This window comes from Thalia democratica, chromosome 2 (genome assembly GCF_965202585.1).
Source record: "Thalia democratica chromosome 2, ktThaDemo2.hap1.1, whole genome shotgun sequence".
NCBI classification, from domain to species: Eukaryota; Metazoa; Chordata; class Thaliacea; order Salpida; family Salpidae; genus Thalia; species Thalia democratica.
Window position 1 is genome coordinate 20,498,000 of NC_139166.1, and position 106,246 is coordinate 20,604,245.

A 106,246-nucleotide genomic window follows, 5' to 3' on the forward strand; every position below is an offset into this window, starting at 1 on the left:
TTTTAAATTAACTTTTGTTTCTTAAAAAAAAATCAAAAAGCAATCCCCTAAAACATTCAACACGTACAATATAATACTTATTATATTCATTCCCAACTTTTCAGGCCCCACAAAGCATGAAGTCGGTGCTGCAGTCTTTCTGGCTTCTCACCGTCTCCATCGGAAACATCATTGTCCTGATTGTGGCCGAACTCAGTCTCATTCCTAACCAGGTACTTTTTGCTTGCTAACAAATGCTATTTTTTTTGTATTTTTACATAAAATTTTGTACAATTGTAAAATAAACGCAGCTAAAAAGTCCTAGACTTAAGCATCAAATGCTTGACTATCAGTCTGAGTTAGTACAAGGTAGTTTTTACTACTTAGTTTTAGTTTTTACAATCATCTTTTAACTAAGGGTCTACTAGTGTATATTTAAATGTTATATTAAAGTAAAATCTTTTAATATAGTTACATTTTACATTTGTCTTGGTAATAAACGTTTTAAACCGACTATGTATAACACAAGCTTGTACGTCTACTTGTTGTAAAAGTTAATAAACCATCCGACAAACATTTTTCCTCATACAAATCACAATTGTGACGTCACAGGCTGACGAGTACTACCTGTTCGCGGGTTTGATCGCCTTCGCCGCCCTCGTCTTCCTGTGGCTGGCCACCAGGTACAAGTACGTCGACGAGAACGAGTTCCGAAGGGACTACTCCGACTCGTCGGACGATGACGTATCATCGGTGACGTCATCCAACATGAGCGAGAAGCCCCAAGAGAAGAAGGAGAAGAAGAAGGCGTACGACAACCAGGCCTTCGTCAAGAACACCCAGCTGTGATTTTGTTTGAGCGGGGGTTTTTTGGTGGGCGAAAATGGCTTTTTAGAGCGTAAACCGTTTTACTTGTTTTGTTTTTTTTAGTTGTTGTATTTGTAGTGGTGCAACGTTTTTTTCTTCTCAGTGCAAAAATAAGTTTAATAAGTATTCCGTACAAAGTATAAAAGTACTGTGATAACAAACAATTGTTAATACTCAGAAAGTTTAGAGGTTTAAGTTCGACAAAAAAAAAGTTTTAAATGTCGTTATTTACTTTGTAATCGTGCCTATTTACCATATGTGCAATAAATCATTTCGACTTAAACCGTCATTTTGAAAGTTTTTGTTTTAAAGCACTACTTAGTAAACAAAAACTGACAAACAAAAACTTTTCCATGGAAATTTTGATGTTTATTCAGGAGAAGTATTTGTGCAAAGTACTACAATGTGTCGAAATTAATCACCAATTTTTAATAATTAACTTCCAGTACCAACTACCACCGTATGACTAAAAACGTTTTGAGTTCTCACGTTTAAAAGCTTCCGATATTTTTCTACTTGCGTCATTAAACTTGACCTTAATATTATGTTTATTATAACTTTAATAATAAAACTTTCTGATAGTTTGATTACGTAAGCAACTATTTTTTAGCCTCATTTGGTTGTAAAAATATATATACAAGTTTTAATTTGTTAAAAAAAAAAAGTACTTTCGTTCTATAAAACAAAAGTTTATAATATCCAGTAAGAAATAGATAAATGATTTTTTTATTTATTTAAAGCTCTTATCAACAGTAAATTTCTGTGTTAAACAAGTTAGTTATCACTTATAGATTTCTGCTTTAGAAGCTAACGCAAGTTTTTCTTCATGAACGACAGTAGTAGTAAAATTTTATGCGAAAATATTAAGAAACACACTTTCTGTTTTATACTAATGATGTTATTAAAAAAGCAAAACTGATTGAAAAAAAACTTATTAAGTGCTTTACATGTCCTTGAGCTAATAAATTCTTCGTTCACTTATAAATAATAGGTGCAAAGTCTAAAATTTATTTGTTAAACTAATCACAAAAGGTTTGCTTACTGTTTTACGATTAAATTAAACGTTAAATTTATTAAAAACAATATTGTAACTTTTTCGTAATTTTACACTAATTTGCATTCATAATGTAAACCCTAACCTAAAGTTAAGTTTGTTTTTAAGTTTTTAAATTTAGAAAAAAAAAAGAATTGTTTAAATCTTTCGTAGTATTTTCTAATTTTATTTTATCTTGAACATACTGGATAAAACAGCTTAAAAATAATAGTATTTTAGTATGGAAAATTAATTATTATTAATTTATTAATTATCATTTATTATTTTCTTTATTATTTTTTAATTAAATCAAGTTAAGACAGTAAGAATTAAAAAAATTTTTAGAACAAATCAATTAAATTTGATAATCAACAAAAATAATATATATTGGCTACTTTTATTCAAGTTTTCTTTTATTACTGTCATAATATGATATTTGAATTTTTGTACAAACAACAATAACCTTATAAAAATAGTAAGCACTACTCATTATATGTTATGATAATTTTAATTGTATGACAGAAAAATAAATGAAAAGTTAGAATTATGTAACATTAGTTGATGTTAAACTTACCTGAAATTATATTTCACTAAATTAATCCGATTTTGTACTTATTAATTTAAGTTGATGATTATTTTTTTTTTTTGTTTTAATTTGACTTTTTTATAAGTTTCGACTGCCAACCACTTGGTATTTCGTGGCTAATTCTAGAAAGCAGTTCATATAATAAGGCAAAAACTTAGTAATTGGCAAAAAAAAACACCCAATTAATATCTTAAATGATGTACTGTAAAAGTATTAGACCTTTAAACTCTTTCGATTTAAAAAAATTTAATAACATAGTTTTCAAACTTTTTATTACAAATAAATAGCTTTTTATAGTCTTCGGGCTGATGTGATAGCCTTGTTTATTAGACCTGAACTTTCACGGGATGCTTTAGTTTCATAAACTTATACAAGTGTTTTTTCTTAATAACAATTCATAAGAAAAATAAAAACAGACAAAGAAATTAGCAAAAAAACGTTCTCAAAAACTACTCAAAAATAAAATACATCATGTTTCTTACTTTCTATCAAAACAGACTTAATATTTTGTCTTTTGTGTTGACTTTTTTTAAAAATAAAATAATTTTGCTGACCAGAAAAACTTCCAAGACGAGTTTCATTTTTATTTCAACCAAACAATTAGAAATATAACTTTGTAAAAGTGGAACGAGCTCTACATCTGCAAAGAGTACAAAGCTTTCTAACATCTGCAATAGCGTTATTGTTTTTTTGTTTACTCTTGTATATTATTTTACATTGCAGAACATATAAACATGCTAAAGATATACTTTGAAGTTTAAGTGAATCTGAACTTTATCACAAAGCCTAAATTTATTTAGTGTAATATCTGTTACGTTGAAACGAAAAATTTAAAACTTAAAAAACATTATCCATTAATACTACAATTTTTATCAGTTTTTTTAAGCAATGTTGTTTTTATGAATATTTCAAAATAATTTTGTGTTTTTCATTACAAACAATAAAAGAGTTAATACAATTTTCATGTAAAACATGATTTCATCATCAAATAGCTAACTTTTAATTTTTAAATAAAGATTATATTTATTATATTAATCTAAAAAATTAAGTTTTAGCATAAAGTTGATTAGTATAAAAAAAGTACTATAAAATTTGTATGTACATTATACTTCCTTTAAACACAACTTTAAAGAGCATACTTAACTGGAAGCGTGTATTCAAGTTGACCTAGTCTAACAGTTGGTACATTAAGACTAATCCAGATAATTTAAAACTATCTTATGTTATATGGTGATTAATAATTCCCTTAAACAAAAGGTAAATACTCACCGTAAACATAATTTCCATTGAGGTTGTTACAAATGTAGATGAATTAAAATTATAAAGTATAGATTTTAAACTTTTGAATACTTTTCTGATACAGTTATGTCTTTGATACTTAAGTTAACTAGATATTTAAATGTGTTAACAATTGTATTTTAAACTTTTAATCTTATTTAAATAGCAGGAATGATTTTTGATCACCAATTTCCAAAATGCTTTCTTGGTTTCTCAACAAATAGTTGCAAAAGTTCATAAACAAAGCTTTAAGATTCTGAGTTATTTATCATTATTTCACATTAATTACTACTGAATAAGCTATGGTTTAAAGTTACTCAAAATGTTAGTTGTTGCAAATTTTTACTATACTTTAAGCTAAAAGGAGTAATAAAAGTTGTTGAACCAACGCTTTAAAATATAGTATCAAATTGTTTTTTAAGTTTAAAACTTTAATATACTAAAATACTGAAAGCTTTTATTTGTTACTCACGTTAAATTTCGTTTCTGAGTATTAACTGTTAGGTCACAACGAGTTTCAAAATCAGTTTTTGTGACGTAGTAAAACAATTAATGTTACTTGTAAAAGAAAGCAAAAAACCATAACTGTTTAGTTTTTTAAGTTTTTGATTTTTTTAAAGTCCAGAATGGCTTTTCAAAGTAAGAATAAATCATAAGCAAAAAATTTTCTTGGTAAGAGTTTATCTGTAAGATAAAAACAAATGCAACCACTGTAATAAAAACTAAACGACAATTTTAAATTTTACTTTAATTTGTACACCGAATAAATTTTTTTATAAATTTTTATCAGAAGTTGATTTTAAATAATAACTATTTTACTACTAATAACTTACGACTATATTAAATTTATCTTTAAGATTTAATATTTAGAAAAATATATAAAAAATCGTACTATGGAGTGTTTTGTAATTAAACTGTGCTTTAACGAGGATTCTTGTTTGATTTGGTTCAAGCGAGTGAAACTTTAGTACTTTGTATATATATTAATTGCTTTGAAAAGATAATTAATAAAAAATTAAACTGTAACAGTGTTTTTTTGAACAGAAATTTAGATATCAAGAATTATCTTAAAATAGCTCAAGCATGTATCAAATGTAAAAGAAATAACAATTTTAAGCCCAAAAAGTATGTTTAAATTTCAGTGTAAGTTAAGAGCGAGCGACGTTGGATCAAACCTTTTAACCGGATCTGGCCTGTCAAGGACAAATATTTGTCCTGCAAACTATTTCTATTAAACGAAGTTAAATGAAACAAAATATTTTTTTATTAAATATTGTTGTACATGTTATTTATTTTAGTTTTAGAGTTCTATAGTTTTCATTTAATAATTGTTTCATTACAACTATGATTTAAAGCGTTTATAGTATAATTTTTAAAAACTACGCCGCCCGCAAAGACATTTTTGGTAATTCTTACCTGACGACTAGAAAAGTTACCCACTCCTAATACAAATCATATTTTACAGGTTATACTGAACAATTAAGCAAACTAGACGCTTTGTTATTATTTTAGAATTGTATATATTTACGCATTCTTGCGATTTCAAACAGCTAGTTTTATAAATATTATTTAACTTTTATTTTATCATTATTTGATATCTAGTAACTTTAAACAGCAATTTCGGTACATTTTGCATTATAACAAAACAACACTGTAATGTTTGTAATCTTAACATAAACAATGTTTTTTTTTTCAGAACTATAGTTGTACTTATTGTATATGTTGTTGCAGACAAACCAATGTTATAAATTTATTTAGTTTTAATTATTAATTTGTAAAATTAAACCTCGATACTTTAAAGACAAAATAGAATAAAACGTATATGACATAAAACAAACATTTACTTTTGTTTTGTATCAAATATAGTAATTGTTATATATATATATATAAGTTGTACATAAGTTGTTTTCAAAGTAGGCTAACTAAAATTATTCAATTTTAGTTGAAACGTCACAATGTGTTTTTTTGTGTGATTCTTTAAAAATCTTACTTTGTTCTTTATTTCGTTCTGAGGATATGCGCAAAGCATTGAAACTAAGTAAACGATTCAAATACTAGTTGTTTTTTATATTATAAATATAAATAAATATATATATATATATATAATAAAAATAACTACTTTAGTATGTGTCAATATAAAAAAGTTTTCAGCAGTAGTCCAACAGTTTCTACTGTGATAATTGAGCTCAATGCTTAGAAAGTTGTACAATCCTTTATACACAACTTATGTTGAACTAGAAAGAAATGACTGTCTGACAATTATTTTTCTTAAAACGAAGTTCCAAAAATTCTATTAACCTTTTTGCTTACAAAATCTTTTATCTTTTCGGTGTCTGAAAATTTTCTGGGAATGTCTTCGTTTGTTTCATCCTTGTCCTTTTCACAAGTGGAATTCTGAGGTCTTTCACTTCGTACATCGCTTGTGCTGCTTTCAGAAATTAACTCATCTTGGCTTAGAGTGTTCTCATCGTTTGTAGTTATGAAATTTTTGTCGTTAATCAGTTTTTCTTTACTTGAATTTTCTTCCAAAAGAGTTTGAACCTTACTGTTAAGACTGTCTTTAACCTTTTCATAGTTTTTCCTAACTGTATCCACCTCTCCTTTTAAGTGTTCGTTTTCCTTTGACAAATTTTCGTTTTTCAAATTTGCTTCGGTGTTTTTATTTATTTCTACTTGTAACTCTTTAGTTAGTTCTAGAACTTTATTGCATAGTGAATCCGCTTCGTCTTTAGTTAATTTAGATTCATTTTCATGTGCATCTAAGCTCTCTAAAGCTGCAACACTTTCTCTTATTTTTTTGTATAAGGCGTTTTTAGATTGAGACTGTAGTTGTTCTTCATCATTTAGTTCTGAAATTTTTTGCTTATTCTCAACAGCTGGGCTCAACAAAAGATCATTTTGGGGTGTATTTAGCAAGCTATTTTCCACCTTAGCTTTTTTCTGGCCTATAAAGTTACATTACATTATATTAGAAAAAATAGTTACCTTATTATACTTTAAATCAAAAGATTTGTTTTAAGAAACAAGTTTAAGTTTTCTTAAAAAGCTTAACTTAGTAAAGTTTTTAATAAAACTAAAGTTCTTAGAATATGTTTATACATTATAAAGTTAGCTTGAAATAAAAAAAAGTTGCATAAACCTAACTAGAATACACTAACAAATTTTTTTGTTGTGAAATCTATAAAAAAACAACAAAACTGACAAAAAAAACTTTTTTTAGTTAAGTAAGTATGTGTTTCAAAATTCACTAGTTTTCGTTTTTTTGTTGTAGTGAAACAATTGTTTTAAAATTAATAATAGAAATAAAAAGCTAATAATACTTTAATAACGTTTTAAAGTAATTTGAAAGTTCATAGTGATTCAAATGATGTAAACTAAGTATAAATGTTACAATTTCAATCGCTCTATGCTTAACTTTGTTTTGAGTTTTATTATAAACTAAGCTAATTGCTTTTCTTCATAACTGCTACCTTTTCTATCACGCTTTAACTAAAGTACGATAAATTTAAACTAACCTTGATTGATGATTTTAGCTTCTTTTACTTGTGCTTTACCCTCTACGTTTGAAGATCCATCAAAAAGTTTTTCAGCAATATTGATGTTTAAACTTATTTGACTTCTGTTCAATAATAAAGAGTTCTTAGTTACAAACATATGTTTAATCTTGTGATTATGTTTAAGTCTTGTTCGTGTTACGGAGCTTTAGTTAGAACCTAATTAATATTTTTGTATATGACTTAATACTAATTTATAAAGTTTAATGATAGATTATATAGCTTTGTTTATCTTGCTTCATAGAGTTTGTTAAACGTGATCATTGCTTAAGCGCGTGAAACACAGTGTTGAGTAATAAACTTGGTTAAAGTTGTCTTGTTGATTTTGACAAAAAGTGTAAAAAACATAAAAACTGTTAAATTAACGAGTTTAATAGCAATTGGTACATTTTTTTTTGTAAAACAATTATTATTTTTCTATAGATTTTCTTAAACTGTTAAGTTCTTTAAACTTAAGGTAAAAACTAAGGGTTAAAAAACAAGGTTTCAAACGTGTCTTTGTTTTATGGTGTAAGTGTGAGAAACAAAACTGTAAACATTATGATTTTCCTATACTTAATTAATTGCTTTTGTTGAAATCTAAACGAAACTAGTTGAAAAATAACCTTATAAAAAATTACGAATAAGTCATAAAATTTTTAAATGGGGTTGTTTAATGTTGTTTATTTTTAATGTTTACGTGAATAACATTTCAAACAAGACTAAAAAGAGTTTAAAACAGTTTAGTTTAAAACTTTCATTACCTATAAATAGTAATCTATAGATAATCTAATAAATATAGATAATGGAGAAATTATGTCTATTATTAAGAAAAAATAAAGTTTATACAAATTTATAATTTTGTAAACAATATATGACAATTACTTTAGTGGTTCTTTTCTGCTATCATTTGTTACTTTTTCCATTAAACTTTACAGTAAAATCTGAAAACAAAACTTTTAATTTTTTTAAACTAAAACTAAGAAAATTTAAATGATAGCTTTGTGTTTAATGTCTTAACCTATCAAAGTTAATTAAAAAGGTGTAAAAAATTGTTAAAAAAAAAGTAATACATAAACGTTTTCATTAAAAATAAAGGCTTTTTCTTAAGCAACCACATTTTAAGTATTTTTTTTTCTTTTTTCATTCCTTTTTGTTTTAGTTAAACAAGGTAACTCATTATCATTAGAAAACAAAACTAAAAATTATACAACAAAACTTTTTGACCAACTAAAAAAGTGTAAAAACTTGTTAAAAAAAGTAATACATAAACGTTTTTATTAAAAATAAAGACTTTTTTCTTAAGCAACCACATTTTAAGTATTTTTTTTTCCTTTTTTGATTCCTTTTTGTTTTAGTTAAACAAGGTAATTCATTATCATTAGAAAACAAAACTAAAAGTTATACAACAAAACTTTTTGACCAAAAATTGCACGAATTTGTGGTTAAATATTGTTAAAAAGCACCACAAAAATTGTGTATTTGTTTAAGAACTTTTAATAATAAACTAATTGCTATAATTTTGTTACAAATGTTTGTTTACATTTAGTTTTGTCACAAATTCATATATGTTGATAATGTTTTGAGAAAAATATCTAAAAATTAAATTAAAAACCATACGTTACTTTTTAGTTTCATAGTTTTTTGTACAATGATGTGTTTAGACTACTTTGAAAATTTTTATTTGTCAAGTATTAGAAAAAGTTATAACAAACTACTTAGTAAAAGTTGATTAAAAAGTTCTTATGTGGTCTAAGGCGCTCCGGATTAGCTAATACTTTATTTAATTTAGTTTAAAGTTTTATCTCATAAAACTATATTTTGATTTGTTCTTTACAAATTTGGGTAAAGCAATTAACAATAAGGGTCTAAACTAAAACTTGTGGGTAAAAATGGTTAACGGTAGGAGATTAGATGTTATTAGTACACTGCTAATAAATACTTTACCTCATTCGCATATGTTTCGAATAAAAAATTCCAAAACCTTATAACTGCAGTCGACCCGAACTTATGGCCCAACAATCAAGTCTTGTATTGAAACTTGTAAGTAAGTCCGAGTTAAAACAAATATAAATAAAACATTCTTCTTTATAAAAAAACATAACTTATATTTTTGACATCAACTCTTTTAACTGAACACTTATGCTTTCTATTACCGCGCTTAGTGCTACTTTTATTATTATCAAGCTTTCAGATATGATGCCGCTTAATAACTTTTGTAATGCATTACGCTGTTCTTCGCAATTATTTCTGGCTTTTTATTGAAGTGGTTTACCTTCAATCGGTAATATCATTTGCTATGAATAAACAGCCTAAATCTGTGTGTTTGTTTACATTTTGATGGAGATTGTTTACAGTTTCTTAGTATACTATAATTTTTCAATTTTGAGTTGATTTTAAAGTCCAAGGATGTAAGTGTATTTACTTTTATAAGCTTGTTTTTGTCGTCGGTGGTTGATGCTGATTAAAAAAAGTGCAATGAACATTAAGCATCGTAAAGCACAAAACAACTTTTAAAATTCTTAGTAAATTTATTTACATTATTGAGTTGGTCGTTATTAAAAGTTTTTAGGAAAATTATCAAATAATTTTTAAAACTAATATTTCAACTAAATTTCATGTATAAACAAGCTTTTTTACTTCATTAATATTGTACTGTAGTTTATTTTGTTTTATTTACTGCTGAAAATAATTTCAAGCCTATACAGAATTAGTTTACTAATACATAGTAAAACTGAAAATAATATACTCGATTAAGGCTAGATAAGCTTTAGAATAAGATTAGATTGGCGAAATCAACTTTGTCACTTATACCTCTGTTTGGTATTCATTATGTTTATTTTTTATTTTTCAACGATCATTATTTGTTGAATAATAAACAAAAAAAAATTACGTCAAAATTGCACTAAAAACTGTCTGCACCTCTTTCGAAGTAAGTTTTAAAGGAGTAGCTGAATAATTTTCTAAATAGAATGCCAAAACTAGTTAGTGTTTGTAATTTAAGTGAAAAGAACAAGTCTAGTTTTTCATAGAGCCAGTTAAAACTTTTGCTGTGCAACTTAATGTATTAAAAGCTCTTGTTATTTTACGCTATTTTGATAAGAACTAATTGAAAAAAGGTTTTAGTTATTGAAAAATATATAGATTGCTTATCGTAATAGTTTCAATTTAAAACAAAAACAATGGTTGCAGTTTTATACTGCTTGGTATAAACTCAAACGACTATTTAATTGTGTAAAAACATCGTTATTCTTTTGTCATTAGTTAACTAAAAATGACGATTACTAAAACATTTAACACAGGGTATAGCTATAAGTTTTAGACTTAATTTCGTAATTAAAACATTGTTTAAACTTTTATTATATAGACTCTTAACATTTATCACAAGTTAATTTATAAATTATAAACAGTGTTATTATTAAAACTATTGATACTAAAGGATTTTTTAACAAAAATTTTTATATTAAGTTACTGATTTTTAACTACAAAAGGTTTGAGTTTTAATTAGTGCATTTTTGACGTTTTTGAAACGTATATGTAAGTTGTATGTAATTTCTCGTTTTGAATAGTTTAAAAATTATATATAAGTAATAGTAAAAAATATTTTAAATACTTTAAGATAAAGTAAAACGTTACAATAGCTTACTTTTTTATACAAGTAAAACTATTTTTCAGATTGTTAACAAAAAACGTCTTTTAGATTTTATAGTATATTTTTTTTTTAATATTATAATTTAGACTATTTGAAACATACATTTATAAAGCACATAAATTTTCTAAAAACTCATTAATTGATTGCTTTTCCGAGCTATAATCGAAACTTTTACTATTACAAACAATTATCTATGGTTTAAACATCTAAAATAAAACAAACTAGATAAAAACTTTTGATAAAAATGAGGTTGTATAAAAAACTAAAAATTGAAGTATAGCTAGTATTTATTAAAATCTTTAACCACTTAGCTGTAAGTATACTTTGCAGACGTTATTTGGCCACAATTACGTTGCCGAGTTTAAAATTGTTTAAAAAAATACAAGGTCCTTATAAACGAATCGTCCTTAAATCTAGCGCTTTAAAATTTATACTTTTACATTTTAATAGTCAATATTAGACGATATAAGAAACCGTAGCATTTACAACCACTAGGATTACAAACATTAATTAGTGGCAGCTACGTACTCTGTACTGTTTAATTTCATCATTACAGTTTATTTTTAAGTTTTTATCATATGTATTCACTGTAATTAATAATTCAAACATCGAGTTTATTGACTTGAAAAAGTTTGTTTAATGTTTTAATTAGTTTTTGTCACAATTGAGTTTAATCTAAATGAAACACATTTTTTTTTATTGTTATGTAGATTGAAATTATATAGATTTTTTTAAAGTAAATTTTTCAGCTTCAAGCTCTATTAAAAAGTATGTATTAAAAATACCACGAATAAAATTGTTTGTCCAAAGTATAGTTTTTGTCATAACAACAACAATCTAAAATTTATAATTATGTTAATAGACGTGATTTTAGGCAGTAACGAATATCAACAAACTATTATGGATTTGGCTTAAAAAGTGCAAAGTTTATATAAAATAAGTTGTCTGACAAAAAATAAGTAAAAATTAATTTTGCAAACTTCAAAAAAAAAAATTCCACAAATATAACAAATTATTTGACTAATAGTCGATGTTTTAAATCTACCAAAAACTGATACTGATGATTAAAGCTAAATCAAACAAAAGTATTTTAACATTCGACAGATACGTAACATCTGTAGACGACAAGCGTAAGTATACTTATAAGTTAAAGACCTTACCACTGAGCAGATTGCAACTGCCCATTGGTAAAAAATTAACTTCAAAGAAGTTCGCGCGTACTTGCACAGTTATAGAAATCCAGAACTGCAGGAAAAGTGCAATTTTCTTCATTAAAAAATTTGTTTTATCGAGATCGATTACCGATCAAGGAAATTGAGTGAAAATGTTTTTAAAGAGCAGTTGTTAGCTGGAGAAAAACAAAACATTGATTTGTAATCAGTTTTTAATCGATTATAGAACCACGTTAGATAAAGGACGTTTGTAAAATTATCTTTTGAGAAAAAATCAAATTGTGATATTTTATGAGTGAAGTTAAAATTTCATAATGAATAAATACAAAAGTACTTTTATCATAAACTAAAAATTAAGAGATGTTTTAAGTCCTACTCACACTTTCGGTTTAGAGTAAAAATTAAAAAAGTGAAATACTCTATGCAATGTGTTTTATTTTTTGTTTACATATTAGGTGTTAAAAACTTTTCTTGTAAAAGTATAGAAATAGTAGCTATGAAGTTCTTTTTGTTTTACAAACTAACGCTTTAAACTCTAGTTTTATCCAGTCATGTAATCAAAAATTATACTTTGTTGCGCTTCGTTTATAAAAACTAAACTAGTCTCGATATAAGTTTATAAGCAAAACATTTACAACAGCTAGATATACAATATCTCAAAATATGGCAACTGTGCCCTGGAGTCGTTGTGAAAATGTACTTTTCGAATAACAATTTTCAAATGAAATTTGATTATGTGTTTACTATATCACACTTACATTTGACTTTGTAATACTACTTGTATCGTAATTCCGGTAGCTAGCTTAAAACTCGATTTTGATAAAAGAAAACTATCAAAAATTCAAAAGCAGTAAGTTTTATGACTTTTATAAATTTTGATACTTAAAGCCGAGCTGAACTTTTGCCAAAACCATTGACAGATATTTACTTTTAAGCTCAACAATGTTTATCCAAGTGTGAAAAAATTGTGTACCTAACAGTAGCGTAGCGTGGTATTTTGGTCAGGGGGTGCGCAAATTTTTTTCTCAAAAAATCCCCTAAATTAAAACTTTTGGGCCGCAAATTTTTCGGGGTTAATTTTCTAGGAAATATAAAAATTTACTAAAAATCTATCTCCTACTTTATTTTTCAAGCAATCTTCTTCAAATTTTAGAAAATGTTCCTTACATTACAGTAAAAAATGTACTTATGAATTTAGATAATTGTAATAAATAAAAATTTTATAAAAAAAAAATTGTCTTTTTTTTTCAAAAAAGTATATTTTTACTACAAGTTTTTAATTCATATTCACAAGTAATGTTTTTTTTTTATTGTAAAAAGATTAAACTTTTGATCTAAAGATTAAAGTTTGAAGAAGATTGCTTGAAAAATGTATTAGGAGATAGATTTTAAACAAGCTAGCCTTTTTTCGCTGTTTTAGTTTTCCCTTCCCATAGGGAACCTATTATGCGGCCCGACTTTGACTGGTCATATCTCAAAAAATAATTCGAATTTTTTAAAAACAGTAAAAAGCATCTTAAAGCTTAAAAAAATCTATAAAATAAGATCAACTTTTAAAAAACATGGCTTACCCCCCCCTATGGCCTTAAACTACAAATAAATAGTCAACTAAGTATAACAATTAAACCTCAGAACATTTTTCTCTGTGCAATTTGTAAATAATGTTCAATATCTATTTTACATCAGCAAAAAACAATTGTATTAAACTCAAAATAACTTATACTTTTAGTTTGTTGCAGCTTTTAATATACTGTTTTAATTTTGTATATAAAAATGTAAAATCTTCAGTATTAAAATTGAAAGTTTTAAATATCTAAAGCGCTAGTTTTTTTTTAACTTCTACATTTTTACCTATATTACAATATAAAACTGTAAAAATAAATCTTAACAAATAAAGAAAATTTATAATATAAACAAAATTAAAAATAAAAATTTCATACCACTTGAACTGCAGTCTTGAGTTATAGCAATATCTGATGTTGGTCTACTATTTTTCAATTTAAGCTTATGAACTTCAGATAATTTTACTATCTGACATATTTTTAGACTTGCAACATTCCATACAATATCACTTTGCATATTTTTTAAAATAATATACTAAAAATTAATAAAAACAAGTGTTTACTTTTTCTTTAGTATAATAAAACATATTTTACAAAAAAAAAATAAAACAATTAATTTTGAAGATATCAGGATTGCCTTGCCACTCTTTGAGTTAAAATAACTGTCCTGAGGTAGTTTTTTATGTCATGTGTCATCATAAGCATTTTAAATTCTTTTAAAGAATTTTTTATTGTTTTTAAACTTATAGAAACTAGGCTTTATAACAAAGCTTTTAAAACCACTAAATCTACCCTGAGTTAAAAAAACAAATCAATCCTTAGTCAGCCTGAGCTTAAAGATACTTAAAACATTCTAAGTTATCCTGATTTTTACTGAGACATACTAAAGTTTTCCAAAATTTCATAAAATCCTGAGTTATCCTGAGTGTGTGGAAAGATTTTACTAAATGCTTTTGATACAAAACAAAATGTTTAAAAGATAAATTTTTTAAGGCTTTTAAAAATTCACAAGAAATATAACTTTTCACTTATGTTAAAATCAGTTTTTCTAAGATCTTTACGGAATAGCATTTTTTAAATACTAGAAACAGTTGGTAGAAAGGATTTTTTTTAAAAATACCATTTAAAATTTGATTTAAAACTAAATAAGTTTAAATTTAAAATTAATCTATTATGTCTTTTAGACTAAAAATTGATTGTAAAAATTTTGTTTTACAAGTTGCTATAAATTAATTTATGATGTAACTAAAGAAATTTTAAAATAACTTGCTACAAATTTTTAATTTGTTTAATTTTTAAACTTTATGGCTGATAGAATAACAAAGTTTGATTTGTTTCTTATCTTAATAAAAAAAGAAACTACTTTTAATAAAAAATTTAAGTTAAGATAATTTAAACAATACTTTTTGTATAGTAAGATTAAAACTGTAATCACAGTATGAACTGTTTGTTTATTATTTATTTTAATTTATTATTTTTTTTTTTCTGTTTTTTTTTTTTTAAATTATGTTGTTAATATCTTTTATTCTTATTATCAATTTATTTTATTAGCAGTTGTTTATTGCTATTTTTACTACAATTTGTTTATTCTTGAATCATTATGACTATAAAACAGGTTTAGCTTTGTGGTCTGTTAAGAAAATGTTAGCATTTGTCCTTGTAAAAAAATCTGTCATAAGGTTATACTACTGCGGTGCACTAACTAGTTGCGTACTGTTTGAGTCTAAATTCTTATGAAGTAAATGAAGTTATAAAATGTTTTGCAATTACGCACCGAATCAGTATACTGGGTAATTTCCCTAACTTGTCACTAATTGGTATTCTTAATTTCGTTTTACTTTTCAAATACTAGAAACACATAGTTGAAAAAAGGCAAATTAGGCAGAAAAAATAAACAATAAAGGATAAAGGTATTGCATTTTTTTTTACTTCTTTTTTTTTTGGGTGGCACGCATGCGCCAGCGTCCCTCCCAACGCTACGCCCCTGGTACCTAACAGGTCAATTAGTTAAATATTTAAAATAGAAGGAATTTAGTATTTTGTTTAAATTAACAAAGTAATGACGTTAAACACGTAACGTCATAGTTGTAGAAGTTTACTGTAAAATAACAGGTGTTTATTTAAAAGCTATATATGTATATAGAACTTTAACAGCTTTTTGATGTTTTACTTACAATTTATTAACTAATTTAAGCACTTAACTATTAAAAATAAATAAAAAACCTAACTGTTAATTTTTTTAACACTAAATAAAACTATTTTTGGTATCTCTGTGAATTTTGATATTTATAAATCCATAGTATTTTTAGATCTAGTATCTTATATTCATGACTTTATTTTAATAAGGTCGCAAGTTCAAAACTATAAAATCAAAAAGCTATTAATTTAAGTAACTTAATTGTAAGTATTTTTTAAATAAATTAACATTTTTATAAGTAGCATAAAAATACTTACAGATATTGTTTTATTTGAAATAGTTAAGCGACAGTAAAACAAGTTTGAGAAATAAAAACAGAGATTATAGTTTTGAATGTACAATAACAAATGGTCATAAGAACTAAAACATTATTATAAATAACATAAATGAGGTTTTAATTACTATACATGAATTCTAAATACGAATAAACATACTGTTTTGATTTTAAAGCATATATCAACTTACTTAAATAAAGCCATTGTTTTTATTCATTGAACTGGTTTTAGTTATTAAAAGCTTTTGAGTAGTACACGTACTTAAACAATGATAACAAAAAATTGAGACAAACAAAGGTTTTAGTATTATTATTATTTTCTGTGTAACATTTTACAATCATTCGTACTAAAAACAAATTTTAGTCTAAGCTAAAAAAAAGGTACTTTATTATTTATAGAAACTTTTCAATTTTTTACAATTTTAAAACAGTGTTTTTATAAGCTTATAGTATATATTTAATTTAAATACGACAAAAAAAAATACATAACATCAAACAAAAAATTAAAGGATTATTTTTTAAAGATTTTTGTAGACAACTTTTTTTGTTTAATAATTAAATAACCAAATACATGATACATTATTTAATAAGTTCTTAAAGTTTGTAAAACCGTTTAAACTCAAGTCAAAATTAGCTTTTTTAAATGTATTGTTTTAAATAGTATTAAAAAATTTAAGCAAATCTTTTTTCCGGTTTTTTTTAAAAAGAAATTCTTAGCTGTTAAAAAGTATTAATTTTTTTTTGATGTTAAAAATCGTTAAATATGTATTTTTTTAAAAATAGAGCAGTTTGTATTTAATATATGATTTATACATTGCGTTTTTATCTTTAACTTTTTCTGACTTACATATTTATAGTTAAATTTAAAATATAAATAAATTTAGTTAATTATAAGGACTGACACCTTTTCAACGTACCCTTGAGTTGTTTTTGGCGGTTTGGTGAACCTAAAGCACCGCAAATTTTTTGTAACTTTTCATTTGACGAGCTGGTGTTCTTGTGTTGCTTTGTATTGAACTCACATCTCCTCAACCTATATGTTATATCGTTAGAAGCTTTCGTCTCGTTCTCTTGCCTCTGTTGCTTGTTGTCATCAACTTTTTTATCGCGGTTGGTTTTTAAAAATGGAAAGAATCTTCTTTTGTAGTTTCCATACGAGCACATCAAAGATATCAAGTTCAAGTTGACGTTGGTTATCAAAACTATTGGCATCGGTCTGTTTATGGTCTTTACCGTGACGAACTGTATTATCAAGAACAAAAAGTCGCTTATAGAAAACAACAAACTGCAAATGGCAACTCTGTTAAACGTCGATTTCAAACTGCGGTTCGAAATTCTAGATGTGTTGTTTAGGTGCTTGTAAATCGGTTTTATAATTTCCACTAAGATAACAGCTTGCATTATTGTAACAAACGCGAAACACGTGGCCATTAATATAACATGAAGTGATTTTTTGTTGAAGTTTATTTTCAAAAACAAACAGTTTTTATTGCTGTCTATCGTTGCAAACGTGAAATAGAAAAATTCAAGCAGAAGCTGGAAAGCTGAGATTGCAACGATAAGTATAGAGTACAAGTACGCTCGTTTGACAAGTGTTGGGCATCGCCTGTTGATGCTCTTGTAGCGGTAGGCGAAAATGAGGTTAGACAAGCACTTGTTGACCACCAGTACCACTTTGTACGCGGTTGATGAAACCTTGCACAAAACTGTGTTCTTTTCAACTTTTTCAAACTTGTTGTAGTGCAGTACTTCTAGAACTTGCAGAAAGTAAATAATGCAGGAAGGGAGGGAGGCAAGAGCACACAGTAACACGAGTAAGTTCTCTTTTCTGTTGCTTTTGTTTTTGTCTTTGACCAGGTAAATGAGGCAAGCTATGGATAAGTATGTTGAAAGTAAAGTGAAAAAACAACCAAGGGTAGTAGAAAAAAATTCGAACATGCCTTTGTCAGAAACTTTCTATTTTTTAAAAAATCTGTAGAAATGATTTATTTTTTTTATAAAAAGTTGAGTTGCTCCTAAAATGACTATATTAACTTTTTTATTTGATCATAATTTTCTTAAATTTCCAAATTTAACATTCATTTCACTAATAAAAGTAGTTATACAGTTACTTTTTATTTATCTACATCATTGAGTAGTTTGAAGTATTGTAACTAATCTAGGTTGTTAGGGGTAATTAAAGTGGGATAAATACATCTAAGATACTTAAAAGTAAACAAAAGTTTATTTACAAATATAAGATAATCACACGACACACTAAGTAAAACTACAGTAGACTACCGCTTAAGTACGCAAATTGAACCCGACCAAAAAGTGCGTACTTAGCACGGGTAGTGCGTATTTTTTGACGACATAGTATAAAATGAAATTTAGTTGTTTGTTTTCTTTCTTACAGTTAGCCACATATTCGTTAACATAGTTATTAAAATTTGCTCTACAATGTTCATTATCAAGCAACTCAACATCAAGCAACTCACAGTGACACTAAATCTTTTAAATGCTGTATTTGTCCCGAAGGTAGATTTTTCAAAACTAGTTCTTTAATTTGGTTTTTTAGTAAAAAAAAAAGTAAATTATTTTTTTGTTTTTCTGGATAAGTGCGTACTTAAGGCGGGGTGCGTACCAAAAAAAGTGCGTACTTAAGCGGTAGTCTACTGTATATTTGAACATAAGTAACAAAAAGTATCTTAAACTAAAGAAAACGAAGCATTAAAAACTTAAATTTAAATATTTTATAATACAACATTACGAAGTACACCAAACACCAACCGATACTGCGGGTAAGTTCTAGTAAAATTCCAAAGTACACAATATTGTTTTGTTAGTTATAAAAGTTGTTTTGGCAAAAGCTTGTTTTTAGAATAATGATAATTGTTTTGTAAAAAATCTTAAAAGGATGTTTTTTTGAAACAGTTATTTGTAGTTTAAAATAAATTACTTCTAAAATAATAAAAATATATATACCCATTCGGCACAGTATTCATGGATCAATACATTAATTAATCTATAAGTTGAAAGAAATATTTTAAACGTAAACAAAAAACGATTTTATTTGCAAGTTAATTGGTTTTTCAACGTTAATTATCGAACAAAAATTTAAAGTGGCAGTTTAAAATAAGTAAATGTTAATTTGTTTTTTCTTGTAAATTCTAAAGCTAAAATTTTTGATCACAGTACTAAAACAGGTATTACCAAAAAAAAAAACATTTTCATGGAGCAGCAATTTAAAATAAGTATAACGAAGGTTAAATTAAAAACGTGTTTTCATTCAAATTTTTTCTTAAGCGAAAAATTTTTTACAGTACGTTTGTATTTTTTATTATTATTTAGTAATTAAAAAAAAAACAAATTTTTCCTTTAAATTTTAAACTCCTTACATTTATATATCTATCTATAATATAAATGTTTATTTTCAAGTATTTTAATCTATGAAAACTTAAATTTCACTAAAAAATTGTTTAGACTTATACAATTAAGTTAAAATATCTTTATAAAAAATTATTCTAGTTTTAAATATTTTATAATATTGTTTCCTGATGAAAAAGTTAATTTTTTATAGAGTAAGTTAGTTATGTCTGTAATATTTTTCTTTTGAATATCATTTGTAAGTTCATAACATTTAAATAAAACTTAAAGAGAATTTTAATTTTCATTTAAATGATAGTATAGGTGGAGTTCTTACAAGTTTGTTTTTCAAACTCTTTACATTTATATATATATATATTTAAAATTGAAAAGTTTTTTTTTCAAGTAATTTTATCTATAAAAATTGAAATTTCACTAAAAAAATGTTAAAACTTATGCAATCAAATTGTAATATCTTTAAATTTTATTGAAATTTTTGCCTGATGGTGCTGGGATTCTAATGATGGTTTTTGAATCTCTTTGAGTTGAAAATTTGAAAAAGTCAAGAATCAACTTTGTGGCCAACAGATAAACAAAAATAAAACAACTTAAATAAAAATATTAAAACGCCATTAAATAATAAAAGAATAAATTGCCAGGTGGTGTAGTTGTCTAAAGATGATTTTGAAAACTCTCTGAATTGAACTTTTCAAAGTTTAAACCCAGTTGGTTGACACATAAACAAAAAATATAAATGTTAAAGTACAAACACAACATTACTATATAACAACATATCACAAAAGCTTCACACAACATTATTATATACAACAAACTAAGTAAATTAAAACTTTAGTGATTATATTGGACAGTTTTTAAGTAAAACTGTACTTACTAGTTCAAAAACAATACTTAATCAAAAGTTGTTTACTTTAAGTAAGAATTTATAATGGGAACTAAGACCATCTTAGTAAAAAGTTTACTATAAAAACATGCTACTTTAAAATTTTACCTATTACGACGTCACAATTAAATTTTTATTTAAAATCTATTTCAGCTGGACAAAAAGGAGCATTTTTGATTGCTGAAGATTTTTAATCTTTCAGTGTTATAAATTCAACATTTATTATTCAAAGTTTATCAAATAACGAAAACAAAGTCAATAAACAACGTTTTTAGTGATATTCTAAGATTTTTTTTTTCTTTTTTTATTCAGGGGGTTCACAGGAAACAGGAGCCAGTCAAAACACGCCCCTGTTCTAATATGTCATAAAAAACTATACAATGACAGTTAAAAGCGAAATAAATTTGTTACCAACTATCTTTTTACACATTTCAAAAACTGACTGTAATTAAACAATTGCTTTAGCAAAATTTACTTATTTTTTACTTTTAAATAGTTAAAAAAAAAAATAAAAACCAATATTTTGAAAATAAATTAAAAGCTAAATTCAAACATATAATATTTTTTAAGTAAAAAATAGAAACTAGCTGAATACAACTGACTAGTAGATCAGAATATCTGTGCTTTCTGACCAATAATCTAGTGAAATAAAATTTAATAAATATCAGTTTGTCTAAACTCAGCTTTATAAATAAAAGATTTCAAAAAAAAAAACAATGATTGGGTAACCGTTGAACACACGTTTGTTTATATACATTGTTCATATAAAATTTAATAATCCTTGACGGGGAATTTTTTAATTTTTACCCTCTAATTTTGTTCGATTATTATTGTTAACTTTCTAAAGTTAACTTTCATTTCGCTTATAAAAACAGTCATACAGTTACTTTTTGATTATCTACAGCATTGAATAATTTATAATATTTACTGATAAATAAATTTACCTAATCTGTAAATTGCAAGAAATGGTTATAACGTGAAAAAAAAATCTTATTTGCAAGTATATTGATTTTTCAAGATTAATCATAGAAGAGAAATCAGTTAAAAGCGAAGGTTAACTTGATTTAAGATTTTTTTTTTCTAAAACGAAAATTTTTGATCACAGTATTATCATAAAACAATTTTTTATAAACTAGCTGTTTAAAATAAGTAAAAAGAAAATAAACTTAAAAACATCATTTCATTGTTGTTTTTATTTTTCTAAATTTACGGTACGTTTGTATTTCTGTTTAATATTCAATGATAAAAAAAATACCTTAAAATGTATTTGATTAAAATAAAAAATATTATATTTAAAACAAACTTGAGTAAAAACCTTTAAATAATTTTTTGGGTAGCTGTCTAAATTGCACGAGCGTACAAAATTGCACGAAGATAATTTTGCACGAGGGGATAAAATTGCACAAAGATAAAATTGCACGACGATACTTTTGCACGAAGGGTCACTTTTGCACGAAGACACTTTTGCACGAGCAGACAATTTTGCACGGGTTAAACTTTTTTTATTAATTTTATTATTTTATTATTTTTAATATTTTTTCACTATTAGTGTTACCCCTAAGCCTTACCCTCGATCGGTAAGTTATTTTTTTTTCCAATTTTTATTATGTTTATTATGTTTTATTATTATTATTTTTTAAATATTTTTTTATTTTTACTATCACTGTTACCCCTAACCCTTACCCTTGGTTGATAGCTTTTTTTTAACGAGTATTATTATTTTTAATTAATTTGTTTTTTTTATTATAATTTTATGAGTGTTTTTTTTTAATTTTTACTATCACTGTTACAGTACACCAAACACCAACCGATACTGCGGGTAACTCCAAAGTACACAATATTGTTTTGTTAGTTATAAAAGTTGTTTTGGCAAAAGCTTTTTTTTATAATAATGATAATTGTTTTGGAAAAAATCTTAAAAGGATGTTTTTTTGAAACAGTTATTTGTAGTTAAAAATAAATTAATTCTAAAAAAATAAAAATATATATTCCCATTCGGCACAGTATTCATGGATCAATACATTAATTAATCTATAAGTTGAAAGAAATATTTTAAACGTAAACAAAAAACGATTTTATTTGCAAGTTAATTGGTTTTTCAACGTTAATTATCGAACAAAAATTTACAGTAGCAGTTTAAAATAAGTAAATGTTAACTTGTTTTTTTTGTAAATTCTAAAGCTAAAATTTTTGATCACAGTACTAAAATTAGTATTACCAAAAAAAAAAAACATTTTCATGGAGCAGCAATTTAAAATAATTATAACGAAGGTTAAATTAAAAACGTGTTTTCAGTCAAATATTTTCTTAAGCGGAATATTTTTTACAGTACGTTTGTATTTTTTTTATTATTTAGTAATTAAAAAAAAAACAAATGTTTCCTTTAAATTTTAAACTCCTTACATTTATATATCTATCTATAATATAAATGTTTATTTTCAAGTATTTTAATCTATGAAAACTTAAATTTCACTAAAAAATTGTTTAGACTTATACAATTAAGTTAAAATATCTTTATAAAAAATTATTCTAGTTTTAAATATATTATAATATTGTTTCCTGATGAAAAAGTTAATTTTTTATAGAGTAAGTTAGTTATGTCTGTAATATTTTTCTTTTGAATATCATTTGTAAGTTCATAACAATTAAATAAAACTTAAAGAGAATTTTAATTTTCATTTAAATGATAGTATAGGTGGAGTTCTTACAAGTTTGTTTTTCAAACTCTTTACATTTATATATATATATTTAAAATTAAAAAGTTTTTTTTTCAAGTAATTTTATCTATAAAAATTAAAATTTCACTAAAAAAATATTAAAACTTATGCAATCAAATTGTAATATCTTTAAATTTTATTGAAATTTTTGCCTGATGATGCTGGGATTCTAATGATGGTTTTTGAATCTCTTTGTGTTGAAAATTTGAAAAAGTCATGAATCAACTTTGTGGCCAACAGATATACAAAAATAAAACAACTTAAATAAAAATATTAAAACACCATTAAATAATAAAAGAATAAATTGCCAGGTGGTGTAGTTGTCTAAAGATGATTTTGAAAACTCTCTGAATTGAACTTTTCAAAGTTTAAACCCAGTTGGTTGACACATAAACAAAAAATATAAATGTTAAAGTACAAACACAACATTACTATATAACAACATATCACAAAAGCTTCACACAACATTATTATATACAACAAACTAAGTAAATTAAAACTTTAGTGATTATATTGGACAGTTTTTAAGTAAAACTGTACTTACTAGTTCAAAAACAATACTTAATCAAAAGTTGTTTACTTTAAGTAAGAATTTATAATTGGAACTAAGACCATCTTAGTAAAAAGTTTACTATAAAAACATGCTACTTTAAAATTTTACCTATTACGACGTCACAATTAAATTTTTATTTAAAATCTATTTCAGCTGGACAAAAAGGAGCATTTTTGATTGCTGAAGATTTTTAATCTTTCAGTGTTATAAATTCAACATTTATTATTCAAAGTTTATCAAATAACGAAAACAAAGTCAATAAACAACGTTTTTAGTGATATTCTAAGATTTTTTTTTCTTTTTTTATTCAGGGGGTTCACAGGAAACAGGAGCCAGTCAAAACACGCTCCTGTTCTAATATGTCATAAAAAACTATACAATGACAGTTAAAAGCGAAATAAATTTGTTACCAACTATCTTTTTACACATTTCAAAAACTGACTGTAATTAAACAATTGCTTTAGCAAAATTTACTTATTTTTTACTTTTAAATAGTTAAAAAAAAAATAAAAACCAATATTTTGAAAATAAATTAAAAGCTAAATTCAAACATATAATATTTTTTAAGTAAAAAATAGAAACTAGCTGAATACAACTGACTAGTAGATCAGAATATCTGTGCTTTCTGACCAATAATCTAGTGAAATAAAATTTAATAAATATCAGTTTGTCTAAGCTCAGCTTTATAAATAAAATATTTCAAATAAAAAACAATGATTGGGTAACCGTTGAACACACGTATGTTTATATACATTGTTCATATAAAATTTAATAATCCTTGACGGGGAATTTTTTAAATTCTTACCCACTAATTTTGTTCGATTATTATTGTTAACTTTCTAAAGTTAATTTTCATTTCGCTTATAAAAATAGTCGTACAGTTACTTTTTGATTACCTACAGCATTGAATAATTTATAATATTAACTGATAAATAAATTTAGCTAATCTGTAAATTGCAAGAAATGGTTATAACGTGAAAAAAAAAATCTTATTTGCAAGTATATTGATTTTTCAAGATTAATCATAGAAGAGAAATCAGTTAAAAGCGAAGGTTAACTTGATTTAAGAATTTTTTTTTCTAAAACGAAAATTTTTGATCACAGTATTATCATAAAACAATTTTTTATAAACTAGCTGTTTAAAATAAGTAAAAAGAAAATAAACTTAAAAACATCATTTCATTGTTGTTTTTATTTTTCTAAATTTACGGTACGTTTGTATTTCTGTTTAATATTCAATGATAAAAAAAATACATTAAAATGTATTTGATTAAAATAAAAAATTTTATATTTAAAACAAACTTGAGTAAAAACCTTTAAATAATTTTTTGGGTAGCTGTCTAAATTGCACGAGCGTACAAAATTGCACGAAGATAATTTTGCACGAGGGGATAAAATTGCACAAAGATAAAATTGCACGACGATACTTTTGCACGAAGGGTCACTTTTGCACGAAGACACTTTTGCACGAGCAGACAATTTTGCACGGGTTAAACTTTTTTTATTAATTTTATTATTTTATTATTTTTAATATTTTTTCACTATTAGTGTTACCCCTAAGCGTTACCCTCGATCGGTAAGTTATTTTTTTTTTACAATTTTTATTATGTTTATTATGTTTTATTATTATTATTTTTTTAATATTTTTTTATTTTTACTATCACTGTTACCCCTAACCCTTACCCTCGGTTGATAGCTTTTTTTTAATGAGTATTATTATTTTTAATTAATTTGTTTTTTTTTATTATAATTTTATGAGTTGTTTTTTTTTTTATTTTTACTATCACTGTTACCGCTAACCCTTACCCTCGGTCAGTAGCTTTTGTTTTTCTTTTTATTATTTTTTTTTACTGTTTATTTTTATTTTGATTATTTTTCTGTATTTTTTTACTTTGGTGCAAAAATGTCATTCGTGAAAAATTTACTTTTGGTGCAATTTTGTCTTTGTAAAATATAGACCCTTTCCCATTTTTTGACCCTACTTTTCTAATTTGCTGTTGAAAAATAAACCTCTATTTTTTGAATATGAATGTTTTTTATCGTTTTATGCGACTATATCTAACAAACAAATTAGTAAGTTTATTCTAATATATCAAAAAAATATTATAATGAGAGTTAAAAGCGAAATTACCAACTAATATTGTTAATTTGTTACTAACTATATTTACACACAGTTTAAGAACTGATTGTAATTAAACAATTGTTTTAGCAAAATTTACTACTTTTTTAGTTTTAGCTAGTTTTAAAATAAAAATGTTAGAAATTTACGATGTAAAATTAAATAAAAACCTCAAAATCACATGTATAATACTTTTCAAATTAAAAACAGAATACCTATACTTTTGATTAGTGCTTTCTGACCAATAATCTAGTAAAACTAAGTTTAATAAATATCAGTTTGTCTAAACTCAGCTTTATAAATAAAATATTTCGAAAAAAAACAATGATTGAGTAACCGTTAAATACACGTATGTTTATACACTTTGTAAATAAAATTATTCAACAATGACAGGAAACTTTTAAACAATTTAATTGATTTTACGCTTTTAGTTTCGTTTTTTATTAATTACTGGACAAATCAACACTGCCCTATAATTTTATACACACTATTTGATTATAAAGTTTCCTGGTGTTTCCCTACAATATGTTAAGCAATATATACAAGTAACTATTAATGACATTGTTCTAGAATATCGATTAAGTCTTACACAACATTTAAACTACAAGAGAATCCAGATATTTTTTATTGTAGATGGTATAAGTACAAAATTATAAATCATAAAAAACACTTTAGTTTTAACTATATTTAAGCTAATTTTTTTTCGTTATACTTATGTTACAACTATGTTTTATCTTTAATTAAAGTAACTTTTTGTTGTTTAAATCTAGTTTAAGATGACTTTTTCCGGTTTTTACACAATATAAACTCATTTAATTTAAAGCTTAAAAGGTTTTGTGATACTTAAAAAATGGAAGTCAATATTACAAAGAAACGGTAAATCTAAATAATTTACAGTTTACCTTCAAACAAGGCTCCTTAGGGTGTCTTGCCAAATTTCATGTTTCGGCGAATATGCACCAGTTTTTGATGGTTCATTTAGCATGAACTAAGTATTTAAAGTATAGTTTTTAAGTGAGACGCAAACAAATTATAGACGACCTGTTAAATACTAAGTTAAATGATAAACTAAAAAAGAAAGTGAATTACCAAAGATCCTTAGTCATCGAACTAATTAAATGGTAAGTGAGTAAATAATTTAAATAAGCAATAAATTTTAAATAGTAACAATTATAAAAGATTGTTTGGAAATACACCCTATTATGTTAACAAAAATCAATAAAATTAACCATTAGGCCTAAAAGTTTAACTTGAAAGAACTTTTAAATGGTTTGACTTTAGTACTAAGTAAAATTAAAGCGAAAATCCCGAAAATTTAAATAAATAAACTCAAAAGTAGGACAAAGTTCTAGAACATTTGTCCTACTTTTGTCCACTACAATGCCGAAACTTTTTTATTATAAATAAATATATATATATATAAATGTAAAGAGTTAAAAAAAAAACTTGTAAGAACTCCACCTATACTAACATTTAAATGAAAATTAAAATTCTCTTTAAGTTTTATTTAAATGTTATGAACTTACAAATGATATTCAAAACAAAAATATTACAGACATAGCTAACTTACTCCATAAAAAATTAACTTTTTTATCAGGAAACAATAGTATAGAATAATTAAAACTAGAATAATTTTTTATGAAGATATTTTAACTTAATTGTATAAGTCTAAACATTTTTTTAGTGAAATTTCAGTTTTCATAGATTAAATTACTTTAAAATAAACATTTTTATTATAGATATATATATTTAAGAAGTTTAAAATTTAAAGGAAAAATTGGTATTTTTTATTAATTACTAAATTTGAGTATATAAATAGTTAGAGGTTACATCAGAAAAATCAGAAAAATCAATTAACACTAATTAGCATAATTGAGCAAAAATTAATTAGACATTCACAATTCATAAATGCATATATAAAACAGATGATCAGTAATTTAACTAAGATAAGCAACATTAAAATACTGAATAATAAATTTAGACTAAATAATAAAAAGGAATACAAACGTACTGTAAAAAAAATCCGCTTTAGAAAAAATTAAAATGAAAATACGTTTATAATTTAACCTTCGTTATATTTATTTTAGACTGCTATTCTGTGAAATGTTTTTTTTTGGTAATACCTGTTTTAGTACTGTGATCAAAAATTTTAGCTTTAGAATTTACAAAAAAAAACAAATTAACATTTACTTATTTTAAACTGCCACTGTAAATTTTTGTTCGATAATTAATCTTGAAAAATCAATTAACTTGCAAATAAAATTCTTTTTTTTTACGTTTAAAATATTTCTTGCAACTTATTGATTAATTAATGTATTGATCCCTGAACACTGTGCCGAATGGGCATATATATTTTAATTTTTTTAGAAATAATTTATTTTAAACTAAAAATAACTGTTTTAAAAAATAAGATTTTTTACAAAACAATTATTACTATTCTCAAAACAAGCTTTTGGCAAAATTTTTTTTATAACTCTCAAAACAATATTGTGTACTTAAAGGAGTTACATTTGTTTTAGTGCTTATAAAACGGAATTTTACTAGCATTTACCCGCAGTATCGGTTGGTGTTTGGTGTACTTCGTAATGTTGTATTATAAAATGTTTAAATTCAAGCTTGTAATGCTTCGTTTTCTTTAGTTTAAGATACTTTTTGTTACTTATGTTCAAATATAGTTTTAGTTAGTGTGTCGTGTGATTATCTTATATTTGTAAATAAACTTTTGTTTACTTTTAAGTATCTTAGATGTATTTAGTTTATCTACCCATATCTATCCCCATTTAATTACCCCTAACAACCGAGATTGGTTACAATACTTCAAATTACTCAATGCTGTAGATAAATAAAAAGTAACTGTATAACTATTTTTATTAGTGAAATGAAGGTTAAAATTGGAAATTTAAGAATTTTATGATCAAATAAAAAAATTAGTATAGTCATTAAAGGAGCAACTCAACTTTTTATAAAAAATTAAATCATTTCTACAGATATTTTAAAAAATAGAAAGTTTCTGACAAAGGCATGTTCGAAATTTTTCTACTACCCTTGGTTGTTTTTTCACTTTACTTTCAACATACTTATCCATAGCTTGCCTCATTTACCTGGTCAAAGACAAAAACAAAAGCAACAGAAAAGAGAACTTACTCGTGTTACTGTGTGCTCTTGCCTCCCTCCCTTCCTGCATTATTTACTTTCTGCAAGTTCTAGAAGTACTGCACTACAACAAGTTTGAAAAAGTTCAAAAGAACACAATTTTGTGCAAGGTTTCATCAACCGCGTACAAAGTGGTACTGGTGGTCAACAAGTGCTTGTCTAACCTCATTTTCGCCTACCGCTACAAGAGCATCAACAGGCGATGCCCAACACTTGTCAAACGAGCGTACTTGTACTCTATACTTATCGTTGCAATCTCAGCTTTCCAGCTTCTGCTTGAATTTTTCTATTTCACGTTTGCAACGATAGATAGCAATAAAAACTGTTTGTTTTTGAAAATAAACTTCAACAAAAAATCACTTCATGTTATATTAATGGCCACGTGTTTCGCGTTTGTTACAATAATGCAAGCTGTTATCTTAGTGGAAATTATAAAACCGATTTACAAGCACCTAAACAACACATCTAGAATTTCGAACCGCAGTTTAAAATCGACGTTTTACAGAGTTGCCACTTGCAGTTTGTTTTTTTTCATGAGCGACATTTTGTTATTGATAATGCAGTTCGTCACGGTAAAGACCATAAACAGACCGATGCCAATAGTTTTGATAACCAACGTCAACTTGAACTTGATATCTTTGATGTGCTCGTATGGAAACTACAAAAGAAGATTCTTTCCTTTTTTAAAAACCAACCGTGATATAAAAGTTGATGACAGCAAGCAGCAGAGGCAAGAGAACGAGACGAAAGCTTCTAAAGATATAACATATAGGTTGAGGAGATGTGAGTTCAATTCAACGCAATACAAGAACACCAGCTCGTCAAATGGAAAGTTACAAAAAATTTGCGATGCTTTAGATTCACCAAACCGCCAAAAACAACTCAAGGGTACGTTGAAAAGGTGTCAGTCCTTATAATTAACTGAGTTTATTTATACTTTAAATTGAATCATAAAACTGTAAATAAGTTTGAGGTAAAAACGTAAAATCTTTTATTTTTGCAATCTACTATATTTGAAAATTTTATAGCTAACAATTTTTGAAAAAAGGAAATAAAAATTTAGAGAGTATAAAATTTCTTATTCAGATACATCGTAAAAAAGCTTTACTTAAAATTTTTAAACTAATTTAAAACACTACATTTAAAAAATCTTAAGTTTTACTAGATTTTTACTAGTTTTATGGTTTTCTAAACTTTAGAAACTTAGCAAAGAAAATACTATTGTTATTTAAAGGTTAGATAAAAAAAATGTTCTTAAAATAAATTATTTTTTTCTTATTTGTTTGATGTAATCTTATTTTGTTTTTGTAGTATATAAAATAAAAAAATACCAGGGTCGTTTTTTGACTGGTTTCCTTTTTCCTGTGAACCCCCTGAAAAAAAAAGAAAACAAAAAAGAAAAAAAGATTCTTAGAATATCACTAAAAACTTTGTTTATTGATTTTGTTTTCGTTTTTTGATAAATTTTAAATAATATATTTTGAATTTATAACACTGAAAGTTTAAAAAGTTGCAGAAACAAAAATGCCCGTTTTTGCCCAGCTGAAATAGATTTTAAATAAAAATTTAATTGTGACGTCATAATAGGTAAAATTTTAAAGTAGCATGTTTTTATAGTAAACTTTTTACTAAGATGCTCTTAGTTTCCATTATAAATTGTTACTTAGTGTTAATAAATTTTGATTAAGATTTTTTTTTGAACTAGTAAGTACAACTTTACTTAAAAACTGTTTAATATAATCACTAAAGTTATATTATACTTAGTTTGTTGTATATAATAATGCTGTGTGAAGCTTTTGTGATATATTGTTATATAGTAATGTTGTGTTTGTACTTAAACATTTATATTTTTTGTTTATGTGTCAACCAACTGGGTTTAAACTTTGAAAAGCTCAAATCAGAGAGTTTTCAAAATCATCTTTAGACAACTACACCACCTGGCAATTAATTCTTTTATCATTTAATGGTATTTTAATATTTTTATTTAAGTTGTTTTATTTTTGTATATCTATTGGCCACAAAGTTGATTCTTGACTTTTTCAAATTTTCAACTCAAAAAGATTTCAAAGCCATCATTAGAATCTCTGCACCATCAGGAAAACATTTAAATAAAATTTAAAGATAATTCAATTGTATAAGTCTAAAATTTTTTTTTAGTTAAGTTTCAATTTTTATAGATTAAATTACTTGAAAATAAACATTTTTATTATATATAGGTATAAAATGTAAAATGTTTAAAATATAAACAAAAAATTTGTAAAAACTCCATCTATACTAACATTTAAATGAAAATTGAAATTCTCTTTATAAAAATGTATTCTAGTTTTAATTATTTTATAATATTGTTTCCTGATAAAAAGGTTAATTTTTTATAGAGTAGTTTAGTTATTTCTGTAATATTTTTGTTTTAAATAACAGACTTGAATTTTGATATAAAATTTGTAAGTTCATAACTTTTTTCTGCTTCTTTTAGTTTTAATTTATCTAAATTTAATACAGTATAATAAGTTAAAAAAAAAAAAATTCTAACTACTTTTTTTTTGTTTTTTGGAAATTGTTTTTTTTTCTAAGCAGAAAAAAAAACATTTTATACACAGAGTTTTTTGGCTAAATATTGCTTACTTAACTGGCAGTGCATACCTAAGAAATGCGTACTTAAGCGTCAAATTAAGAACAAAAAAATTGTGAATCTTTTTGAAAAAAGTCTAGACACGCCCCTGATACATACTATAAGTTGATATTAATGTTTTTTTAAAATTGTATGAAGTTAAAATTAAGAATAAATGTGTTTAAAAGTGAGTTTCTAAGTTTATAAGTAACAAAGTACTGTTTTTTTTTTCTGCTAAGACTAATAACAATTGTTATTAATACGAATGGCTATAAAAGGTTATACTGAAAAAATAATATTATTAACAATTGTTGTTTGTCTCTTTTTTTGTCATCATTGTTTAAGTACGTGTACATGTACTACTCTAAAGATTTTAAAAAATAAAATCAGGTATATGATTACAATTACTTTACAATAACTTTTTTTTCTCAAACTCAAGTAAAATAAATGTATCTATAAGATTCTTTATTTCAGTAAAACTAATGAAAAATTTTAGATAGTCGTATAATTTTTACTTTCAGCTTGCTATTTTAATAATTTTAGTTTGATATTGATTTAAACTTTGTCCCTGAAGTAAAATTTAAATAAAAAAAAAACAACATTTTGCTTAAGTAAAAAAGAAATATTAATAATACTTATATTTTCAAGCAAATTTCATTTTCGACATTTTTTAAGCTTACCAAAGTTTAAAAGTTTAATTACATTTGTTTTCTTATTTTAAAAGCTACCAAAATACGCATAAACAACTAAATAACAAAATAATCGGCTCAGTAGAACAACATTCAGCGAAATTGCAATCGAAACATGAACAATAGCTAGGTACTTCACGTCAGTTTGGACTGTAGTGGAATATGTGAGAGTGGATTGTTCGATCGATGACAATTCATTGCAAGTTCAGAGACAGGTCAAAATTTTGTGCTGTGAGCAAAGTGCATCGTGTTAATAAAGTAAAGACCGAAGAAACTGTTGTGTCGAAGGTGTCAAGAGGCTGATAGGACATGGTTTCAAATTCCCACAGTTCCAGTTCAAAAACAATTTTTTTAAAGGCACAACTCATACATATTTGAAAAAAAGTACTTTTTGGTTTAAATATTATTGTAGTAATAAAGAATAAAAAATTAGAATGTTATTAAGATTAAATACATACTACTATGTTTTATAACATATATATAAGGCGTATTTCAAAAGCAATGATGTTTCTAGGTTTTAACTAGTTCTACAACCGCTGTTATATGTATTTTTTAAATAAAAAATATTCTTCGAGTTGTTGTCCTTTAAATTTTTTTTAAAGCTTTCGAATAGTCGTACACCCATCCTGACCAAAATAAAGGTTTAAGGAATTGGAATATTTAAAAAATTTAGTTTGAGTTTTCTATAAAGTATTTTTGTCTCTTTTTTTACTGAATTCTTTCAGGTATACTGAGGTTGTTTTAAATTTTGTAGGAACATAATCAAACATAAAAAAAAAGTTTAAAAAAAAATTGTATAAAAAGTAAGTTAGTTTATTTATATTAGTTATAGTCTACAAAATTTCGCTCGTTTTAAGTAACTTTAGTTCATTTAAACTTTCAAGAACGACAGTTTATACCAGACATCAGCAAACTGCAGCCCACGGACCAAATTCGTCCTAGCAAGTAAAAATCTATGACCTGCGACCTATTTTAACTAGAAAAAGATAAAACGGGCAAAATTATGGTTTTATTAATTTATTTTGATATAAGTTATAAATTTAGTTGGGAGTTAAAATTATGCTTTGCTTGAAAATAGTTTTCCACAATTTACTGTCAAAGTATTTTAGCATTTTAGTGTAATTGTAAAAAATGCAGTAGCCCGCAAAGACTTTTTTCTAATCTTGTAAAAGTTACCGACCCCTTGTTTAGACTTAAGATTACAAAAATTTAATACTCCTTTTCATTAAAAACGTTACAATAGTTGTCATAATGTTTCTATCTAATATACAGAAGGACCTTTAGTCTATATAAAATCTTATTCAAGTAATATTTCATCAAAGATTTAATTATTTTGATAGACAATAAAAATCAAAAATACAGTTTTAAATGTTTTTTATAAACATTTACTTATACTTGTAATTTACTCTCTCGTTCTTATTTGAAGCTAAGGATGAATCTTTAAATAACCTATAGAATTATAACACAAAACAGATAAGGTTAAACCGATTTATACTATAAATCAATTGTTTAATAGTTTTGAATCAAAATAATCAAAACAGTATCTGTACATTTAGTTTAGAGTAGTTTTAGTTTGTAAAATATTCTGTGCTTAGTTTAAACATTTTAACAAACATATATAACTGCAGATTTTACACAAACTTGAGTTTATTGTATTTTTGCATCACAATTTACCAGTTGTTTTCAAAGCATTTTACTGTCAACAACAGAGTTTAGTTAAACATATAAGTTTTAGTTAAATTGTTCTTTTTTAAGTTTTTGAGAAAACTTAAAAAAAATATAAAGCAAAGCCGGTTTACACATTTAACATTTTAAAAGAAGTTTTGACTGCTCATTCAAAAACAAAACATTTTTAATTTGTTCTTGTTTTCTTTTTTGAGCATAGTTGCTGTCGTGAGCTGCAACTCGTAATGTTTAAGTTCGAAATTTCTTAAACTTTTCAGTAGGTGTTGCTTTTCTGCCGAGCACCTTTCTAATTGTTCACTCATATCAACGAATTTGTTGTTCAAGTCATCCTGTTGCTTCTCGAGCAAATATTTTTCATCTCTAATTATTTCGTGCAAATCTTTCAATTGCCCATTTTCATCAGAATAGCTTTTGTTTTCCTTCTTCAATTCGTTGATTGAAACCTCGCTCTTTTTTCTACCTTCTAACATAGTTTCGTTTTCCTTTTTCAACTTGCTGGATAAATCCTCTAGTTTTTCTCTTTCTGCTGACATAGCTTCAATCTTTTTCTTCAAGTTGTAGCTTTCGTTGGTCAGAATTGAATTTTTCTGCACAATCAGCTCATTAATAAATTGAATTTTGCCATTTTCTTTCATAAAAGTATCAATTCTTTCCTTTGCACTATGATTAATTTTTTCCGCTTCTTCTAATTTTTTAAAAATAACGTCATTCTTAGTTACAATTTCTTCATTAATCTTTTGAAACTTTTTGTTTTCTTCTCTTAAACCATCAACTAAATCTTCCAAATCATCAACTTTTTCCTCATATTCTAACAATGTATATTTCAATTCTTTTTTCTCTTTATGCAACTTTGTTATTATTTTTTCTTTTCTCTGTGTCTCTTTGGCATGTTTCGCCTTAAAAAGTAATTATTTGTTAATTACATAGAAGCAAAGTAATTTGGTAAAACAAGATCTTGAGAGCTAAAAAAGTAAACAAGCTAAGACTTTCATATATATTCGTTAACACTAACTGGATTTAATAAACCATTCCATTGTATTACGTAAAAACGATAAGTAAGGTGACTCAACACATTTTTATAACTTAGTTTGTTAAACAAGTGTAATTAACTGTACCAAACTAGTATATAAGACTCACCGTACTTAAAATATGTAATAGAAATTACAGAATATCAGAATGATTGTAAAATCATTACCTATAAAATTTAGAATATATATACTTAAGCACTTTATATACGTAAAACACTTTTTATTTTCTACCTTTTTTAGTAATATTCCAAAGTTTTGATGCGATTTTCTAATTCTAATACCTTTGAGTTCACTATCACCATTTTTCAATCTTTCACTAAAAGCACTGATTTTTTTCACCAACAAATATTGTGTTGTCTGAATAATTGTATAAAAATATTTACTTTTAAAAAATCAAACTTTGAAATATAAAACGTCTCAATTTCTTTTTTTATTATTAATTAGCTTTAGTTGTCAAGAAATTGCTAGTCGTCTTTTTTATATAAAAATAGATAACAACCTCCATTCAAACATTACAAACTTCAGTTTTTTTAATCTTCATAAAAACTGTTCAAGTTTGTAAAAAGAAAAATTTGTTTATGCCCATTAGGGTGCATCTGTTGCCCCGACCTTGGAAATCCGCAAAGTTTAATTTTTTGACGTTGGGAAATCACATAAATAGACAGCACAAAAAAATTAGCTTCCTAGCTTTAAGCCTGTTGAAGAAAATTACTTTTTAAAATTTTGCTTTGTAATGGAATATTTAATAAGGGGAAAAAAGACTGTTTCAGTAAAAAAATATTTTCTCCTACGTTTTTTGAGATAATTAACTGAAACGGTTAAGAAATGTTCCTTGACATATTTAGAAATTTCTGTATAAACAAAGTTAAAAAGAAAAAACAAATAAAAAAGTTATTATTAAAATAAATATAATAATTAATTTTTTTTGTTAGTTTTGCATAAAATTTTCATAACTTTTTTCTTATACCTTTATAACTTAATTTTAAATTTTTTGAGCTTGTTTTCTTTTTCTTTTGTTGCAATCCTTTAAAATTAAGTTTTTCTACAAAAAAAAAAGGTTTAGATTATATGTTTACTACTTAGGTAACATAAACTTTAATCAAAATAAAAGTAAGGTAGAATTTATTTTAACGGGATGTAACGAAGTAAAACTCAAACAACGCTACAAATAATACCATTATCCAAACCAGTTATACTTAATAAACAGGATTTAGCTTCGCAAGATGAAGATTATCTCAAATGCCAACTTGCAAGATGTGGGAAAGTAGATCTTAGAAATACGTTTTATGGAGTGAAAATATTTTGTTCACGCATTTTTGCGTTACTGCTTATTCTGTCAGTTTTCGCAGAGGTTTAACATGTTTACCTATAAAAAATCGTAATGCAATAAAATGAAAACAGCTAGTATTTTTAGTATTTATTTTGTTCAACTTTGTTTCTGAAAACTTATTATTACAAATTCTTCATGTTACACCGGATTTTAGAAAACTTGAAATTTATTCCAAGTGTGCAATAGAAATATATCTTAACTAAAGTTTATTTTGTCCGATCAACTAAGTTTATTTGGAAAGTCAATTCATTAATTGTTTTTGTATGAGCAGAATCTTCAAAGAATAGATAAGTATAACTTGAAATAATGAAATTAGTTTAAGAAATTTAAATTCGTAAAACATTAGAGCTCTTTATAGAGTTTCAAAAAAAAAAGCCCACTGTTAAACAAAAAACTTGTAAATCTTAGGTGTTAATTATAAGCAGTTTAAAGACTCGTCAGTTTTAATGCTTAGTCAGCAGTAAAAATCTAAAAGTAATATAAAACAGATTTGCAATCTGCAAGTTTGTCTAAAACTTGTTGCTAATATAACGTTATGTTCTGCTGATATTTAGGTGATATAAAGTGAAAAAACATAATACATTAGAAAAAATCTTAAATTCATTAAGAAATCTACATTTTTTTATTTATATAAATAGCTATAAGTTTTTCAGTACCCTCGATACCTTTATAAATATTTATAACTAGCTAAAAATAAACTGAAACAATTTTCATAAGGTTTAAAACTATAAGTACAAGGGATAAAGTTTGAATTTGAATAAAAGACGCTTGGTAAAACATATAAGTTTTTCCAATTTTTAAAGAAAAAAAGCTACACTGAGTGACCAAAAATTAGCCTGTTTTTATGAGAAAACTGATAAAAAGTTTAGTAAAAGTAAAATATTGAAAAGTTTTTAATCAAGTTCCGAAATCAAAAAAATTAAAGCAAATCAAATTACTTACTATTTTCAAAATAGGTTTAAGAAAGATATTTAATTCAAAGTAGATAAAAGCACACATTATTTTGAAAATGTCTAAGCTTGTCAAAGTTTCTCAAAAAGTTTTAAACAAGCGGCGATCAGCCTGAGCTTTTCAAAAAACCTGAAAATAAAATAAAAGTAACGTGAGTTAAATACAACTTAAATAAAACTCTTTCTTAAACTTTAAACTGTTCTGATAGAGCAACAAAAACGTTCAATACAAAATTGCAGCTTGCAAAAAATTTAGTTTTTGAACTTTTTCTCGCGACTAACAAATGCCTGATTATTTTGTTTATACGCTTGTAGACGTTACATACAGTACATGTTTTATATTTTAGACTGTTTAGCTTTTTTTATTAATTAAATTACGTTTAATATTATTAGGTTGTATAACAACTTTTTGTTACTGTTAAACTACACATCTTTCAACGAAATTTTTGAAACTAATTTAAGAGTAAGATAAAATATTTTTAACCAAACCAGCTATGCATTGAACAAACATCAAATCATTTACCTACTTTATTTGATCAAGCAACTCTTTACAGCAAGTGTACACTACTCCTAATTTTTTTAAAAAGAGAAATTCAAAATCAATTATTAATTATTTTCATTTTAAATTTTTGCAATATTAGTATCTATATTAAATAAAAAACATATTTTTCGTTAATGTCAGCATAAGGTGTGCAGCACGATAACCTAAAGGTCTTTCTCCACTCCACTATAGGCAATAGCTTTGTGTGATAATAGTTGTGGGCCTTCTTTTTTTTTCAAAGCAAGCTATTTAACTTAAATTATCTAGTTTGCAATAAAAAAAATTATCAATTCTACAGTAATTTTTTAGCCAAAAAATTACGTATATTTTAAATTACTTTTTCAGTTAAAAATTTTAATATGTTACTTAATCGTTAGTATTTGGTTGTTTGTTGTTTTCTATTGCTTTTGCAAAATTAATTACAAGGCTTTGTGATAGATAAGTCTAGTTTCATAACAACAAAGACAACTTGTAAAATAAACTATAATTAATATTTTTATACCTTTAATACTTTTTTACATTTATAATTTTCCCACCTAATAAAAGGAAAAAGTTCGTTGTAGTTCTTATAAAAAATAATAAAAATAAGTTTAAACTCGCGTAATAAGTTAATTATAAAATTATATTTTTATTGCTTTTACTATAGTCGTAAAGTACAACACGAAATCTTAAAGTGCTTTAAGATTAGTATTTTAATCTCTAAAATAAAAATTTATAATGTAAAAGAATGGTGAAAGTTCGTTTTTTCTTTTGATAACGAGCTTAAAGTTGTAAAACAATAGTATGAAAAACATTAATAACGTTATATTTTTGTTTAAAAACTGTCAAAATTTATTTATTAATTCTATATATTTTTAATTTCTTATGTTTTTAATTAAGCTATGTTTATGAATTTTTGTCAGTCTACAAAAATAAAACACAATTTTTAAAGAATTGAAACTATTTTGCAAAGAAAAAATACAGTTATCAACCTTTTTATCTAAATAAATAAAACAAATAACCTTTTTTAAAATTTATATAGTATATAAAGATATCCTTGCTTGGCAAACTGTCTTACAGTCGGTTTGTCTTAGTGGTATAAAATAAATCTTAATTTACACTGTTCATTATTTTTGTTTAGCTCAAAATTTTATGGACTTTGTATTCTAACTATGATGTATTTAAGTGTCAGCTGTATTTTCATTTTTTATCTTGTTTTTTATTAAAGACTCTTCGACCATTTTGATATGGTAGCTCAAGAATTCTAAGCCATCACTTTTGTAATTAAACTATGGTTGGCCTTTAATGGTAAGAAATTTAAGCTGTAATAATGTTTAAACTGTTGATTTTGAATTCTGAACTACTGCACTTTTGTTTTACTAAATATATAACAGTTTATAAAGCTTTGAAATGCTCAAATGAACAACTCAATAAATGAATGCATTTTCTTTTAACTTGATCAACCACATTTATTCATCAAGTCTCACACCATTTACTGTATTACAAAATATTAATCTATAAAATAAATTGGTTATGGTTAACTTTAGGTGAGCACCAATATCAAACTGAAAATATCAAACATTCGATGTCTTATTTAACCATAATTTTCAGCTAAATAACAATACTTTGTTTTAAACAAGCTATATAATTACATAGAAAGAATTAAAATAATATATTATAAACTAAAAATATTTAATCAATTTTATTTTACAATACCATAATCAACATAAATTATTGTATTGGTATAATCACTTAATAATTTAAAATAAAAGCAATTAAATATTCAAGTTTATTAGTTTATGATATAAAAGTTTAATTTTATTCGTGGATTTGTAGAAGATAAATTTATAGCCTAAAATTATGATTAAATAAGACATCAAATGTATAATAATTTCACAAATTGATTTTGTAATTGTTTAGAATAAACAAAAAAATGTTTTTTTTTTTTTTTTTCAATTTTGTTGAAACAGAATTTTCAAAATATTAACAATTTCTCAAAATGTTAAGTATTTTTCTCAAAAGCAGAGGAAATGAAAGGGTGTTAGTGATCTTTATTGTACTCTCTAACTTTAATTGGCTGTATTTAACAATTATTTTGAATCTTTAAACTATGTAAAAAGCAACTTGTAGTTTAGTCAAAACAAATAAGATCACATTGTGAAAAAAAGTGATTTCAAGTTTTGTGTTCTTAGGAAGGCCCAAACCAAATCTGTAAACAGAGACAACTTCAATAAAAATATATTTTATCTTTTATTTTAACTGATCTTGTTTTATTCTGTAAATTTTTTGTTTTTATGTTTTCAAAAACATAATTCTAGAAATATTTAAAACAAAAATTTTTTTTTTATCAAACTTGAGTTTTACTGCTCAAAACCTAACTAAGATTTTAAACTTGTGAGAAGATTACAAAAAACTAAAGCATCAAGTACAAAAACTTACTATTGTTTATAACTTCAAGCTTTCATATAAAAGCCTTCTTTTTTTATGAATAACAATTCCCAAAACGTGCAAATAATCACAGGGATAATTTTATTTAAGTCTTTTGTTATAATTTTAGTATTTTAAGGTTTTTAAGCTTGGATAGCATAATATTTTTTCTATTTTTATGCTAAATTAGTTTTCTTATAAGCTCAGGCTCAGTAAGGCTAGATTTTAGTTTTAGGCTAGTCACTCAGGCAGGCTTTTTTACTTTAAAGAGGGCAACCTTGAAAATAACAAAATTAAATTAAAAGAAATATGAGGGATTTCATGTTCAAATAATGTCAATTTTAGTAAAATGTACATGGGTTATGTATTACATAAAAACAGTCTAGATAAAAAAAAGTGTGAACTATTGAAAATATTCATAATTAAGTGTATTGAAAAAGTTGAAAAAGTTTTTTTTTAGTAACTTTTAGAAAATTAAAGGTTTTTGAAATTTAAAATTGGGCATAATTGTATATATTACTAGAATATTAGAAATTTGAAAAAAAAACAATGACCCTTGAGAACACAGCAAAGTAGGAATATTAAGAAAAAAGAAATTTTATATTTTGGCTAAAACATCCATTACAGTAAAAATTTCAAAAAAAAGACTTTTTTTTTCTAATGGGCCCCAATCAAAGAATTAAACTCCAATCTACTAATTTTTTTTATATTAAAGACAAAGAAGCGTTCTCTAGACTAAAACAAATCTTAGTTAGCTTTAAAGATAAGGAAAATAATTGGATCTAAAGTTTAGACATTTTTTAAAAATTGCAAAAATTGCTAATCAAGCTAAGTTAACGCTTGTAATTTTTAATGGATCTAAGTTTTAAAAAATGTTGATTCATGAAAACAGCTTTTGGTTAAAATTTTATTAAAGTTTTCAATAAACAATGATTAATTTTAGTAGCAGTACTCATTAATCTGTGTTAACTTTAATGCTTTAAATTACTCAATAAAACAAAAAGTAGTGATAGTTTTGTACTTAAATGAGTAAAAGTAGCACATTTTAAAAGAAATAAAACAACTTTGACAAAACCATAAAAACATGTTTTGTTAAGTTTATAATATTTAAGAAATTTCATATTTTCAAGTTTCTATTATTAACAGCAGAAGTACTTACATTTTAACAATATTTGAACAGATTCAGAAACATATTTTACACTGTCCAGGGTTGCCATGCCACACACTCAGGATATTTTGAAGTTTTGGAAAATCTCAGGACAGCTCAGGATATTTCAGACTGGCTGTGGATAGTTTTCTTTTATTATAAAAAAGTCAGGATAGTTTTAAGATTTTTTAAAAATCTCATGACAGTTTTTTTATATAGATTTTGAATGAGGTTTATTTGTAATACTTTTTTAGTTTAAAACCAGTTTTGTTGAAAACCTTGATTTTAATTAATTATGAAAAGTTACAAAAACTTTTTAAGGGTTAAGAAGAACTCAGTATGACTCAAAACAGTCAAAAGTCACTGGGGATAGTTTTTAACTTAAAAAGTGACAACCCTGACTATTTAATTTTTAAACTAAAATATTTGGTTTTATATAACTTTAAAAATTTACTTAAATATTTTTTTTCCTATTTACCAGGGTTTTCCAAACTCATTTTCATAAACACCTCAGGCAGAAGTTTAAGAAATAATCACCCCCTTTATTGTATTTCGTCCCTTTTCTAGTTGATTACCCATATAACTTTTTACAGCCTTACTAGTTAAAGTCCGCTGATAGGGAACATTTATCCTAAAGTGGCAATATTACCTACTTTTGGGAACCCTGCTATACACTATGGGTAGATGTCAAAAGTTTAAAAGTTTCAATAATTTTACTTATGTTAATAGTAGTTAATTTGCAAAAATTTAATTATAACTAAATCTATAAAAGTGAAATCTGTGCAAAAATAAACTATTTCCATATACTATAATGGTGCAAAAAATAATTTTGTTTTTACCATTCAAATGGTTATCAATGTTTGTATAATGCTAATGAAATGTTCATTATGTTATTTAATTAAGTGTTACAAAGAATGAAAAACCTGGTGTTTAAGAGTGATTTTATTTAAAAACATGATTGTCACACACTCAAGATAACTCTAGACAGTTTGAAGTTCTCAGGCTAGTTAAAATTTTTTTAATAAACTCAGGATGACTCAGACCAGTTTGTTAGTTTTTAAATAAAAAACTCAGGATAGTTCTAATTTTTTTGAAACTTATTTTTCAAGTTATTTTCTAGATCTTGAGTGATATTTAGTTGTTATAGTTTCAATATTTTATAGTTTTATAGCCTTTTTTGTTCAAAAACTTGATTATATAGATTTTGAAAAATTAATTTAATTCTCTTAAAACTAAATTTATATTGTTTATAATATTTAAAACACTCAGGATGACTACGGACAATTTAAGATCACTCTGGACACTTTTTGGTCACAGAAATTTTTTTTTACTCTAAATTGGCAATCTTTATAAAAGCTGCATTCTAGCTATGTTTTGTTTTGAACTTCTTTAATTGAATGATTATAAATCAGCTTACTTGATATTTTTTTTTCACGCTTATTATTACTTGTATTATTTTTTGAAACATTATGAAGTGTTGGTTTAGATATTATTTACTTAATTAGGTCATTCAATATTTTTCAAAGAAACAAAAATAAATGGAAGAATTTTATTTTCAGTAATATAAAGTATTTACTTATTGGCATTACAACTATTCAAAACAAGCCAATAGTTTAAAGATTTTCTTAAAGACTTTAAATTAATTTAAATCAGTTATAAAATATATTTATAGCCTTTTAAAATCATAAAGATTTCTTAAAACCAAAAATTATTATAGTTACTTATATCTAGTTTAATTCAATAGTTATAATAATCTGATATGCAACATATATATCAGTTTAATTATAGCTTTAATGTACTTAAAATATATACTTTAATTTAAGTTTGTAATATATAAAGTTTTTAGTTTTGATCTTTTTTCATAGTTTTTAATTAAAAGTTTTGTTTTTATTTTGTATGGTCCCAAGCAAGCAATTATTGATCTTTACCAAACACTTACTGAAACTTTTATTTTTTCTTCAAACATTTATTATTTACAGCTTAAAATAAATATATACTTATAAGTAAGAAGGATAGTTCAAAATATTTAAACTGCTTACCGTCATTCATACTAACATGATCTTTCTGTTATAAAAATTTCCTGAATACTTTGTTTTGTTTTTAAAAAGTTGTATATCTTGTTATCTTCAAAAAAGACAAAAATAAATCAAAATAAGTAAAAGTTTTAAAATAAGTTTTGTTTATAATATCTTCAACTTCTGTTATACTTTTAGTTTGTAGGAAAATAGTTTAGATGAAAGACTCTTATTAGTGGATAATAGTCTTAAATGTGTCATTATTACATTTTTGTCAATCATCAGATTAGCTGATGTACCAGACTCTTTTAAAAAAGGTGTAAGAATTTTGTTTACTTGTATTAATTCTAAAAACAATGACATTTAGTTAAATATAGTTTTAAATTCATGTAAAAAAATAAACAATCCTTAGATTAAGGGTGTTTCTTTTTTCTTCAAAATAAAATTTAATTTAAATGGTTTTAAACATATTTGATATACATGATGCTGTGGTTATTTGAAATTTTAAAGTATTGTCATGAATAAATGTAATATATATATATATATACATATATATAATTTTGCATTGTTCAAAATGTGTTAACAAACTAGAATACTGTATTTAATTGTATTTATAACTGGTTACTTTATGGTTACTGTTACTTGTATCATTTTAAAATATAAGCATATTGCAACATTGGTATATGTTAATTAACTTTGTTTTTTAATAATACATTTGAATTTCAAAATTTAAGGTTAAGTTTGCTATTCAATCTATTTTCTGCCAAAAAAGTCTTGAAAGTAAGATTTTTTTGGTTTAGTGTAACGTTTCTAGCCAAATTAAAAGTTTTAAACTAGTTAGGTCTCTTTTGCTGAGCTAGATTGTTAGTAAATAATATATTTTCAAATTTTAAATACAAACAAATTTAGCTTGTAGGGTGATTTCAAGTTACAACACAATGCTTATTTCTGAAGGTAATATGGTGTACTTGCGCTTTAATATTACAACTTATTTAAGGTTTTACTTTAAAATTCTTTGCAGTTTTTGTACAAACTACAAAACTTAGGGTATATTTAATTAAAGTAAAAAGTTTTAGATTATAAAAAATTCTAATCAGTCAAAAACTACAAAGCAGACTGCAGGCTAAAATTATTAGAAAGCATAGTTTGTTTAAATAAATGTGTTTTCAATGTACAAATGAATATAAACTGTGAGTAATGTTTAGTTATAATGTGTAGTTATTTTATCCAAACATTTATCAATTTTAGTACTACATTAACAATTAAACAATTTTGGTTTGCTTTTGCTGAAAAACTGCTTTTTTATGTAAAATCAACAGGCTGTCAATATTTTAAGAAACAGAAAGTCAGAAGTTCTGAAAAGTTTTTTTAAGCAGGACATTGTGTTTTGTTTATTATTTTACTTTTGAATTTATTTTCACATAATTTTTATACTACATTAATTTACCCTTACATAAACTTTTTAGATATTTTTAATTCATTTTTACTGCAAAACATGAGCTCGCAAGAAGTAAAAGTTGGATGGCTGCTCAGAAAAACTTCAGTGTTGAAAAGATGGAAGAGAAACTACTTCAAGCTGTACAACGACGGCAACATAATCTACTTCAAGGACAGCAACCTGGACGAAAGGAAGGGAAACTTCAACATCACCAGAAACTGCAAGAAGCTCACCACTGCCCTGGAATGCGAGGTTGACCCTCCTGAAAACTGTGCCTACGGCTGCCTCCTGAAGCTGGAAGGAGTGGATGGCAGCAACCTGGTTCTGTGTGGTGGCAGTGTGGACGAAACACTGAGCTGGAAGCTCATGATTGAGCAGTTTGTGAGCAGCAACCCTGGAAGTAAAAACCAAAACCTGCCGGTATGCGTCCCCTACAAAAGGGGATACACCTGTAATAATGGGCAGGGGTACAGGGTGCGTAGCAATGTCTACTACTACCCTAACTACGGCCCAGTGCAGGTTTCTTATGATGCTTGGGGCAGGCCTTACTACCACCACCCGCAGAACCAGGTCATAACCGTCATTGAGCAGGAGGACCCTTACTACTACAGGAACGGTGACATGGTGTATGGTCTGGCTGCAGGGGCAATGCTGGGTTGGGCCCTTTGGACCCCTTTCCTTTTCTTCTGAGCTCCTTAGCGGTTTTTTTTTTGCAGTTACTTATTTTCTGTGAACCAAAATGAAGCTTTAGCAATAACAGTGTTTTTTTTTTATTTTTTATCTGGACATAAAAAATTTATTAGTAACTGTAGTAATGTTTGCAGCTTATTATTTGGTTAATTTATAATTTTTTTTTTAAAGTTTAATTAGTGTTTTAATGACACCTTTCAGGCTATAATTATCTTAAAGTTTACAGTTTAAAAACAAACTTTATTTGAACCTTTCTTTTGACAGTTTTAATTGACATCTGCTCTCTAAATAATAATGCATTATGTTATCAAGAACTTTAAGTTTGTTCATGTAGTTATAAGTTTAAATATTATTGCTGCCGATCTGTATAGCCATTCATGTTATAATTATAATAAGCTTTTATTTAAGATTTTTTTTTTTGATATTTTAAATTTTAAGGTAGTTTTTTTTACAATAAAACAAACAGTTTAGATAGATAATTAGCATTTTATTTAATTATAGTATTTTTTAAATCAATTTTATAATCAATAAGTTTATTGATTAATAAATAAGCTTTATTTTTAATTGTTTGTATTAGTAGTAAACGCATGACACCCATGACTGAAACAAATTTTAGAATAAGCTAAGTTTGAAAAGGCTATACAAGCAAGTGACATTTAGTTCAACCTTTTTAGTTTGAAAACTCATTTGCTCATTTTATAAGATTGTTGTGCTATGTTTTCATGCAAAAGAAGAAGTTATAATTATGTGTATGAATAAACTATTCAAATTAGCTTCTGGATGTCAATATCAAAAACATTCCTTAAGAAAAGTACTAGACAGTGTAACTATCATAACTACTTTCTGCCTTTTCGTGAATGCGTGCATTTAATATTTCGTTTTCAGATTATTTAAAACTTAAACACATAAAAAATGGCTGAAGAAGAAGACTTGAACTTGCCAAAAGCAGCTGTTAACAAACTTATCAAAGAAACTCTGCCCGATGTTAGTTTTAAAATACATTATTTTTGTATTATAAATTGTACATTTGACTGTTAAGTCTTCATTTAAAGTCATGTATAAGTTTTAACTTTACTTTTAATTGAAGTTAAGCTTCTTTTGATGATTTAAAGTAAAGAACTGTTTGAATTAAATTACATTAAAGTTTTTTTTCTTCTATGGATTATAATTTGAATACTTACTAATTAAATTGTTACTCATGTATATGCAATAGTGAAATTTACATGTTATTTCAACTATGTAATCAAGTCGTAAGCATTGTTTTTTATAATCACGAGTTTTTATTTACTTTGCATTAAAATAACAAAGTTTTTTATGTACTTTAGCGGTTAAACAAAAGGTTCAACGCAATATTCTATTTATGTTTTTATTTGTAACTTAAATATTTCTGTCATATTACATAAAATGTACTTTTAATTTACTTATCACAGCATAAAATAGCCTGATTTTTTGTAGAAAATTATTAATATAATTAACACAATCCATAAGGTTTATGTACTATTGTGAAAATGAATATTATTTTTAACTTAAATAAAGTTGTTCCTACACAATGATTAATAACAATCATTAACTTTTTTTTTTACCAAAATTTTAATTTTGTTTTATAATTATTTTGAATTTATTGAGCATCTATTATATAAACCAGCATGCTAAACTAAGTTATTTCAATTTACTTCAAAAAATGTTGTGAGTTCTTCATGTATATTAGTAAAGTGTGTTTTTAGGTATTGCTTTTCATAGTACCATTATGAATGTCTAGTTTGCACACTAATAAACTAAAATTTATATTTTGAAACTTGAAAATTGAAAACACCTTTCATTATTTTTTCATTGTTTTGTCATTACTTTTTAGTTTTGTTCTTGGATTTTGAAATATGTGTATTTTTAATGTTTAGTTAATTAAATGTTTTATTCTTAAGTAGTATTTGTGTAAGTAACATTTAGTATTTTAGATTTAGAATTTTTTTTATTAGTACTCAATGTTTTTATTGATAGTTTAATTATTTAAAATAAATTTTTTAATTTATTTATTTACAAGGCAACAATGTTTCTCCCCTAAATTAACTTTGTCTCCAATTATTTAAATTGTCGAGACCTGTTGTGCCTAAGGAATAATCCTTGCATATATTATTTAAAATAAGAATGTTTATTTAGCTAAAAGCTAAAAAGCTACTTGTAAAAAAATAAGTTTTAATAATCTTATTTGAATCTTAACTTTAATCTACAAATTACAGTTTTATAAATTATTTGGTATTTTTTAGAACTAACTTTAATAACGCCAATTTATTGAATTTTAATTTTGTTTGTAACACTTTAAATTACTAGAAATCAATTAAATTCTTATTTTTCTAAATTAAACACTTCATTAACTCAATTGTTCAATTATTCCTGTTGTTGCTTAATTAAATAACTAAGTAGTAAAACTGCTATTGCAAACAATTAGACTTTATAAATTACAACTTCAAACTAGCAAAATTTTAATTCAACTCAATATTTTATGTAATTTTTCGGTCTATTAAGTTTTATGGTATTTTTACTTAAAAGAATTTTTGAAATCAAATTTATTTCCTTTTATCAACAACTAAATCTAAAAAAAAAAGATACAAACTTTTTAATAACTAATAATATTTCTGTAAAGTTACAAAGAGTACTTATAACTAAATTTAAACAAAATAACATACAGTCTGTTTATATTGAAACACATTGTTTGCACAAATCATTTACCTCGCAGGCGTCAAGTTTGGCTGTGAGGGCCGCAGTTTGCCGACCGCTGTACTTTTAGTTCAACTAGGCGCCAAGTAAAATTATATATATATATATATTAAAGGTTTTATACAAAGTTCTGATCGATAGTGCTCGACAAATCAAATTGGAGCTTAATATTTATTTAATTATATAAAAACTATAATTTAAACAGCTGTTTCACACATTGAAATGTAAAATTTCATGTGATCGTCAGTAAGTTACAGTTTATTATAATAGTGAACAGAAATTTCGATTTTAGAATTTTTTATAATAATTATGACGTAGTAATGGTACAGTTTATTGTACGATTAGTTGAATTTGAAATACGCTGTGAAAGTTATTCTATGCTTTTTAGGAAAGTTTAAAAAGGTTATTTTGGAAAAATGTTTTAAGCTATTAGAAAAAAATTTTAGGCTGTTGGGAAAAATGTTATAAAATGCTATAAAATACTCGTGTTTGCTGCTTCGATTTTATTTTGTTTTAATATTTAGTTGGTTTTAATTTTGTTAAAAAGTATTTTTGATAATGGATGCATATGTTTTGTCTTTCGCTTTTCTTGTTTAGTGTTACGTTCTTATCTGACTTTTCGATTTCTATTTTTTCTAAGTTACAAAGTTTGCAGCCGAATTTAGTATTGAATTTTAATTTTGTCCTGTTTAATATTTCCCATTTAATTTTGTAGTCTGTATTGTTATCTTTTAAGTTCCATATGTAATTCGCTAGTTCTGTTGTATGTCTTTTGTTAATATTGTTGAATGATGATTTGTGGTTTCTGTATCTTTGTTTAAAGGTATTTCCTGTCGACCCTATATACTGCTTTGTTGTTTTATTTGATGTTACTGTTGCTTTATAAATTATATTTGACACTAGGCATTCGTTATTTAAAGGGCAAGGTTCTTTACGGCAATTACAAAGTTTATCTTTTATGGTGCTTTTATCGTCTATATTGCTTTTGTTTAATATTTTGTTGTTGTGAGCTATTATTTTACTTCTGAAATTATTTGTGCAACTGTAAAATATTTTGATTGTGTTTCGGTTGAATATTTTATGGAATGGGTGGTTTTCGTCAAATGATGTAGTAATCAGGTTTAAGAATTGTTTGCCTATTTTTGAACTTATATTTAGACTGAATGGTGGGTTGAAATATATTATGTCTCTTTTTCTTTGTTTTTTATTTCTTTCTGGTAAAGTGGTCTTATCGTATTTTAAGGTGTTTTTATAATTGGCCGAATTTAATGCTTTTTGGTATTCATTTTTTACATTGTTGAAGGATTCTTCGTTATTAGATAGTTTTATTAGTCTTCTGTTTATTGTTTCGGGTAGTTGTTTTAGTATTTGTCGGGGGTGGTTGGAGTTGTAGTTTACGTATAAAATTCAGACCAACTATTTAATGTAAGTATGGGATCATTTAACGGGGCAGAAATCTGCGATTTAATAGGGTTATTTTTACTAAATGAAATCAAAAAAAGTAAGATTTTTATAGATAATGAATTCGGATTATATAGAGATGACGGGCTAGGGATAATAAGAAGCAAATCACCGAGATCAGCTGAAAACACCGCTAAATATTTAAATAAATTATTCAAACAAAACGGCTTTAAAATAACAATAGAATCCGGATTATTCCAAACTGACTTCTTAGATGTATCTTTCAACATATTAAACTCAAGTTACCAACCATACAACAAACCAAACTCACCAATTTTATACGTAAACTACAACTCCAACCACCCCCGACAAATACTAAAACAACTACCCGAAACAATAAACAGAAGACTAATAAAACTATCTAATAACGAAGAATCCTTCAACAATGTAAAAAATGAATACCAAAAAGCATTAAATTCGGCCAATTATAAAAACACCTTAAAATACGATAAGACCACTTTATATATTATAAGAGACATAATATATTTCAACCCACCATTCAGTCTAAATATAAGTTCAAAAATAGGCAAACAATTCTTAAACCTGATTACTACATCATTTGACGAAAACCACCCATTCCATAAAATATTCAACCGAAACACAATCAAAATATTTTACAGTTGCACAAATAATTTCAGAAGTAAAATAATAGCTCACAACAACAAAATATTAAACAAAAGCAATATAGACGATAAAAGCACCATAAAAGATAAACTTTGTAATTGCCGTAAAGAACCTTGCCCTTTAAATAACGAATGCCTAGTGTCAAATATAATTTATAAAGCAACAGTAACATCAAATAAAACAACAAAGCAGTATATAGGGTCGACAGGAAATACCTTTAAACAAAGATACAGAAACCACAAATCATCATTCAACAATATTAACAAAAGACATACAACAGAACTAGCGAATTACATATGGAACTTAAAAGATAACAATACAGACTACAAAATTAAATGGGAAATATTAAACAGGACAAAATTAAAATTCAATACTAAATTCGGCTGCAAACTTTGTAACTTAGAAAAAATAGAAATCGAAAAACCAGATAAGAATGTAACACTAAACAAGAAAAGCGAAAGACAAAACATATGCATCCATTATCAAAAATACTTTTTTAACAAAATTAAAACCAACTAAATATTAAAACAAAATAAAATCGAAGCAGCAAACACGAGTATTTTATAGCATTTTATAACATTTTTCCCAACAGCCTAAAAATTTTTTCTAATAGCTTAAAACATTTTTCCAAAATAACCTTTTTAAACTTTCCTAAAAAGCATAGAATAACTTTCACAGCGTATTTCAAATTCAACTAATCGTACAATAAACTGTACCATTACTACGTCATAATTATTATAAAAAATTCTAAAATCGAAATTTCTGTTCACTATTATAATAAACTGTAACTTACTGACGATCACATGAAATTTTACATTTCAATGTGTGAAACAGCTGTTTAAATTATAGTTTTTATATAATTAAATAAATATATATATATATACGATGTAACACTAAAAGGCGTTGAGACTCCGTAGATCTGTTCTTAAATTTATTTGAGAGCAGCGAAACGCCGTTAGTCGGAATAAAGTTTTAACACAAGAACATATGTGGTATATATATATATATAGAAATAACATACACAAAATAAACTTTTGCTTGGTACAGCTGTTTCTGCGTTTAATACGCGTCCTCAGCCAAGTTTTATTCAATGAAAAGCAAACTTGTAAGTACAGCAATAAAATTATACAAAATTAGGTATTACGTAATAATAGATAGTTGATTTTAGACAAAATTATTAACAGAGTTTTTAGATAAATTGCTTTCTATAATGTATGCAGCCAGTTTGTAATTCGTTTCTTTTGTTTAGAGATTCAGATTTCTTAACTTTTAAAATTTCGATTTTTTCCGCATTGCACAATTTACATCCGTTTTTTAAACTGTATTTATTTTTCGTTCTTGTTAATATTTCCCACTGGATTTTAAAATTAACTTCGTTATTTTTTAGTTTCCAAATGTACTGCGACAAAGTTGTCGTATTTTTATGTTTTTCGTGTTTGAAGCTGTACTTGTGCTTTGTGTAGCGATTCTTGAACGATAGTCCAGTCGAGCCTACATAAAACTTGGTCTGGTTATCAGTTATGACTGTCGCTTTATATATAACATTTTCCAACAGACAACTTCCATTTACCGGGCATTCTTGTTTTTTGCAGTCACACTTTCGCCTCTCTTTATACTGCGTGTCTAACATCTTTCGATTGTGTGCCATTATAAGTTGTTTCATGTTTGGCATGCAGGAGTAGGACACTTTTAGTGTCTTCCTGTTAAAAACTTTACAATATGGATGGTTTTCAGTAAAGTTATTGTCCACAATCTCTAGGAAGCGCTTCCCAACCCGTGTTGCCACACTTTTGCAGAATGGAGCGTTGAAATATAAAATATTTCTTCTCCTTCTTTTCTTGTTGTTACCCTTTTCGTTTTTGTGGCTATAGGCTAACTCGTGATCGTATCCACTTTCTCTTATAGCTTCCTGGTATTGTTGGGTTGTTTCCTTTAAAAAGCTTTGACTGCTAGAAATCTTCTGGAGGCGGTTGTTCACTGCAACCGGTATGTGTTTTAACACATGCTCTGGATGGTTTGACTTGCTATTCACATAAACCGTATGCGCATTTGGTTTTCTGTACGGCTTATGGCTTTCATTTTGAAGATCTAATGTTACATCTAAGAAGTCTGTTACAAACAGATTGACTTCGATGGTGACATCAAAACCAATGTTTTTAAACACTTTTCTTAGATGTTTGACTTTTCTCTCCATATCTGGTCCCGGTAGGATGTCCACCACTGCTAAACCATCGTCACGGTATATACCAAAATTACCATCTCTAAAGATCTTTTCCTTCTTCAATTTATCTAAAATGTATAGGCCAACCAGTTCGCAAATTTCTGCGCCATGAAAGCTTCCCATTGGTACATCAAAGCTGTTCTTGTTATGCTTTTTTGACCATGGTTCACCCTCGTGGAACAGTATTGATTTACAGCAATGTCTGATTAGCTCTTTTTCATTTTCCGTGATTTTGGTTAGGCCTGCAGCAAAATTGAAGGAGTTTTCCAAAATTGTTGCTGAGATGGCAGGATAAAAGCTCACTATATCAAATTTGATAAACCTTGAAGTTGGTTTATTGCTTAAGCTATTGAACCAGTTCAATACCTCGTAAGTGTTTTTCCATTGTATTAAATTACTTTTTGATCTTATAAAATTGTTGATTCTATCTAAATTAGTTTTTGCAGGTTTGCCAATAAAAGTTTTTGCCGGATTAATTATTCTACAACTTAGTTTATTTGGGAAGTTTGGTTTATGATCTTTTAAAGTAATGTAACATTGTTGTTGAGAAAGTTTGGGAATTTTACCTTTTATTTTGTTTTTCAATACTATTTCCTTTGCTTCATTATTAATTTTTTCGATGAGACTGTTTTCCGATTTTTTGTATGTAGATGTAATGTTTTCTGTAATTAATTTCTTATATTTATCCGGACTGATTTTGTATAGGCTGTTAGATTTATCTGCAAAAACAAAAACTTTTTTGGTGGACCTTATTTCCTTTAGGTCTTTGTTAAGTTTGCGGGTAAAAGAATTTTGGTATTTTCGGAATTTTAAATTATTTATTAACTCGTAAAGGTCGTTTTCAAAATTTGTTAAAAGTTTATCCTCGGGAGCTCGTTTTTTTGTTGGAAATAAGCCGTCATAATCTGAAACTTTAGCTTCTGTGTTTTCATCCCTTAAATGGAATGCTTTCCATCTCATTTTAGTTATCAGTTTATCTACTTTTTCGTACATTTTAATTTTGAACTCTTTATTACTACTACTTATTGGTATGCTCTTTAATGAATAATTGAAGTTTGTAGGTCTTAAGTCCTGTATACTTTTAATCATCTTTAAAACTTAGAGACTCAGCTTAATTAATAAAGCGAGAAACTTCTTACTTGTTTTTTTGAAGTCTGTTGATGGTGAGAGAGGCTCTCCACTTTTCGTAGGTGCCAATTATAGAAATAACATACACAAAATAAACTTTTGCTTGGTACAGCTGTTTCTGCGTTTAATACGCTTCCTCAGCCAAGTTTTATTCAATGAAAAGCAAACTTGTAAGTACAGCAATAAAATTATACATAATTAGGTATTACGTAATAATAGATAGTTGATTTTAGACAAAATTATTAACAGAGTTTTTAGATAAATTGCTTTCTATAATGTATGCAGCCAGTTTGTAATTCGTTTCTTTTGTTTAGAGATTCAGATTTCTTAACTTTTAAAATTTCGATTTTTTCCGCATTGCACAATTTACATCCGTTTTTTAAACTGTATTTATTTTTCGTTCTTGTTAATATTTCCCACTGGATTTTAAAATTAACTTCGTTATTTTTTAGTTTCCAAATGTACTGCGACAAAGTTGTCGTATTTTTATGTTTTTCGTGTTTGAAGCTGTACTTGTGCTTTGTGTAGCGATTCTTGAACGATAGTCCAGTCGAGCCTACATAAAACTTGGTCTGGTTATCAGTTATGACTGTCGCTTTATATATAACATTTTCCAACAGGCAACTTCCATTTACCGGGCATTCTTGTTTTTTGCAGTCACACTTTCGCCTCTCTTTATACTGCGTGTCTAACATCTTTCGATTGTGTGCCATTATAAGTTGTTTCATGTTTGGCATGCAGGAGTAGGACACTTTTAGTGTCTTCCTGTTAAAAACTTTACAATATGGATGGTTTTCAGTAAAGTTGTTGTCCACAATTTCTAGGAAGCGCTTCCCAACCCGTGTTGCCACACTTTTGCAGAATGGAGCGTTGAAATATAAAATATTTCTTCTCCTTCTTTTCTTGTTGTTACCCTTTTCGTTTTTGTGACTATAGGCTAACTCGTGATCGTATCCACTTTCTCTTATAGCTTCCTGGTATTGTTGGGTTGTTTCCTTAAAAATGCTTTGACTGCTAGAAATCTTCTGGAGGCGGTTGTTCACGAATATATATATATATATATATATATGTCAAGATTACTGTTTTTTTGTCCATAATTTTATAAAGAACCTTTTAAATCATGCAAAGCAACGTATTATCCATTAATATATTTATAACCACCAACAGCTGCGGGTGTCTGTCGACTCGCGAGACATGCTGGTCAACTTCTGCAACGAGTTCATACACCTGGTGTCGTCCGAATCCAACGACGTCTGCAACAAGATGGACAAGAAAACGATCATGCCCGAGCACGTCACCGCAGGTGATTGAAATTAAAATGTTTAAACTAATTAAATTTTACTTTGTTGCAATGAAACTACCGCAGGGAAATAATATGAAATTTAGGTGTGTGAGTGTTGAAATTTGCTAAAGTTGATTGTTTTGTGATGAGATATTGCATTATATTTACTTCTCGTGCTTAGAAAGTTATTACAGGTTTTTCAAAATACAAAAGAAAACAATTTAACAATTTATAAGGGTTTAAAAGTTAGCTGTAAGGCTAGTTGAAATAAAATAAAACCTAAAATGTTGGCATATTAGTTTTTGTTTTAGTTGTTAAATTTAGTGCTTACGTTAAATTGTAGTTTTTTTTACCAAAAATATCTTTCTACATTATATTGCAATGTTGTGAAGGATAATAAAGTATACTTTTGTGCTCAAGATGTAAGTGCAAGTCATCGTAAATAGATGTTAGCCTGTCATGCCTTTAATTTGTTGCAATTATTATTTGAATTTATTTTTTAATACTACTTACTATAAAATAAAGGATTTGAAAATACTTATTATTTATTGAATATTGTATACATTAAGTAATAAGACCATGGCGGAACACATAAAAACTTACTTGAAAACTTGCGCATTCTTTTTATATAGTACTTTTCTGTACTTTTAAAGTTTCAAAAAAAAATTACAATTTAAATACCTTGAGTTTAGTTTTTAACATGATTGTGTATTTACCTTCAAGGTTTGTTCCTAAATATGTGTAGTTTGTTGTGTTTTTGTCTTTGCTAATTTAAATTAACAGCAAACCTGTTTTACATAAAAGTTAAAAAATGATTTTATTGCCTATATTTAACGAAGAGTACAAGCTTAATTTGGATAAAGTTTTGTAAGCATGTCAGTTAAAACCAAATATTATTTTTTATTTGTTTGAAATTTTGTTCACATAAAATTTAAACTTCATTCATAAAATTTTTAACTACTTCTTTATAATAAAAAGCATATTTTATTAAATTATATAATAACAGTGACTTAATTTTGGTGACTAAATTGTTTACGTGTAAAGACATTGTCATGTTATTATTTTGTAGTTTAGCATAATAAACAAATACCCAAGTACTAAAAACTTTATAACACTTTAATCTTGAATTGTGGTTTTAAGTTTTTTATTAATTTCAATTTTTTTAATTATGTATGCAATTTTTATTATAAATATTTCAAGATTGTAATAACCATCATTCAGAGTCAAATTTATCATGCTTATTGCTCAAGGTTGCCAAAAAAACTATAATTAGAGAAATTAAAAAAAAAAATCTGGAATTTTGAACAAAATCATTAAAAAAGCTGTAATTTTGAACTTTTTTTTTTCATGTTAAGTAACGAAATTTTGATTAGGTATAAAAAATTTATCATTTAGATTAGATAGAAATCTTTTGTATTTTTTTAATAGAAAACACATTTAAAGTAGCTACAGTATCACTTTAATGTTGTTATATTAGTTAACATACTCTTTTGAACTTAAGCTTAATTTTATACTAAAAATAGACCAAAAAACTTGTTTTTTAAAAACCTGCCAGAAATTCAGAAAACCTGGACAAAGTTTCCAAAATAGCTAAATTAGTAATTTCCATTACTGTAGTTTTGAGCTAAACTATTAAAACAAATAGTATACAGTGAAAAAAAATAAAACTAAAAAAGAAATGGGGTATATATACAGGGTTGCCAAAAAACCTGGAAAAACCTTGAATTTGAGCAGTTTTGAAATAAAAACCTAGAAAACCCTGGAATTTTAACAAGTTAAGTTTTAAAATTTCGATTTGAGACAAAAAATCTATCCTATAGATTAAATTTTTTTATCTTCATCAAAATTTTTTTTTATTAAAAGACACATTTAAAGTAGCTTTATGGTTTCTTTTCAATGTTTTTATACTATTTAACACAGTTTCTTACCTTAAACTTAGCTTTAAACTGAAAATAGACCCAAAAATGTGTACTTTTAAAGAGCTGGAGGAAATTTTGAAAACCTGTAGAAATTTTGCCAAAAACATTTGGCAACCCTGTATATATTTTGTAATATTGATGAGTTTTTGTGAAATTATTTCTCTTGATTATATTATCAAACTACTAATGTGTTTATTTACTTGTTTTAATATTTAACTTTGTTGTGTAATTTAGTACCAAATTTTTGTACTTAAGTTTAATAATTAGTATCTGTTTTGTTAAGCAACGTTAGATTTTATACAAAAAAATATTTATTTAAAAAAAAATACGCATTATATCAATTTAATAAACACTTATAATACAATTAACAAACAATACAAAGAAAGCATACATAATGCAATTAATAGTATTTGTAAATGCAATTTTTGTTCGGTATGATTTTTATGCGTTCTCCAACAATGACTTTAGAAGGCCTTTTGTGGCGCTATAAATATTTAATATTTGCATATCACGTGCCGTATATTGATTTTCTTCAAACAAATTATTGCCTAATACGCGCATCTAAGTGCAACAGTTTAGCTTGTATTGCCTCCTGAGCTTATTGAAAGATTCAAAGGCAACGTTTGCTTTAATGAAATGTTAATTTAAAGTTTGAAAAAAAATTAGTTCAATTTCATTACATTTAAAACGAAGTAATTTAATGCAAGTTTTTTTATACATTACTTTTTTATATGTATTAAACTGTCACAAAAAACTTAAGAGAGTACTATATACTAGTTATGTATCTAAATAAATAAAAGCAAATTATGTTTCAAGTATTACTTTTTTGCTAGCATTATTTATTTTTCCTTTTAAAAAGTTCTTTTGTTGAGCTATGTTGCAATAGTACTATAAATATGCAAGGAGGCAAAAACAACCAATAGTAGTGTACAAAGTGTACACTATGTTGTTGTATTATATGCCTAAAAGTAAATATATGTATATCTTTTTATTATATCTTTACATATTTGTTATTACTGAAGCTAACTTACCTTTGTTTTTAAACTCGTATATGAATTTTTTTGTTTACTACGGTAGTAAATTACTAACACTTTACATAAGAATTAGTACTTACTAAGTTTATACTCAAAGAATATTTTGTGTTACAATACAAAGTACTCATACAGTTAAATTACATACTTAATAGTTATATAGTAATTGAAAATATAACTCAATACTATTAAAAGTATAGGATAAAGTTTATTAAAATAAGTTTTAACCAGAATAGGTTATCTATTAGTAAAAATATAATAGTATATTTGCATGCTACTTTACAGCTTAAAATGTAGCTAAAATCTTAATAACAAAAACTAAATTTTAAATATGCTTCCTAATGCATTAGAATTATAAAGCAGATTGTCTAAATGGAATCTACCAAGACATAGTCAATGAAAAATTAAGTATAATTTAAGGAAACTCCCTAAAAAAATTAACAAAGTCTTTTAAAACAGAGCTTAAATTTGGAAAATTTTGATTGAGCTAATAGTAATGAAAAAAGGTTTAAGTTTCATTTAAACTTTACTTGATCTTTATATATACTGTGCTAAAGTATCAAGTCTGTTTGGATAAACTTTGGTTTTTTTATATTCAAATAAGTCAAATGAAACGTTTATATAAACAAACTTAATTATAGAAATACTTAATTCAAAACTAAAAGAAAAGTGTTTTCTCAAGTACTTAACTCTGTTTCAAACTAACTTAAAACCGTAAGTGGCACTTATGAATACTTAAAATTGCAAAGGGTTTGTCACTAAGTAAATTAAATTATTAGGTTTGATGTCTTTTCTTAAGCTTATAAATCATTTTATATACTTTGCACAAAAAATGTTTATTTATCAAACAAAGAACTTTTTTTTTTGTTAAAACGTATAAAAATGTTTAATAAAACTGTTCAAAAATATAGATTTAATTGTTGGCTAACAAAAGATCCTAGTGAAACAAGTTCACTGCTAATATAAATAAAAACAAATTAAACAGTAATCTTCCTTTATTGTACCAACATATGCTTCTGTGTGTTTATGAATTAAGGGCATAGGGGGGGTAAACATCCTTTTTTGGTTTTTGATCTTATTCTATATAGCTTTTACTAAGCTGCAAGATGATTTTTACAGATTTAAAAATTTCAAAATAATTTTTGAGATAAAGCCAGTCAAAGTCGGAGGTAACAACAGGTTCCTTATGGGAGGCGTAAACTAAAACGGCAAAAATAGACTATTTCACTAAAAATCTATCTTCTCCTACGTTTTTTGAGATAACTACCTCAAATTTTCAGGAAATGTTCCTTGATATATTTAGAAAATTCTGTCGGAACAGAATTTTTTTTTAATTAAAAAATAGATAAAAAATAAACAAAAAAACTGTTTTTTTTTTTAGTTTTTTTATTATAAAATTTTAATTTTTTTAAATTCTGTTCCGACAGAATTTTCTAAATATATCAAGGAACATTTCCTAAAAATTTGAGGTAGTTATCTCAAAAAACGTAGGAGGAGATAGATTTTTAGTGATTTCTAGTTATTTACCGTTTTAGTTTGCGTCTCCCATAAGGATAATATTGTTGCCTCCGATTTTGACCGGCTATATCACAAAAATTATTTTAAATTTTTAAAATCTATAAAAAGCATTTTTTAGCTTAATAAAAACTATACAAAATAAGATCAAAAACCAAAAAAGGGTGTTTACCCCCCTATGCCCTTAACAACAATCAACTGGGTTCTGTAAAAAATTGTTACTGTAATGTAAGAATAGAAGCATAGAATAAAGTAGGTGTATACAATATATTAACTATTAACCTGTAAAAATCTGTAGAAATTATTCTATTTTAATTTTAATGAAAACATGTATACACCTACTTTATTCTATGCTTCTATTCTTACATTACAGTAATTATTTTTTTTACAGAACCCAGTTGAAGTGTGTTGATTCGTTAACACACAGAAACCTATGTTGATACATGTTTAATAAAACAAACTTTATACAACATTACTATAAGAAGTTATATACGGAATACTTTTTAACTTTAAAGTTTTCAACAAGCCATAGCAATTCATAACTTTTGTAATCATACAAATATAAAGTTCAAAAATACTAATTGAGTAAAACGTACAAACAGTAATTAACATATACATAAACAGCTTGTCGCGTATGATTTTGTTAAATGGTTGAGTATTTTAAAGTAGCATGCAAAATTACCGGCACTAAGTAGGAAGCACTGTAAAAATAATCCATACTTATCCTTCTTTGGTTAGCAAGTCTTTGATTAAAGCATAAACAATATGCAAACTCTTTTCTCAGTTAAACAATATGTAAATGAACGGACGCCTTGATGAAACCTTGTAAGCTTTTAGAAGCTTAAAATAGCATTTAAGTTTTTGTTTAACAATAATCAATGTTGTTGTTTTGTCTATGGTAGGTCAATTTGCAAACTAAAGTAAATATTTTGCATAAAGATAAATACAACATAAATATTAATTATTCAAACATCTTTAGCAGAGTTTTATTTGTAAATTTTTGTTTAGTTTTAAAATCAAGTTGTAAAATATACTTAGAAGGACCTTATTATATTAGCCTACTTGTTAATATTTATAGTATATCTTAAAACGTTGTTAATATTTATATATTCTGCAGAAGTTGTAATTGATTTTAGTCTTAACAAATTAAAGTTTTTTTTTAAATTTTCTAAAAAGTACCAACATGATAATTATAACATGTTGTATTTTTTACTATGAAAAGTTGCGTTTTCTAACTTAAAGTTTTTTAATATGTATAAGTTTTAAAACTTACGAGTATTTTTAATGTTTTAAAAAGTTTTTTATTACAAAAATGACATTTTTAGCTATTGATAAAACTTTAAACATTAAAACTGCTAACTTGAAGTACTCGAAACAATAAAAGTTGCTTAAAATTTTACTCAGAAATATGCTAAATACGACAACTTTTTAATTAATGAGATTTCTATAAAACTCTTGTATGCAAAAACACATCATTTCACAAAGTATTGTGTATAGTTCATATCAGAGTAAGTATTTTTAAAAAGAATTAGAGCTAGTTACCAAAAATCGGTTGTTTTATGTATTTAATTTTTAGAAAAATAAAAAAAAAGTTTTTGAAATGGTAAGTAAGGAAAAGCGCTTAAATGTCACCATTGTAGGTAAATAACGTTTTCTATGACCTTTTAAATATCAAATGTGTATTTCTCCCTGCAGGCTAAATATGTTCGTTAATTTGTAATAATATGTGAAAAATAACTTTAATTGACAGGTCAATGACGCTGCATGTCTATTTTTAGAAACTTCAATTTTTATTGTAAAACAGATTACTTTTTTCAAGTTTTGTGAATACATTTATTACTTTTTAAATAAAATATAAATACAAAATTAGACCATGTCTAATTTTATTATGTTTTGAGTTCTATTTTTTAAGTGTATGCTAAAGTTATAAAATTGATTATAAGCTTGGTACATTGCTTTCGTTTATACGGAATTTTTTATTTGATTTTTAGATTACAGAGATGAAATTAATATTACAAGCAAGTGATAATTTTTAGTCTTCATGAATAATATTTATACTGTTGAAGATGAATTATAGGTTTTAAATATGACTAAAAAATAATAAAAATCACTTGCTGCCTTTTTAAAGTTTGTCAGGTCTTTGTAACTTCGTGTTTTCAAATTAAACAAGTCAATAAAAAATATAGGTGAGCATAAAGTTTAAAATAAAATTTTATTTTTTGTTACCCCAAGAACAAATTTTCACCGTTTGTTTTTTTTTGAAGTCAATTAACTGACAAAAGTTTTAATTAAAGCTGTAAGCAACGATATGTTCACTGAATACACAACAATTTTTTTTTATCCATCAAATATTTCATTAAATAAAGTTTTATTAGTTTTTTGTTTTTTCTGTTGTGAGTCTTTGCAATTTATCTTAATTCCTTACGCTCTTGATAGGCGGACAGATAATTTTTTAAAATATCTATCTTTAAACCATTTGTCGAGAATATTTTTAAATAAAATCCTTAAAATAATAATATTTAGGTAAAATTGTAATTTTACCATCCTTTATCAAAATATTTATTTGTAAATAAGATAATAAAAAACCTTGGATAAGAAATAAGTATAATTCTTGTGGACTATCAACAGTAACCTACTTAAAAGATGTTTATCATGATTTTGTTAGTTTTCGTCATAACTTGTGTAAACTCATCGACTTTTTTAAGTCATTTTGTTCGGGAATATTTGAACAAATGACAAACATATCCGATTCAATTCATCATTTGAAATACTCGCTGCAGTTCTGAAATCCTCGGATAGTGTATGAATTCGTTTCAGCAATTATTTTTTCAAGGTTTTTAGTTTTGATTTCGCATTGTACGACCATGAAACAGCACGAAATGTGCGCGTTCATTCGAATATCAATAGAAACATAAATAATAATTTCAACATGCATTTGAAACACCCCGCCACTTTTACAACAGTTTAAAAACAACTGGTTATGTTATGTATGTACTTACAATCGAATAGTTTGGTATATAAAAAAATATATAAAGATACTTGTTATGTGTTCAACCGATCGTGGAAACAAATGTGTGCTAAGGTAGTATGCCTAAATTTAATCCGTTTTAATTTGAAAACCAATGTACGGTATGCTAAAAGTTTTTTTTTATGTTACTATATTTTAACTACAAAAATTTAATTTATATATATATATATATATATATATATATATATATATATATATATATATGTATAAATATTATTTCGCAGCATACGTTCTTCAATGTAGATATTACTAATTAAAACAGCAAGTGGGATGTTAAAATTACTCTCCTTTCTTACAGTTTTAATATTTTTACTTTAATATTTCTTACAATCTAGCCGCGGCGCCATTTTTCGTTCTTTCGGCCCTTTTTTTCCCAATTTTTTTTTTCATTATTTTTTTATCAATATTCGAACAGCAATAAAGCAACTGGGATATTAAGAATTGTTTTTTTTTTGTTTATCAACAAACAGCAAAGTTTTTTATTATTTATTAATTCTGATCAAAACAGCGCTGAAGGAGCTGGGGTACGGCCAGTACGTTGCGGAGTGCGAGGAGGTGGCGCACGAGTGCAAGAAGCAGCAGATGAGGAAGAGGAAGGGGAGCAGCAAGCTGGAGAACCTCGGCATCCCCAAGGAGGAGCTCAAGCTCAAACAGCAGATGCTCTTTCAGCAGGTTTGCTGTTGTATAAGTTAATTTGTAACACGCGAGCGCGTTGATGGCAATGTTTGTTTACACAGGGTTGCCACTTTACTTGGAAACCTGAAATTTGACAACTTAGACAAAAAAAAACCTGGAATTTTCACATGTCCCTAAACTTAACTTTAAACTAAAAATAGACCCAAAAATGTGTACTTTCAAAAAGATGGAAGAAATTTTGAAAACCTGGAAAATTTTTTGAAAAAACAATTGGAAACTCTGTTAACAGTGTTCGTTATCAAGCAGTAGACGCAATTTCAGCGGGTTTTTATAACATGTGTTAACTTTTATTAGATACAATTCTGCCTCAGCAGGTTTGCTTTGATGTTGTATAAAAAAACATAAGCGCGCGAATGTTGATAATTTTTATTTGATGCAATGCTGTTTCAGCAGGTTCTTTTTTTTTTCTTTTTAACAGTAAAACAGGGCTGGCTAAAGGTCAGGAAAAACTAAAAAAAATCGACAAAAGTCAAGAAAAAATTAGGGTTTTTGAAAAAAAGTCAGCAAATTTGACAATATTTTAAAAAAGTTCAGATTTTGTCAGTTTTAATTTACAAGTTTTTTTATTTTCAAAAGCCTTTAAATGGTAAAAAATTTATTAAAAATTCTTTAACGTCAGACTAAAATTGCAAAATTTTCCTATAAATTTACAAAATTATTTGATTTACAATGCCTTTATCTGGTATAATTTAATAAATATCCTTTATATAACTACAAAATTTTTCTATTAACATATTGAACAACTACCCTACTTGAACAAGCACTTTTTGTAAGCTTTGTAGTATTGATGATCTGTAGCAAGGACACTTCCATGATGAAACTGTGATTTATTTTTTGTTTGAGTAAATAATTGTGGCAGCAAAGTTTGAGGTAAAAATAAATGAGTACAAAAAGAAAAGAAATGAAGCCCACAAATTGTGGCTAGATTTGGAGAAAAGATTCTCTTCGACAAGTGTAGGGGCAGCAGATGAGAACGATTTCAATAAAATGAGGCAAACGGTTTCAACTGCCAAGAAAATGAAGCGGAATGCAGACCAGATGAAGGAAACCATATCTCCATTAGATGAAAAGGTTGAAGTGCTAATAAAGAAACGGAAAAATGAGTTTTAGTACATAGAATAAAAAAATCAGTGTTTGATTAAGTTCTTTAATCGTTTAAGTTTTTAACTGTAAAAGTTCGTTATTGTTTTAAGGTTTTAATTGTGAAAGTTCGTTATTAATTTAAAGTTTTAATTGTAAAAAATCCTTATATGTAGTTTCGTTTATTTAGATACATGTATATTAGAAAATGCTAAAAAAATTGTGTCTTTATTCAGACAAGCTGTGTTTATAAGGCAATACAAGTAAATTGCTGATAGACCTGTTTATTGTAAATACATCAATCATACACAGATGGTTCAAGTGATGTGCAGGAAGTTTGATGATTGAATTCAGAAAAAAAACTGTTGTTTTAACCTGTATTGAAATTAGATTGAAAGCTTTATATAGCAGGGTTGCCACTCGGTCAGGAAATCAGGAAAAGTCAGGAAAAATTAAAAAAAATGACAAAAGTCAGGAAAAAATGGGGGGTTTTGAAAAAAAGTCAGAAAATTTGATAAAATTTAAAAAAAAATGTCAGATTTTGTCAGTTTAAATTTACAAAATTCCTTGTTTTCCAAAGCCTTCAAATGGTAAAAATTAATTGAAAATCCTTTAAAGTCGGAAAAAAATTCCAGAATTTTCTTATAAATTTACAAAAATATTTAGTTTTATTTCCAATGCCTTCATCTGGTATAAATTAGTAAAATATCCTTTACAAAACTGCAAAAATTTTCTATTAACATATTGAACAAGTGCCCTACTTGAACAAGCAGATTTTGTAAGCTTTTTAGTATTGATGATCTGTAGCAAGGACACTTCCATAGTGAAACTGTGATATATAAACAAAAGTTTATCTAGCATAATTTTAGAATCAAAGTGTTTTTTGTTTTAAGTAAATAATTGAGTTCTTTATAACTAAGCAGTTAGTTTAGTATTTTATGTAACAAGTTAATGTGTATACTAAAGCGGAATGCAGACCAGATGAAGGAAACCATATCTTCATTAGATGAAGAGGTTGAAGTGCTAATAAAAAAACGGAGAAAATAAATTATAGTACATATATTTGAAAAAACAGTATTTGATTTAGTTCTTAATTGTTTAGATGTTTTAACTGTAAAAGTTCGTTATTGTTTTAAGGTTTGAGTTGTGAAAGTTCCTTATTGATTTAAGGTTTTAATTGTAAAAAATCCTTATACGTCGTTTGTTTATCTAGATACATTTATGCTAGGAAATGCTAAAAAATTGTGTCTTTTTTCAGACAAGCTGTGTTTATAAGGTGATAATACAAGTATTTTGCTGATAGAGCTGTCTATTACAAACATCAATCATACACAGATGGTTTAAGTGTTGTACTGGAAGTTTGATGATGAATTCAGCAAAAAACTGTTGTTTTTAACCTGCATTAAAATTAGATTGAAAGCTTTATATAGTTTAAAGTGTTAGCTAATGTATTTTAGAATAAGTTTAAATTAAGAGTTTGATTTAGAAAAGTCAGGATAATCTTAGTAAAAAGTCAGGAAAAATCAGAAAAATTTTCTCAGCTTGATTTACCGTGGTAAAATTATGAGTTTGGAACGAAAGTGTTGATATTTAAGTGTGTCAATCAATCAGTTGTTAGCAGAATGTCAGCTCTAAGTATCCACGGGTTCTGTTTAAAAAAATCATGGACAATATACGAAATTTTATGTCCATACAAGATGTTTAGTTATTAACATCTTTTAACACTTTGAAGAAGCATGTTTTTTTAATTTCATTACAAGCATACAAAGGCGTCAAATGTTTTTTTTTGATGATTTTTACTTGAAGCATCAAATTTGTTCAGTTTTCATGTGGAACATATTTAAATTGTAAAAAAGAAATTCTCTAGCTTTAAATAAATAGTTGAACATATTTTTTAAATGAGTTTATTAATTGAAATGTGTTATTTAAAAATTAGAATTTGAAGATTTTTTGAAGCAACAAATGATATTTTGTCAAGTTTGTTACAAAATTACTTAGCGTCCACAACGATAAATTTTAAAAAACCGTAACAGTTTTGTTTGAAACAATTTAAATTTTAGGCTGATGTCACAATTAGTTAGTTGAAATTGTTTACATCAAGTGTTTTTTGAAGTTTTTAATTAAGTTGTTTTAAATTTACTTCAGCTTAGTATATACCTAAAATACTGTTAAACATTTTCAAGGGTTTTTTAACTAATTTAAAAATTATAGTCTTTAAAATTATTCAAATATTGCTTTTCATGTGGCTAGTTTAAAGTTTTGTATTACTATCTATATGGCTTTACCTTTTAATATGGATCATCATAAATATTGACCTAGTATGTAGATAATTTGTTTATTGTTTAAAAATATATATAATTTAATAGTTTTAATGTATAAAATTGTTCATTTTTCATAAGCTAATAACAATAGACCCATCGTATATAATCAGCTGTAACTACACTTTAACTGTAAGTTTTTTATTTTAGCCAGCAAATAAATTCTAATTTAATATTTTATTTTAGATTTTTTTTTGTAGAGTTTGATATTTCATGGTAGTCAAAAAAAAATAATTTAAAATGTGTTCATCAAAAAAAAAAACAGTACTTACAAGGTTATTTTTAATATTGTTTGTTAAAAAGCTTTGTTTTATAATCCGTTAGTTGAATATGCTTGTATAATTGCATTTCAAACGTGTTTTGTGTAAAACCACAATTTAGCCGGTAGCATTATACACATGCGGTTATGAATTGGTAATTAACACTTTGATTTTTGAATGAACACCTCAAAAAGCCTCCTTTTTATACTGTTCGTACTTTGTTTTCAAAAATTTCGGTGGCCAACTAATGTTGACGTTTTATAAAGTACCCTTTATATTATTAAAACTCTTTATACGTTTGCAACTGTTACAAATGCACCTTGTATTATCTATATAGACTAAGACGAAATATTCCTTCTTAAACTTTTGGTTTTAAATACATTTATAGATGAAGTAAAATAGTTTTCTGAAAAATGTTTTTTATAATCTAATTTTCTTTTCCATGCAAGTAAATTTTAACTGGGAAAAAAATAATGTTAAATTTATACTAAGTATTGAAATATATGGTTATTTTATAATATTTGTCGCTATTACTGCTATTTAAATCTTGTTGATAAGCTTCCTTCCTTAAACTTCAAATTTCAATCTTATGTTACAAATAAACAATTCTCCTGGAAATTTATTAGCTGAAGCTGTCTTTTAATATTAAGCCAGATGTCAACTAAAACCCAAGTCTTATGGCATGAAATGACGTTTAAGGACGGCTATAAACTAACTTTTATTTACTATTAATAAAACTTAAATTAATTGATTACAATACTTACGCTTAGTTACAATAAACAAAAATATAGGCCAAAGTCTGCAGAGCAGAAGCCCAGACTTTCGTATGCTGTGAGACAAGCTCAAGTTTAACTAAGGGTTGATCATGCCAATTCGATCATCCGACCTTTGTTTCGTCCTAATAAGGACCGGTCTCAGTCTACCGAAGCTTGTGGTCTGATGATCGAATTGGCATGATCAACCCTTAGTTACAATAATGTATTATTATTAGTAACAGGGTTGCCACTTTACCTGGGAAAACCTGGAATTCGACAATTTAGGCAAAATTAACCTGGAAAAACCTAGAATTTGAGAAATTTTGAAAAAAAAACTAGAAAAACCTGGAATTTTGATCAAAATCCTGGAAAAAGCTGGAATTTTCAATAATTTTAACATTATCAGTAGTAAAATTTCAATTTGACACAATAAATCTATCATATAATTAAGATTTTTTTGTCATCATCAAAAAATTTTCGATTATTAAACACATTTAAAGTAGCTTTACGGTATCTTTTCAATGTTTTTATACTATTTAACACAGTTTCTTATATAGAAATTAGCTTAAAACTAAAAATAGACCCAAAAATGTGTACTTTTAAAAACCTGGAAAAAATTTGGAAAAAACGAGTGGCAACCCTGTAGTAATCAATAATTTAAAATGAATATGTTTGGCTGTAGTCTGGTTTTTTTAATTTTTTTAAATTTGTTTAAAAAACCATATAAAAAAACTGTCTCAATACTTTCACAAAAACAATAAAAACAGATACAAAGATCTTCCGTTTGTTATACAAACGTTTTCAATGCTTATCTAAATACAACTTTATCACCTGCAGTAGTCAATAATATCATTCCGCAGGCGAAAGACGAGTTGGAGGCGGAGATGCGGGAGGAGTTCGAAGCCCACCACCAGCACCTCCCCACATTTCCTCCGCAAGCTGGCGACGTCGAGCAGCCCCTGACCACCACCTAGCAACCCCGGTGACTTCCGAATGCTGTTTGTGACGTACGAAGGGGTCGAGCGATTTTCGGTGGGAAAGCCAAAAAATAAATGGGATTTTTTATAAAAACTTTTCTTTGCTAGTCTTTAAAATTTTAAGTTTTTTTTGTATGTTTTAAAGTGTTGTTAGTTAATTTATTTTTCCAGGCGCTTAAGGCATTTTTAATGTTAAGAAAATAGCACATATTTGAAATTTATCCTATAAATAGTAAGATTTTTTTTGATGCTAAAAAAGCAAATCTCTTAAATTTTTGCTGGAATCTAAATAAAGCTTTTGATAAAATTACTGTTGAGTTTTGTTAGTTTTGCATTTCGTTGTTAAATTTGAAAATCCATGTTTAATTTGCACTAAATAAATTTTAGATTCAGTGTATTTTAGGTGTTTTATTTGTTTACCGCGGTTAAATAAACAATTGTTTTTTAAATATTGTTTACATCAAATGAGTTTCTAGATTTTGCAAATAATTTAAAATTAATATATCTATGTTTATCCTAAGTCTTAAAATTTTTTAAAGCTCAAAGTTTCTATTATAGTTAATAATTTTTGATTGGTAATTAGATAATAAAATAATTAATTTTTATTTAAATATTTTAAAAATAACTTTCAACATCTTTCGTATGTTTGTTCATTTATGTTTTTTACTAAAAAGGCTAATTTAAGTATAACTTAATAATATTATAAATTAATTGGCTGCAAAAATAAATTTTATTTTGTAAATGGGATAAGCTAAACTTGATGACTTCATAAGGTAAACAAGTAAAAATTAAATCAAAATGCGTTTTAAAATCTGCTTCGTTGGTTTGCCAACTTTTGCTGATAAAACCACAAGCTATCATGACTTTTGAAAGTTTATAAACTAACTTTCTGACCAAGATAATTATTATCAAGTAATTGTAAGTTATTAGCAAAGCTAGAGATATAAGTCTGAGTTTTTTTTTGCTTCACTAGATCAGTGCTTCTGAACCTTTTTTTAATGGCGGAACCCTTTTCCAAAGTTCAACTGTTCCGCGGAACCACTAATTTAATTTTACATAAAATGTTTAATATAATATTTCCTGCAAAAAACAAAATAATTTCAGTGAAAAACGAACTTTTTAGCAAAACTATATAATTGTTAGAAATCATACCAATTGTAATTGTATTAAGTCGAGTCAAACTCAAAGTGCGACAGAGGCAATAGGTATTTTATGATTCTAAAATAAATAAACTAAAACAAACATGATTAATCGCAACGTCATAAAAATCTTTCCTTGCATAATAAAAACAAAATGAGAGCTACAAACAATAACGAAATGGACATGACGCTAATCGAATTCACAGATTACTGTAATAAACGGGTAAGATGCCTAACGAAAAATAGATAAAAAACATTTAGTGCGAAACTTGAACTTGTCTCTTAGCAACAAGCATGTCAATGCGCGGCTGGATTTTGGATAGACTGAGACGGAGACAGGCAGATAAGGTTGGAGTCAGCATACAGTTTATTTGCTTCGTTTTAATGTTTGTTACATGCGAAAAGCCGGACTCGCAAAGATAAGTGGTGGTGAATGGTAAAAGAAATTTTACTGCACGCTTTACTAAGACTAAGCAGATCAATGAATGCTTTAATTATATGTGTTTTCCATTTTATGTGTTCCATTTTTTTTGAAGTTTTATGATTTATATATTTTTTTTCTTTCAAATTTCTTTTTTAAATTTCGAAAGGCTTCGCGGAACCCCTGAGAGGCGTCGCGGAACCCTAGGGTTCCGCGGAACCCCATTTCAGAAGCACTGCACTAGATAGAGTGAACCAGAGCCAATGTTGTAATTAATACACGGATTGTTTTATAATTTTTTCGATTTATATGTCTAAAAATAGCCCTATATATTATCAACAAAACGCTGCAAGAAATTTTCATCTACAACTGAAGTTTTAGACGTCAAGTAATCATAGCACTTTTACTTGTCTGCGAAAAGTTTTATTGAAATTATAGGGGTCTTTGTTGTTGCCAGCCATCATTGGGCCGACCCTTGGCGGCTTAGTAGTTTCTCTATGAGAAAGTTTTGGTTCTATGTATAATATCATACTGAATTATTGGACGAGAAAATTGTATTTTTCATATTGTAACTTAATTGCAAGTCGGAATGTTAAAATACTCAAGCCTCGTTGTTTTACAATGTTTATGAAGGTAAATTGAAAAATACAACAAGTTAATTCAAATGTTAAAAAATTAATACCGAGTTAAATTTAAGTAACACTAAGTAAGTACAATTCAGCTATCAAACTAATTTAGTAGAAACTGATTAGTTTAGACAAAAAGCCTACAGTACACAATGAAATACGAGTACAAAAGGAACCCTATTTCTGTTAGACAGTGTTGTAAACTGTCAAAAATGTAGACCAAGTTGGACCCAACTGGAGAGTTGTAAATCAGTGCTAATAGTAATCAAACGCACTGAAAGTTCTCAATAAAAAAGCCAAGTGTTTATCAGTCTGCAGACAACAATACTAATTGTAAAAACACCAATGTTCCCTCGGCAGTGTATTGAATAAGCAGTCAGGTGTGTTTATAACAACTCACACTTTTTATTTGCTGAGTTTTTTATTTAATTTTGCTAACAGCAGCTACGTATGTTATTTCAATGATGGTAAATTTCTAAAGAAATGCAGTTTGTACTTTTTGTCCTCCTAGTAATTACTTGTAAAATTATTTGATGCTAACAAATTTTTAAATAAAATAGCAAAGAATCAAAGATTAAGGTTTTATCAAAAGCTTAAAATTTTTACTAAAAAATTAACTGAAATGTTTTGATATAAAACTGTTTCTTTTTTTACTTAAAGTAATGATTTATGAAAAACACTCAAGTATTCCAATAATAAACATTTTTAAATCTTTTCATAAGTTTTGTTGCACTAACCAGAACTTTCACTTCAAATAGTTAAAAATAGGCTTCTACTTAGTGCATAAAGCTTACAAAAAATATATCAACTTAATAGTTTGCGTTAAACTTTTTATTGACCAAGTTTTTTTTTCACAACTAAGGTTTGAAATTTTTTTTTTCAAACTTTAGTAAAATTAGAATACTGAATAAAACAGCATCAAAACTGTATCATTTATTAAAAAAAACTTCTTAAATCATGAGTCGTCAAAATACATTCTACCCTTGATTTACTTTTAAGTTAAACAGTTTTCAGAACAACTTAGTGAAGACTTTTTTCAAGTATGACTTTCAAGTGAATAACTCGATTGTGAGTGAGCAATAAAGCTTTTAAAACATACTATAATCTTTCAATGCTTTTGTTCAACAAAATATTTATTTTCAATAAAGTAAGAAAAAATATATTGCTAACCGCTTTAAACTATGCTCGTTGCTTTTTTAAAGGGTCCAGATAGTTTTATAAAATATAGGGCCAGATAGTTTTCAAAAGGTAACTTGAAAATTGTGCAAATCATTTGCACAATGCAGCAAATCATTTGTTTATTTGCTGAGTCAGCAATATTTTTTTTTTATCTATATCTTTATCCATAACCAACATTACCTAAACGTATTAAACACAACTCGAAAAAAAAAATTAATGATTAAAATCAAATATAAGATAAAAAAAGATTTTTTTGCTGACTCAGTAAATATGATTTGCTACATTATGCTAACGATTTACTGAATTCTGAAAACTACCTTTTAAAAACTATCTAGCCCTATATTATGTCATTTATGTCTACAATATTTGAATACTCAAGCGTTGTATGGTTTCAAATAGGACTAGAATTTTGTCTACAATTTAACGTTTACGAAAAGTTGTGACTTTCTTATCTAAAATAAAACTTTATTTTGATGAAGTTTCAATTTAAAAAATACTTTATAACTATTAAAAGAAACGTAAGTTATTTGAAGGTTTTTGAAAGAAATAAAATTCATAAATAAATTAAAATGTATTTGATTGATTTATAAGGTAACTGTTTTTAAAATACTAAAGTAAAAGATAACTACTAATTTCTATGCAACTAACATTTCTTAATTTACTATAGGACAAAAATAATTTAGAATTTACTTATTTGTACTTGCGATATTTTGCTACGATAACAAAAAAGTTATTAAGTCCTGCTCTGTAAAGCTTTTTTATTTATAACTCATGAAAAAGTTTAAATTTAAATATAATTTTACACTACTTATTATTTCAAGTGACAGTATTTAGTCAAACTTTTTTTTCTTATATGAAAGACTAGAGTTATAAATAAACAAATACATCTCAACTTGAACTTTAGTTAACTTTTTTCGCTGAAAGCAGCCAAATGTCGTTAAACAAATAAACAGGTTAAATTTAGCGCATGTATCAAGAAACGCTTGTAAGACTTAAGAAATTGCAAAAAGTAAACAAACAAACATATTGATATTTTCGTAAGCTTTTGTATAAATACTCGATTTGCCATCATGAATTAAAATCATTTGAAGTTAAGATGATATTATTCACGTTACTTCTTATCTCAACTTGCTGTTAGTTGTAATTTTTTGTTTGGTAAAAACTAAAAAACGATAACATTTTTAAAACAAATGTTTAAACGTATAGATATAAAAACTTTTAAAGTGAAAGTACGTTTTTTATGAGTTAAACTTTGATCATATTGAAGAATAAAATTTTAAACATTTTAGTAGCGTTAGTTTTTAGCAAGAAATTAACAGAACATTTCTAACAACTTAAATTTTTCTAAGGTCATTTGAGTGCAGCAAATGCTGAAGAAAGCTACAATGTGGCTCAAAACTGTCTTGGTTAGTGCTTATATTTTAACTTCTAATTTTTTTCAGGTTTAAAGTAATTTAAAATATATTCTTAAGTCTATAGTTTTTTTATGAAAATATGTAAAAGTTTGTTAGTATTCAAGAGATAAAGTTTAAGAATTTTAAGTTCAGTTAATGAGTTCGATATCACTTTAAATATAATGCAAAGCAAGCTTAGTTGATTTACAACTCACTTAATAATCCAGATTCGCTCATCAGACCGCGCGACTGTTTCGATATTAAGTATTTCTGTCCGACAGCGCGCTCTGGCGTTTATTTGGTTTTCCCGCACAACACGGAACCGGGTTTTTTAGGAGTTCAGGTCTCTTGCGACATGACCACCGAGGGAGGTGGTTGGACGGTTTGTTGTTGTAATTATTTTGTTATTTAATTACTTTTATTTTTAATTTTAATTTTTGTAAGCGCGTGTTTTATAACGCAGTGGTTTTAGATCAGCTGAAAAATAACATTTGAATAAAAAAATATAACACAGTGTTAAGAATTTTCTAGTCTAATTTTGTTTCCAGACCTTTCAACGCCGCCAAGACGGTAGCGTCGATTTCGAAAGAAACTTCGAAGAATACAGGAAAGGGTTTGGCGACTTGTCAGGGGAATTTTGGATTGGTAAGAATTTCATTTTAATGTATTTAAACATCAATGTGGATAGTTTTACTTTAAATATACAGTTAAGCACAGAGCTGCTGATAAAAATTGTTATTTTGTTTTAGGTTTGGATAACTTGCATCTGTTTACTTATGGAAGGAGAAATACATTGCGTATTGACATGAAAGATTATGAAGGCTTCGACGCGTATGCCACATACCAGTTAGTTTGCTTTTTGTTAATTCAATTAAGAACGAGAGAAAACATTTAAAAAGCAAAATTACTTGAACAAATTAAGTAATTAAATAAAAATCTGAGTAAATTCTAATATAGTATACATGTAATTGACTAAAGTTAGTCTAGAACAGGGTTTCCCAAAGTGGGCCAAGTGGCCCTCTAGGGGGCCATGACAGATATTCAGGGGGCCATGAGCAGCAAAGGGGGAAGAGGGGGGGCCATGAGGCCATAACTTGAAACTTACACTAGATATGCTTGAGTTGCAGATGAAGAGCAAAAAAAAAAAAAAGGTCTTTAGTTTAGAAACTTACACTAGATATTCTTGAGTTGCAGATGAAGAACAAAAAAAAGTTCTTAAGTGTATTTTATCGTAGTTTATGAGTAACCTATATGTTGAAAAGGGCCATTGCTTTTTCAAACTCTTTAAAGGGGGCCATTTGCAAAAAAGTTTGGGAAACTCTGGTCTAGAACTTGGCAAACTTTTACTTTTATTTTTGAACAATAAATAAATATTCTAGTATAGAAAATAAAATTAAAAGATAACTTTTCAGGAACTTTTATATTGGTAAAGGTGACAATTATACACTCAACTTTGACGAAGATTCTTTCTTTGGTAACGCAGGTAAAATTATTAAAAAATAAAAGTTACTAAAATTTAGCAGTTTTATTTAACAGAACTAGTAAATAGTAAAATTAATAACACATACAATTATGCAGATAGTTAAAACTTGCAAGACTTTGGTAAAAAACTTTGTTTTTTTATTGCACAGGAGATAGTTTGAGCTTAAGCCGAGGAATGAGTTTCAGTACTGCAGACAAGGACTAGGATGGAAACTCTACTCATAATTGTGCGGAATTCTATCATGGTCCATTCTGGTACAATGACTGCATGAGAACTAATCCAAATGGGCTCTACGGCGACAAGGATGTTTTCTACGGCGATGTTATTTTTTAAATGAATTCAGGGGCGAAGATTCCCTCAAGAAATTTGAGATGAAATTCCGACTAAATAATTAAAATTTTGCTTTGAGTGTGTAAATGATGTAAATGTAGTGTGAGATAGAAAAGACACTTTACATACCGATATAAAGTATTATTATCACTCTGCTTGTGGTATCTCAGATAATTTTTTTTTTACTTAAGCGCTTCATTTTATTTCAAGACAAAATAACGTTTATTCGGAAATCCGATTTTTTTATCTATGGAATTCTGGTAGACCTGCAATAAATGCTAAAAAAATATTAAAATTATTTCAGAAGAAGGTTAAAAAAATATTAACTTGAATATTAAGTAAGGTCATTATTCCATAAGTAAAAGGTAAGTAAGGAGATTACAGACTATAAGACTAAAAGTGTTATCTAAAAAGTGATTATTTAAATACTAATCTTAAAAATTGCTTTTTTTTTTACGATAATACAAAAGTATCTATAAGCACAGATGAACTTTAATTCAAGAACCAACTGTCATGCAAAAACTCATACTTTGTATAAACTTTGTAACATAGCCAAAATTCTGCAATTAAATGATTTTTTTTATTAACTTAGTGTTTGTTGACTTGCAAAGTACATTAAAGGATTAAAAAAAAAACTAATGAAGATGATTATAAAAACTTATCCTATCTTTATTTTTTATGGTCTGAGTTAAATTTTGATGGTTTTATATATTATAAGAAAAAACTACATTTTTTATTTTAGGTAAGTACACAATACTTTCATTTTTACAAAGTATTGTTAGTTTTTTAAATATTAAAACTTTAACAATATTTTGTAATTTTTCTTTTATAAGATATGTAAAATTAAATACAAAAAAAGCAGCTAGTAGAAAAATAAATAGACACAATTTTAATAATAAAAAAAAAAGTTTCAAGAAAAGTAACTATCTACATTTTATAAAATATAAACTATAAAAACGGATAAACAAAAAACTGATGCTTATCATTTTTAATAATTATTAAAATAAACAGTCTAATAATAAATAGACTTCGGTGAAAAATATTTTTTTTTAAGTAGACAAACGTAATTATATAAGAAATTTAAATAAAGATGAAACAATTATTTTTTAAAGTTTGTTATTTTATGCTAGTGCAAAAAAAAGTTAAATAAAGCCGTAGTAAAAGTGACTAATAATTTTGATTTTTACTATTCACACATAAATATAATTTACTAGACTTTTTTTTTTAAACAAGTTTTTATTAAATTTACCAGATTAAAAAAAACAATAAAAAAAAATCAGATTTACTTATGTAAAAGTTATATATAATATAGTTTATTAAACGACGAAAAAAGGGCTCAAAAAGTTTGGTCCAAGTACCCGGTGTACGAAAAAAACCTTTCGGTTATCGAATCGTACGCCACCTGGATACCTTTCAATGTCTTGTCCAGGACCTTATACAATTAAAATAAATACAAAGCAACATTTTTTTTGTAAAAATATTGCTGTTGTATGTAAAGCTAAACAAGTATTACTGTTGATTTTAATTAACAATGTTTTTATTTAAAATTTTATGTAGTAAAAAACAAACTTAAAATTCATAAAACGTATTTTTCAATAGTATGAAAAAACAAGCGCATTTTTTTATCTAATTTTCTAAACACTTGAATTTATTTAGTTAGATTAGTTTTTATTAAGTTTACGGTAATTACGATGGCTAGTTGTATGTTTTTAACTTGAGTTTTAAAATTTAGACATCATTGAGGTTAAAATTTGCTTAGCTTTTTTTATTAACACATTTTTATAACTTCTTAAAATAATAATAATTGTAAGCGAAGTGATTTTAGAAGTTAGATTGTATTTGCAACTAACTCTAGTAAAAAAATGAATTATCAAGCTAAAAAAATGTTTTTCTCAGTTAAAAATTTAGAAAAATGCAATCTTAATTTTTAGTAACAGATAACTTTTTTACATACAAAGCCTGAGCTGACTATAATTTATTTTACTTATACAAAACTTATTTTCTAGTTTTTGTCAAGAAAGTATACTTATTTTAAGTTTGACGAAAAAGCCACTTTAGACAATCAAGCTAAAAGTTTGATTTTAACTTTATCATTGTGTGTAAAATGGTGTGTGTGCTTGAGTTTGTTTTAAGAAATAAGTTATTTATCCAAAAATAAAGTTTAAATTTAATATTAAATAAAACATGTCTGATAAAAACACGCCTCAAAAAGTTAAAGCTGGAAAACCTTGGGGGTCTCCAAAGAGTCCATGGTCAAGCCCTAGCTATGCAGCCACTATTACACCCAATTTCAGTGAGATAATGAATGAAGAGTTTGCTATTCAAGTCCAAGAAAAAGAAATATCTGCTCAGCCAAGATCAACTGAAGATGTTGCTGCAATTAACATTTTACTAAGTTTGTTGATGATTTAAAATTAAACATTAAAGTTTATACATTTTTTAAATGTTTTCCATTACTTGAGTCTTTAATCATATAGTAATTTCACATATTAATGATAGCTCTAGTTTTATGTAGTTTTGAGTATTTTATTTGGTAAAGTTTTCATTGTTATATGTTTTGTATTATCATCACTTTATATTGCATGGGTGGGCAAAATTTTTAGTAGATTGGCCAGATGTGGAAAAGCTTAGTCAGTATAAAGCCAAAGCATTTTACTTTTATATAAATTATTGGTATTACTTAATTTAACAGTTTGCTTCAACTAAAAACTAATTCTTTTTCTATACCTTGTACAAGTTTCAAATCTCCTGTAAATTGTATTTAAGACCCTTTTTTGATAACCATCTCAAGTCCCAGTTTATCATATTCAAGTTTAAAAGTTTTGTAAAAATTGACTGGTTGATCATTTTAAACAGCTGCTATACTTGTCCACGCCTATTTTATGATTTCTACACATTGTATACATTTTTAACATTTTTCAATTATTCTATTCAACATTTTCTACCTAAAAAAAAAATGTTACTAATGGTAAAATTTCTTATAATTTTTAATATAAGTTTCAAATTATAACTTTATATTAATCTTTGTAGTATCAAAAACTTTTGTTAACATGTGCTTAAAATAGACCAGTTTTCATACACTAAATATTGACTATAAACTGCAATAAAACCTTTCATACAAAACGTAACAAAACTTATTTGAAAATATCATAATTAATACTCGTATATTTATTCTGTAAAGGTTTTCAATTTACTGAGGAACAAGTTTACTTAATAATAAAAGCTTTTAAAAGTTTCAATACCAAAAGTTAGTTTTTAAATGACAAATATCTACTTCAATTGATTTCAAGCTGTTGTTTGTTATGGCCATAGGGGGGGGGGGGGGTCAGACTTTTTTTTTACAAAAAATAACTTTAGCTTTTATATGAAAGCTTTAAATACAAACTACAAGCCTGTTTTTATAGAATTTAAAAATATCATTTAACTTTTGAGATATTTTATTTTTTGTAAAAAGTTTCCGATACAAAAGTATAGACCGCAAATTTTTTGGGGTCAATTTTCTCGGAAATTTTAAAACTCACTAAAAATCTATCTCCTCCTTCATTTTTTGACCTAGAGACTTCAAATTTTCAGGAATTGTTCCTTTTAATATTTTGAAGAATCTGAATGTTGGAATTTTTGAAATTTTGAAAAATAAAAATTTTATCCACAAAAAACTAAAAAAAAGGGTAGTTTTTTGACAATAATTTTTTTTTTACTCAAAATTAGAAAAATTCCTACAATAGATCTCTTTAAAGTTTAATGATACACATTCTGTAAAAATTTGAGAAAGATTACTCAAAAAATGAAGGAGGAGATAGATTTTTAGTGAAATAGTCTTTTTTCGCATTTTTAGTTTTTGCCTTCCATAAGGAACCTATTGAACGCCCTTTCTTTGATTGCTTATATCTCAAAAGTTACTTTGAGTTTTTTTAAGCGGTTAAAAGTGTCTGATAGCTCAGATTAAATTCTACAAAATAAGATCAAGTTGTAAAAAACAAAGTGGACCCCCCCCCCCCCCCCCCCTATGGCCTTATAAGAGAAAGTATTTCAATCATCAAAGTTTAAGTTTAGCTCTTTATTAAAAATTAGTTTTTTTTAATAGAAAAAGCTACATTAATGAAGTTTAATACTTCCTTTGTTGCACATTTTTGTTTTACTATTCTAAAAACCATTTTATAGAAGCACTGAAAAAGTTAAGGGCATAGGAGGGATAAAATACTTTTTTTTTCAAATTTAGTCTGATTTTTTACATAGTTTGTTAAGCTACTTATTACTTTTCATAGCTTGTTAAAATTAAAAGTAACTTTTGAGATATAAGCTATCAAAGTTTGAGCGTTCAATAGATTCTTTATTGGAGGCGCAAACTAAAAGAACTAAAAATAGACTTTTCTATAAAAATCTATCTTCCCCATCAGTTTTTATACAGGTATATAAAAAACTTTTTCCAAATAATCTTTAATAAATTTCAAACAGCTTGTAGGAAACATTTTTTAATTTTTGTAAAAAAACAGGGTTGTCACAAACCCTGGAAAAACCTGGAATTTGAGAAATTTTGAAGAAAAATCACTAAAAAATCTGGAGTTTGAAACAATTTTCACATGTGAAGTGAACAAACGGTCGCTTCAGTACTTTGTACTTAAGCCCGCTTGGTTAGATCACAACAGCGGTTTCTTGCAACTATTCCTGCCTGATGAGTCCTAATAAGGACGAAACCGGTTGTAGGATTGTCTCGGATGCTGTTGTTGTTGATCGTGCGGTAAAGTTCATTGTTTATACACATGTGAAGTAGAAAGATTTTGATTTTACACAAAAATCTATCATATAGATAAAATTATTTTGTCATCATCAACATTTTTTTTATTCAAAACCACATCTAAAGTTTAAGACATTTATTTAACTCAAATTTTTTTTTCACTATAAATAAACCCAAAAATGTGTCATTTCAAAATCCATGAAGAAATTTTTCAAAAACAAGTGGCAACCCTAAAAAAGTAGTTTTTAATAAAATCTCAACAAATTAAAAATGTTTTTTAATTTTTTTTTTTAATCCGCTTCCTTTTAGTTGTTTGTAATATAGAAAAGTACATTTCCTGAAAATTTGAATTAAATTGCTTTAAAAATAAATTAGAAGATATTTAGTAAATTTTTCAAAATTTTTGATTCCATATGGTTGTATCAGAAGTTTTTAACAAAACTGTTATATCTCAAGAGTTAATTGACATTTTTTTGTTCTTTAAAAATTATATTGTATCTAGGCTTTCAAATAAGAGCCAACGTTTAAAAAAAAATCCTTAACTAAAATTTAGTTTTTTTCTTATAAGTCATTAGTCTTAGATTATGTAAAAATGTTAAATTTGTCATTATTGAAAATATAACACTAATAGATTCCATATCACAGTAAAAAAAAATAAAAGGTTTTTGTTTTTTTATTAAGGTACTTGTATTAATAATTGTATATTGGTTATAAATGAATACTAACTAGTTTTATAATTATAAATATATGTGAAGGGTTAAGAATTTTTTTAGAAAATCAATTGAAAAAAAAGTTGTTAAAATTACTCTTTTAGTAAAAAAAATTAGAATAAAACTTTTAAGTTTGGGTATATTAGTTATAACATAAAATACGATGTATAAATTAGTACAGAGATTGGCAAACTGTAACCCATGGGCCACATTAAAAAAAGTTTTCCAATATTTAAATATAATATTGTTTTCAAAAAATAATAAAAATAACTAATGTGTTCTTTTTAAAAGATAATCTATCACATAATTTTTTTTGTTCTAAAAAATTAGTAAAAAATATGTATTTTTAAGCACAATAAAATTGTTCTTTTTTTAACCTGCCAACCCCTGAATTAGTGTGTATTTTATGAGAACCAGCAAAAAGATGTTTGAGGCTGTAGAAGTCTATCTTGTTAATTTTCAAAGAACTTAGGAAACTTTTTACTGAAGTATTTCTTAACTGTCTCATTATTTTGTTTTTAGATGATTCATAAGTAAAACAACTTTAAGAAAATTTGTCATTTCTAAATTTTTTAACAGTGTTTCCACTTTACTACAATTCCTTAGATCCTCAAAAATTTTGCAAATTCTACAATTTCCCTAGATTTTTTGAGCTTATTTTTTCTTTGCTTAGTGCTGGATATTTTATGATATTCTATCAGATAATAAATATTAGTTTTCTAAATTTATTTTTGTTTCAGAGTTATAGCTTTAAAAAGGAGAGTTTTGAAACTATAAAAAAATTAAACAAGATAATTTATAACTTTAAATGATTTTTTTTTAATTTTGTTTATACATACTCTTTTATTATTAATTTAGTATTTTTTTGGTAGTTAAGTTTAATAGGTACGTGACATTTTTGAATTTTGATTTATATAACTTTTTTGTCAATTTTATTATACAAATTATTATTATATTACAATATTATTTGCACAACTATTTAAATTCTTTAAAAAAATTTAAAGGGTCAAAACTGAAAAAAAATATGTATACTTGAAGAAAATAAAATATGAACATGTAGGTCTAGTCTATATATAAGTCATTTTTTTATTTTTTGTCAAGTTTTGAAATTTTTTATTGCTAAAAGAAGTTTTAAGTTGAAGTGAATTCTAGTAAGTTTTAAACATCTCAAAAATATTTAAAACTTTGCAAAAAAGAAAAAATGGCTTGTAGATATTAACAAGACCTAAATAAATATTTTTTTTAAACAGACTAACTTTTTGACACAAAGTCTCTTAAATTTTTTTTAAAGAGTTTGAATTGTCAGAGTTTGAATTTTCATGTAACCATTGTAAACTCAGGCCTACTCAAATTAGTTTTATATAACTCAGGATAGTTTTTGCTTATTAGAGCTGGTATTTTTGGTTTAAAGACTGGCAACCCTGTTTTGAATATATATATTTTTCAAGTTTTATAAATTTGATAAGTTTTACTAAACAGTAGAAAAGTATAGCATTTTTTTTTAATAATAATATACTTTATCACAGTTTGTTTATAGAATATTTTTTAGCAGCTTAGGTAATTTATTTTCATTTTTTGTTTTACTATGAATTTACCATGTGTAACATGGCTGCTACTATCTGTAAAATTGCTACTTTTTTAAGTTTTTAAACCAATAGAAACTACTGATAGCTAAGTAAAGTTTCTTTAAAATGAGATCAACCCGTATGGCCTAAATTACTCAACCCGTATGGCCTTACCAGTGGTTTTCAATCTTTTTAAAAGCTGTGCAAAGTAAATTATGGGCACAATAGATTATAAGAGTTAAAAATTAAAAAAACTACCACTTTTTATATGTTTTGAGGATCTTTATATATAAATGATATGTTAAGAAATGTTAATTTATATTAAGTTTTTGTTTTATAATATAAATTGTCTAAACAATTGTCATTTAAAATAATTTTTTTACCTTAATAGACTTTCTGTGGTAAATAAAATTATACATTTTTTTACTAGTCTACAGTACACAGGTGCACACTGTAAAGACCACTGAGCTTAAGTATGATTTTGTAGTTAGTTTAACAAAAAATTAATAGTCAAAAACTATCAAGCTTTAATTTGGAATTATTTTAGTTAAAACCAAAAACTTAATTTTTATAATATTTAAAATACTTTTTAGTTTTTATGGTTTTTGTACAAACTAAATTTAGTCTATAATAAATCCACAAAAAGTAATACAATTTTAGCTGAATTAAGGGCATAGGAAGGGCTAAATCAGTTTTTTCACAATTTGATCTTATTTTATAGAGTTTTAAGTAAGCTACAAGATGCTATTTACTGATTTTAAAAATTCAAAATAGTTTTTGAGATATAGCAGGTCAAAGTAAAAGACTACAATAGGTTCATTATGGGAGGCGCAAACTAATACCGCAAAAAAAGACTATTTCACTAAAAATCTATCTTCTCCTACGTTTTTTGAGATAAATACCTCAAACTTTCAGGAAATGTTCCTTGCAATATTAAAAAAAATTCAGTCAGAAGAAATTAAAAGAAAACAAATTAAAAATAATAAACAAAAAAAAGTTTTGATGTATGCAGATAACAACTTATATTTGAAACCAGTCCAATATTTTTAAATTAAAAAAACTAATGCTAATGTATATTAAGCTTACTTTACTTTTTAATGAATTTTAAGCCCATTAAACTATTCATAATATTTAAACAGAAGCAGACTCTGAAGCACATGAAGATCTTGACGAGTCAATAAAAAATGATGAGCTGATCGCAAGGGCTCTGCAAGAAGAAGAACTTGCAAAATACAAAAATGAAAACCACAGACTGTCTGAAAGTTTTGAAAGAAATTGCAAAGTTTGTCAAAAATTAACATAATTTTTTACTGATTTTTATAAGAGTTTAGGTATAGAAAACACAGGTTTGTAACATTGTTTTTAATATCTTATGTATTGGTAGAAATAAAAAAAAACTCTAGAATTATAGATATCAAAATATATTGCTAAAGTGTATATTCTATTTTGATAATGTATAAAAATTAGTCTTTTTTCAGTCTAAAGTTACAAGTGCACTAAAACAATTATATATGAAAGTAGTTCTAGCATTTTATAATTTGTTAATTACAGTTTTGGAAGCTATTAACTTCTAAAGAAGTGAAGGAAATGTTTAAGTTATAAAAAAGCATCATGTATTCAATCAAATTTCTTGTACAGGTACAAATGGTGAGCAGCAAAGGATACAGCAACGTTGCAAACAGTTTGATATATCAAAGCGATGAAGAAGAAGATGATTTTGTGTTTGTAACTGATACCAAAAATGAAGACCCCAGCGAAAATATGCTGGATTTTAAGGGAAGAGGTAATTTTCAATAAGAAATAAAATTAATGCAACTTATAACCCAAATTTACTTTGCTTTTTTATATTAAGTTTCTCTAGCATAAATTTAAGTTGTATAAGTTTTTTAAGACAAAAGTTAAAAATAATAATTATATTGAAATGAATTTTCTGTATGATTTTATATATTTATTTTTCTGCACTACAACATCATAGCTATAAATTTTATAACAGTTTTTATTTTAGTTATTGACTTCTGAATTTTTTTTTGAGCAATAAACTTAACTATATTTAACTTTTAATGTAAAGTAGGACACAGAAGCATTTTAATAGTTTATTAACAAGCATTTACGACTTTTATATCAAGCATTTGTAAGTTTAGATTTTACTTACAAATGATTAGCTTTTGTAATATATTTTATTCTGAAATTATAATTTAAAAAGTAAATTTATTGTTACAGATTATGTGAAGTTTGGAAACAAAATAGTCACAAAACATGATGCCGAAATAAATGGAAGGCGAAACACAAGTAATAAATAGTGATTTCAAAATATTTTCAGATATTAAGTACCCTTTCTTTATTTTCACAAAACTTAACTGATTGTTAACAGGCTTATAGTGTATGAAGTTTACTTTTTTTAGGCATGATTTTAAAACATGTAATATTTTTTATCACAGGTAAGTTCGAAGATTCTGTTCCATTGGGAATAGACACTGGTGATTTGATTGGAATGGATTTTAGAATTGACAACAAAAATTACAACAAGCTCAAAAAAGACTGTAATAAGGCCCAGAAAAAGTTAGTAATTATTATTCCTGATATTTTAAATAGTTATAAAATGCGCTATTCATAGACTTTATAATTTATTAAATTGAAGTTTGTAATGAAAATAGTTTGAAGTACTAAAATTTTCAATTAAGTGTATAAAACTAAGTTTTAAACTGAAGATTGTGATAGTTTACAAAAAATCTTTTATCATAAGTTTATTAGTACTTATAGTTCTAAAACGTTTTATATTTTTCCTTAGTCATAAAAAATTAATAAAACTAGAAAATACTGTAACTTCTTTTGTAGTTGATATTACTGATTGGTTTTGCTTTTCTATAAACTTAGTTTGCATTTAGCTTAGCTTTTCTTGTAATATTTTAACTTTCAATAAGATTTCTTCATAAATTTTCTTCATTTTGTCTTCAATTAGTTTCTATTTATATGTTTAGTTTATGAATATAAGTTATCAAATGTTTTTAATTTTTTTTTTTTTGCTTTTTTTAAACTTTTGAAATTACAGTCACTTCTCGCGAATCTACGCACTCGTTTGGTTACGCACTATCGTTTAGTTACGCATTTATAATCCTCAAAAACTACAAAACTTACTCAAAAACACCTCTACAAATCAACAAAAACATAAAAAAGCCTCTCATTTAGTTACGTACTTTTGCTGTGAACACAATGTGCGTAGATTGCGAGAGGTGACTGTAAATATATAAGTCTTTATAATTTGATTTAATTGTGGAAACATTCTCTTTATATAACGAATTAACATCAATCTTTTTATTTGTATTGAATTAAAGTTAATGTGTTGATTTTAATTTTTTGTCCTTTTCTATATAATACTTAGTTTTTTCCAACAAACAAATACACACTATTTTGATAACCGTTTTTCATTTAATCTAAGTACTTAAATCATACTGATCTTTAATAATTTTACTTAATATATTTTCAAACTTTTAATTTATTTATAAATCTGTATCAAATTATTTTGTAAAAAATTTATATGAAAATTTATAAGCTATAAAATTAATCCAAGCCAAAATACAGTGTACAAAACATCAGTTAGTACAAAGTTTGTAAAAATTGTTGGTAATATTTCCTGTAAAACCACGTAACACATTAATAACAAAAGTGATTCCACATTGAGACAAATAACTATATTTTCAAGTTTTGCGTATAAGTATTCCAACCAAGGTATAATATTTTCAGGATGTTTTTGTTTCCGTGAACTAGCAATCATGATTCTGAAAACGTATTTGAATTTCGAAACCATAACTTTAAACTTTGTCTTATTTAAACATTCCATTTTTTTTTCAATCTAACTTAAAAGTATTAACGTCACATACATGTTTATTTTTTACTTATAACGATATCATCAGGCAATACAAAGTTCGCGATAAGAAGGACCACTCTTCGGCGGAGCACGCGCTGGACGAAGGAACGATCAAGATACTGAACAGGTGCGTGGACAGGGGCTTCATCGGCGAGCGGCACGGCGTTGTTAATATCGGTTCGTTTGTTTTGTGATTACTAGCTTTTAAGTTTTAGTTGCATTTGAAATAAATTCCTGTCCCGAAAGCTTGTTTTTTAATGTATTTGTTTTATTAAAAAAAGATTAATGTGATGTTATTGACTATTAAGGTCATTAAACTTGAACAAAACTTAATTTAATTTGTCATTACGTTAACGTAAGGTATATAACTTTGTTTAAATTTTAGTTTTGTTTCTTCAGTCATCTTGTTTGTTATGGTATTTTACATGTTGTTGAGTAATTTATTTAATAAAATTACGGTTTCATTGTTAGTTTACTTTTTGTTTAAATTATATTAGTTCTGCAAATGCACACTTTTAAGCTTTAGTATTTACACGAAAGTATGGGCTTAGATATTTATTATTGTTGCATGTTGTTTGTAAGTAAACCAAAGTAAAGATGTTTTAATTTTTTTTTAAAGCTGTTTTTTTAAATTTTATGAGTTATTTTTCAAAAATACTAAAAACTATACATATTGTATAAAATAGAAAATATCTCAAATATTGTTTTAAAACTGTTTAAAGAAAATTAAAAAAGGTTATATTTAATAAAATGTTGTCTTTGATTATGCTCAAGTTGTTTTATTTGTAAATTAAATCATGTGTTAAAGTAGCTGCTTGTAAAAAACAGTTAATTTTGCCAGCCGAATTGTCAAAACTATCTTGAAAATACATAATTATTGTTAGGTAATTGATTTGTCTAATTAATAAACTTTAATAAATTTATCTTTATTTTATTTAATATAATTGTTAAAAACTAAAAATATTACAATTTTGTGTAATGATATGAAGTGTTATGGTATGTCATTGTGTGAGTTTAAACTAAAGTAAACAATAATATTTTGCTTGAGCACATATTAAGTTGTGTTACTAAGTGATAGATTTTTTTTATAAATCGTATTTTATAAACATTTAGTTGTTATAACTATTTTTGTTAAATTTTCATCGAACATTTTTTTAATATTTACATTCTAACAGGTAAGAAGTATCACAAAATTGTGATATATATTTTAACACTTGCTAAGCTTTTCAAGTTAATTTTCAATAAAAACATTTAAGTATATTTAAAATAGTTAAAACCCTATAAGTTTTTACAAAGTATTGATAAAGTATTTTAAATTCAATGAGTTGAGCCAAAAACAAACTCTTAATCTTAACATAAGTAAAAGTTTTGTAATAAAAGGTTTTATTTTGAACTGATTGTGGTTTGTTGTCTTACAGTATCATTTGGTTGTATTATTTTTTTGTTTTTTAAAAGTTCCATTGTGCAAACAAATCCGTTTGTTACACCTATTAGTGTTTTTTTTTTTGCATTTATAAAACTGAACTTTCTTATTACCTTTTTAAGTGCTAAATATTTGTTTTGATTAAACAAAGTTAACTTAAATCAGCAGTATATAAGTTTTATTTGGAAGCATAATCAATTTTAAGCTTTTTTTTTAACTTTTAAAATCTTTGTTTACGAATTAAACTGTTAAGAAAAGTTGTTTTGTTTCTATTAGCATTAAATATTGCAAAAGCTTCTATTTAAAACAAGTTTTTTTTCCTTAACTTTTAAAATAACTAATAAAAATACATTAAAAAAAATTTAGATTGATAGATTTTTAAGGGTATTTTATAACTTTAGTTTACTCTAAAACTGATTTTTTTCTAAAAACCTAAACGGTATGTTATTTTAAGAAATCACATACAATACTCTTACATGAGTTATATATTTAAAATATAAAAAAATATGTTAAGCAACACGCAGATTTTTGCATATCAAAATAAGTTTTTATAACAATAATAGACATTTAATAATAACAATATTAGTAACATATAACTATATATAAATAAACATATTTGCAGGTAAGGAAGCCATTATACTGCACGCGGACAAGGGGTGCGGCTTGCAGGCGTCTACAGCGGAAAACGCGCAAATATCCAAGGGTAACAAGAACGACAACTCCGAACACATCATGCCTGAGAATTTACCCGATGAGTTTGCTATAAAAGTTTGTTTTCTGTTTGTTTAACTTTGCGCCGGAAAAATGAAACTAGCTTTCACTTTTTTTTTTTTTGTTAAGATTACTGTAATAATTTTTTAACTTTTCACTTAAAATATTTAATTAAGATAAAAAGTTGTTTAAATAAGTGCATGTTGTTTAAGTGTGATTGGTGTATCTAATGATAAGATGCATCTAATGCATATTTGTATGGTAGAAATCAAGAAAATGTGACGAAGAATAATTTTTGTTTAGTTCGTTTACTCACCAGATTGGTATTTAATATTAGTTTTATTTTTGTTATAACTTATGTTTTAGTAATGAATTTTCTGTTAAAACTTAAGGTTGTAATTAAAGTATGAGTGGAATTGATATTTGTGCTAATTTGAAATTTTATTTTACAATTATTAATCATATTGCTAATATTAAATTATCAGAACATTTCGAAAAATTCCAGTTTAATTTCTTACCCTATTTTACCATTATGTTTTTTTTTTTGACTTAGTTCTTTTTTAGTTTTTATTGTGTTACCAATATTAATTACTTAAATTTATAATTTCAAGCTACTTTTTGATAAAGTACTTAGTATCCGCAATTAAATTAACATATATTTTTCTCTAAAGTAAATATTTGTTGCTAAAATGTGACTTTGATATTTAATATGAACAGCTAAATGAGCTAAAACTTACTTATATTAAGTTTAAACGAAATATTGATTATAAAAATGAAGGAGTTAACAATTCAAATGTGCGGTAGTAGAAACTGATGAATGTTATGTAGTGGTAAGCATCATGTTTGCGTTTTAAACTGAAAATATCTAACCGCCTTTGATCATATATTCTAAATTACGATAACATACTGATCATTATTTATACGATTAATCATATGATCAATCAACTGAAAATATTATCAGTTCAATAGTTCTGTGTTTACTTTGTTTATTTGTCTATTACTTCAAATACTTAATGCACATCATTATTAATTTTATTTGTAAGTTTTATATTAATGAAAATATTAAATGTATAGTGATAAAAAACTGTTTTTAAGTTGTGATAACAGCCAAATACAAACTTAAACTTTATCATAGTATTATAAACATTTAATTTGTTCTGCATTTATTTTAAGTATTAAAATTAACGATAATATAATTCAAAAAAAGTACAATGGTCTAAAAAATAAGGGATGATTTGATTTTTTGATAATAGTTTTACTTAATAATTTGTAATCATTTGAGTGTTGTAAAGTTATGATGATTAATTTTTTGATTTTTTCTGGTAATATGTTTTATTTGCTTGTAAATTAAGAAAATGTTTTATTACCTATAATGCCTTATATATATATTTTTTCTTTAATTATTAAATTTTGAATAACTTTAATTTAAAAATAGTAAAAAAAATATGCTTAAAATTCTTTATAGAAAGTGTATTTCAAATAGTACTTATAACTATTTTTATTTCAATTAGAAGTTATAAAAAGTGTATAGCATTATTTTTGACTAAATTTTTTTTAAGTATTTAAAAATAAAAAGTTGGACTTTAAAACATATAATGGTAATAAAGTTAAATGAGTTATTTTGAAAAGCAGTTTTTAGGAATGTTTATGACCTTAAGCTGCAAACTTTTCAAAATATATTATATTATTTTAAGCTGCAAACTTATAAAGTTAATGATATTTTTTTTATATATAACAAAGTTGTAGTATTGTCATTGATATCGTGTCAAGAAATAAAAAATCATAAGTTTGAAAAGTTGAAAAAAATCAAAAACTAAAAATTCAGAAGAATAATAAAAATAAATATTATTAATGCAGAGTTGCCACTTTACCTGGAAAAACCTGGAATTTGACAATTAAGGCAAAAAAAAACCTGGAATTTAAAAAAATGTTACATTTTAAGTAGAAAAATTTTGATTTGACACAAAAAGTCTACCATATAAAATTATAGATAAAGAAAATTTGTCATTATCAAATTTTTATTTTAATAAAAACACAATTAAAGTAGCTTTACAGTATCTTTTCAATGTTTCTATACTATTTAACACAGTTCAGGGTTCGTGCGCGTCAGGCTAAATCAGTTTTTTTGAAAAAAGTTGAAAAACGTCAGGCTAAATCAGTTTTTTATTTAAAAATTTGAGAATCTCAGTTTTTCTTAGTTCAAATGCTTGAAAATTTTTGATTAAAAAAAATTGAGAAATCTTTTTAAGTTCAAAATTGAAATGAGAATTTATTTCTAAATAAAGATTTAATGATTAAAGACAAAATCAGTTAATATTTGTAAAAATAAATGCTTAAAACCATTTGTTGAATCTCTAAAAAAAAATTAAGAATCTTCATTATTTTGTTTTGAGTAGATTATATACGTCATAATTATGAAAATTCATTAAAAAATACAGTTTAAACATTACAGTTTAGTTCAACAACTTAGCTGTTTGTTTGAATTTGTTTACATGAGCTATGTTTTTCAGAGCTTAGTTGGTTAAACTGTTTTATTTTATAATTTTAAGGCTTTATACCAAATACTTTTTAGATTAAAACTTTTAGCAGTTAATTCATATATTTTACTTTTTGTTTAAAGTTCAAGTTTAAATATTCAAGTTTTTTTTTTATTTAAGTGTAAGCTTTTAAATCTGTTATGACATCAACAATCACTGTATTTATTTAGAGTTTAGGATTTATAATTATGTATCAGTTTTAAGTATTAGTCAAAATACGTTAATAAACTTTTCTTACTTATTTTAATACTCGTGTAAGCGTTTCATTTTAAATTTTAATAAAACACGACAATGCACGTCGTTTTATTATAAATTTTCTAATGTTTTTACTTAGTGTTTAATTAAATTGAACAATTGTGTTTAGTGATATACTTTAAATGTTTACACTAGTAATAGATTAGATATAACTTTTATTTTAAAACTTATCACTAATTTTTTTATGTTAAGGGCATAGGGGGGAAGGGTCAATCACCTTTTTCACAATTTAGTCTTATTTTATTGAGTTGTAACTAAGCTATGAGTTGCTTTTTGCAAATTTTTAAAGCTCAAAACATTTTTGAGATAAAACTGTTTGAATTCGGAGACTACAATAGTACTAATCAAGACCCCCCAATAACTTTAATGACTTCTAAAGGGGATTTTCCTTACCTTGAATAAATGTCAGGCTAAATTGGTCTCAGTCAGGCTAAATATAAAAAAATTCGCGCACGAACCCTGACAGTTTCTTACCTTAAACTTAAATTTAAACTAAAAATAGAACCAAAAATGTGTAATTTTTAAAACCTGGATTTTGAAAAAAACGAGTGGCAACCCTGTTAATGCACTAGAAGTTTTATTTTATTATAACCATTCAATGAAAAATATTTTTAAGGGAGTTGTCAAACTAGCAATATTAATTTCAGGTGCACAAAACGACACTGGCCGAGTACAAACACAGATTGGAGTACATCAAAAATGACTACAGGTTCGGCGAAAGAGTTAAAAATATGAACGACAGAAAGTTCGTGCATCAGTGGGCAGAGAAAGAAATGCACAACCTTATCAGGTTTTCACATTTTCAATTTATTTAGTTAACATATTAAGTTTTTACAAAGCAGTGTTGTCTACGTTTCAAGATCATTATGCTTCTTTTAGTTTGATTATTAGACCTAATCTAAGTTTTTTGAACTTTGGTTGTTTAGACCAGTGGTATTAACGGGGTGCACAAAATTTTTTTTGAAACTGGCAAATTTTCGAAACTTTTAATAGATATTTTGGAATTTTTTGATGAAGAGCAAAAAAAGTCTTAGGTTTATTTGAGGGGAACTCTGAAACTTACACTGTAAATTACGATGAAATTTTGAAAATAGCTTACTATTTTGGGAGTTCTCAGCTTTTGGTGCCCAAATTTATAAATTTTATTTTAATGATCACAAATTTAATTTACCTTGAAAACCACTGGTTTAGAGAATTTGTTTAATAAGAAATATCAACAGCTTAATTATATACATAACTTGATTATAACTTGAATCAGTTAAACAAGGTTTAAGTTCAAAATATTCAATTAAGTAAATTTTTTATTCAGAATGCATCAAAACGGCATACCTTGTCCTGAAGTGGTACTTGTCAAAAAGCACGTGATTCTGATGAGTTTCATCGGAAAAAATTCCATACCTGCTCCTCAGCTGAGGCAAGCTAAACTTTCAACTAAAAATCAACAAGTCGCATACCAACAAGTTTGTATTGTTAAAATAAAGCTTTTATTTATTGATAAAATGGAATTTTTTAATGTTCATGTGTATACTATAAAACTTATATTAGTTTATAAATGTTTTATTATTGTTAAACATTGTATGTAACATAATTCTTAAAAAATATTTTGAAGTACGCAAAGTATAAATGTCTTATGTTTAACTTTGTTAGGCGTCATTTCAAAAATATACTTGTACATTTTAAATCAAGCATCTCATTGAAAAATTGTTCTTAAATTAAACCTGTTGAATTTTCATTCAGACAATCGACCTAATGAAAGATCTATTTCAAAAGTGCAATCTAGTTCATGGAGATTTAAGTGAATATAATTTGCTCTGGTTCCAAAATAAAGTGAGTTTCATAACATAAAAGTACTAACTTTAAAAATAGTTTTTTGAACCATACATAAAGAAAGTTACCCAAAAATCTTCAATAATTTATATTTTTTAAATACAGTCATGTAATTTGGTGTGGTTGTTCTCTAGTCAAAGGTAAGTCCAGGCTTCGACTTGCGAGACTTAAATTACTTTTATTTATAACTATTTTGTTTGAAACTGGTTGTTCTAATATTAATTTAAACACAGTAAACTTTTATGATGTCTTTCAAATGTTATTTGTTAGTTTTAGTTTTAAACACATTGATAAAAGACAGAAAATATTAAATATTTTTTATGATTTTAAAATGTTTGATAAACTTTATTAATGTCCTATTGCTAATGTAAAACGTTAATACGTATCAGTATAAATAAGTAAAATATTTTGGTATTTTGTTTATATACCTTGAATAAATAAAATTTTTGAATAAGTTTTTTTTGATGTTTTGTAAGTTTTGGACAAAACAATAACTTAGTCTGGAATCAGTCAAAAAACCTGAAAAATTTATACTTTTTGCAACAGCCTGGAGTTTGAACAAACTTTATTTCAAAACAATGGAATTTAAATAAGGTAAAAAATAAGTAATACATTATGAAAAATTATGTAAAATTTGGAGCTATGTATGTTATAAAACACATTTTAAATAAAATCATAGTATATTTTCAATAACACTTTTTAACTTATATTTATTTTTGTAATAAAAAAGGACAAGAAAACTTTACATTTAAGACCTGGAAGAAAACTAGCATTTAAAAAATAAGAATAAATTAAAGCTAAGGGTTACAAAACGTTATTTGTAGTACATTTTTATAATAAACTTTTTAAATTTTATTGTTGAGCTGTTTTAAACTGTTATTTTTGTCCATTATAATAATTTACAACGAGAGTTTTGAAAAAGTATATTAGTTTATTGCACTTCAAAAGTTTTATATTTTAGTTTTCCGAATACCTGTTAATTCATGTTAGTGAATATTTTATGTTTATAATCAAACTTTTATTAAATGTAATATAACTGTGTAATAAGATAAAATATAGCTTCATCCCTCAAGTTTTTTTTAAACAGTGTTTTTTTTGTGCATAATTAAAGAGTTTAGATTATATTGAAAAATGTTATATAATTTTTTTTTTTTACTTCAGCATACGTATGTAGGCAATTTAATATTTATTCCTGTTTTTGAAGCTTTGATTATACATAGTAGTTTTAAATTTGTACGGAAGTTTGCTATATGTTTTAATTACTTACAACTGGTTTAATACAATTCTATCTAAGTTTGTTTTAAAGTTTCCAATAATTTCTCTTACACGTAAAGTTATAGGCAGTAGAAAATTTTTAAATTGTGGTACAGTGTTTTTCGTCAAATTTGCTTTATACACTAATTATACAAATATTATTATATGTTTTGACGTTTTGAAAACTAACAAAAAGATCTCAACTTCTAGAGGAGAAATTATATTTATTAAATTCTTTCAAGATATTTTAAAGCAGACTCAGTATGGTCAAAGACCTCTTAAGTGCTTATTTAAAAAAATCTTATTCAAATAGAATACAATTATTATTTTAATTTTATCAAACACGACTTAAAAATTATTACCCCATATTATTTTTTTGTATAAATACTTATTTCGCGCCAACATTAATGTGAGAAGGACTTGGTGCATAAAACGTCAACATAAGTAAAAAGTAGTGAGTGTTTTTTATAGTACACATATAATTTTACCAGTAAAATATAGAGCACTTCAAATCAAAATTAAATGAAACACGTCTTATCAATCGCTCATATTTCACAACAGATATACGTGATAGATGTGAGCCAGTCGGTGGAGCCAACCCACCCATCGGCCATGCACATGCTGTGGAGAGATTGCCAGAACGTGCACAGGTTCTTCGGCAAGTTGAACGTGCACGACGTGATGACCCCCATGCATCTGTTCAACTACGTCTCTGGGTTTGTTTTTTTTTTGGAGCTGTTTGTTTTATTTGAAAATTAACGTTTAAATTCCATTGTGAAAATAAAAAAATTAATGAAAGCTTAACAGTTACTACAACTTTTTTTTTCTTGAGCATGTAATCTAAGTACTTGAATTTTTTCAGTTAGTTCATTTCTTATTCATGCATAGTTTTAATACTATAATAGCTTTTTCAAATATTTTCAACCGACAAAACTTTTAGCAGCCTTAAACCTATTAGTTGTTTTTAAAAACTTGGTTAAAAAAAAACTCAAGGCCATAAAAATAAATAAAAGTAAATATATTTACTTTCACAAATATCATTAATCTTCTAACATGCTATCAACTCGTAGTATGTAACTAGATACAAAACCTTTTAATGTATTTTTATTTCAGTCGAAATTATTCAACAAATTAGAGTTACTAAAAAAATAATTTGTAACCAATCAAAGCTTCAGATTTTAATTTAACTATGTTTAATTATCTTTTTACAAACTACTTATACATACCCAGACTCTAGTTACAAACTACAATAAAAAATTAAAGATCCACAATAATTTACTATCATAGATTTATATACAGTAACCTCACGCTTATTTACGCACATTGTGTCCACAAAAAAAAAGCGTAAAGATACGAAAGGTACCAAATATACTTACTATAATGGTTTTTTTTTGATATTGCTTCTAGTTAAAAGCAGACTGGGGACTTTCCTACTTTTAACAATTTGTTTACTTTATTTATAAATATGAAAACAAAAGATAAAGCTATGCATATGAATATTAAAAAAAAAAGATTTAAATATATATAAAATAATAATACTTGCAAAAAAAATTTAATAGTTTTAATAATAAGTAGATTTTATCTTTATTTATACGTGACTTATTTGATACCTAACATTGATATTCTATTCTACTTAGCAAGTTCAATTTATAATTAAGCATTTGTTTACAATTAAGAAATCGTTGGTGTCTATATTAAAATTTATTTCTATAGCCTTTTACAAAAATATGCATTTAGTGCTCTAATGGATTTCTTCTTTTGAACAAAAATTTATAAAATATAAGAAAATGTTTAATAAAAAATCAAAATTATTTATGTTACTACAACTTTTTTTAGTTTGACCTTTGCCCACATAAGGATAGACTTGTCTTGCATTGTATTAAAAATATATTAATGGATTTTTTAAGTAGGAGTAAAATTTCATGCCATAAGAATTTGAGGAATTGGAAATTTTTATTTATTAAAAGGTGTAAAAGGAGGGGTGTTAAGACTTAAAAGCTATAAAGGTTAAAGCCATAGAGTACAATGGCTCCTTATGGAAAGTACAAACTAAAAATGTAAATAAATGAGTTTCATTAAAAATCATCCTTTGTGTTTTTTAAATTATTCACTTCAAGTTTTTGAAAAGTGTTCCTAATATTATTTAGGAAACTCCTATTGTGAGAATTTTAAAGTAAAAAAAAAAAAGTTTAATTAATTTATAAAGTTGTCATATATGTATATATATATATGTATATTAATACAAAATAAACCAACTTGTGCAATATTAAAAAAAAAAAAATATTTTTTGAATTTTTTAGAATTCTAAAATGCGTAAAGATGCGAGAGGTTACTGTATTTTGGATTTTTTTTAAATAACTGAAAAAACTAATAAGTTACCAATAAATGTACAAAGCTTCGTATTTGTAAAAAAAATTAATTTTCTGAACAATCACTTATGTGCCAAATGGGTAGCTGTCAAATTTGCATGAGCGTACAAAATTGCACGAGGGGACAAAATTGAACGAAAACACTTTTGCACGAGGGGAAATTTTTGCACGGGATTAGTTTTTTTTTTTAATTTTATTTTTATTTTTTTTTACTATTACTGTTAACCCTTACCCTCGGCAGGGTTGCCACTTTACCTGGAAAAACCTGGAATTTGACAATTTAGGCTAAAATAACTTGGAAAAACCTGGAATTTGAGAAATTTTGAAAAAAAAACGGAATTTTGATCAAAAAACCTGGAATTTTTTATAATTTTAACATTTTAAGTTGTAAAATTTTGATTTGACTCGAAAAATCTGTCATATAATTAAGACTTTTTGTCATCATCAAAAAATTATTTTATTAAAAAAGACATTTTAAGTAACTTTACATTATCTTTTCAATATTTTTATACTATTTAACACAGTTTCTTAAATAGAAATTAACTAAAAACTAAAAATAGACCCAAAAATGTGTACTTTTAAAAACCTGGAAGAAATTCGGAAAACCTGGAAAAAAAAAATTAAAAAACGAGTGGCACCCTGCCTCGGTAAGCTATTATTTTTTTAAATATTATAGTTATTTTTAGTAATTTATGTTTTTTTTATAATAAATTTGATTAGCTTTTTTTTATTTTTACTATCACTGTTACCTCTAATCCTTACCCGTCGGTCAATAACTTTTTTTTTTTTTAATAATTTATTTTTTAGTTTTTTTCTGTTTTTTATGTACATATTTTTTTAAGTTTTTTTTTTACTCTTGTGGAAATTGACCCTTGTTGTAAAATTGTCTTCGTGTAATTTTGTCCCTTCGTGCAATTTAGACCCGTTCCCGTGCGAAATAGCTATAGATTGTAAATAAAACAAACCTATTTAAAAACAGCCTATCTCGTACTATATCAAGTATAAATAAATCAAATTCACTCCAAAATAACTATTTTAAACTAATTAAAAACGCATGCACACAATTGCAGATACACCTGATTTGAAAACTAGATTTCAAATTAATAATCAAACAAGTAATTCACAAACCGCAGCTACGAAATACCCACCGACGACGAAACGGAGTTCAAGCTGAGGTGGGAGGAAATAAAAAACGACAACGTCGAGCACGCCAACAAGCGGAGAAATTGTTCTTCCAAGTTGTTGCAGGAAAACGGAGACAACTACCCCGTCAACCACTCCTGATTTCCTGCATTCTTCGGCAGTACTGTTTCTGCATTCTTCGGCAGTACTGTTTGTAACGCGTATTTATTTGGTATCTAGTTTACGGTCTGTTTTTAATAAAAGGCGCCGTATGTATTTTTGTGTGTGCATTACTTTCGTTATAACAGATCGGATAGCTAGCTAGAAAATGTTGCACTAACTTGTGTTAGTTTTTAACACTGCTTATGCGAGGTTTTTGTTTTATCTTGGTGGTAATTAATTTAAAAAACTTATAGCGGAATTTATGTATTCTATGTTTTTAATAAAAGGCGCTAATTGTAACTTTTTTAACGCGTGTAATATTTTTGTAACAACTGTTAAATAATCAATTGATGCGTACTACTTGATTTTCTTAAATAATTTTAGAGACTATAAATATTATAAGATACTGGTAAACTCACATTTCTTACCCGCGCACAATTCCCACCCATTTTTTCCTTTTTTTATGTACTATCACTGTTACCTCTTACCCTTGGTCGGTAAGCGGTTCTCGGACTTGATCGAATGGGAATTGTGCGCGGGTTGAAACTCATTGGCTCCAAATGGTTTTGATGTAGATAAAAAGTTTGTTTCCAAAACTGAAAACCTGTATCTTAAATGTATCATTTATAAGTAAAAATATAAATACCTTGATGTGACTAATTACCATTTTGATTATAAATTAAAAAGTCTTTAATAACGTATTGAATTTCGAACAATAACTTGCTTAATTTTAATGAATCTCACACTAACAGCTTTTAGTTTTAGATGCATCAATGTAGCTGTACTAATTAAAACTTTTGTTTAGAACGCTGACACGCATTTTTACTGTTGTTAAAATATTTTTTAGTAAGCTAATACAACATGTAGTTTGTGTTATTTATTCTAAGACTTTTCAAAGTGTGTGGACAGCATATAATCAAATTACAGTAACCTCTCGCTTATTTACGCACATTTTACAGAAAAAATGCGTAACAATACGAGAGGTACCTAATATACTAACTATAATGGCTGTTTTTTGATATTGCTTCTAGTTAAAAGCAGACTGTGGACTTTCTTACTTTTAACAATTTGTTTACTATATTTATAAATATGAAAACAAAAGATAAAACTATACACATATCAAAAAAAAAGGGTTTAAATTTATTTAAAATGGTAATACTTGTAGAAAATTTTTGCTAATTTTAATAATAAGTATATTTTATCTTTATTTATATGTGACTTATTTGATACTTAACATTTATATTTTATTCTACATTGCAAGTTCAATTTATAATTAACCATTTGTTTACAATTAAGAAACGGTGTGGTGTCTATATTAAAATTTGTTTCTATAGCCTTTCACAAAAATATGCATTTGGTTCTGTAATGGATTAAACTTTTGAACAAAAATATAAAAAAATGTTTATGTTGCACAACTTTTTTTAATTTGACCTTTTCTCACATAAGGATAAACTTGCATTGTATTAAAGATATATTAATAGCTTTTTTGAGTAGGAATGAAGTTTCATGCCATAAGAATTTGAGAAATTGAATATTTTTATTTATTTAAAGGTATAAAATGCGTAACTAAACGAGAGTGCGTAAAAATACGAGAGGTTACTGTAGTGCATTTTATCTGTACACCTGATTAAAAAGATATAAAATTTCGTAATTATGTTGCGAATTTCGAGAAAATCTGTTTTGAGGACATTTTTTTTAAAAAGCATTACTTTAAAAGCATAGCTTTTAATTACTCTTTGCGCTAACTTTATAAATTTGATGTTTAGATTAAACAATTAAAGGAGCTAAACGAAAGTACAAAATTTTTACAGCTTACCCTGAGATCAAGACTCATTGGTATTGTTAATTTGGTCAAAACTTAAAAAAGGCTGAGGTTTTAAAACTTTGACAAGTATTCAACGATTGTAACTAATCTTCTGCTGTATTCTAAAATCTTAAAATTAATATAAGAAAACTTAAGGAAGAAAAAGCAGTTCGTATACATATATACACGAAGATATTAAGATGACGTAGATTAAAACACACATTATGCTTAAATACTGTGGCATAGAATACTTTGGCAATATTAAATTTCTAAAAAAAAGAAAATAACAATGAAGTTTCGGTTGAAGTTCGATGCTTCTAATGATCATCTCTAAAGTTCTTTGTTAACTTTAAACTAAGTTTTTTCGCTTTAAAACTATTTTTCTACAAACACAGTGCAACAGAGGTGGGGTGTAGGGAGGAGTACCGCATCAGTTGCTGCTAGAAACAAAGCTGAAAGTTTTCAAAAGTATATTTTGTCCTTTAAGCTTTTAATTTCCCTACGAATTTGGCTATTTTAAACTATGTATGGTTTGTGAAAAATTCGTTATATCGAGCACTGGTCGTTCTGAAAAGTAACTCAAGACGAGAATTCCATAGGAATTTGAAATAAAAATTCACGCTCCTAGGTAATGAAACTAGTATTAAGAAACAAAATATCGACTTTACGTAAAGAAGCATTGAGGTAGACTTATTTTATGAAAATGGCTCAAGGTTACATGCAAGTTGAAAAAGGTTATAGAATATAATAAAACTTCAAATATTAGCTTTTTTTTAAGTTATACAATTTGGCAGCTAGTTGACATTTCTTTGGTTATTCTTTATAAATTTCATAATATGGTCTAAATGCCTGATATTTTTTGTACAGTTTTAGATTTATGTAGAAATTTTTATATCGATTTTACTTTTTTCTTATTGTTTTCTACATTTATTTTTTTTCAGTTTTCAAATGTAAAAAGGAATAAAATTCTTAAAATATATTTGAATCAAGTTAATATATTTTTTTATAGAATTTTTGCAAAGCTAAATATTTGAGTCCAATTTATATCTGATAACTATTTACTGATGTTCGTAAAGTCGGCTTTTTTTTAAATTAAATTGTTTCAACATTTGGTACCAAATTTCTTTTTAAGTAAAATTAATTTGTGGTCACTTGTTTATGTTCAAGGGAAAAACTACTAATATTATACAAGTCTATCTGAACCAACATATTTAAACTGGTTTTATCCTTGCATCTTAAATAGTACCAAAAAAATAGTGTGATAAAAGTTTTAAAACTTTATGAGTTGGCTGTAGTATTAAAGTTAAAAAAGAAACATTTATGATTATATCAATTAAAACAAGATAATTTGTTTATTGAACGACTAAAATAAAAACGCTCAAAATATTTGGCCTTAGGACCTGGTGCGCAAAAAAACCATTCGGTTATCGGGTCGCACACCACGGATACCTTTTAACGTCTTGTCCAGGACAATAATAATAATAAAAAAGCAGTACATTGTTAGCAGCTAAACCACACTATCCTTAACCCACTTTCTAATAACTTTAACACCTAATCCAAACAAACGTCAAAAATACACCAATAAATTTTTAAATTAGAAATTATATTTTATTTAGTTAGAAGCGTATTAGTTTTTCAGCAATAGTTAAAACGTTTGTTGTTAAACATTTTTGTTGTCAATGTGAACAATAGACCACTGAAATGTTCAGAGCTACATTCAAACAAACACTCAACAAAAACATCGGCGAAAGTCTGCAGAGCAGAAGCCTGGACTTTTATAACCGTGAGACAAGCTCAAGTTTAACATACGGGTTGATCATACCAATTCGATCATCAGACCACAAGCTTCGGTAGACTAAGACCGGTTTCGTCCTTATTAGGTCTCAGTCTACTGAAGCTTGTGGTCTGAGGATCGAATTGGTACGATCAACCCTTTATAAGAAACACTGTTCTAGTTATATGATGCTAAATGAAAGAGAAACGCGGGTCTAGCGGCAATGGACTACAAATAAAATTGGTAACTACAAAATAAAACCAAGTGTCATAGATAGTTTCAAAAAAACTTGATTTTTGCTTTCGAAACTGGTTTCGATTCTCATCACTTACAGTATTTGAGAAAGTGAGTAAATTTAAATGCAATAAGTTTTTACTCTTTTGTTTTATAACTCACTAATACTTGTTTCACACTTTTGTCTTACAAAAATCCTGCGATTTTTTTTTTGTTTTTAAGAAAATTCTAATTTTTGAAAAAAGTATTAAAAAATCACGTATACATTTTGTAAATGCAAAAAAAATATCGATTTGTTTTATCAGGTTATTTCTTTATCAAAAAATTTACAAAAATACGGGTTCTTAAAATCTTTAAAAAATGATTACGGCCGAATATTACTAATTTATTACTGGTTTCGAGAAAAAACAAAGTATAAACTATCGTTTTTTGAATGAGAAAATACTTAATCCTGGGGCATGGTGCACAAACATTCTTTCGGTTATCGAGTTCGAGCCACTGGGACATTTTTAACGTCTTGTTCAAACCACAAAGAATGTGTACAATGTACATATATCAGTTGTGAAATAGTTTGCATAATCTTTAAAGTTTTAATTTAAAGTGATAAGCTTTTATTTAATAAAATCCTAACAAAAAAGTAGAGAAATAAACTTTCCTAATTTTTTTAAATGTTAAAAGATTTGTAACTACAAATGTGTACAAATCATTTTTTTGGTATGTTTTAAGTTTATATGAAATAAAACTTTTGCTACTATTAACTTTAAAAATATTTTATGCATATCTTATAAAACATATAATTTAATTATAATTTTGTTTAAGTGTTTAGAATATTTACAGTCTATATATATTTAAATCTACTTCGGTGAACTTAATTTTTTTAAATATGCAGTACATAGTTACATTTTTTATTGTATAATGTAATTCAAAAGATGAAGTTTTTGTAAAACTTTAAAACTATTATATTTTAGTTTATTTATAGTTTTTTTTGACTTTAAAAAATTAAGTGACGGATTTGTGGTTAATCTTGTAACTATTTTTTCTATATACACGATTTTAGTCAATAAGTAAAAAAAAAGGTTTTAACTTAAAAGTGTTGTTCAATTATTCGTGCTATAATTTTTTTTGTTAGATTTAAGTACTAAGTAAAACTATTGGTTAGCTTAGTGAATAAAGAATGAAGTAAACTGATACAACTTACAATCAAAAGACTTGTTTTAATATTCATTTGTGTATTTAATTTAGTTTTCAATACAAAATATTTAATGAAATTGTTTATAAACTTTAGTACTTATGCGAATTATTTTTTGTTAAATTCCTATATTCTTATATACATATATGTATATGTAAGATGTAACGTTAAAAGGCGTTAAATCCTAGAGAACCTGGTAAGCTAAGCTTATCGGAATATATACCACAGATATGTTTGTGTTAAAACTTTATTCCGACTAAGGGCGTTTCACTGCTCTCAAATTAATTTAAGAACAGATCTACGGAGTCTCAAAAAAGCTCTAAGAATGCATGTGTATGTATATGTATATAATATATGTATATAAATGTATGTTTTATGTATATTTTATATGTATAATATATGTATATATATATATATATATATATTTATAAAAGTTTACTTAAAGATGTAAAACTCAAAGGACTCGAGTTTCGTGCCTATGCACTCATCAGCTTCAAAACAACTTTAAAATAAAGCACAAAACAAAATCACAAATGAAAGTTAAAAATTTTTTGCATAAATAGATTATGACGTAATTTTGAAACTATTAAAAATCATGCAAAACGGCTTGTGCAAAAATTAATTTACCAATCGACAATAAACTGGCTAAAATTCATAAAACTTCAGTGAGTAACTATATATTAGGACAGATAATTAAAAGAGATAAAGATGAAATTAAGATACAAATTGAAATTTAGGTTACTTTGAGATGAAATTAAAACTTGTTAAACTTTAAAAGCGACTTTTTTATATGTCTACAAGACGATACAAACTCGCTTCTTTTATTTAGGCATCTCTTGTCTTTCAGTGCTTATACAACGGCTGATGCTTCTTTGAGACACAGCCTACATATTGGGCTATTGCCGTCAGCTATAGGCTGTGCTCTTTTTATAACTTCCCAGGATATTTCAAAGTCAATGCCGCTGCGCTTTAAGCCACAAACATACTTCGAAAGTTCAGTGTCATTTTCATTTTTGCCGCCTTTAAAAGATTTTAATGATTGGCATACCTGAATCTAAACTGAACAACCTTGAGGGCTTTTTTAATAAAAAAATTTATTTCAATATGCAAATACTTTATATATGTATATATAATTATTTATCGAGCACTATTTTTGTCACTTAATTTATCGAGCACAACTTGTCGAGCACTATCGACCAGAATTATTTATAAAATCTTTAATAAGGAGCTAAATATTTATCTAATTATATAAAAACTATAATTTATACAGCTGTTTCACACATGAAATGTAAAATTTTATGTGATCCTCAGTAAGTTACAGTTTATTACAGTTGTAAACAGAAAAGTAGATTTTGAAATTTTTATATTAATTATGACGTAGTAGTAGTACAGTTTATTTTACGTTTAGCTGAATTCGAAAAAAACGCTGTGCTTGTTAATTTATACATTTTAGAAAGTTTTAAGCTGTTGGAAAAATGTTTTAAACTACTCGTGTTTGCGGCATGAATTTTACTTTATTATAATATTTACTTAGTTTTTAATTTTGCTAAAACAGTATTTTTGTTAATGGATGCATATGTTTTTTCTTTTGCTTTTCTTGTTTAGTGTTATGTTCTTATCTGATTTATCGATTTTTTTTAAGTTACAAAGTTAATAAACTTTGTAATTGCCGTAAAGAACCTTGCCCTTTAAACAACCAATGCCTAGTGTCAAATATAATATATAAAGCAACAATAAAATCAAAAAAAAACAACAAAACAGGGGTGGCTTGGCGTTTAGCCAACAGATCCTTCGCTCTACTGAGCACAAAAAATAGCTTTTTTGAAGAAAGTATTCAACGTTTAAAAAAAGCTTACTGTTATCTAATATGAAAGTTCATTATCGTAAATAGTTAAATAGCGATGAAACCAATGCGAGTTGGAAAAATTAAATTTAAATATCAGTTTTAAACAGGCATATTTTCAAGTGTTTTTTAATGTATTCTTACACTATACTTTATCTAACTTTCGATATTTGTACAAATTAGTTATGTTGTTTTAAAGGTTAAAATATCTAAATAAATATTATTTTGTTTAAAAATTACATGTAAAAATCAACCTTACCTATTCAAAATTATTTTATATATAAATTAAATATTAAGATAAAATAATTGTTGTTTAATAAGACTTATAATATCGATTTAAAAGTTTTAAACAAAAACTTTTATAACTTTTCTACATTTAATGTAAAATAAAATTACACGATTTTAAAATATTTTTAATAAAAGCATTAATTAACGTATTATCTTTTTTAAGTTAATTTAAATACGCAAAGGGATATTTTTAACATATAATTATTTATTTATTGTTTCTATTTAAAATAAAAACTAATAAAAAGTAGCATTTACTTATTTAAAGTATAATAATAAATTGTATTTTGAAAAAAGTTTACACTTTAAGATGTAAAAATGATTAAAACTGGTGAACAAATATAATTTTTTTCTTAAAACAAAAAAAGAAACTATTAAAACGTAATAAAAAAAAATTATATATTAAAAGGTTGGAATTTAATCAATTTTAAATAAAAAATAACTTTAATAAATTTATGTTTAAAATAAAAGCAAAAAAAAGTTTTAAACGTAATAACTAGAACTCATTTTTAGTAGTTATAAGTAATAATTTTAAAAGTTTCAATCAAACTTTTTCAATAATTAGTCTTTCACTTAAAATAAACCTAAAAAACTGTTTAAACGTACTTAGTAGAACCCTTTGGTACATATTTAACATTAGTTATTGGTCGAGGCATGGCTTTATAGGCAATTTAAGTAGAGAATATGAGAATAAATATACTTTTAAGGTTTTATAAACACGAAAACAAAGTTATAGAATCAAAAATTCTAAAATATTGTTTTAGTACATAAATTAGACAGACAGTTTTAATCTAAAGATAACAGTTTTAACAAAAAAATAAATAAATATACTTTTTAGTATCAAAAAACGTAAAAATGCTTATAAAACCTCTTATGTAGAGGTTTTTAGCACAAAAAATACAAAAAACAATAAAACTTTAGTTTAAGCAGGTATATTATATATACTTACAATAAATAAACTTTTTTACAGAAACAAAAACACAATTAAAGCGTCTTTAAAGTTATTTTAAAGAAAACTTTATGAAAAAAAAAAAAAAACAAATACTGTACTTAACAAAGAAAGTAACTTTCCTAAAAATATCTACCTACAATCTTTATTGACAACATATATTACAATTCAGAAAGTTTAATAATCTGTTCAGCAGTTAAACTTAGTAACAGTTTGTATAGGTAATATAATTTCCTATGACAACAAACAATTTAAAATGGTTTGGTAAGCAGTTATAAAAAATATAATCTTACAAAGTTCAAACTTTTTGGTAAAAATAAATACAAAAAAACTTTTAAAACGTCTTAAGTAGAGGTTTTTATCACATAAGTTAGAAAACTAGTTAAAATATGTAAGTTTAGCATGTTTAATAAAAAAAAATTACAATAAATGAACTTTTAGGCTTAAACAAACACAAAAGAACATTTAAAACGACTTTAATGTTGTTGTAAACAAATTATTTTAAAAATAAATAAGTTCGTATCTTATGTTTGTTTTATGAATTCATTTTTTATTTAGTTTTTTTGTTATTTTAGCCAAATAGACATATAGTTAATTGTTTTAGC

At 25.8% G+C, this 106,246-nt stretch overlaps 5 protein-coding genes across 5 annotated transcripts in view; all 5 read left to right on the forward strand.

Annotated features, from left to right (window-relative positions):
* Positions 1 to 1,443, forward strand: part of LOC145829931 (solute carrier family 15 member 1-like) — an 11,404-nt gene extending 9,961 nt beyond the window's left edge. Inside the window, exons 19-20 of the mRNA XM_082937818.1 lie at positions 105 to 212; positions 592 to 1,443. Coding sequence (XP_082793944.1) covers positions 105 to 212; positions 592 to 828 — 345 coding nt within the window. The 3' untranslated portion in view covers positions 829 to 1,443. The remainder of the gene's footprint in view (positions 1 to 104; positions 213 to 591) is intronic.
* A 43,354-nt stretch (positions 1,444 to 44,797) lies between these two features.
* LOC145849900 (pleckstrin homology domain-containing family B member 2-like) lies at positions 44,798 to 46,240 on the forward strand. Its single transcript, XM_082955004.1, has one exon. The coding sequence runs from the start codon at positions 44,817 to 44,819 to the stop codon at positions 45,447 to 45,449; it is 633 nt and encodes a 210-aa protein (XP_082811130.1). The 5' UTR covers positions 44,798 to 44,816; the 3' UTR covers positions 45,450 to 46,240.
* Positions 46,241 to 46,332: 92 nt separating this feature from the next.
* Positions 46,333 to 68,847, forward strand: LOC145850012 (protein Dr1-like). The gene is made up of 4 exons (XM_082955149.1): positions 46,333 to 46,433; positions 54,763 to 54,898; positions 62,879 to 63,042; positions 68,340 to 68,847. Exons 1-4 carry the CDS (start codon positions 46,362 to 46,364, stop codon positions 68,451 to 68,453), a joined length of 486 nt encoding a protein of 161 aa, XP_082811275.1. The 5' UTR covers positions 46,333 to 46,361; the 3' UTR covers positions 68,454 to 68,847.
* A 902-nt stretch (positions 68,848 to 69,749) lies between these two features.
* LOC145850118 (fibrinogen C domain-containing protein 1-like) lies at positions 69,750 to 74,902 on the forward strand. Its single transcript, XM_082955263.1, has 7 exons — positions 69,750 to 69,807; positions 73,171 to 73,227; positions 73,443 to 73,597; positions 73,764 to 73,860; positions 73,965 to 74,061; positions 74,628 to 74,698; positions 74,847 to 74,902. The coding sequence occupies exons 1-7, from the start codon at positions 69,750 to 69,752 to the stop codon at positions 74,900 to 74,902; spliced, it is 591 nt and encodes a 196-aa protein (XP_082811389.1).
* A 2,236-nt stretch (positions 74,903 to 77,138) lies between these two features.
* On the forward strand, positions 77,139 to 98,048 carry LOC145829178 (serine/threonine-protein kinase RIO3-like). Its single transcript, XM_082936901.1, has 12 exons — positions 77,139 to 77,423; positions 83,178 to 83,320; positions 83,677 to 83,821; positions 84,259 to 84,327; positions 84,477 to 84,597; positions 85,950 to 86,080; positions 87,949 to 88,094; positions 91,477 to 91,619; positions 92,139 to 92,289; positions 92,567 to 92,656; positions 94,472 to 94,626; positions 97,413 to 98,048. The coding sequence occupies exons 1-12, from the start codon at positions 77,213 to 77,215 to the stop codon at positions 97,561 to 97,563; spliced, it is 1,656 nt and encodes a 551-aa protein (XP_082793027.1). The 5' UTR covers positions 77,139 to 77,212; the 3' UTR covers positions 97,564 to 98,048.
* The last annotated feature ends 8,198 nt before the right edge of the window (positions 98,049 to 106,246 follow it).

Coding starts and splice junctions, on each gene's coding strand:
- LOC145849900 (XM_082955004.1), top strand. CDS start 44,817: ATGAGCTCGCAAGAAGTAAAAGTTGGATGGCTGCTCAGAAAAACTTCA.
- LOC145850118 (XM_082955263.1), top strand. CDS start 69,750: ATGAGAGCTACAAACAATAACGAAATGGACATGACGCTAATCGAATTC. Junction 74,062..74,627: donor GACGCGTATGCCACATACCA/GTTAGTTTGCTT, acceptor ATAACTTTTCAG/GAACTTTTATATTGGTAAAG. Junction 74,699..74,846: donor TTCTTTCTTTGGTAACGCAG/GTAAAATTATTA, acceptor TTTATTGCACAG/GAGATAGTTTGAGCTTAAGC.
- LOC145850012 (XM_082955149.1), top strand. CDS start 46,362: ATGGCTGAAGAAGAAGACTTGAACTTGCCAAAAGCAGCTGTTAACAAA. Junction 54,899..62,878: donor GCCCGAGCACGTCACCGCAG/GTGATTGAAATT, acceptor TGATCAAAACAG/CGCTGAAGGAGCTGGGGTAC. Junction 63,043..68,339: donor AGCAGATGCTCTTTCAGCAG/GTTTGCTGTTGT, acceptor ATCATTCCGCAG/GCGAAAGACGAGTTGGAGGC.
- LOC145829178 (XM_082936901.1), top strand. CDS start 77,213: ATGTCTGATAAAAACACGCCTCAAAAAGTTAAAGCTGGAAAACCTTGG. Junction 83,321..83,676: donor GTTTTGAAAGAAATTGCAAA/GTTTGTCAAAAA, acceptor TTTCTTGTACAG/GTACAAATGGTGAGCAGCAA. Junction 94,627..97,412: donor CTGTTCAACTACGTCTCTGG/GTTTGTTTTTTT, acceptor CACAAACCGCAG/CTACGAAATACCCACCGACG.